At 43.8% G+C, this 115,933-nt stretch overlaps 2 protein-coding genes and 1 long non-coding RNA gene across 3 annotated transcripts in view; 2 read left to right on the top strand and 1 right to left on the bottom strand.

The window, feature by feature from the left end:
• Nucleotides 1–7,111, top strand: part of LOC143927662 (peroxisomal acyl-coenzyme A oxidase 2-like) — a 59,084-nt gene extending 51,973 nt beyond the window's left edge. The window contains exons 14-15 of the mRNA XM_077451884.1: nucleotides 1,949–2,081; nucleotides 6,800–7,111. Of these exons, the coding sequence (XP_077308010.1) occupies nucleotides 1,949–2,081; nucleotides 6,800–6,862 (196 nt within the window). The 3' untranslated portion in view covers nucleotides 6,863–7,111. The remainder of the gene's footprint in view (nucleotides 1–1,948; nucleotides 2,082–6,799) is intronic.
• Nucleotides 7,112–38,886: 31,775 nt separating this feature from the next.
• On the top strand, nucleotides 38,887–109,773 carry LOC143927660 (peroxisomal acyl-coenzyme A oxidase 2-like). Its single transcript, XM_077451883.1, has 14 exons — nucleotides 38,887–39,079; nucleotides 46,403–46,565; nucleotides 67,889–68,040; nucleotides 76,942–77,049; nucleotides 77,738–77,857; nucleotides 85,894–86,009; nucleotides 87,985–88,154; nucleotides 92,878–93,040; nucleotides 94,967–95,157; nucleotides 98,873–99,034; nucleotides 102,202–102,307; nucleotides 103,406–103,623; nucleotides 104,701–104,833; nucleotides 109,495–109,773. The coding sequence occupies exons 1-14, from the start codon at nucleotides 38,935–38,937 to the stop codon at nucleotides 109,555–109,557; spliced, it is 2,010 nt and encodes a 669-aa protein (XP_077308009.1). The 5' UTR covers nucleotides 38,887–38,934; the 3' UTR covers nucleotides 109,558–109,773.
• LOC143927661 (uncharacterized) lies at nucleotides 94,329–110,374 on the bottom strand. The gene is made up of 2 exons (XR_013262293.1): nucleotides 110,192–110,374; nucleotides 94,329–94,551 (listed from the first exon to the last, which is right to left on the bottom strand). It is a non-coding gene; the product is annotated as an uncharacterized LOC143927661 (long non-coding RNA).
• Nucleotides 110,375–115,933: the final 5,559 nt, after the last annotated feature.

Below are 115,933 nucleotides of genomic sequence, written 5' to 3'. Positions count from 1 at the left end.
TTCCATTAGAGGGTTGTTGTCTTGGGAGGGGTTGTCCAAGGCGAATTGTGTTCGAAAGGCGTGGTGGATTTGTAGGTACCTTTTAATAAACAAAAAAAATAAAAAATTTGGTTTGGTAGCATAAATTTGGTCTGTCAAAAGCCTTTAATTCCCCATTGTGTGTAAAAAGATAGAATATTCCCCTGGAGCTCCAGAGTTTTTGGGGTCTGGGAATCAAGTGAAATTCCGGGAGGGCTGTATGATGCCACAGGGGAGTGTAGTCATGGGTTTGTGGTAACTTGAGCTTGTGCGATACGATATCCCATACCCGCCTGTCTTGGTAAAGCAAGGATTTGCGATCACCCGTCCTCTCTGCACCCCTTATTCCTCCTGTTATTGCAACCAAGGGGTCTAAGGTCGAATGTGACAATTTGGGCATAGGAGGATGAGGAACCTGTCTCTGTCAATATTGTCAAAGTGAAAAAGTTTGAGTAGCTAATTAGAACGTGCTGAAGTCCGGTAGGGCAGTAGGGGTTTTTAGATTGTTCCAGGGGAATTTGGGTCCAGGGGAATTTGGTTAAGTATTGCTTCCATTGATTTGAAATGCTTAAAGAGGAAGTAAACCCTGATGAGTTTACTTCCTCTTTCATTCCCTGCAAAGGCAAAGCATAATGGACTACTATGCATCGCATAGTAGCCCATTATGTGTCACTTACCTGACACAGGAGCCAGCGAAGTCACCGCTGTCCCCTGTAGTCCGGCGCATCCATGTTGTCGGTGGGGTCTCGCAGCTCCGCCGCTGTCATTCGGCGAAGCCGCAATGACGTCACTCCCGCGCATGTGCACGGGAGCTGACACGCGTGGCAGCTCCGTTCTTGGAAATGCCACGCTCAGTGCGCCTGCGTGCAGCTGTCTACGGCGCATGCGCCGTAGACAGCAGTGCCTGTCTTCGGGCAAATATCTCCTAAACGGTATAGGTTTAGGAGATATTTCTTGGACCTACAGGTAAGCCTTAATCTAGGCTTACCTGTAGGTCAAAGTGTGTTGTAAGGGTTTACAACCACTTTAAGCACCAAGTACACTGGTGAGTAAGTAATGCTGTTTTTACATGGCTGTAGTAATATTACCCAGTGTGTTATTAAACACATGGATAACTGTCACCTTCTCTCGTTTGTAGACTTTTGACGAGGACTGGATCCTTTCAATGTAGGAGGATGGTGTAATGGTTTAGAACAGCTAGTAACTATACAATACTTGTGCAATGGTTGCCATGAGGGCATGACTGACCAAAGACTAGGAAATCCTGGTATGGGAGATTAAGTTAGAGAACAGAAAATTTAAACTACAGTGGAACCTTGGATTACGAGCATAATCCGTTCCAGGAAAATGCTTGTAATCCAAAGCATTTGAAAATCAAAGTGAGTTTCCCCATAGAAGTCAATGAAAACTAAGAAAATTGGTTCCGTATTGACTTTTATTGCATGCAATACCGCATGTGGCCAGAGGTTGGGGGCGCCAGAGAGCCTTGGAAATACTTGGGGACAGCTCAGCTGAACTCGGAAACACTCAGGAACGGAATATTTCCAAGTACTTCCGAGTATTTAAAAACGGCTCCGAACCGTTCCGAGTGTCACCGGCGCCCACCCCCGCCCCACCTCTGGCCAAATGCAGTACTGCACACCAAATTAGCTTAAATTCTGCTAGTTTTACAAGACAACACTCACAAACTGAGTCAGGATTAAAAAAAAAAAAGTTGCTAGTCTTTCAAAACGTTTGCTAACCGCGTTACTCTTTAACCAAGGTTCTACTGTATACCCGTCTACTATGGAGGAAACTGTGGTTGTGGCTTACACCAGTATTAACATCTGTTTACAAGGCCATAGTGTTGTCAGTAGCTCTTGTTGACAGACTGCCCCTTCCCATTATGTACAGTAGTATGATTTTTACAATGGTGGGGTTTGTTTTCCAGGAAAGATGCTGTTTTGTTGGTTGACGCTTTCGACTTCACAGATCAACAGCTAATATCTGCTCTTGGGACCTATGATGGGAATGTGTATCACAATCTGCTGGACTGGGCTCAGAGAAATCCTGACAACAAAAAGGTAGGTATAAAGGAGGTCAGTAGTAAATGTGTCAGTTAAGTGGAAAAAGAAATCTGAAAAGTAAAAACCCATTCCGCAGCAGACCCTAAAAAAATAAAAAATAAATAAATAAAAGCTGTGGCTGCAATACTCACCTCCAGTGCTTTAGAATCACAGCTATGCAATCTAATGCTGGTCCTAGATTGCAGTTTCATTGTTCACAGCAATCTCTCTGAACTACCCAACCCCTCCCTCTTTATGGTAATGGAAAGAGGTTAAGTGTTCTGTAGTCCTGTCCTAGGGTAAAATTGCTACACCTGTAATGTAATGAATGTTGCCATTTTAGGCTGAGCCATGCTCTTGCTTAGCTGCACTAGATTACCAAAAGTATTGGGACGCCTGGTTTACACGCAAATTAACTTTGATGGCATCCCAGTCTTAGTCCATAGGGTTCAATATTGAGTTGGCCCACCCTTTGCAGCTACAAAAACTTCAACTCTTTTGGGAAGGCTGTCCACAAGGTTTAGGAGTGTCTATGGGAATGTTTGACCATTCTTCCAGAAGCGGATTTGTGAGGTCAGCAACTGATGTGACAAAAAGAAGGCATGGCTCGCAGTCCCTTCTCCAATTCATCCCAAAGGTGTTCTATAGGGTTGAGGTCAGAACTCTGTGCAGGTCAGTCAAGTTCCTCCACCTCAAACTCACTCATCCATGTCTTTTATGGACCTTGCTTTATACACTGGTGCTCAGTCATGTTGAAACTGTTGCCACAAAGTTGGGAGCATGAAATTGTCCAAAATGTCTTGGTATGCTGAAGAGTTTCCTTCACTGGAACTAAGGGACCAAGCCCAACCCCTGAAAAACAACCCCACACCATAATCCCCCCTCCACCAAATGATTTGGACCAGTGAACAAAGCAAGGTTCATAAAGACATGGGTAAGCAAGTTTGGGGTGGTGGAACTTGACTAGTCTGCACAGAGTCCTGACTTCAGCCTGATAGAACACCTTTGGGATGAATTAGAGCGGAGACTGTGAGCCAGGCCTTCTTGTCCATTATCAGTGCCTGACCTCACAAATGTGCTTCTGGAAGAATGGTCAAACATTCTCATAGACGCACTCCTAAACCTTGTGGACAACCTTCCCAGAAGAGATGAAGCTGTTATAGCTGAAAAGGGTGGGCCAACTCAATATTGAACCCTACGGACTAAACCCCCGTACACATGGTCGGACATTCTGACCACAAAATCCGACTGATTTTGTCCAAAACTGGTGTTGCATACACACGGTCGGACAAAGTTGTCGGAAAATCTGATTGTTCGGAATGTGATGACGTTCGTTCGTTATGATGGGACTACGTTGAGGCTACTAGCCAATAGCTTTGGTCTCGTAATTTGACCTGAGCATGCGTGGCACTTTGTCCAATTGGAATTCCCTACGATTTTTTTGTTGGGAAAATTTGAGATCCTGCTTTAAAAAATTTTCCGTTGTAATCTCCGACAGAAAAAGTCCAATAGAGCCCACACACGATCGGATTTTCCGACAATATAATCCAATCGGACCTTTTCCATCTGAATTTCCGACCAGGTGTACGGGACTGGAATGCCATTAAAGTTCAAGTGGGTGTAAAGGCAGGCATCCCAATACTTTTAGTAATATAGTGTATGTCATTGCAGAAGTAGGGTGTAAGGCTGGGACTTACCTGATGGTCAGTTACACCTGAATAGCACTGGATTTAATTGCAATAAAGGAAACTGTATTTGACCACTAAAGGCTTGTCTACACATATATATATTTGCATCAGAACTACTTTTCTGCACAAAATGAGTGTCTAATGAAACATGCAAAAGTAGTGAAGATCCGCATCTCGAATGCAAGCTAAATTCACCCAGAAGCGTGATACACAAGCTATAAAATTGGCAACTTAAAGTGCTCACCTTTACAGGAAAAATGAAAAGGTGAACCAATACCGTACACTGTCCCATCTGTACTTACCTCTGAGGATGCTGAGCTGTCGGTGTCCAAGCAGCCAGTCCGGGGATTTGAAATCAAGGCTCTTCTCTGTGCAGTGCTTAAATCCCCAGACCAGCTGTGTGGGCACTGACAGCTCCGCATCCCCAAGGTAAATACATTGCGGGGGGGTAAGGTGCTGTCAATCAAATCCAATGAGTCATGTCTATGGACGCAAATGCTGGACTCTGGAGCGTGCCCGCAAGGTAACCCCCCGGGCAGGGCTGGACTGGGACAGAAATTTGGCCCTGGACTTCATCCAGACAGGCCCACTTACATTTTGAGTGTCCCATCAGCACTCCTTTACATCAGAGTGTCCCATCACCAGCCCCCTTACAACAGAGTATCCCATTATTAGCCCCTTACATCAGAGTGTCCCATTATTAGCCCCTTACATCAGAGTGTCCCATCACCAGCCCCCTTACATCAGAGTGTCCCATTATTAGCCCCTTACATCAGAGTGTCCCATTATTAGCCCCTTACATTAGAGTGTCCCATCACCAGCCCCCTTACAACAGAGTATCCCATTATTAGCCCCTTACATCAGAGTGTCCCATTATTAGCCCCTTACATCAGAGTGTCCCATCACCAGCCCCCTTACATCAGAGTGTCCCATTATTAGCCCCTTACATCAGAGTGTCCCATTATTAGCCCCTTACATTAGAGTGTCCCATCACCAGCCCCCTTACAACAGAGTGTCCCATCACCAGCCCCCTTACAACAGAGTGTCCCATCACCAGCCCCCTTACAACAGAGTGTCCCATCACCAGCCCCCTTACAACAGAGTGTCCCATCACCAGCCCCCTTACAACAGAGTGTCCCATCACCAGCCCCCTTACAACAGAGTGTCCCATCACCAGCCCCCTTACATTAGAGTGTCCCATCACCAGCCCCCTTACATTAGAGTGTCCCATCACCAGCCCCCTTACAACAGAGTGTCCCATCACCAGCCCCCTTACAACAGAGTGTCCCATCACCAGCCCCCTTACAACAGAGTGTCCCATCACCAGCCCCCTTACAACAGAGTGTCCCATCACCAGCCCCCTTACAACAGAGTGTCCCATCACCAGCCCCCTTACAACAGAGTGTCCCATCACCAGCCCCCTTACAACAGAGTGTCCCATCAGCAGCCCCCTTACAACAGAGTGTCCCATCAGCAGCCCCCTTACATCAGAGTAGCCCACTGAGCCATCAGCCCACCGGGAAACTCCCGGTAGTCACCAATGGCCAGTATATGCCTGCCCCCGGGAGAGCTCTTCTCCAAGGGGGTTATCTGATGTGGGGAGGAGCTGCAAGAGCCGCCGAGGGACCCCAAAAGAGGACGATCTGGGCCACTCCATGCAAAATGAGCTGCACAGTGGAGGTAGGTATGATATGTTTTGTAAGACTTTTTTTTTTTTTTATAAAAATCACTTTGATGTTCTCAGGCTAAATTGTAAGCATGATGGGGCAACTACCACTATGATTTATAGATGGATCTGAGGTGCATAATTACACTCACCGGCCACTTTATTAGGTACACCTGTTCAATTGCTTGGTAACACAAATTGCTAATCAGCCAATCACATGGCAGCAACTCAATGCATTTAGGCATCTAGACGTGGTGAAATTGACTTGCCCAAGTTCAAACTGAGCAACAGAATGGGGAAGAAAGGGGACTTATCTTAAGAGAAAACATCCAGTGAGCGGCAGTTGTGTGGCGGAAAATGCCTTGTTGATGTCAGAGGAGAATGGACAGACTGGTTTAAGATAATAGATATACAACACAAATAACCTCTAGTTAGAACCAAGGTATGAATAATACCATTTCTGAACGTACAACATATCAAACCTTGAAGCAGATGGGCTACAGAAGCAGAAGACCACACTGAGTGCCACTCCTGTCAGCTAAGAACAGGAAACTGAGGCTACAATTCACACAGGTTCATCAAAATTGGACAATAGAAGATTGGAAAAACATTGCCTGGTCTGACGAGTCTCTATCTCAGCTGTTCAGATGGTGGGGGTCAGAATTTAGCGTAAACAACAAGAAAGCATGGATCCATCTTGCCTTGTATCAACGGATCAGGCTGGTGGTGTAATGGTATGAGGGATATTTTCTTGGCACACTTTGGGCCCCTCAGTACCAATTGGGCATTGTTTAAAGGCCACGGCCTCATCCCATCTCAGCCAAGCCAATTTACCTGCACTAACAACTAAACTATGTACACCTAGCACACTAGCTAGAGAGTGGTACACTAATAAAGTGGCCGGTAAGTGTATTTCCTATGATACCTGGCACCATCTAGTGGCCATAATCTGGTATTTTCTCTATTCATTTCCCTTTTATTCATAAAAAACTAAAACATTTAATTGGCAGATAATACAGCCTGAGAAGATTCAATGTTGCCCTGTTTGCACAGAATGAATTTACTTGTAGTTTTTTAATGGAGAAACAACTATGATTTTTTTTTTAAATGTACCCCTATGTAATGTGGGGTCTACCTAAACAATCCAATCAATTTTGTATTCATTTCGCAGGCTCTTGTACTGCATTCTTTGTTGGTAGATTTTAAAGTGGTCATACAACCAGACTATAAAGTCTGCATAAGTTAGATGCATCAATATGTACAGACCTCTATTGGTCACGTAGCCATGAATGTCCGCTACAATGTTTTTTAAGTTTAACCAAAAATACGTTTTTCTTATAAACATATATACTTTTTCATTTTCACTGCTTGATTTTTCACAGGTGAGCCCAGTGTTTGAGAAATACCTGAAGCCATATTTACAAAGCAACCAATCCAAATTATGAACACCGACTTCTGGAGGACCCTGATCCAAAGACCCGGCATCCACCTAGCATACCGTGCCTTATTTTACATACTGATTGGTCAGTCCCTGGAAACCACAAGTGCCTGAAAGTAAACCTAAAGAAATAGCTGAAGAAAAAAAATCTAATGTTAATGTATGTGCAGTACCTGCCATGACTTGGTTGGGGCTTGATAAATGAAATTTTGAATTAAAAAAAAATAAAGATAATTTTCTATTTTGCTACAATAAAGCCATTTGTTTTTTCATTTTGGATAGAGTAGGGAAACGTTAACTCCAATTCTTTTTCTGTTTATATCCAGTTAGGAGGATCTGCCTTCACTTCCTGTCCCGCTAACGCTACAAAAAGTAAAATATCTCTGCAAAGTGATGGGTGTTCTTTTCTTAACCTCCTGCTGGTTGCTCACACTAAATATATTGCGGGGGGGGCGTCAGGTGAAGGCTCAGCTTGCTTCTGGGATTGTGGTATGCATGCACGCACCACCCTGCTGATCTGTGCTGTGATTGGAAATCGCACAAGTTTTGGCAGCAGATTTCAGCCAATGACTTTGGTGGAAACCTGCTGACCAGCTGTGTCCAATCAGAGTTCTGTGTTTTTTTTCAAACGCGGAGAAATCTGTGTACAGTAAATGGCAATCTGGCTGTTTCTTTTCCCTAAAAAGCAGGGAGAAAAAAAAAAGATCATAAGTAAAGGCCTAACACATTACACATGTTAAGCATGCCAGTAACCCCTTGATTGCCCCTAGATTGTAACCCCTTCCCAGCCAGTGTCTTTAGTACATTGTCTGTGTACAGAATAATCACTGTATTAGTGTCACTAGTGACATCCCATGTCAGTTAGATGCCCTCCCAGCCAGCGTCTGTTATAGCCTGCCACCCTATCTGGCAAATTGCAGAATAGAAGCACAGTGCTGAATAGCAAAAAATGCCCTGGTCATGAAGGGGGTAAAACCTAGACATGTGCAATTCATTTAGTTCCAAATTCGGTTAACTAATTTTGACAAATTCGTTAATTCCGAATCTTCATAATTTCCGAAAATCGGAATTTCGGAAATTCAAATATTCTAAATTTTCATAAAATTAAAAAATTCCAAAATTTGAAAATCTAAGAATAATGCCGCGTACACACGGTCGGATTTTCCGACGAGAAATCTTGGCCGTGAGCTTGTCGGAAAGTACAACAAAATTTGCTTCCGCCAACAAACGTTTGCTAGCAGGTTTTCAAATTGTCAGCCAACAAAACGTTTTTGTTGGAAAGTCTGATCGCGTGTACACAAGTCCAGCGCACAAAAGTTCATGCATGCTCAGAATCAAGCAGAAGGAGCCGCACTGACCATGTGTATGCAAGACAAGTTTGAGCCAACAACCTTCAAACAAAAATCCACACTAAGTCCACAAACGTTACTACTGTTACTCTGTCAGATGTTTGTTAGGGGTAGGGAAAGGGGGTGCATCAACGGCAGCTGTTCCTCCGCCGTGTACAACGGGAGGGGTTGCCGGCCAGCAATTGGTGGCAGTGGACCCGCCAGTTCGGGGTCAGAGGCACAGCTGTGGGATTTGGACATGGGCACACACAGCATGGCCGCGGTGGATGACGGTGGGTTGACTCTGGCTTGGGTGCAGTGGTGCCTTCCAGGCCATCAGGTGCAGTTTCCGGCACCAAGAAGGCAGGTGAAAAAGGGGGGACTCCGGAGGCTACTAGTAGGACGGATGTGGTAAGGATTGGGAACATGGCAAAATGTGAGGTGTATGTGTGCTTTGAGGGTCTGCTGGGAGCACATTTGAAGCAGGAGGTCCGAGATAAAATTTGCAAGGGTAAGTATGTGGAGATATTCTCATTATTGCCCTTGGAAAAATTTAATTTGGATAGAGTCAAACTTGACAACTCCAAGAAAGAGGATGAGGAGAAGAGGAGGTACAGGTTGATCCCGCGTTTGTTCGTTAACTGGCGTTCGCCATTGTGGCAAGTGTCATTGGTGAGAAGAACCCTGAACATTGTTCGGCGTTGTTCCGTTATATGGATCCCATTGGGGAGGCGCGCAGGGTGTATGGGGGTTCTGCTTGGCTGAGATATGATGAACAGTTTAGACAGCACAGGGCGGTCTGTCCGTCTCTTTGATGGGATCATAAAGACATTGGCCTGTGGATGCGGCTTATGTCGTCGGCGAGGGCCCCAACTCAGTTTCTTCGGGGGGGGGGGGGGGGGGGCGGGGGTACACCTTCTTCAGGACTGCTGGCCGGAAAAAAAATGGGGGGGTGTGTTGGCAGTACAACAAATGCTCCAGTAAGTTCGGGGGGGGCTTGCCGATTTAAGCACGAGTGTTCAGGGTGTGGGGGAGCCCATACATTGTCACGTTGCTTCAAGAGAGGGAAGTGTACCAGCGAGCCTGTTCACAAAGGGGATGACTCCGGTCAGGGGGGAAAGGATGCAGCTTTTCTCAAGTAGGTACCCGGATAGAGAAGCGGCTATGTTACATAGTTACATAGTAGGTGAGGTTGAAAAAAGACACAAGTCCATCAAGTCCAACCTATGTGTGTGATTTTATGTCAGTATTATATTGTATATCCCTAATATGTTGCGGTCGTTCAGGTGCTTATCTAATAGTTTCTTGAAACTATAAATGCCCCCCCCGCTGAGACCACTGCCTGTGGAAGGGAATTTGCACATCCTTGCCGCTCTTACAGTAAAGAACCCTCTACGTAGTTTAAGGTTAAACCTCTTTTCTTCTAATTTTAATGAGTGACCACGAGTCTTGTTAAACTACCTTTTGTGAAAAAGTTTTATCCCTATTGTGGTGTCACCAGTACGGTATTTGTATATTGAAATCATATCCCGTCTCAAGCGTCTCTTCTCCAGAGAGAATAAGTTCAGTACTTGCAACCTTTCCTCATAACTTATATCCTCCAGACCCTTTATTAGCTTTGTTGCCGTTCTTTGTACTCGCTCCATTTCCAGTACATCCTTCCTGAGGACTGGTGCCCAGAACTGAACAGCATACTCCAGGTGCGGCCGGACCAGAGTCTTGTAGAGCGGGAGAATTATTGTTTTATCTCTGGAGTTGATCCTCTTTTTAATGCATGCCAATATTCTGTTTGCTTTGTTAGCAGCAGGAGCCAAGGAGGAATCTTCAGCCATTACATACACAGCGTCTTATGGCCTACTACCTAGCCATTACTTGAGGTGAGAGGCTGGGGGAAATAAAGGGCACACTCCGGAGCACATTGGAAAACTATCAGTGGACTGACACTGTTTGAAGTGGATTGCATGTACTTTGCTGCACGAGCAATTGAAATTTGAATGGAAGATTATTCATTATTGTTGAGACTGTATTGAGAAGTTTACTTTGATCACCTTAATATATTATCAGGAGTTCATCATATCACATGATTTACCATCAGTGGATTATTCACTAGCAAGGATGCACTTTTAAAAAGACTTGCACTTTAATGCTGTTTTTGCACACGACTGATTTTTTTATTTTATGTTTTTTGCACTTGTATTTGTAGATATTTATTTATTTTAGCTCAGTATTGCACATTTTTGCTTGCTAGATTTGCACAATTTTTGATTGATTGTACTATTTACAAATATCTATTTATTAGATAGGAAGGTAGCACCACATATTATTTATTATATATGTCCTTATACTGTGCAGAGATCACACTTTTATGTTGGCAGCTTCCTGTTAAATTGTTCTTCATAGTGACATTTTGTGGGTAAGAATTTTTAGGTTGTACGCATTAGTACCTTTTATTATTTAGTCCACTATATACGTCATGTGCCGAACCCGAGCGTCTGGTAGACAACATACTGTTCAGTGCTTCAGGTCTTTGTTACAGATTGGCCTCTCTGTCCTTCTAAGCCCTTGTACACACGGTCGGAGAATCCGTCGGAATGTGTCCTATCGGACTGTGTCGTCGGATAATCCGACTGTGTGTGGTATGCATCGGACTGATTCTGTCCGAATCTCCGTCCGACCCAATTTTCCAACATGTTGGAAATATTTCCCGACCAACTGGGCCGATCGGACATACTGCGATCATGTGTAGAGAATTTTGATCGAACCAAGTGCCACGCATGCTCAGATCAAATTCCTACATCAAAGCTATTGGCTACTAGCGTGTAGAGTGTAGTCCCATCGTAATGAAATTACGTCATCACGTTCTGAAAGATCGGATTTTTCGACAACTTTGTCCGACCGTGTGTATGCAACAGTTTCGGACAAGATCCGACAGACAAAATCTGACGGATTTGGTTGTCGAAATCTCCGACCGTGTGTACAGGGGCTAAGAGACTGCTTGCCTCAGGTTTTCGGGACGGTTTTAAGATCCCGTGTTCGTTAGCGGTGGTTCCACCGGTTGATAGGCCTTTGAAATTGGCTTTGCAACATCAAAGGGTGGTTTGGGAAAAATTGGCAAAAGAAGTGGTGCTAGGTTGCCTGGGGGGCATTCACAGTTAAATCTTTGCCGGACCTGGTGGTGTCTCCATTGGGGGTAGTGCCTAAGAAGGAACCGAACAAGTTCTGCCTCATTCACCACTTATCTTTCCCAAAGGGGGGTTCTGTCACCGATTTCATTGACCCTGACGCATGCACTTCATTTGATGCAGCTGTCAGGTGGGTTAGGCGCTATGGACAAGGGGTGCTTATGCCAAAATCGGACATAGAATCTGCGTTCACTTGTTTCCAGTTCATCTGGAGAGCTTTCGGCTGCTGGGATGCTGCTGGCAGGAGCAGTTTTATGTGGACCGGTGCTTGCTACATTTCCTGCACCATGTTTGAGGCATTCAGTTCTTGTGGGTGATTAGGGACATGTCAGGCCTTGATTTAGTCATAGGTTACTTGGATGACTTTCCCTGCATAGGGCCCCCTTCCTCCGGTGTGTGCGATTCTACGCTCTACGTTGCAGCACATGGCCGGAAGTTTCACAGTGCCGTTGGCGGCCGAAAAAACAGAAGTAAAAACAAAGGGGTAGGATGCGCTATGGAGTTTGTTATACAGAGAGTATATATGATGTGATGTGGGTAAGAGCAGCCTCTATTTTGTTTCCATCCAGATGGATGGAACAGTGAGATGGGTAAGAAAAAGAAAATAGATATGGCGCTATACCTTATTAAACTCACTAAATATGGATATCGTAAAAATGTACAAGTTTTCCAGCTTGCTGGCTAATAATTTTAAAATCCCGAATAGAACTGGATGAACTAAGTAATAGAATCAATAAATAATAAAGTGCTAAGAATCCATCAATAATAAATAGTGAATATAAAGTGAATATAAATTTTCCAGCGTGCTGGTTAATTGACAATAAATTAAATAAATTAGATAGCTGAAATAGATGAATAAAAATTAGTACTATGTTGCTAAAATACCATGAATCAATCAATATTCAATAGTGAAATGCAAAAAATACAAAAAATACTCAAAGTGCCTGTGACTATGATTATGACGCAACCAGGTAACTTGGTTTACAAAATCAAGAAAATGGTCGTAAAGGGGAACGACAAAACAAATTATTCAAAATTATACAGGTGTGAATACGAGTGGAATAGTGAGTGTAACAAATATATATAACACACTGTGTCAAATCTCAAAACATGCCAAGATTTGCAAAATAAAATAAAAGTAGAAAAAATAAATAAAGATTAAAGATTAAATCCAGAAAGTGAAAAAGTCTCGCGGTGACTAATCAGATGTGAAAATCCAATTGAATAAGGGTTAAAAAATCAAAAATTAAAAATTAAACATTACAAATGAAATGAAAGTTTGATGGTGAAAAAGGTCTTCTGTGTATAGGAGAAGAGTGGAGGGAGTGACTTCGCTATCCGTTCGAAGTGAACGTTTATGAATTTTGCTCTCGCCAGATATATAACCCCGTCCGGGGTGGATCAGCCTCCACAGTATAAGCCACTGTGTCGCTTCTTGGGCTGTCTCTGCTGTGATGCTGGGGAGATCCCTCGTTCCTCCGTGGGGATGTTGTACCTCGTTTCACATGTGATAGAAAAGAGGACTATCCATGGTGTAGTATGTTTGAAACTCAATTTATTTGAAACAACCTTAAAAGTACTCACATTTAGTACGATAAAACACGTGTTGTATTGCTACAAAAGCGTTCGGAACATCCGCTCGGCTAACACGCCGTTTGTACTGGAGGTGTACCAGATACGTACACCTCCAGTACAAACGGCGTGTTAGCCGAGCGGATGTTCCGAACGCTTTTGTAGCAATACAACACGTGTTTTATCGTACTAAATGTGAGTACTTTTAAGGTTGTTTCAAATAAATTGAGTTTCAAACATACTACACCATGGATAGTCCTCTTTTCTATCACATATGAAACGAGGTACAACATCCCCACGGAGGAACGAGGGATCTCCCCAGCATCACAGCAGAGACAGCCCAAGAAGCGACACAGTGGCTTATACTGTGGAGGCTGATCCACCCCGGACGGGGTTATATATCTGGTGAGAGCAAAATTCATAAACGTTCACTTCGAACGGATAGCGAAGTCACTCCCTCCACTCTTCTCCTATACACAGAAGACCTTTTTCACCATCAAACTTTCATTTCATTTGTAATGTTTAATTTTTAATTTTTGATTTTTTAACCCTTATTCAATTGGATTTTCACATCTGATTAGTCACCGCAAGACTTTTTCACTTTCTGGATTTAATCTTTAATCTTTATTTATTTTTTCTACTTTTATTTTATTTTGCAAATCTTGGCATGTTTTGAGATTTGACACAGTGTGTTATATATATTTGTTACACTCACTATTCCACTCGTATTCACACCTGTATAATTTTGAATAATTTGTTTTGTCGTTCCCCTTTACGACCATTTTCTTGATTTTGTAAACCAAGTTACCTGGTTGCGTCATAATCATAGTCACAGGCACTTTGAGTATTTTTTGTATTTTTTACATTTCACTATTGAATATTGATTGATTCATGGTATTTTAGCAACATAGTACTAATTTTTATTCATCTATTTCAGCTATCTAATTTATTTAATTTATTGTCAATTTATTAACCAGCACGCTGGAAAATTTATATTCACTTTAGATTCACTATTTATTATTGATTGATTCTTAGCACTTTATTATTTATTGATTCTATTACTTAGTTCATCCAGTTCTATTCGGGATTTTAAAATTATTAGCCAGCAAGCTGGAAAACTTGTACATTTTTACGATATCCATATTTAGTGAGTTTAATAAGGTATAGCGCCATATCTATTTTCTTTTTCTTACCCGAAAAAACAGAAGGCCCGACGACAGAGGCATTGCGATTGATTCAGTGGCAATGGAGTGTCACCTGCCAAGGGATAATTTGGAGGCCTTACAGAAAGAAATTCAGGGGATCCAGGGACTGCGCAAGGTACAGTTGAGGACTTTGAAGTCATTGCTGGGTAAGTTCAATTTCACCTGCAGGATCATTCTAATGGGTAGGGTTTTTTGCCGACGGCTGTCGGCTGCTACATCGAGGGTTCAGGCCCTAACCCATTTTATTCGGCTTACCAAGGAACACTGGGAGGATTTGAAGTTCTGGTGTGAGTTTTTGGCCTCATACAATGGCAGATTACATAGTTACATAGTTAGTAAGGTTGAATAAAGACACCAGTCATCCAGTTCAACCTGAGTAAGTGTCTACAATTGTCTCTATCCCTGTACATTGCACACTCACATCAGTCCCTACCCTCAAGGAGCCCACAATCCAAGGTCCCCATTCATATACTAGGACCAATTGGAATGGTTGGTTTTGGTGCAGGAGGCTGGGGTCGGCACAGATGGGAGGCAAGGGTGTTGGTTTTGTACTTTGTTTCCAGGAACATGGAAAGCGGGGGGTCAGTGCCTGCCATTGAGCGTAAGCTGGCAGGTTTGTCATTGTTCTTTAAACTACTGGGGGGGGAGGATTGGACTAAAGATTTCTGGGTTAAATAAGCAATAAAAGGTTACCGTAAAGTTCACAGGAAAAAAGATGCACAGCCTGTCACTTTTTATAATCTGATGTGTTGTCGTCCATCTGTAAGACATTGGGGTTGGTGTTTACCTCATGTTACGAGGGTTCACTCTTTACAGTGACTTTTTCTTTGGTGTTTTATGGGGCATTTCGCATTGGGGAATTGGTGAGCCCATCGCTGTGTTTGGCGAGTGGGCTTTTGGAACAGGATGTGAGGGTGGAGGACGACAGGGTGTTTGCGGCTGGGCAAGTCCAAAACTGTCCAGAGGGGTAGAGGGGTGGATTTGGGGTCCGAACGGTCAGGGAGCTGATCTCGGCCGTCAAGTCAGATTTTGTAAAACTTTGCACGGCTTTTCCTAACACTTTGCTGCTGTGGTCCAATGTTGTGTGGACGACGTGGCGCAGGGCAAGGTCCGTGGTGAGAATTAACAAGGTCCACATACATGTTAACAAGGTGGTGGGGAGGTTTGTGGCTCAGAATGGGGGCATGATAATCAGGCACATAGAATTGGAAATAAATGTGGGCCTGTATTTGGGGAGTGATGGAGTATACCTCTCGGCAGTGGGGATTGATCTCTGGGCACTGGGGCTGCAAGAGGGGATCCGGCGGGCCCTGCCGGTGTGGAGGGGCCCTTAAGGGTAAGGTGTTTATCCTTGTGGGCTGTGGTGGTGTTTTGTTGATCTTTGACGGTGGCAGTTAACATATGTGATGGAAAGGGGTGGGGGGCTCATCGGCAGTATGTGCCTCTCCGGTGTATTCCAACAGGAAGGTTGATGGAATACTGTAATGGTTGCACTGCAGGAAGGGGGTTGACTCCGAGCTGTTATACGGCTGGAGGCCTATCATGTTGGAAAAAGGTCCCGCAGTGTATTGGTGGTATATGTGTTGGAGTTCGGGGGTGCCGTCAAAGACCAACAGACTGGTGTTAAATAAGTTGTTTATGGATAATTTTGTTTTATTTTGATATTGGAGTTATTTATTTAGATTGGGTTAATAAAAAAAAAGGCTGTTATGGCCATTTAAACACTTTAATTAAGGTGTGGTCTCATCATTTGAGGTGGGTAAAATGGGGTGTTGGATTACAAGGGGTATAGCAGTAAGAGGTAGGTTGGGTACCTCTGCACTGCACTACACTGGTCAAGGCATCTCAGCCAAATGTGTGTCCTATGTTGCTCGTGCAGCATTATAACCAGAGCCAGATTCATAGGATGAGATGCAAAGACTTCCAACTAATGACAAACAAAAGTGGATCAGAGCTGCTGATGAAGAGATGACATTATTTTAGTGAACGGACGACACTTTCAGAGCTACTTCATGGTAAGTGTGCAATCAGCTGCAAATGGGTTTTAATGGCAAAATGCAGCCCTTAAAGGCAAGGTCTGCAGGTACAAACCACGATTAGTGGCAAAAGGGTATTTGGTGTGTATTACAATGCTACTTTTGCTCCAGTTGCAAAACAAAGTACTTTTATTAACACTGTTAACAGTGGCCGTTTCTCTGAAAAAAAAAATGGTTGTGAAGCACTATGATATATAGCAGCTTTCCTAATGTTGACATTGAAGAGGAAATATATATGACACAGCCAGAAGGATTTTTAAGAAAATGGAGAAGAGCAAGTTGCATGAATCTCTTTACGGACTTAAAGTAGTTGTAAAATCAGAAGGTTTTTTTTTTATCTATAGTTATCCATCTATGTTTGACCTCCAGGGTTAAGGACAGCTGGCATCCTTCTGTGTAGAGTGGGTTACAAGGTATTGTGGGTGTAATGCAAAGTAGACTGATGGGCGCAGACACTTCTTGAATGCAAAGAGATTTATTGTCTCTTGAACAGAACTGTGGGAAAGAGGGTTGGGGCCAGGACACCCTTAAGTAGATGCAATGTTAATTTGCAGACTTCGATAGGTAGACAGCCAGACACCACATCTGCATGAGTAGGAATGCTGTCTCCTATCGCAACAGTTTCTAACAAAGGTTGCAATGAACTCTTTTACTTCTTCTACAATCTCCTATGATAGAACTTCACTTCCACTGAGCTCTCAGTCTTTCACTCGACTTACTGATCCACTGCCACTTGATCCCCTGAGCTCTTCCAATTTAGCACTCAGTATCTTCCTCAAGCGTCACCTCTGCTTCACTGCTGGGTCCCTGGCTTGGCACTCACAGATATTCCTCAAGCTTCACCCTTGCTGTTCCTGACTTGGTACTCCACAAGCGTGACATCTGCTGTCCCGATGGGTGCCTGACTTGGCACTTGCTGAAGTTTTCCCACTCCTTCACCATCCCCAGCTGCTCTGGTACTGACCATAGCTTACTCACAATGGTCTCTGGTGGAGAGGTGGATGGTTCCTTAGTGGCGACAGCTTCCCCTCTACCTCCGAGCACAACCGATTCCACGGCCGACGGAACCGTGACTTTTGGTTGGACTGAAAGCCTCAGTCCCAACCCTACGCTGCTCTCTTGCTTCTGAATAGGCCTTCAGACAGCCTAGCAGCCAGATGTCCCCAAGATAGGCCTTAGGTTTCTGGCCTAGCAGCCGGGGGCATTACAACACATGTCCACCCAGACAGCTGTCCAGGTGACACAAAATCCCAATCACCTGACTCCACCCAATTAAATAGGCTCTCCCAGCAGGCCAAGGGACCAAAGAAAATCCCTGCCCATTGGCTGAGACACCCCATTCATTCCTAATCTGTCCTTGCAATACCCTTGTCTTATCTAATGCCGCCAGATACCCAGCCATCTAGTGACAGAACAGACAAGTGCAGCAATTCCAGAATTAGGGTGAATTCAATTGACCTATCAATTGGCCAAAGCAACTATCACTTGGAAGATAAATTTAGTAACCACCCTGCTTAAACATCAGTGTGCTACATCGATAAAAAGTCTTCTGTGTGCAGCAGCCCCGCCCCCTCCCCCCGCTTCCCTAATACTTACCTGAGATCCCTCTAGCCCAAGCGATGTTGTAGAAATGTTTTGGCCATCCTGGACTCCCCTCCTCATTGGCTGAGACAGCAGTGTAGCACCATTGGCTCCCACTGCTGTCAAAGTCAGTCAGCCAATGAGAATAGAAAGGGGGCGTGGCCAATGCGCGCAGCTCCAGGTCTGAATGGACACAGGGAGCTGTGACTTGGCTCAGTGCCTCTATAGCAAGCTGCTTGCTGTGGGGCCACCCAACTGGAAGGAGGGTCCAGGAGCACAGAAGAGGGACACAAGAAGTGGAGGATCAGGGCTGCTCTGTGCAAATCCACTGCAACAGAGCAGGCATAACATATTTGTTATTTTTAATATTTTTAAAAACAAAAGCATTAGTATCACTTTAAGCAATCAGCTCGAGCTTCCTCACAGATGAACAAAGATTTTAATACTTTTATGCCCTTTTGACTGGGAGAAGAGAAGAATGCAGATAAACAAGTAAAGTCTATGTAGGAGGATTTCTTTCATCTCTTTGTATCACCTAAGGCTGTTCACTTCGGGGTATATGAGAGGGTTTACAATTACTTTAGCCACTTCAGCCCCGGAAGGATTTACCCACTTCCTGACCAGACCATTTTTTGCAATACGGCACTGCATCGCTTTAACTGATAATTGTGCAGTCATGCAATGCTGTACCTAAATAAAATTTATGCACTTTTTTCCCCACAGAGTTTTCTTTTGATGGTATTTGATCACCTCTGCAGTTTTATTTTTTGCGCTATAAACAAAAAATTGTGACGATTAAAAACTTTTTTTGTCACTTTCCGCTATAATACAGGCTATATTGAGGAGGAGGAGGGAGGAAGGAGGAGGGAGGAGAGAGGAGGAGGAGGAGTTAAGACGGCTCTCATTCACTTACATTGATTTTTAAATGTTGTCCGACCTGAGGCGACTAGGGGCGACCTGAAGTCGTATCTGAGTTGCCCCTGTGTGAACGGACCCTAAATCTGTTTGTCCTGCGAGTACCCTGAGTGTATACCCCACTTTTTTTAATGAAATGCCCATCAAATGCAGCCCACCAGCGCCCAAATACAGCCACACCAATCAAATTCAGCCTCACCAGCGACCATCAATGCAGCCTACCAGTACCCATCAATGCAGTCTCACCAGCGCCCATAAATTAACGTTTGCTTGCTTCCATTCATTCGGGAGTCGGGACACAGACACAGTCCTCCCCTGCCACTGTGCCTCTGACACTATGTGTGAATGGAGCAGCGTCTGCCCGCTGATGCTGAGACTTAGTTGCTTGCTTCAGAGAGAAGAGAGTAGGAACACCAGTGGAAGGGCGCCCTAGGCAGCTGCCTAGTTTGCCTAGTGGTAGCACCGGCCCTGCCACCACTGGACCCCTGCAACATCCATCCATTCATCCATGGCTTGGCTACTATCTATGTGGTGTCCACACTTGAGGACTGAAGAGACACAGCAGTTACCAGACAAGAATGGCAGTGGTGAGATTTTATAGAATCATAGATGTTCACAATCTCTGGCTATCTACTGTATCATGTCTGCATATTCTAACCACCTCCTATATCCTGTCCACCTCCTCTAACCAGCTCCTGTATCCTGTCTGCAGCCTCTAACCACCTCCTGTATCCTGTCCGCAGCCTCTAACCACCGCCTGTATCTTGTCCGCAGCCGCTAACCACCTCCTATATTTTGTCCGCAGCCTCTAACCACCTCCTATATCCTGTCTGCAGCCTCTAACCACCTCCTGTATCCTGTCCGCAGACTCTAACCACCTCCTGTATCATGTCCGCAATCTCTGACCATCTCGTCTTGTCTTGTATCATGTCTGCGGTCTCTCAGGGGAAGCCTGGCGAAGAGTCAAGAGTGAGAGCGCCGGCAGGATGGGGATCACGGGAGGAGTCAGACAGGTGTAAACTGTGGAAAGGTGACTATAGGGTAAAACCAGGGCCACCAACCTGGAGCTCGGAGAGGACCATCTGACTGAGCCCTGAGAGGAGGTCAGTGACAGTGCCGCCAGGCCAGTCTAAAAGGGGGGGTTACTGATGTAAGGCGGGTGAATACATTAATGTAAGGGGGCACTGATGTAAAGGTTCCCCCTTATATCAGTAACCCCCCCCCCTTACCTTAGTGTACTCAATCTGCGCAAGGTTATTTCTGGTCACCAGAATCTGCAGGATTCCGCCTTACAGCACAAGTGGAAATCTGTGAACCCTGATGTAAAGGGGATCTCTGATGTAAAGGGCATTGTTACAGACAATGACGTAAGTGGGGACTCTAATGTAAAGGAAAACACAGTGGACTCTCATATAAGGTGCTCTCTGGTCACCAAAGCCCCCCTTTACATCAGAGTTAGGGAACTTAGATCATAATCTGCAGCATTCCCCTTTAATTCAGAGTTCCCTTGCACTGTAAGGGGGAATCCTGCAGACTCTGGTGTATGGGGGAAATCTATGCTAGCTGGGATATATTAACCTGACCTTCATGTAAATGGAAAAATATAGTTTGGGGTTGGCAAGACACAATCCTGACATGGAGAGGATTGCTTTTTTTTTCTCAACAAAAATGAAGTTACTTATTAATGATTCAATGTGCTTTGATTTTGTTTTTTAGGGTTTCTAATATATCTGTCTCCGATATGCAAAGCCGCCAAGGACTGGCTGTAAGAGGGTGTGCTACAATGGGCCCAGTTGAGCATGTTTTGATTGTTGTTGGCACAGTCAGTGTTTTTATAAGCATCAGGCATTGTACATATTGTGCCCAGCCTCATTGTACATACAGTGAGGGAAAAAGTATTTGAACCCCTGCTAATTTTGTACATTTGCCCACTGACAAAAAAGGATCAGCCTATAATTTTATTGGTAGGTTTATTTTACCAGTGAGAGACATAACAATATCTCCAGAAAAATGCATTTCAAAAAAGTTATAAATTGAGTTGCATTTTAATGAGTAAAATAAGTATTTGATCCCCTACCAATCAGCAAGATTTCTGGCTCCCAGGTGTCTTCTATACAGGTAAGGAGTTGAGATTAGGAGCACTCTCTTAAAGGAAGTGCTCCTAATCTCAGCTTGTTATAAAAGACATCTGTCCACAGAAGCAATCAGATTCCAAAAATGCACAGCTCAAAAATGAAAATGACACTCTTCATTTGTTTCCAGATTCTCTCCGGAGGTACAATGTTGCAGGTGCTCATTTGTTGATATCTCTGAGTATCTCCGAGAGAAGGGGTATTTTTACGGCATGCCGTACCCCAGTAACCTGCGAGTTGTGCACCAAGGCTCTGCAAATTTTTCACTACGCCATCAGATGATGCGGACTGGCTGGATCCCATAGGGTGATTGTCCTGCATGCAAGTATGATAGTTCACGTGTACTGTATTATTTATCCTTTGGTATGCATAATTTCAGGAGCCTGTTGCCCCCCTCTGTGCCTAAGTGACTTTGATGTTGGTGACTAGGGATGAGCTTCGTGTTCGAGTCGAACATACGTTCGACTCGAACATCGGCTGTTCGCCCGTTCGAATTCCGAACGTTATGGGCCGTTGGCGCCAAATTCGTGTGGCGCTCACGGCCCACAATGCACTGCGTCATCGCAGTGCATTGCTGGCTCATGATTGGCCAAGCATGCCCTGTGACCCCGCACAGCGCCAGCAGCGAGGAGAGCCATGTTTGGCCACAGGCAGGATGCCTGTGGCCAATCATAGCTCAGGCTGTATAGTACACGCCCCACACTATATAAGGCCGCCAGCGCGGCGGCCTTGTGTAGTGTGTTGGCGTCTGAAGCAGTTAGTGGGTGTTCTGTGTACCTTCAACACAGTATACACCGATCATTATCGGCCGATTTTCGATCTTGCTCTTCTGTAGTGGTTGTTGTCTGTGTGCTCTGACCGCAGTATACACCGCTATATTCACCTCACCTATATAGCTAGTGATCTATCTTTTATAATAGAGCTTGCAGTCAGTAGTGTTAGGAGCTTGTGCATGCTGTCTGCATGCTCTGTACCCTGTACACACCGCTATATCCACCTACATAGCTCTTCTCTATTTGAGCCCACTTGCCATTTGCAGGAGTTATTGAAAGTTGTGTGTGCCTCCAGCACAGCACAGTATACATCTGTATATACCCCTTTATCTCTGGTGTTCTATAAAAAAAAGGCATCTGCAGGAGTTAGTGGGTGTTTTGTGCCTCCAGCACAATATACACCTGTATCTACCCTTTATTGCTGTTCTCTAATAGAGCCATCTGCAGGGCTTAGTGGGTGTTGTGTGACTCCATTACAGTATACCCCTTTATCTCTGGTGTTCTATAATAAAGGCATCTGTGTTGTGTGCCTCCAGCACAATATACACTACCCAACTGCTGTTTTACCCAACTCCCTTCAGGCCATTACCATGTCTGGAAGGCCAGCAAGGAGAGGCAGACAGGCGCGAGCCGATAAAAGAGGGCAAGCAGGCTCTGTGTCTAGAGACGACAGTGCTGGTCGTGGACGCGGTGCATTGTCATCAGCACGTGGCCATGGGACACGCTTGTCCTTCTTTTCGGCAGCTGGACATGTTGAACCGCAACATGCCAATGACTTGGTAGAGTAGATGACCAAGCCCTCTTCATCCTCCTCATCCTCTCTCACCCAGTCTCAGGGTACTAGTAAAGCAGCTGCCAACGCATCGTCTTCCCTCGTCTCAATGTCATCATCAGTGACTCCTTCCCTAGACCCACCATGTCCCCCTGAGGAGTCTCCTGAACTCTTTGAGCACAGTGTTGGGTACATGCTCCAGGAGGATGCCCAGTGTTTTGTAGCCTCTGATGATGACACTCAGCTAGAGGAAGGCAGTAGCGTGAATGCAGAGAGAGGGGATGCTCAAGAAGGACAGCAATCTGGCAGTCATGTTCCACAAGCTGCAGCATATTGACCCAACTGACCCATGTGCCCTGTGTAGCTCACGTCCTTAACCTGGTGGTGCAGCGGTTCTTGGGCAGGTACCCCGGCTTACAGGATGTCCTGAAGCAGGCCAGGAAAGTCTGTGTGCATTTCCGCCGATCGTTTAATGCCTGTGCTCGGCTGGCTGAGCTCCAAAAGGAGTTGAACCTGCCCAAGAACCGCCTTATATGTGACATGCCCACCAGGTGGAACTGAACGTTGGCCATGCTGCAGCAGCTGCACATGCAGCAGAGGGCCATCAATGAGTACCTGTGCGACTACGGCACCAGGACAGGGTCAGGGGAGCTCGGTTTTTTCTCACCACGCCAGTGGGGCATGATCAGGGATGCATGCACTGTCCTGTCACCGTTTGAGGAGGCCACAAGGATGGTGAGCAGTGACAGTGCATGCATCAGTGACACTGTACCTCTTGTCCACCTCTTGGAGCATACACTGCATGGAATAATGGACAAGGCACTTGAGGCAGAACAGAGGCAGGAAGAGGAGGACTTCCTTGCCTCTCAAGGCCCCCTTTATCCAGACAGTGTTCCTGCTGTGCCACCCATCATACAGGAAGAGGATGAGGAGGAGGAAGAGGAGGAGGAGGATGATTGTGTCAGCATGGAGGTGGAGGCTGGCACTCAGCATCAGCAGCAGCAGTCTTGTAGGGATGATTTACAGTCCCAAGAAACACGTGGACTTGTACGTGGCTGGGAGGAGGTAGCTGCGGATCATGTTGCCCTTAGTGACTCAGAGGACTCCGGACCGAATGCTAACCTACGCTGCATGGCCTCCCTGATCCTGCAAAGCCTGCGGAAGGATCCTCGTATTCTTCGGATCAAGGAGCGGGACCATTACTGGCTGGCCAGTCTCCTTGATCCATGGTACAAGGGTAAGGTTGCCAACCTTATCTTGCCATCGCAGAGGGAGCAGAGGATGAGACATCTCCGGGAGGCCTTGCAGAAAGGTCTGTGCAACGCGTTCCCAGAGACTGGGAGGTTACAAACTCCTGGTCCTGGACAACGTGTTGCTGAGGCATCGGTCAGAAGGAGCGGTGGAGAAGGTGGCCGTCTGACTGATGCTTTCAGACAATTTTTTAGTCCGCAGCCCCAAGGTATGATCGGTTCCAGCAACCGTCGCCAGCGTCTGATTTACATGGTGCAGGAATACTTAGGGGCAAGGTCAGACTTGGACACCTTTCCCACCGAAAATCCTCTGGCTTACTGGGTCTTGAGGATGGATCACTGGCCAGAGCTTGCAATTGAGCTACTGGCCTGTCCTGCATCCAGTGTTCTTTCGGAACGCACCTTCAGTGCTGCTGGTGGCTTTGTTACCGATCACAGGGTGCGCCTGTCCACCGAATCAGTTGATCGACTGACCTTTTATCAAGATGAATCAGTCTTGGATCACCCACATCTACCAAGCACCTGAAGCTGATGTAACCGAATAATTTTTTTATGAAATATCACATCCCTTCAAGACTGCCTATGCTGATGCTGAGTGACTGTCCTGTTAAGTTGATTGTCTATCCTCTTCCTCCTCCGCTGATATGTTGGAAGAACATTTCTGGCTCTGGGTGATGCCATCAGCCCAATTTTTCTGCCCCTGTTTAACAGGGGCGTTTAATTACAATTTTTGATGCAATGCTTTGCAGCAGGGCTAATTCCTGCAATAAAACAAGAGTATATGGGAGAGGTTGCAGTGTCGTGGCACCAGCACCAGTGCCTAAGGCCCAATTTTTCTGCCCCTGTTTAACAGGGACATGTAATTACAATTCTTGATATATTATTTCACAGGAGGGCCCGTTCCTGTGCCCACCCAGAGTAACTGTGAGGACTTATAGTGTTGTGGCACCAGCACCACAACCACCAAAGGTCAATTTTTCTACCACTGTTCAACAATGGCATGTAATTACAATTCTTGATATAATCGTTCACAGCAGGGCGCTCCAGTGCCCACCAAGAGTCACTTTGAGGGCTTACAATGTTGTGGCAAAACCAACACCTTGTTCCGCCATTTCTGCAGAGCATATAGGGCAGGCCCCTACTTTCAAACATCCAACTTACAAACATCTCCTACTTGCAAACGGAAGGAGACAACAGCAAGTGAGATGAAAAAAGATGAACGACAAAACAAATTATACAGGGGTGATAACCCTTCCCTATGTTTTCCAAAAAGCTTAAAAATAGTTTTTTGACTGGAGCTACACTTTAAAAATGTACCAGTTGAAAATTACAAACAGATTCAAATTAACACAACAAACCTACACAGTCCCTGTCTTGTTTGCACCGCCTGTATACTGCTGTTCTGAGTATATAGGGCCTGGGGGCCACACGCATTTCCTTTTTTTAATATGGGTACGGGGTTCCCCTTAACCACTTGCCGACCGCCGCACGCCGATGTACGTCGGCAGAATGGCACGGGCAGGCATAAGGGCTTACATGTACGTCCCTTGCCTCCCGCGGGTCGGGGGCCCGATCGGGCCCCCGCCCGGTGCCTGCGGCGGTCGGTATTCGTTCGGGAGCGATCCCGGACGAGGGGACGGCCATTCATTCATGGCCACCCCCTCGCGATCGCTCCCGGCGAATGAAAATGTCCGGTGACATCACTTCCTCTCCTGTAATGTAAACACAGGAGAGGAAGTGATGTATTCTCTCCTCCGTGTCGGTAGTTTTCGTTCCGGCACCGAGGAGAGAGCATCGGTGAGTTGCACAAGCACTACACTACACAGTAGAACATGCCAGGCACACTCACACCCCCCCTTTACCCCCCGATCACCCCCCAATTACCCCTGCCCCCCCAGTCACAGTGACACCAATTGCTTTTTTTTTTTTTTTTTTTGCATTGGTGTCATTTGTGACTGTAATAACTGTTAGGGCAGTTAGGGTTAGCCCCCTTTAGTTCTAATGTGCCCCCCTAACCCCCCCAATAAAGGTTTAACCCCGTGATCACCCCCCGTCGCCAGTGTCACTAAGGCAGGGTTCACATTGCAGCGGTTTATGAGAACGAATGTGATTCGCACCGCACTGCAGTGCAAATCACATCCGATCTCTGTGCGATTCGAGTTCAGCCATTCGCCGCACCCGCCACACCCGCCGCACCCGCCGCAAATTCGCACGGGACCCTTTTTTTGGCCCGCAGCAGAATCGGATCGCATGGGTGTTCACACCATGCGATCCGAGTTTGCAGATCGCACTGCGATATGCGAACTGATCTGGGGGTGTCAGTAACATTTCACTGACACTCCCAGCAGTTCGCATAGGGCAGTGTGAACTGCCGCCGGGAGGCATGCGATGCGGGAACCCGCCGCGGATTCGTGGCGTTTCCGCATCGCTCCAGTGTGAACCCAGCCTAATAAGCGATCATTTTTCTGATCGCCGTATTAGTGTTACAGGTGACGCTAGTTAGGCAGGTAGGTATTTAGGTTCGCCGCAGCTTTTTATAGCGCCAGGGACCCCCATATACTACCGCATAAAGCCCCCTGATTGCCCCCTAGTTAACCCTTTCACCAGTGATCACCATATAACTGTTACAGGTGACGCTGGTTGGTTAGTTATTTTTTTATAGTTTCAGGGCACCCGCCATTTATTACCTAATAAAGGTTTAACCCCCTGATCACCCGGCGGGTGTCATTTGTGACTGTAATAACTGTTAGGGCAGTTAGGGTTAGCCCCCTTTAGTTCTAAGGTACCCCCCTAACCCCCCCAATAAAGGTTTAACCCCGTGATCACCCCCCGTCGCCAGTGTCACTAAGGCTGGGTTCACATTGCAGCGGTTTATGAGAACGGATGTGATTCGCACCGCACTGCAGTGCAAATCACATCCGATCTCTGTGCGATTCGAGTTCAGCCATACAGATAGTATGGCTGAATTCGTGTCGCACCCGCCGCACCCGCCGCAAACTCGCACGGGACCCTTTTTTTGGTCCGCAGCAGAATCGGATCGCATGGGTGTTCACACCATGCGATCCGAGTTTGCAGATCGCACTGCGATATGCAAACTGATCTGGGGGTGTCATTAACATTTCACTGACACTCCCAGCAGTTCGCATAGGGCAGTGTGAACTGCCGCCGGGAGGCATGCGATGCGGGAACCCGCCGCGGATTCGTGGCGTTCCCGCATCGCTCCAGTGTGAACCCAGCCTAATAAGCGATCGTTTTTCTGATCGCTGTATTAGTGTCACAGGTGACGCTAGTTAGGCAGGTAGGTATTTAGGTTCGCCGCAGCTTTTTATAGCGCCAGGGACCCCCATATACTACCGCATAAAGCCCCCTGATTGCCCCCTAGTTAACCCTTTCACCAGTGATCACCATATAACTGTTACAGGTGACGCTGATTGGTTAGTTATTTTTTTTATAGTTTCAGGGCACCCGCCATTTATTACCTAGTCTCACTAGTGTACCCCTAAATTTAGGGGTGTCTACTTTCCAAAATGGGGTCATTTGGGGGGGGTTTGTGCCATCTTGGCATTTTATGGCCTTCAAAACTGTAACGCCCTTAGAAAGCCTGAAGGCGGTGCTTGGTTTTCGGGGCCCCGTACGCGGCTAGGCTCCCAAAAAGTCCCACATATGTGGTATCCCCGTACTCAGGAGAAGCAGCAGAATTTATTTTGGGGTGTCATTTCACATATGCCCATGGCATGCGTGAGCAATATATCATTTAGTGACAACTTTGTGAAAAAAAAAAAAAAAAAGTTTGTAATTTTCCCGCAACTTGTGGCAAAATATAAAATATTCCATGGACTCAACATGCCTCTCAGCAAATAGCTTGGGGTGTCTACTTTCTAAAATGGGGTCATTTGTGGGGGTTTTGTGCCATCTTGGCATTTTATGGCCTTCAAAACTGTAATAGGTAGTGAGGAGTGAAGTCAAATATTTACTCCCTTAGAAAACCTGAAGGCGGTTCTTGGCTTTCGGGGCCCTGTACGCGGCTAGGCTCCCAAAAAGTCCCACATATGTGGTATCCCCGTACTCAGGAGAAGCAGCAGAATTTATTTTGGGGTGTCATTTTACATATGCCCATAGCATGTGTGAGCAATATATCATTTAGTGACAACTTTGTGAAAAAAAAATAAAAAAAAATTAAAGTTTGTAATTTTCCCGCAAGTTGTGGCAAAATATAAAATATTCCATGGACTCAAAATGCCTCTCAGCAAATAGCTTGGGGTGTCTACTTTCTAAAATGGGGTCATTTGTGGGGGTTTTGTGCCATCTTGGCATTTTATGGCCTTCAAAACTGTAATAGGTAGTGAGGCGTGAAATCAAAAATTTACGCCCTTAGAAAGCCTGAAGGCGGTGCTTGGTTTTCGGGGCCCCGTACGCGGCTAGGCTCCCAAAAAGTCCCACATATGTGGTATCCCCATACTCAGGAGAAGCAGCAGAATTTATTTTGGGGTGTCATTTCACATATGCCCATAGCATGTGTGAGCAATATATCATTTAGTGACAACTTTGTGTAAAAAAAAAAAAAAAAAAATTTTTTTTGTCATTATTCAATCGCTTGAGGCAAAAAAATAAAATATTCAATGGGCTCAACATGCCACTTATCAATTTCCTCAGGGTGTCTACTTTCCAAAATGGGGTCATTTGGGGGGGTTTTGTACTGCCCTGCCATTTTAGCACCTCAAGAAATGAGATAGGCAGTCGTAAACTAAAAGCTGCGTAAATTCCAGAAAACGTACCTTAGTTTGTAGATGTGACAACTTTTGCGCAAACCAATAAATATACAATTATTGACTTTTTTTTTACCAAAGACATGTGGCTGAATACATTTTGGCCTAAATGTATGAATAAAATTGAGTTTATTGGATTTTTCTAATAACAAAAAGTAGAAAATATCATTTTTTTTCAAAATTTGCGGTCTTTTTACGTTTATATCGCAAAAAATAAAAATCGCAGAGGCAATCAAATACCATCAAAAGAAAGCTCTATTTGTGGGAAGAAAAGGACGCAAATTTTGTTTGGGTACAACATTGTATGACCGCGCAATTACCAGTTAAAGCAGCGCAGCGCCAAATTCTAAAAAGACCTCTGGTCATTTACCAGCAAAATGGTCCGGTCTGAAGGTGGTTAATATGCGTACAAGACCCAAAGGGGCTGGTAATAGGCAGGGAGGGCTACCCATGTCATTTTTCTCAATGATTTTCAACCATATTGCAGGAACCAGATATAACATTAAAACCGCAAGCAGTTTTAAATGGTGTTATTTCTGTTTAATGTCATTTTGTGCAGGGACTGTTCTAAACACGGGAAACACGTGGCACTTCACAGGCATACTACAGACACCCCCCAGGCACCATATTTAAAGGAATATTTCACTTTTTTTTTTTTCACTTTAATCGTCATTAAAATCAGTGCTCCCGCCAAAACGGCCATTTTTAAAAACATTTTAGGCATTGACCCATGTCCCCTGGGGCAGGAGCCAAGTCCCCAAACCCTTTTTAGGACAGTATCTTGCATATTAGCCGTTAAAATTAGCACTTTTAATTTCGAACGTTCAAGTCCCATAGACTTCAATGGGGTTCTAAAGTTCGTACGAATTTGGGATCCGTTCGAAAGTTCTGGTGCGACCCGAACCGGGGGGTGTTCGGCTCATCCCTATTGGTGACCATAATGCTCCTATACCCTTTGGGACTTGGACAGTATCCAGTACAAGCACAAGTTTGGGAGCTGGAGGGCACTGTGTCCGTTGCAACCCCCTCTTTTTCTCTCCCCCCCCCCCCCCCAGTTGGGGCCCATTTTTGTAGCCCTTAACCTGTTCTTTGGTATTTTTTTTTTGGGTCCCCTGGCTTTGTTCATTGTTTAAGCTGAGGGGACAGGGACTTATGTTTTTTGGATTTAGACTGTTCTTTTGTTATATTTTTCTACCTTTTTTTTTTCCTTCTATGCACTACAACAGTCTGCATGGAGAAGGCTGTGCACTTTTTTCTAGCCTCTCCACCTTTCTTCTTGTAACTTTTATTATGAAAAAAAAAAAAAAAAGGAAAGCCGGTGTTGAATACCTCACCATTTTTCTAGATAAATATATTTCTAAAGGTGCTATTGATGTGAAATTTGCACGAACATGAAGGTATTGAACATGCTAAATTAAATGTATTTAATACTTAAGTATGTAGCGGCCATAGCCCTCAGTGGGGCGACCTTGACTTTTGGGCTACCTCCGCTTGGCTTGTTCTTCCAGGTCTAGGGGTTCCCAGGGTTAGTACCCAACGACTTTGGACACTGACACCATAAAAGTCCTTTAGAAAGGTTTTTATTTGCAGGGGTAACATCGAACAAACACAGTCTCGTATGGAAACAGAGGACAAGGGTGAAAAAACTCAGGCACCTTGAACTGCTAATCACTAGAAAGTCTCTAATGCAACCCAGAGAGTAGCCACTCGCAGCTGGGCGCTTCAAATCTGAACAAATCTCTAGCCAGAGATTATGGCAGTCAGCACCTTAATTCGGAACTTGCAAAGTCTCTGACCTTGAATAAATTTGCAACCGAAAATGAACAGGAACCTTTCCTCAGTACCTGGAACGTTCTCTTCCTCCTTGGCAGTACTGGCAAAGCGTGGATTCGTTAGTGCCCTTGACAACCCAGCAAACAGGCACTTCTTGGGATGCCAGCTTGTTGGCCCTCCTCCGAAGAGTCCTCCCCCGGTCACTTACACGAACTGCGGTGCCCCTCCAAGTTGAGAGCACACCTGGACACCTTGAATCCTCCCTCAGTTACTGCGCCTTGGACCAGCCAGTTCCGAGACTCTGGAACAGATGGATCCTTAACCCAGACCATGCGGGTCTAATGGGGCTAGTCAAACTGACCATGTTGAGGAGCAGCACACGCTCCTGGAACCCCTCACGGGGCTACCCCGGTCCAGATTCAGGAACAGGCAGCTCTGGCCTAACGAACCCTGAACACGTGACTTCAGCCTCTTAAGTACCCTTCCCCAGACTCCTCAGCGGGGCCAGACGCACCCACTGATTGGATCCGGGGAACGCTGATACTCAAAGTGTCCAACCAGGCCTGCTTCTGGTCCTGTCATGTGCATCTAGCTGTACACATGACCAAGCAGAACCCTAACACAGCCCAGCCAAACTGATGCCAAAATTAAACCTACACAATCAACCCTCAGAACCCCTTTACTGTTCTGAGGAAAAACATAGTGGACACCTTCTCAAAAGTGTCCCCGCAACAAGTACAAAATCCTTTCGTTGGTAATGACCCCCCTAATTTCTCCTGTATGGAGAAACTAGTTGCATGCATTGCTCAGGTGTGATTTTGGTCTATTTTTCCATACAAACCATCTTCAAATCTTGAAGGTTCCATGGGCCTCTTCTATGAACTCTGATCTTAGTTCTTTTTATAGATTTTCTATTGGATTCAAGTCTGGTGATTGACTTGGTCATTCTAGCAGCTTTATTTTCTTTGAAATCAATTGAGTTTCCTTGGCTTTGTGTTTGGGATCATTGTCTTGCTGAAATGTCCACCCTTGTTTCATTTTCATCATTAGGGATGGGCCGAACACCCCCGGTTCAGTTTGTACCAGAACATGCGAACAGGAAAAAAATTTGTGCAAACCCTATTAAAGTTGATGGGACATGAACATGAAAAAAAAATCAAAGTGTTCATGTTAAAGGCTTATATGCAAGTTATTGCCATAAAAATTGTTTGGGGACCGGGTACTGCCCCAGGGGACATGCATCAATGCAAAAGTTTTTAAAAAGGCAGTTTTTTCAAGAACAGTGATTTTAATAATGCTTAACCACATCAGCCCCGGACCATTTTGCTGGTCAAAGACCAGACCACTTTTTGCGATTCGGCACTGCGTCGCTTTAACTGAAAAATGCAACGTGGCTCCCAAACAAAATTGATGTCCTTTTTTCCTTTCAAATAGAGCTTTCTTTTGGTAGTATTTGATCACCCCTGTGGTTTTTATTTTTTGCGCTTTAAACAAAAATAGAGCGACAATTTTGAAAAAAAAACATTATTTTTTACTTTTTGTTATAATAAATATCCCCCAAAAACATATAAAAAAAATTTTCGCTCAGTTTAGGCCGATACGTATTCTTCTACATATTTTTGGTAAAAAAAAAAAAAAATCGCAATAAGCAATTGATTGGTTTGCGCTTATAGCGTTTACAAAATAGGGGATAGTTTTATGTCATTTTTATTAATATTTTTTTTTTTACTAGTAATGGCGGTGATCAGCTTTTTTTTTTTTATTGTGACTGCGACATTATGGCGGACACATCGGACATTTTTGACAGATTTTTGGGACCATTGTCATTTATACAGCAATCACTGCTATATAAATGCAGGGATTCCTGTGTAAATGACATTGGCAGTGAAGGGGTTAACCAGTGGGTGGGTTAAGTGTTCCTAGGGGTGTGTTACTAACTGTTGGGGGCTGGGCTTTAATTTAGTGAACACTGATCTCTGCACCAATCACATGGAGCAGAGATCAGCTTCACTAGTTGCTAGGCAGAATGGGGAGATGCTGTTTACAACGGCATTTCCTCATTCAGCCTCCCCGTGAGACGATTGCGGGTATCGAGTCCGCAGGACCAGAGGCCGGACTCACGGGGGTCCCGGCGGCGCGCTCGCGATGGCAGGGCGGCAAATCTAAAGGGACGTACAGGTACGCCCATTTGCCTGCCCGTGCCATTCTGCCGACGTACATCGGCGTGCGCTGGTCGGGAACCGCTTAAAGTGAAACAATAAAAATTAAAGGAAATATTCCTTTATCGTGCCTGGGGGGTCCCCTTGGGCTGCCTTTAAAGTGGCGCATCTGTGTGATGTTTTACAGTGCCACAGCAAAATGACATTTCTAAAGGGAAAAAAGGTAATTTAACCACATAAAGACCGCCGCATGGCAATGTACATCGGCACAATGGCACCGACAGGCACAAGCACGTACATGTACGTGCTTGCCTTCCAGCAGGTGGGGGGTCCAACCCGCTGGCTGCGGCCATCCGTTTCGCTTCAGGAGTGATCTGGGATGAGGGGACGGCCGTTGGTTTCTGGCCATCTCCTCTCGATCGCTCCTGGCGAATGAGAAGCTTCCCCCTCCTGTGTAGTGTAAACGCAAGCAGGGAGGAAGTGATGTCATTCTCCTCGGGCGGTCTTTTTGACCGGACTGCGAGAAGAACACATAGTAAGTGCACTAAACACTACACTGACATGTAGGTACACAAATCACCCCCCGATCACCCCCCCCAATCGCCCCCCTGTCCCCCCCTCCCAGTCACAGTGTCACTGATTGCAGTGATCATTTATTTACTGATCACTGCATTTAGTTTCAGTTGTGACAGTAAAAACTGTCAGGGCAGTTAGTGTTAGGTCCAGGGTAGCCCCCTACCCCCCAATAAAGGTTTAACCCTCTGATTGCCCCTAGAGTTAACCCTTTCACCCCCTTTTGCCAGTGTCACTAAGCAAATGTTTTTCTGATCACTGCATTAGTTTCACTGGTGCCGCTAGGTAGCTAGTTATTTTTTTTTAGGTTCACCGCCAGGTTTTTATAGCGCTAGGTACCCCCATATACTACCCAATAAAGGTTTTAACCCCCTGATTGCCCCTAGTTAACCCTTTCACCCCCTTTTGCCAGTGTCACTAAGCAATCGTTTTTCTGATCGCTGCATTAGTGTCACTGGTGCCGCTAGGTAGCTAGTTATTTTTTTATGTTCACCGCCAGGTTTTTATAGCGTTAGGTACCCCCATATACTACTTAATAAAGATTTTAACCCCCTGATTGCCCTAGAGTTAACCCTTTCACCAGCGATCACCGTATAAGTGCCACTGTTTAGCCAGTTAGTTATTTAGGTTCCCCCGTCAGGTTTTTATATAGCGTCGGGGACCCCCATATACTACCCAATAAAGATTTTAACCCCCTGATTGCCCCTAGTTAACCCTTTCACCAGTGATCACCGTATAAGTGTTACGGGTGACTCTGGTTAATTAGTTTGCTTTTTATAGCATCAGGGCACCCACCATTTATTACCCAATAAAGGTTTAACCCCCTGATCACCCGGCGGGTGATATCAATTAGGTTTTAGGGTCAGGGTCTGCGTCGTCCCCAGGCAGCGCTAGGTTAGTGCCAGTACCGATAACACCCACGCGCAAAGCTTACACCTCCGTAGAGGTATAGTATCTGAACAGATCAATATCTGATCAGATCTATACTAGCGTCCCCAGCAGTTTAGGGTTCCAAAAAACACATTGTTAGCGGGATCAGCCCAGATACCTGCTAGCACCTGCGTTTTGCCCCTCCGCCCAGCCCACCCAAGTGCAGTATCGATCGATCACTGTCGCTTACAAAACACTAAACACATAACTGTAGCGTTCGCAGAGTCAGGCCTGATACCTGCGATCGCTAACAGTTTTTTTGGTAGCGTTTTATATTTAAATCCTGAAGGCGGTGCTTGGTTTTCGGGGTCCCGTACGTGGCTAGGCTCCCAAAAAGTCCCCCACATGTGGTATCCCCGTACTCGGGAGAAGCAGCAACATTTATTTTGGGGTGTAATTTCACTTATGCCCATAGCATGTGTGAGCAATATAGCATTTAGTGACAACTTTGTGCAAAAAAAAATAATTTTATATTCCTGCAACTTGTGGCAAAATATAAAATATTTCATGGACTCAACATGCCTCTCAGTAAATAGCTTGGGGTGTCTACTTTCCAGAATGGGGTTATTTGGGGGGGGTTTTGTGCTATTTTGGCATTTTATGGCCTTTGAAACTGTGATAGGTAGTGAGGAGTGAAATCAAAAATTTGCACCCTTAGAAATCCTGAAGGCATTGATTGGTTTTCGGGGTCTCGTACCCTGTGTCCCCCAAACCACCAATTTTACCGTGACAGCATCTCCTACTGTCACTATATATGTGTGTGTGTGTGTAAGTATGTGTGTGTGTGTGTGTGTGTGTGTATATATATATATATATATATATATATATATATATATATATATATATATATAAAATAATGTATATGTGTGGATATATATAAATATACTGTATAAATAATGTGTGTGTGTGTATATGTTAATATATATTAAATAGGGCTGTTACTGATTAAAATTTTCGTGTTCGATTAATCTAATTTTTTATCAATTAATCAACTAATTTAGATTAATTATAACGCACATACAGATCCAACTACTTTTAGCTGATCTCCTTGCATTGCAACTCTGCATTAGTCAGTGGTAAATGTGTTATACACTATATACAATCACCCAACACTAGTTAGTTTCCACAATCCATGACTTAACTTCATAGTTCACACAAATACATTTTAAATTCAAACTGTAGCACTGATGTAAGTAATTTTTTTTTTTTTATTAAACTTTAAGAAAAACTTAGAAAATTAGTTTAACTTTAATTATAAAACGTATCTAGTATATTGACTGTCAGTCACTTTATAGTAGGCAAGTAGGCATCACTTTAGCCAGTCACGCAGACATACCAGAGTGTTTAAATTTTGTTTTTGTTTTTTTACAACAATGTTAAGGACGAAGGTTATCAAATTTGCCTACACTTCGCTCACTAAATGATCCCAGTTAACCACATCCATATTTACTATCACTGTCCAGGCTGTCCGGTGACGTCACGGACATCGTCATCACCTGACTCCTCCCACCTTCCCTTCGTTAGCAGACGGGGGCACCTGGGGACGGGGGGAGGAGTCCGGTGACATCAATGTCAGTGACGTTACCGGATCTCTGACAGAACTCCCTGAAGACGCGGAAGGCGGCGGAGAGGTGACCACCGATAAATTTTTTTTACGATTAATCGAGGAATTAATCTTTAATTTTCCCAGCCCCAATATTAAACTGCCTGCACACCACTAACTAACCGTTCTCTCAACCTCCACATTATTATAACACTATATATGGCCGCCGTGGAGCATGGACTTAGCCCCCTGAGCCCTGGTTGGCCCAGGGCATCCTACCGCAAACGCCCCATAATGTTTGCTATTTGGCAAACGGGCAAACACCCGTAGTTTGAGTCAAATTTACGTTCAATTCAAACATCGGCCATCCCTATTCATCATCCTGGTAAGCAGCACATTTTTATCATATGGGGAAGTGGATGTGGATCGATAGTTGGAAGATACAATGAATGTACAATATACTGGAAATTTGGTGCAGACAACTGTGCAAAGCAGTGCCAAAGTCAGTGGGATGGCAGGACTACTAACCCCTCTGTACAGGTGGTCTGCACAAAATGGGGTATTCGCAAGTCTGTAAAAAGAAATAAATGACGTAAAGTATGTTTTCTTTTTGTTCCTTTCTTACTAAATTACACATCTACAGTGGTGTGAAAAAGTGTTTGCCCCCTTCCTCATTTCCTGTTCCTTTGCATGTTTGTCACACTTAAGTGTTTCGGAACATCAAACCAATTTAAACAATAGTCAAGGACAACACAAGTAAACACAAAATGCAATTTGTAAATGAAGGTGTTTATTATTAAAGGTGAAAAAAAATCCAAACCATCATGGCCCTGTGTGAAAAAGTGATTGCCCCCTAAACCTAATAACTGGTTGGGCCACCCTTAGCAGCAACAACTGCAACCAAGCGTTTGCGATAACGTGCAATGAGGCTTTTACAGCGTCCTGGAGGAATTTTGGCCCACTCATCTTTGCAGAATTGTCCTAATTCAGTTACATTAGAGGGTTTTCGAGCATGAACGGCCTTTTTAAGGTCATACCACAACATCTCAATAGGATTCAGGTCAGGACTTTGGCTAGGCCACTCCAAAGTCTTCATTTTGTTTTTCTTCAGCCATTCGGTGGTGGACTTGCTGGTGTGTTTAGGATCATTGTCCTGCTGCAGAACCCAAGTTCGTTTCAGCTTGAGTACACGAACAGATGGTCGGACATTCTCCTTCAGGATCTCTTGGTAGACAGCAGAATTCATAGTTCCTTTTATCACGGCAAGTCTTCCAGGTCCTGAAGCAGCAAAACAGCCCCAGACCATCACACTACCACCACCATATTTTACTGTTGGTATAATGTTCTTTTTATGAAATGCAGTGTTCCTTCTACGCCAGATATACTTGGACACACACCTTCCAAAGAGTTCCACTTTTGTCTCATCGGTCCACAGAATGTTGTCCCAAAAGTCTTGGGGATCATCAAGATGTGTTGTGGAGAAATTGAGACGAGCTTTGATGTTCTTTTTGCTCAGCAGTGGTTTGCTCCTTGGAACTCTGCCATGCAGGCCATTTTTGCCCAGTCTTTTCCTGATGGTGGAGGCATGAACGCTGACCTTAACTGAGGCAAGTGAGGCCTGCAGTTCCTTGGACGTTGTTGTGGGGTCTTTTGTGACCTCTTGGATGAGTCGTCGCTGCGCTCTTGGGGTAATTTTGGGCGGCCGGCCACTCCTGGGAAGGTTCACCACTGTTCCATGTCTTCACCATTTGTGGATAATGGCTCTCACTGTGGTTCTCTGGATTCCCAAAGCTTTGGAAATGGCTTTATAACCCTTTCCAGACTGATAGATCTCAATTACTTTCTTTCTCAATTGTTCCTGAATTTCTTTGGGTCTCGGCATGATGTGTAGCTTTTAAGGATCTTCTGGTGGACCTTACTGTGTCAAGCAGCTCCTATTTAAGTGATGCCTTGATTGTGAACAGGTGTGGCAATAATCAGGCCTGGGTGTGGCTAGAGAAATTGAACTCAGGTGTGGACAACCACAGTTATAGTATGTTTTAACAAGGGGGGCAATCACTTTTTCACACAGAGCCATGATGGTTTGGATTTTTTTTCACCTTTAATAATAAACACCTTCATTTACAAATTGAATTTTGTGTTTACTTGTGTTGTCCTTGACTATTGTTTAAATTGGTTTGATGTTCCGAAACACTTAAGTGTGACAAACATGCAAAGGAACAGGAAATGAGGAAGGGGGCAAACACTTTTTCACACCACTGTACATGGAGCATTGCAGCTTGCAAGTCCTAGGCAGGCACACTTATATCAAAACAATCAATCGATGCAGTTCAAATGATCATGAACCGAACCATGAACATGCTTTGATTTTGTTATCCGATCGAGGGATTCAATCAAAACTCTCAAATCAGCAAACAAACAAAAAAAAATAGACATAACTTCCCTTCCCATCGATCTATATTGGCTTTAGATCAGATTCAATCAAACTGAGTCGGTCAGCCAGGGCAGGAAGTAAGGATGAGCTCAGGCATGGTCCACATGCAGAGCCCGCCAGGAAGTCAGCGCTGCGCTAATCACAGGCATTGAGACATTGCCCGGATGCGCGGTTGCAGAGATCGGGCAATGTCTCACTGCCTGTGTTTAGCGCAGTGCTGCGCTGACTTCCTGGCGGGCTCTCCATTTGCACCATGCGAACATGCCTGAGCTCATCCCTAGCAGGAAGTTATTCTAATGCCGCGTACACACGACCAGACTTTTCAACATCAAAAGTCCGACGGAACAATTCCTGCAGACTATTTGATCGTGTGTGGGCTGCAGCGGACTTTTGATTTGCAAAAGTCTGACAGACTTTAGAAATGGAACATGTTTCAAATTTTTTCGACAGAACTCCGCCAGACCCAGTTCCTACTGAGAAATCCGCTCGTGTGTGTGCTAGTCCGATGGACAAAAAACGACGCGAGGGTAGCTATTGGCTACTGGCTATGAACTTCCTTATTCTAGTCCAGTCGTACGTCATCACGTTCTAATCCGTCGGACTTTGGTGTGATTGTGTGTGGCCAAGTCCGTTCATTCGGAAAGTCCGCCAGAACTCTGTCGAAAGTCTGTCAGACCTAAGTCCGGTCGTGTGTACGCGGCATAAGTGTTGCTTCGATTGGCAGTACTGAGATGCTTTTGTTTTTTCCATTCAACCCCGTTCACATTGACTGTGGCTTTGAAAATTGTGTGACTTCATCTGAAATTGGACCATTTCAAAGCCACATCTCGGTGTGACTTCGGGTGCGACTTTGAAGACAAATCGCAAAGACAAAAAGTAGTGCATGTACTACTTTGTCAAATCAACGCAAAGTCAATGTTTCACCGACTTGAACAATGCGGTTCTCAGCAATACGATGTGACTTGTCAAAAAGCATGAAGGGGTAAGAGAGATCTTTTCCTCCCAGCTTCTTACGCAATACACAAACTTGTCTGAAGGGAGTTGACAGTAATTGGTCCAACCTCCAGGCAGACATAGGGTGAATCCAGTGCACCCAGACACATGTGTATCATTCTTGCAGGCTGCACACACAGGAGCGAAGTCTGATTGGTGACAATGGCCTGGTGGGAAGTCAGCGCTGCTGGGAAAGATGTCAATCCTGACCTGGCCAGTGAGAGGTTGTCCCCCTCCTTTAAGGTGGAGACCCTCACTAACCTCCTGGATGGAGGGGCAGAGGAAACCCAATGCAGGAGATCAGTGGGTAAGTGGTGACATATGCTGGGTCTGTGCATGGGGATTATTTTAGCAGGATGCAGTATATTTCCAGCTTGGAGGAACTCCATACACTAGCATGTGACATGCTGGTACTTGTAGTTAATTTACAGCTGCCTGCCTTAGGTAACTGCAAATATGCTTCACTGTGTATTGTGCTGTGTGGTGCATGAAGCGTGAAAGGATTGCACATGTCAAAATAACTCGGATTTTTCAAATGTGTATAGAGTTTACATCAGTGGCATATTTACTTGCAGATAAATGACTTTGCTTATTTTGCAAGGTGGGACCGCAGGCAACCAGCTAAATACATATATGGGAGCGACGACGACGATCCATTGCATGTGATCCTAACAACAAGCATAGCAAGGTCCTGCATTATCTGAGACCTCTGTGTAGACCACGCTGCAATAAAGGAATACAGCCTGGTCTATGATCTGACCCACCCTGTGATTGGACAATGAAAAAGGTGCAAGTAGCTCTGTATTGGCATGTGTTTGTGCAGCCTATTGCATTAGGGTGTACACCGCTATATATTCTTCTAAATGTAAACATTCTTAGCCCTTGTACACACGGTCGGAGATTCCGACAACCAAATCCGTCTGATTTTGTCAGACGGATTTTGTCCGAAACTGTTGCATACACACGGTCGGACAAAGTTGTCGGAAAATCCGACGTGATGACGTTATTTCGTTACGATGGGACTACGTTCAGGCTAGTAGACAATAGCTTTGGTGTAGGAATTTGATCTGAGCATGCGTGGCACTTTGTCCGATCGGAATTCTCTACACATGATCGGAGTATGTCCGATAGGAGTATATTGTCGGAAAATTTTACCAACAAGTTGTAAAACTTGGTCCGTCGGATACTCCGACGGAAACAGTCCAATGTAGACCACACACAGTCGGAATATCCGACAAAACGTTCTGATCGGACACATTCCGTCGGAGTCTCCGACCGTGTGTACAAGGGCTAAAAGCGTGAGTTCCACCGTTTTTTTTTTTTTTTTTTTTTAAAGTCAGCAGCTACAAATACTGCAGCTGCTGACTTTTAAAATATTAACACTTACCCATCCAGCACACCCGCGATGTTAGCACCCAAAGCCGATCTGACGCTCGGCTCTCGGGTGCTGCCGCCACCATCTTGGGTATAGGAATCAGGAAGTAAAGCTTTGCGGCTAGGGTTGCCACCTGTCCAGGATTCACCTGGACAGTTCGGTTTGGAATCATGTGTTCAGGTTTCAGACTGCCTGAGACCCCGGACACATTATTTAGACTGGGCTATGGCTTCCCAGCAGGGTTGCTGCATCCAGTTGTCTTAACTGAGAGTGTCAGGGTTCTCAGGTCACCCCTTACATCAGAGTTCCCCTTTACACCAGAGGTCACAGTGTTTCCCCTTACATCATAGTTCTCTGTGTTACCCCTTAAATCATGGCTCCCAGAGCATCCCTTACTCCCCAGAGTTCTCCCTTACATCAGAGTCTGCAGAGTCCCCCTTATAGTGAGTTCAGATGTAAAAGGGGGCCCTTGTTGTTAACTTCATATGATTAGAAATGTTATTTAATAGCAAAATATATGTATAAAAACAAATTGCTGTGCGCCGCTAAAGTGTTCAGGTTTGACTTGAAGAAAAGGTGGCAACCCTACTTGCGGCTTCACTTCCCGGTTTCATACTGCACATGCGGGAGTCGTGCTGCGCAATAAGGACGGTCCCTGCTGTCTCTGGGATCCGTGTGTTTCCTAGCAGACAGCAGGGGCCCCACAGGAAGTAGTGTAAATACCCGCAGATTCTGTGGATATCTATTCCCGGAAGTGGGTGCAGATTCCTGTATTATACAGGTATCTGTACCCCCCTCCCCCCTGAAAGGTGCCAATTGTGGCACCGGAAGGGGGGAGGGTTTCCGATGAGCGGAAGTTCCACTTTAGGGTGGAACTCCACTTTTAAGATGTATTAAAACATAATAAAAAAATATAGAAATTGTCTTAATGGAAAAAAACACTTATTGCACATGTGCAATTGGCATTGTCTTTTGCTGCGCTCCCTTCCTCCTTTCCCAAGGGAATGCTGAACACTGCAGAACCTAGTGCCACTTTGTTGATTAATGATAATTTTTCTTTTGTGAAACCCAAATTGCAGATTATTATTCACAATTTATATAGCGCCAACAGTTTACGCAGCGCTTTACAATGTATAAGGGGGGATAACACAATTATAATTATAGTATGAATTTATTCACTTAAAGTATAACTAAGGGCAAAACGTTTTTTTGAGTTTTGGATTGGCGAAGGATTAGAACCCCTGTCATTTTTCATTACTTTCTGTGCACCTGTTAAGAAGATTCACCCTATTTGACCTGTTTACCCTTATACGATACCATATCATTATCATAACGTGTCTATGCAAGTCGCAATGTAACTTGCAAAAAAGTAGTGCAAGAACCGCTTTCAAAATCATGCGACTCCGATAGAGTTGTACTGGTTTGACAACTTCCAGTCACCCTGGTGTGCTTGGGGGGTCTTACACTCAGTCCTGGTGACAAAGGACATTAGAACAAGGGTTTGAATCTCCCCATACAGGACAGACACTTAACCCTGGCCGGCTGTATCCAAAATTAAAAAGTTTTGGCTTTAGAGATCTCTATTAGCACAGGTCTTAAATTAGCCAATGAGCAAGTTAATTCAGTAACCCATAGCAACAGAATCAATATTTAATAGTAGCTCACCTTGGTTGTATGGATTTCTTCCCACATATAAGGGTATAAGTACAGGATTGCCGAGGGCACCAACATCCTATTAATGTGATCAAAAATGGGAGACAAATGGGAAACAAAATGGACTTTTAGGCTGCGTTCACACCCAATGCGAATAGGATGAGGGTTTTCCTGCATCCAATTCTCGTAGCAGGAGATTGTAACTGGCTCTCTATGGAGCCGGTTCACACATTTCCAGAGTGATTCCGGGGCAAATTGCACAGGAGCCCTGTGCATCTTTTGGTCCATTTTCAGGTTCGCATTCATACCAAAATTTGGGCTGAAATCGGACCTGAAACGGTGAATGTTCTGCTGTGAGCCTCTGTGAACTCCAGTGTGCCTTAAGGTGCCAACACAGCAATTCTAAAAAAAACTATACATTTTTATTGTTACAGCATGCATAAAATCACAAGGTTAAAGGGGCTGTCTGGGGGTGTGTGTGTGTTGTTTATTATTAAAAAAAAAAAAAAAAACATGTCATACTTACTTCCACTGTGCAGTTAGTTCGTGGCCCCGATCCTCCTGTTCTGGGGTCCCTCAGCAGCTGTCTCGGCTCCTCCCCACAATACCCATCTTCTCTCTGGGAAGCTCTATGCCGAGGGGGTTAGCTTGCGGGCGTGCTCCCTGTCATACACGCTGCGTCCATACACCCAGCATGTACGACTCGGTCCCGCCCCCCGGCGGGCTGCGTCATTGGATGTGATGACAGCATTGCGAGCCAATGGCTGCGCTGCTATCAATCTCTCCTATGTATCAATCAACAGCCAGACTCTGTGGAGAAGAGGACGCCGGGGGACGCGTACAGCAGGTGAACTGGCTCAGGTAAGTAAATGAGGGGGGGGGGGCCCGTAATTGCTAGGTTTTTTTCACCTTAATGCATAGGATGCATTAAGGTGAAAAAACACGAACCGTTACAACCCCTTTAAAAGCATAACACATACAATGTATACACCTAGAACCTCCTGTAATGTCTCCCATAGAGTAGAGGACGCCAGCCCGTATCAAATTACACTATAGTCAATTCCCAAAACATAATGATGCTGTAACAATTGTAACACTTAAATGTATATACATTTTATTTATTTATTTATTTATTTAATTTTACAATTGTTGTGCCAATACAATTCACCCCCCCCCCCTTTTTTTTTTCTTCCCCCACAGTCCAGATTCGGATTTGAATGCAAGAGTCTTGTAGTATTAAAGCAGAGGTTTCAAACTAATTTCATTTTGGAACCCATCAACAGTATAGTTGCCCGTTGTCTAGATATAAAGAGCCATCCACCCTCCCTTACATCACTGCTGCTGCCGGGAAAATGCTGGGGGTGGAGTTGGGAAGCAAAACATGCAGGGTCTGGAGGAGGACCAGAAGATGGCTAGAGTCAGTTGCCAGAGTCTTCTAAATGCTGGGATAAGAGGCAGAGATGAGGTGGTGCTAAGCCTGCACAGAGGTGCAGGATCTGTAAGAGGAGTACTGTCCTCCTCTGTGCCAACTGCTGACTATGGGAGGGGCCAGAGATGAGTCTCTCTGTTGGCCACATGGAGAAAGAAATGCAGGATCAGGCAGAGGAGTTCTGTCCTCTTTGCTGCTGAGACGAGGTGGAGACAGGGGGGTGTTGCATCTACAGGAGAGGTGCAAGGGCCACATGAAGTGGCTTGGTGAGCCGGATTCAGCCAGCAGACCTTGTGTTTGCCACACATGTATTAAAGGATCATTACCTAGAAGAATTAGTAGAAAATGATGGTTCAACTCTGCAAGTTTGAAAATAACTGGTGACTAATGCTAACACTTGGTGGTTGTAAGATTCTCCTTTTTACGATAACGATATTTCAATAATTCATATTGATGAGGAAAGTTCCAAGAAAGTCGGTTCTGTTCTCGTATAAAAACTCAAATTGATTTAATAATAAAAATAGCAAAATATTACAATAACAATATCAAAGGATAGAATGACATTAATAATGTATAATATTCTTAAGAAGTTTGAATCAGATGTATGTCTGTGTGTAGATGTGTCCTCGTACTGTGTGTGTGTCTGCCGGTGTGAGGGTCTGCCAGAACTCTGTCACTAGCTTTTTACTCCTAAATTCAGCCCCCACCTTCTCCTAAAAAGGCTGACTTGTCTTGAAAGCTTCTAATTGACTTGTCCTTCAGAAAATCGCGGGCTTTTCTGAAACATAACTTTCTTCTCACAAGGGTGGGGGTTATTCGTTCACTAAACTTTGACATTCCTGAAGTGTGGGCCAAGAGGAGAGCTATATGTAAAACCAATGCAATATACGTTTACTTTAACTTCTAAATCTAATACTACATATATCATTGTGTATATATTGTATTAATTTAAAACACAATGTTCTTATTAATATCCTAATCAAGAAATATTGTAATATAAAGAAATGTATGATCTTAAGTAATGTAAAACCTTCCTTCTCATCTGTGATGGGGGGAGGTGAGAGCTCAACTCACTCTTAACCACTTCAATACAGGGCATTTTCACCCCCTTCCTGCCCAAGCCAATTTTCAGTTTTCATCGCTGTCGCACTTTGAATGACAATTGTGCAGTCATACGACACTGTATCCAAATAAATTTATTTTGGTGGTATTTAATTTGCCTCTGCATTTTTAATTTTTTGCGCTATAAACAAAAGAAGAGCGATACGTTTTTGAAAAAAAACATAAGTTTTTACTTTTTGCTATAATATATCACAAATTTAAGGCCGATATGTATTCTTCTACATATTTTTGGTAAAAAAATCGCAATAAGCATATATTTATTGGTTTGCGCAAATGTTATAGCGTCCACTAAATAGGGGATAGTTTTATGGCATTTTTATTTATTTTATTTATTTATTTTATCGTGACTGCGATATTGCGGCGGACACTTTTGACACCATTTTGGGACCATTGGCATTCATACAGCGATCCATGCTATAAAAATGCATTGATTACTGTATAAATGTCACCTGGCAAACACTAGGGGGTGATCAAATGGTTAACTGTGTGTCCTAGGGAGTGATCCTAACTGGAGGAGACCGATCAGTGTTCCTCTGTACTAGGATCACATGATCAGTCTCCTCTCCTCTGACAGGACGTGGATCTGTGTGTTTACACACGCACAGATGCACGGTCCTGCTCGATTAATGGACAATCGCGGGTGCACGGCTGGCATCGAGGCCGCCAGGCAAGCTCATTGGGTCCCGAGTCACGCGTGCCCCCCCCAGACTGCCGAGAAGCCCAGGACATCATATGACGACCGCCCAGGATGGGAGATCCCATCTGCGGACGTCATATGACAATGGGCGGGTATTGAAGTGGTTAATTACTAACACGTTGACTCTACATAGAACTGCTTATGGAGTTTATAACGATGTATATTTTTCACAAATATAAAAGTCTTCTATAATTTCACTTTAGTGTGTGTGTGTGTGTATACACACACACACACACACTTCAATTATTATGCAAGATCTAATTAATTTGTTTGTTAATAATGAATATTCTAACAGTGGTTGAATTTGTTAACTAAATCTGTCCTTTAGCATGCATGTTTGATGTTGTGCTTTTAATATGGAATATCAAACCACCCAGGATAAATTTACAGGCTGCTTTTACCTACAACAAACATGGGCATCCATAGTCTTTGCTCAGGTTGGATGGCACAAGCTTGTGTCGCTTGCCCATGTGGTACTGTGAAAAATGGAAATAATTATTAAAACACCAGTATACACTCACAAATCTGGTCCTCAAACATGTATTTTCACAGCATTTATATATCTATTGAAGGAAAGGTACACTATACTATATACCCCTAGTGTCACTTATGTATGATTCAGCAGAACATATAAGTTAATAAAACACTATTTTTTAATCCAGTTTAAAACCATATATAAATCATCATAATAGACATTTAGATACGTCACAAAGATAAGCAATCTTGGTCCTTTCGAGGAGGTCTACGCGTTTCATGGATAAACTGCTTCTTCGGGACCTGCAAAGGTTTTGTATGTTCAGAGAGCTTGTTTGCAATCATGAAAATATATCTACTTAGAAAAAAAGATAGCTTTTTTTTCTTTTCTTCTTTTTTCTTTTCTCTGAACATATAAAACCTTTTGTGGGTCCTGAAGAACCGATATATCTGCGCGGACCTTATCGAAAGGACACAGATTGCTTGTCTTTGTTATATATCTAATGTCTATTATGATTTCTATGTGGTTTTTACGCTGTCCTTAATAAAATTTGAGTTTTAACTTATATGTTCTGTTGAATCATGCATAGGTGACACTAGGGGTATATTTAAAGTCCCAAAGCCCCCCTTACTTTTCCTTCACCATATATATCAGGATGATACCCTGAGTCACTCAATTAGTGTATGTTTAATCTATAATCCATGCTCCCTTTCCTGTTTAACAAAAATATTTATGAGGGAGAGAGAGGGTATATATGAATCATTTTCAGTATTCGTGGCCATTGTAAGGTAGGGATGTTCAATTGTAAGCTGGTGAGCATGGTTTGATGTATTAGTAAAGCTATGTAAAACCATATTTTATATTCTGTCTCTCCTCCAGTGGTTACCATTCAGAAGGACCCAGTGTTCAGCCTTAAGAACCTGTACTTTATGACCCAATCAGAGAGATATGAAGGAGCTGTCCGGAATATTTTCCATCTAAAGAAGAAGATGAAGGAGTTGGGATGGGAAGACAATGGACGAGAGAATGACTATGCACGCAGGTAATTTTAATAGCTGGTAATGAGTTTCTAAATAAACATGTTCCTTCATCGGCAAGCTTCCATAATATAAAGCAACCTTTCCCATGTTTTTCGACATGGAGGAACCCTTGAAATAACTTTCTGATCTCAGGGAATACCTGCTAAAAAGTACTATATCGAAATCTCATGATACATTAATGTGATGGTCAGTGGGAAGAATGCTCCTTACACTTGTGGTCATTGGGAAGAATGACCCCCTTTACAGATGGCTAAAAAGATCAATGTCAGTGGGAACTTGTCTCAGAGGCAGAAGATGCTCATTGCTCAATGAACCCCTAGCTTCCTCTGGAGGAACCCTGATTGAGAAACCTTGATATAGACCGTTTTCTGCACGTTTTTGTTATATGATGTACAAATCCCTCTATTCTTCACTTTATTTGGATAGAAATAAGAACATCTAAGGGCTAATGTTTTGGCTTGTCTAAACATCAGTTTGTGAAGCATTTTTGGCATATGTGGAATTTGCTCTACTGTGCCCTAAAGAATTATTCATACCATAGTTTGGAACACACAACCTAACTTGACAGCTCTCCGGGAGGGAGAGCAACTTAGAAGGGGTGATTTTCGCCCGCTATCCTCCTCTTGTGTGACCCCAGGGATGGAAAAGCAGGCATCTCATATTAACACTCCCCTAATAAAATACAAAAAAAAACAAAGCCGCAAGGAAAGATTTCTGGCTCCAGCGTGTGTGGAAGATGTGTGCCTGGCTGTGCAGGGTGGGGTGGGAGATGACCATATTCACCAGCGGCTCCTACAGGGAAGCGATATGCCTGCTTTTAAACTTGTACGCAACTTTATCCCTGACCTGTCTGGTGTGTTCCTTGGCCTTCATGATGCTGTTTGTTCACTAAGGTTCTCTAACAAACTTCCGAGGGCCTCACAGAACAGCTGTATTTATACTAAAGATTAAATTGCACACAGCTTGACTCTATTTACTAATTAGGTGACTTCTAAAGGCAATTTGTTCCACTATATTTTAGTTGTGGGTATCAGAGTAAAGGGGGGCTGAATACAAATACACACCACACTTTTCAGATATTTATTTGTAAAAAAAAAAAAAAGTTAAATCATTTTTTATGTGCCACTTTGTGCCGGTCCTATTACATAAAATCTTTTTGGTTGTAGCATTACAAAATGTGTAAAATGTCAAGGGTATGACGCATCAAAAAACACAAAAGAACTTGGCAGCTTTGCATCATCAGCTTGCAAGAAAAATGCACCAGAAATATGCAAAATCATTATGGTTTTTATTGACTCCTTAACAAACTCCTTAGGGCAATTAATTACTGTATTAGAACGTGAGAATTGTTCTTAATTCCTCCATAAAATACAATTCAGGTATAGGCGTTCACCCCACAGGTATTAGAAGAATCGTTTATCCGTTTATCCGTTTATAATGAGAATTTGCGGCTGATCAATGGAAAAGGCCACTGTGTTTTTAATATATTTCACTTTCATCCTGGGGCAGAAACAAACAGGATTTCACGTGGGTGGCAATGTGAGGGTAGAACAGCATTAAAAAAAGAAAAAAAATAATTCACAGGCTCTTTCATTGGCTTCAGTCTACTTTTAGAGGACACTAATCTAGAAGTCAGAACTGTACAGAAGAATGAAAAAGATTTTGGTTATAGCTGTGGGCAATAAAAAAGCCAATTTCTTCCTTCAAACAATAAGAAGGCCTAGTATGGAGTGATAGTGGGTCAGTCACATAAATGTGGTGTTCCTTGGCTGCGTTTCGCTTCAACAAATTTGTGGCCATTGGCCCAAGACATATATATTGTAAATAAGGAATGACACTTGTTCCTTACCCATCATTTGCCAAGTTGGTACACTTTTACTTTTGATACAGTTCTCCTTCCAGGTGTTGCCTTCAACCCCAACATGGAAGTCCTCTATCATGTGTGTATATCTGTATACAGTGCCTTGAAAAGTATTCATACCCCTTGAAATTTTCCACATTTTTGTCATGCTACAACCAAAAATGGATTTTATGTGATAGACCAGCACAAAGAGGCACATCATTTTATATGTGGAAGGAAAATTATTTTTTCAAATATATATGGGAAAAGTGTGGCGTATCCACCCCTGAGTCAATACTTTGTAGAACCACCTTTCTCTGAAATTACAGCTGCAAGTCTTTTTGGGGATGTCTCTAACAGATTTGCACATCTAGAGTGACATTTTTGCCCATTCTTCTTTGCAAAAAAAAAAAAGCTCAAGCTGTCTGATTGGATGGAGAGTGTCTGTGAACAGCAATTTTCAAGTCTTGCTACAGATTCTCAATTTTAATTTGGGTCTAGACTTTGACTGGGCCCTTCTAACACATGAATATGCTTAGGTTTAAACCATTCCATTGTAGCTCTGGCTGTATGTTTAGGGTCGTTGTCCTGCTGGAAGGTGAAGCTCTGCCCCAGTCTCATTTCTTTAGCAGACTCTAACAGGTTTTCTTCTAAGATTGCTCTGTATTTGGCTCCATCCATCTTTCCATCAACTCTGACCAGCTTCCATGTCCCTGCTAAAGAAAAGCATCCCCACATCACGATGCTGTCTCCACCATCATGTTTCATGGTGGGGATGGTGTGTTCAGAATGATGTGCAGTTTTCCGCCGCACATAGTGTTTTGCTTTTAGACAAAAAAGTTACATTTTGGTCTCATCTGACCAGAGCACCTTCTTCCACATGTTTGCTGTGTCCCTCACATGGCTTCTCAAAAACTGTAAATTTGACTTCTCATGACTTTCTTTCAACAATGGCTTTCTTCCTGCCACTCTTCCATAAAGGCCAAATTTTGTGGAGTGCACGACTAATAGATGTCCTGTGGACAAATTCTCCCACCTGAGCTGTGAATCTCATCAGCACCTCCAGAGTTAACAAACCTCTGAGGGCTTCACAGAACAGCTGTTTTATCCTGAAGTTAAATTACACACAGGTAGACTCTATTTACTAATTAGGTGACTTCTGAAAGCAATTGGTTCCACTAGATTTTGGTTGGGGGTATCAAAGTAAAAGGGGCTGAATACAAATGCACGCCACACTTTTCACATATTTATTTGTAAATGTTGAAAACCATTTATCATTTTCCTTCCACTTCACAATTATGTGCCACTTTGTGTTGGTCTATTACATAAAATCCCAATTAAATACAGTTTATATTTTTTGTTGTAACATGACAAAATGTGGAAAATTTCAAGGGTATGACACATCAAAAACACAAAAGCACTTGGCAAAGACTTCATATCAGCTTTGCATCATCAGCTTGCAAGAAAAATGCACCATATTTCTGCTTTTGAAGGTGCAATCAATTTAATTCCAATTATTTTCCATATGTCCTTCCCTAGGAGGAGAATTCTGAGGGGATGATTTACTAAAGGCAAATAGTCTGTTCACGGTTCCAAGTTGCACTTTGCAGGAAAATTTTGCCCCAGAGCTTAGTGAATATGGTGGTGACGTTTTTCACTTTGCAAAGAATACCCAAACACATACAAGGAAAAAAAAAATAAGAAAAAAAAATACAACTTTTGCTTGTAAATGATTGGATGATGGCAAGCAGCAGAGCTTTACCTTATTCACTGAGCTCCAGGGTAAAATGTCTTGCAAAGTGAACAACCTATTGTTTTTTTTAGTAAATAATGCACTAAGACTGAAAGAAGCATAATGCCAGTGCGCATGTGCTTCCATCCCAAATCATTATGTTTTTATTGACTCCTTAACAAAGAACTCCTTAGGGCAATTAATTACTGTATTAGAATGTGAGAATTATTCTTAATTCCTCCATAAAATACAATTCAGGCATAGGCGTTCACCCCACAGGTATTAGAAGAATCATTTATCCGTTTATAATGAGAATCTGCGGCTGATCAATGGAAAGGGCCACTGTGTTTTTAATATATTACATTTTTAATCCTGGGGCAGAAACAGGATTTCACGTGGATGGCAAATGTGAGGGTAGAACAGCATTAAAAAAAAAAAAAAAATCACAGGCTCTTTCATTGGCTTCAGTCTACTTTTAAGAGGACGCTAATCTAGAAGACAGAACTGTACAGAAGAATTAAAACTATTTTGGTTATAGCTGTGGGCAAAAAAAAGCTAATTTCTTCCTTCAAACATTAAGGCCTAGAACGGAGTCTGTGATATTTAGGTCAGTCTCACATAAATGTGGTGTTCCATGGCTGCGTCTCTCATCAACACATATTTGGCCATTGGCCCAAGTAGGGTTGCCACTTCAACCCTTTAAACCTGAATACATATTAATTACACAGGTTCTGTGGCTGATTAGGTGGTAATTAAACTCGGTGCCTTACCTGCATTTAATTAGCCTCATAACATGTGTAATTCAAAGGTCTTCAGGTTGGGATGAGGTGGCAACTCTAGGCCCAATACATGCATATTGTAAATAAGGAACAAGTGTCTTTCCTTATCTTTATACTTATTTCAGGTCAGTGACACAAATTATAGAAGCCAAAGCATCAGTATGATGGCCTGGCAACCAACTTTTTTTCAGAAGGAATGGTCTGCATTAGCCTTCAAGATTATCTCATGACAGAATTTTTTTAATATCAAGTTTCCTTACCCTTTTTCCACACCTCCCTTAGCAAATGTAGCCCACTCCACCCTCAAATCTCTATATTTATCATGTTTTCTCTCCCCGCATTATCGATTGTTTTATACTGCCTCAGCCACTGACAAACAGAGGTGTTTTATGTGTGTGCTGGAGTTTGCAGAACCTACAGATCGGTATCAATATAAGAAACTATTGTCTCCTACTATGCACCTAATAGATTCCAGCATAGGTTGTGTTTTTCTTTTTTCTCCTCTGTAAAGTGGTCTCCCAGCATCAGAAGGGCTTACTCTTTTTCATGGGCGACTCCAACATTGCCCTCAACTTTGGTCTTGGACAGACAATATGCTCAAGGGGCTACTCCCTCTCATGACCCTGCGCATGAGGCCCAAATGTGTACAGTTTTACAATCCTTAGGCTTGATGGATGTCTGGAGGGAGCTAAACAATACAGATTGACTTTATCTATTACTTTATGCCACACAATAGCTTTTGTAAGATTGACCATGGTTTTTATGCAGGTTCATCGCCTAACATTAGTCTGTAAGATCTCTCTCCCCTTGCCATGGTCTGATCATCTTTTTGTTTTTTATTTATTTATTTATTTTGCATCTCCATTTTTGGGCCTCTCTAAACACTCCTCCTTTCACTGGCAGATAAACAAATCCCTCTTGACTATCCGGGCCACCTGTCAGTACATCCAGTCTTCAATACAAACATACTTCGTCAACACCGTTGGCTCAGTTTTGACTGTGTCCTTATGGGAGGCCCATGAGGCTACAATTCGTGTCCACATCATTCAGCTTGCTTGAACGGGATAGGAAATGTTGTATCCCTAAACTACATTCCCTCTTGACGGTTGCGGATGCACTTTGGAAGGCAGGCCCTATTATGGTGCATAGGTGGGCTTGTGATACCTTGGCGACAGTTGGATCTCCTTTGCACCTCCCAAACAGAAAAGGCTTTGCGGTGGACCAAGCACAAATATTCTACCTGTGCAGATAAGAAACTAAACTCTGTGGGCAAACCGTACTGGACTGTTTGGCTTTGGACGCAGACAGGACGGGTCTCGCCTCTAACAATTTACAGATCTTGTCCAGCTTTTCCTCAGTTGCTTTCCTCACTCTACACCAAACCGGGCCCATTTACCCTACTCCAAACTGAACAGTTCTTTCGTGAACTGAACCTTCCTACGCTTCCAGATGGGGCTCATGATGAATGAAAATATCCTGAAGTCCTCCAGGCAATTAAATCTCTGAAGCTTTCTAAAGCTCTGAGCTTGACTTGTTCATCGGTTTATACTACAAGGCGTATTCTGTAGACATGTGCAATTTGTTTCGTTCTGAATTTGTTTTTTAAGATTTGTAAATTCATAAATCTGAAATAACGTATAACTTCACTATTACTAGCTATTAAATTATAGGTATTGGAATTTCCTTTCAAATTTGGCTGTTAGTGAACGTAACTAATACAAATTTTTCCAGTGTTGTGAATTATCTGAAATAATGAATGCCATATCTAAACGAATGGAACGTAATTAATTAATAATAAATAACAATAACTTTATATTGTTTTGATGCAGCATTCGTTATTTCGGATAATTCATAACGTCTGATAAATTTGTATTAGTTACGGTCACTAACAGCCAAATTTGAAAGGAAATGCCAATACCTGTTATTTATAGTTGGTTATATTTTTAGATTTTCGGGTTTTCGAGTTTCTGAATTTTCAAATAGCGATCACAACGAATGACCCAAAAAATGAAACGAAAACAAACAACATTTTTTGGCAGTAATTAGCACCCCCACCACAGCCAATTACTTTAATGGCTTAAAACGCAGATCGATGCCCTTTCTAGATGCGCTTCGAGCCCATATATCGAGGATGCTAGTGAACCTCGGGCCTTCCGCACAGTATAACTTTTTGAGCCATGATCTAAAGATCCTGGGGAAGACCTGGGCTAATAATCATCCTAGAATCTCTAGGGCCACCCTTTTTATACATCGACTACAAAGAGGAATGGGGGTTCCCCATGTCTCCAAATATTTGGCTGCCCAGATCTCTCAACTGACCCTGCTTAATGCCTCATCCAATGTTTCCTTATGGATGTTTTTGGAGCTCCCTAATTACGCCCCTCTTTCTGTACAGGCCCTTTTATGACTTCCACAGAAGCTACTTCCTGCTGCCTTTAAGCCCATTAATGCAACATAACTTGTAACTATGGGATTCGGTGAGATACTCAAGCTCCCTCATGTCTCCCTTTCTATCCTTGCTACCTATTACCAACATCCCCTTGTTTCCCCTTGGTGGACTTCCTGTGGCCTTACTCATGTGCAAAATTTTGTGACTGCTCGGTCCCCACAGACATGGAGTCTCATAACGCTCCCCAGTCTGTGTGGTGTTTTGTTTTTTCACTTCCTTCAGCTTCAACACTGAAATGCATCTCTCCGGCGTAACTCTTCCTATCCGTTCCAGAAAATAGTTTTTGAGCATATCTGTCAGCACTCCCCGGGTTTCCCGGGGCTCAATTCCACTCTCTACATGTCCTTGAATGGCGGATTATCACGCACTTCATTTTCTTATGTGGTTCAGTGGGAACAAGAATTTGGGTACTGAGATCGAACTGGCGGATTGGAACAAGACCTGGTCTTCAGTTGTTAAATTTTCATTTAATACTGCCACCTTAGAGGCGGCAGATAAAGTGGTATTGGGTCTCAGCCCTTATCACCCATGCTAACCTACCCTCTAGTGATCACTGTTTTTGGGTGTGCGGCCATCAGGGGGCATGTTTTGCATACCTGGTGGGCCTGCCCTCGACTGGTGGGCTTTTGGTCCCGAGTGTTTGGTCTGCTGTAGTAGCTGTTCCACCTAAATCCCCGAAAGGAGGCTAAATTTGCTTTGCTGCCTTGCCCCATACCAGGCTTATTTGCACGTGAACAAAAACTGGCATTTTATTTTTTCATAGCAGCCAAAAGGACAATTGCTCAGGCCTAGAAGAAACCTACAGTCCCCTTCCAGGGAGTGAGAGACTGTTTGACTGCCATGATGCTTAATGAACAAATGTCTAGTATTCTTAAACCGGACTTCCACCCAAAAGTGGAACTTCTGCTTATCTGATTCCTCCCACCCAACCGCCTTCAGTGCCACCTTTTGCCATCTTTCAGGGGGAGCAGTACCTGTTTTTTACAGGTACCCTGTCCCCACCTCTGGGAGACCGAGCCAGGGTGAATTACATCAGCAGCTCGGTCCCCCTTCTGCTGTTCAGTGAGTGAGCGCAGTGCATGCAAGGTAGGGATCCAGCCATGAAGCCTGAAAGGATACACTGCCAAGCTACCTTACTGCAATGGCAGCGGCACCACCCGACCAGCCGATGGAAACATCAGCTGCGGTGCCGACATTGCTGGACTCCAGGACAGGTAAGTGTCCTAATGCTAATAGCAGGGCCGGTGCTACCACTAGGCGAAGTAGGTAGCCGCCTAGGGCATGGCTTCTGTCCTGGTGAAGCTTGGCTCTCCTCTCCTGATTGCTCACCCCCCATTCAGTGGGAGGTGAGCTGCCATCAACCCACCCCCCATGTGTCCCTCTGAGCGCCCCGCTGTCACATCTCCTCGCTGTCACATCTCCTCACACAGGAATATCTCACAGCGCCGCTCTGGGACTTTACTCCAGCCTATCCCTCTGGTGCGGTCTGAGTGCAGCGGAGGGGTGGGGCTCGGTGGAGATGGGAGCATGGGTAAGGTGCAGCGTCTGCTGACCTCTCGGCCAGCGGGGACACATCATGGAGTGGCTGGATGGCATGGCGCTGGTCCGACGGGGACACATCATGGAGCGGCTGGATGGTATGGAGCTTGCCCAGCGGGGACACCATGGAATGGCTGGATAGCATGGCAGTGGCCTGGCCCCAGCGGGGACACCATGGAGAGCTTGTGCTGAGGTGAGCCCTGATGTGATGGTCAACGAAGCCATGAAGTGTAGAGGTAAGGAGGATGGATCCTCCTCGATTTGCATCGAGTTGTATGTGGAAGGTGAGTAGTGCAGGAAGTAGGAGTCAGGTGGGTCAGTGCATGTCAGGTAGGTCAGTAGGTCACGTGTTGCAAGGGCAGGGCAAAGGGGTGGAGTTAGGGGCAGAGCCAGTGGGTGGTTTTGCCTAGGGTGTAAAAGTTTCTTGCACCAGCCCTGGTTAAGTCAGCAGCTACAGTATGTGTAGCGGCTGACTTTTTAATTTTAAAAGGGGTGGGCGGAACTCTGCTTTAAAGACTTGCATGCTAAGCTCTTAAAAATGTAGGGACAATGGTTAATGTGAGCCTTCCCTGATCTCCCCCTGGCAAGCGTGGGTCAACTTTAACAGGTGTCTCAGGTGATCCCGGGTCCCTGTTGTCCCTTTCTCCCCTTCCCTTCACGCTTGTCTTACTTTCCTGTCTTTTACTCTTTGTTTCCACTCCTTTTTGATGTGTTTGTTGGCCCTCTTTAGTTGTCCATTGGTGTCCAGGACTACCCATGGGTGGGTCTTTGACACATGTCCTGGCTACTTTGGCAAAATGTGTGGGTTTCCCCAACATACATACAATGGATATAAAAAAAGTCTACACACCCCTGTTAAAATGTTAGGTTTCTGTAATGAGAAAAAGATACATTGTTTCAGATATTTTTCCACCTTTTTAATGTGACCTGTAAACTGTACAACTCAGCTGAACAACAAACTGAAATCTTTTAGGGGAGGGAAGTAACAATAAAATAAATGTGGTTGCATAATTGTGCACACCCTCTTTTTATAGGATGTAGCTGTGTTCAGAATTAAGCACTCGCATTCAAACTCATGTTAAATTGAAGTCAGTACACACCTGCCATCATCTTTTAAAGTGCCTCTGATTAACCCCTAACAAAATTCAGCTGTTTTAGTAGGTTTTTCCTGACATTTTCTTAGTCGCATCCTACAGCAAAAGCCATGATCCGCAGAGAGATTCCAATGCATCAGAGGGATTTTTTGTTTGTTAAAAGGTATCAGTCAGGAGAAGGATACAAACGAATTTCCAAGGCATTAGATATACCATTGAACACAGTGAAGACGTCATCATCAAGTGGAACAAATATGGCACAACAGTGACATTACCAGGAATTGGAGGTCACTCCAAAAATGATGAAAAGACAAGAAGAAAACTGGTCAGGGGGGCTGCCAAGCGGCATACAGCAACACTGAAGGAGCGGCGGGTATATCTGGCAACTACTGGCTGTGTGGTACATGTGACAACATTCTCCCATATTCATAGCTCCCAACTGTCCCTGATTTGGAGCAATGTCCCTCTGTCCCTCTTTCCTCCTCATTTGTCCCTCATTTTGGTCTGATCCATATAGTTGTGTATGTAGCGCTGGCTCCTGACGAGCAAGCGCTATTGTTTTTAAAAAGTTAAGTTGCCTGAAGCCACAGTTGGGTTTCTGGACTATTATTCTAAATTTCTGGTTTCAGTACCAGTCCAGCTGGGTTGCACTATGTTCTCCTTGACCGCAGGTGTCACTGTCACTGCCGGCAAAAGTAGAAACAGTCTAGCTGGGTGCATTGAATGCCATTTATCTCTCGGAACCAGCCCAGTGGGAGTGTTTTCCTGCTGTGCATTTTGGGGGGTGGTATTTAAGGTACTGATGCCACATTGGCGAGGATTATTAGTGGTATTTAAGGTACTGATGCCACATTGGCGAGGATTATTATTCTTCTGTCTGTTTGGTTCTGGTGGTCCTCCTGACCCAGCCCCATGGCCCTCGTGGCCTGGGGTGCGGAACTATGCATCCTGAGTCTCGGGGCCGGCTAGCCCAAAGGCGACTGCAGGGACAGGCCCGAGCGAATTTCGGGGCCTACTGATCCAGGGATGGTCCGGGTTCCGTCGCATCTGAAGGGAAAGGACCAGCAACTGAAGAACCCCAGTTTCTCTGAAGGAGCCTGGAGGCTTAGTTGAAGGACGCAGTCTGGATCAACACTCGTATGGTATTGTCGGCTGAGAGAAACAGTTACTGTATGTCAGTTGTTTAAATGTATCCACATCCCTCAGTAACGCTCAAGTGTATCTCACAAGTCTGTGGCAGAGACTTTGTTGAGCACCCCATCGGCTGCTAGGCCTAGTGAGAGAGGTCTATCTGGGGGTTGTTAAATCCAGTTGTGAAACAGTTTTTATTCTCTGGATTTTCTCTCAAGACTTCCATTTTGCAATCTAAGTGCCTAAACTCACTCCTAACCCTCTACCCTCTATTGAGAGACTTTGTTTTATTCTAAATAAATAACCCAAAAGAGGATTCGGTGTCAGTTTCAACATTCTTTGGGCCATCTACCACGGGAACCCCAAGACGGAGAAGCGATCAGTTGAGGTAACGGTAAGCCCCAATAAAACCAGCAGCTCCTTCGGGGGTCAGTGCTACATATATAAAATATTTTATCTTTCAAAAAGTTTTTCCCAGAACTAAACCTTTCATTCTAATTTAGAAATTGCTCTCTGCAAAAAACAAAAAAAAAATTACTGCCAAATGCAATTCCAGTTCATTCTCCCTGACAGCACACACACCTGAGACTTTTCGATTAGGATAGAATTGGCACATTTCAAACCTGTTGTTCTACACCGCCTTTATGTTTCCTTCCCTCTTCTATAAAAAGACCATTAGTTTGGTGCTCTCATGGAGAACTCTGCAAAAAAAATTATAAATTGCTGCATTTGTCAATTTTAAAAGCTAATATAAAGGAATAGTATTCTATAGGGTGATCCGAAGAGGGCTGTATTCTATATGGCGATCTGAAAGCGGTTTGGTACCTAAAAATGAAACTTCATATTATTAAAATCACCAGATCGAATACTTACCTAAATGAACCCTGAAAAAAAAAAATATTCTTTACTTACCTTTTATTTCAGATGTTTCTGCTGACTTCCGGGTTCTCCTCCCGTGTGAGTAGGCGTGGTTATCGTCCTCGCAATGGTCCCTGGGAAATTTCTAAGCTATTTCCCAAGAATCCATGGGGGGACAATGAAATTGCGAAATCTCGTGAGATTTTGTTAGGACGCCGGTCACGTGACGAGGACGTGTCCGAATTTGCCATTTTTAAAGTGGGCAGGCAGCTGTATCTGCCATTACCACTGCTATCACTGAGCATGCGCGAGATGGAGCGGAGCATGCTGGGAGCCGAGCGTCATCGATATACAGGAAGTAAATGCCTGTGGGCTTCAGATGCCCACACTTAAAATGGAAAACGCCAGAGCACTTTTTTAAAAGTCATCCCGAGGAAAAGAATCGTCGCGCCGGGGGTCAAAAAAACGCCGGACGTGGATGCTAAGCGAAGGTAGCAGTCGCCCACCTGTGACACAGGTAAGCAAAAAAAAAAAAAAGAGCGGAATCCCGCTTGAAGAGGGCTGTGCACAGGAGATGCCCTCCTAATCTGACGGAGGAGAGTGGGCAAATATTGCCAAGTTAAGATGCGGCAACAAAGTATTAGTTTAAGGGTGTGCACACTTATGCATGTGTGTATGTGTAAAAAAATATATACCATATATATTATATTAAATGTGTGTGTGTATATATGTTTTTGTTTTTTCATTCCTCCACCTAAAAGATTTCAGTTTATTGTTCATCTGAGTTGTACAGTTTATAAGTCACATTCAGCTCAGGTTCACACTGCTGCATGATTGAAATCGTGAGTTCAGCTGAACTCGCACAATTTCATTCCTGCATGTCAGTTCTGGCGATTCTAGAGACATCTGTGCGGTTTCCTGCACATGTGTCTATTAAAATCGCCAAAAGTAGTACAGAATCTACTTTTTGGAATTGGTGCGGCGCCGCAAAGTCGGCGTCGCACCAATATGGGCGGTTCCATTGTGGGCAATAGCCGCTGACTTTGCATTCGATTTGGCATGACAAATTGCATCAATGTAAACCAGGATTAGAGGTAGAGTTCTGAAATAATGTATCTATATATAATAATATAATATAAAAGTTTATGTATCACAGTAACCTGACATTTTAACAGGGGTGTGTAGACTTTTTATATCCACTGGTAATGTGATTATTTGAGAAAGAGAGGCCCTCCCTCATTCGTTTAAACTGTGAGGTGTAAATTTGTTTTCATTTTATCAGTCATAGCCCATGTGTGGGTGGACTGGGTGCTGCGCTTTTCTTTTCTTTTTCTTTTTTTTTCCTGTACATTTTTTGATATACTTGCAAAAAAGATTATTGAACCAGAAAAAAAAAATTACATACACCTGTCAAATCGCAAACAAGCTATGGTACCAAAAATTCTTCATGGGCAACTAGGCAATCCTTTAAAAGCCTTTGCAGATTATTTAGCGTCAACGATGAATTATGGCTGTAGTATTGCTCGCACTCTGACACCTAACATGTGTGGCACAATTGATATTTACAAATATGTACTTGCCCTATGCTGGGAATTTTTTATATGGGTGTCAGGGCCTGGATCTCAACCAGGACCTCTGGTCTGTCTGGCATTAACTCTTCTTGCTGACCCACCTGAGATGCTGGACAGCTTGTTGTCTGACCCCTTAAACAATCTTGCCTTGTCCCTTGTTTCTTGTGAATCTTGAACTCTTTGATCCGCCAATGAACTTCCTATTTAAGCCATGCCTTTACAATTTGTTTGCCATATTTTTGTGCTCCCTATAGCCAATATCTTGCTCCTTTGGGTACCTGCAGCTGTCCTTATGTTCACTACCATACATTACCTACCTTTTTGGCTTGTTCCTTAACCACTTTCAGACCGGACCATTTTGCTGGTAAATGACCAGAGGTCTTTTTACACTTTGGCACTGCGCTGCTTTAACTGGTAATTGCGCGGTCATGCAATGTTGTACCCAAACAAAATTTGCGTCCTTTTCTTCCCACAAATAGAGCTTTCTTTTGATGGTATTTGATTGCCTCTGCGATTTTTATTTTTTGCGATATAAACGTAAAAAGACCGCAAATTTTGAAAAAAAATGATATTTTCTACTTTTTGTTATTAGAAAAATCCAATAAACTCAATTTTAGTCATACATTTAGGACAAAATGTATTCAGCCACATGTCTTTGGTAAAAAAAAAGTCAATAATTGTATATTTATTGGTTTGCGCAAAAGTTGTCACATCTACAAACTAAGGTACGTTTTCTGGAATTTACGCAGCTTTTAGTTTACGACTGCCTATCTCATTTCTTGAGGTGCTAAAATGACAGGGCAGTACAAAACCCCCCCAAATGACCCCATTTTGGAAAGTAGACCCCCTAAGGAAATTGATAAGAGGCATGTTGAGCCCATTGAATATTTTATTTTTTTGCCTCAAGCGATTGAATAATGACAAAAAAAAAATTTTTTTTTTTTTTTTACACAAAGTTGTCACTAAATGATATATTGCTCACACATGCTATGGGCGTATGTGAAATGACACCCCAAAATAAATTCTGCTGCTTCTCCTGAGTACGGGGATACCACATATGTGGGACTTTTTGGGAGCCTAGCCGCGTACAGGGCCCCGAAAACCAAGCACCGCCTTCAGGCTTTCTAAGGGCGTCAATTTTTGATTTCACGCCTCACTACCTATTACAGTTTTGAAGGCCATAAAATGCCAAGATGGCACAAAACCCCCACAAATGACCCCATTTTAGAAAGTAGACACCCCAAGCTATTTGCTGAGAGGCATGTTGAGTCCATGGAATATTTTATATTTTGCCACAAGTTGCGGGAAAATTACAAACTTTTTTTTTTTTTTTTTTTTTTTCACAAAGTTGTCACTAAATGATATATTGCTCATGCATGCCATGGGCATATGTGAAATGACACCCCAAAATAAATTCTGCTGCTTCTCCTGAGTACGGGGATACCACATATGTGGGACTTTTTGGGAGCCTAGCCGCGTACGGGGCCCCGAAAACCAAGCACCGCCTTCAGGCTTTCTAAGGGCGTAATTTTTTGAGTTCACTTCTCACTACCTATTACAGTTTTGAAGGCCATAAAATGCCAAGATGGCACAAAACCCCCACAAATGACCCCATTTTAGAAAGTAGACACCCCAAGCTATTTGCTGAGAGGCATGTTGAGTCCATGGAATATTTTATATTTTGCCACAAGTTGCGGGAAAATTACAAACTTTTTTTTTTTTTCACAAAGTTGTCACTAAATGATATATTGCTCACGCATGCCATGGGCATATGTGAAATGACACCCCAAAATAAATTCTGCTGCTTCTCCTGAGTACGGGGATACCACATATGTGGGACTTTTTGGGAGCCTAGCCGCGTACGGGGCCCCAAAAACCAAGCACCGCCTTCAGGCTTTCTAAGGGCGTTACAGTTTTGAAGGCCATAAAATGCCAAGATGGCACAAACCCCCCCCCCCCAAATGACCCCATTTTAGAAAGTAGACACCCCTAAATTTAGGGGTACACTAGTGAGACTAGGTAATAAATGGCGGGTGCCCTGAAACTATAAAAAAATAACTAACCAACCAGCGTCACCTGTAACAGTTATATGGTGATCACTGGTGAAAGGGTTAACTAGGGGGCAATCAGGGGGCTTTATGCGGTAGTATATGGGGGTCCCTGGCGCTATAAAAAGCTGCGGCGAACCTAAATACCTACCTGCCTAACTAGCGTCACCTGTGACACTAATACAGCGATCAGAAAAACGATCGCTTATTAGGCTGGGTTCACACTGGAGCGATGCGGGAACGCCACGAATGCGCGGCGGGTTCCCGCATCGCATGCCTCCCGGCGGCAGTTCACACTGCCCTATGCGAACTGCTGGGAGTGTCAGTGAAATGTTAATGACACCCCCAGATCAGTTCGCATATCGCAGTGCGATCTGCAAACTTGGATCGCATGGTGTGAACACCCATGCGATCCGATTCTGCTGCGGACCAAAAAAAGGGTCCCGTGCGAGTTTGCGGCGGGTGCGACACGAATTCAGCCATACTATCTGTATAGCTGAACTCGAATCGCACAGAGATCGGATGTGATTTGCACTGCAGTGCGGTGCGAATCACATCCGTTCTCATAAACCGCTGCAATGTGAACCCAGCCTTAGTGACACTGGCGACGGGGGGTGATCACGGGGTTAAACCTTTATTGGGGGGGTTAGGGGGGTACCTTAGAACTAAAGGGGGCTAACCCTAACTGCCCTAACAGTTATTAGTCACAAATGACACCTGCCGGGTGATCAGGGGGTTAAACCTTTATTAGGTAATAAATGGCGGGTGCCCTGAAACTATAAAAAAATAACTAACCAACCAGCGTCACCTGTAACAGTTATATGGTGATCACTGGTGAAAGGGTTAACTAGGGGGCAATCAGGGGGCTTTATGCGGTAGTATATGGGGGTCCCTAGCGCTATAAAAAGCTGCGGCGAACCTAAATACCTACCTGCCTAACTAGCGTCACCTGTGACACTAATACGGCGATCAGAAAAATGATCGCTTATTAGGCTGGGTTCACACTGGAGCGATGCGGAAACGCCGCGAATCCGCGGCGGGTTCCCGCATCGCATGCCTCCCGGCGGCAGTTCACACTGCCCTATGCGAACTGCTGGGAGTGTCAGTGAAATGTTACTGACACCCCCAGATCAGTTCGCATATCGCAGTGCGATCTGCAAACTCGGATCGCATGGTGTGAACACCCATGCGATCCGATTCTGCTGCGGGCCAAAAAAAGGGTCCCGTGCGAATTTGCGGCGGGTGCGGCGGGTGTGGCGGGTGCGGCGGGTGCGGCGAATGGCTGAACTCGAATCGCACAGAGATCGGATGTGATTTGCACTGCAGTGCGGTGCGAATCACATTCGTTCTCATAAACCGCTGCAATGTGAACCCAGCCTTAGTGACACTGGCGACGGGGGGTGATCACGGGGTTAAACCTTTATTGGGGGGGTTAGGGGGGTACATTAGAACTAAAGGGGGCTAACCCTAACTGCCCTAACAGTTATTACAGTCACAAATGACACCAATGCAAAAAAAAAAAAAAAAAAAAAAAAAATGACATTGGTGTCACTGTGACTGGGGGGCAGGGGTAATTGGGGGGGTGATCGGGGGGTAAAGGGGGGGTGTGAGTGTGCCTGGCATGTTCTACTGTGTGTGGGATGTGTTGGTGCAACTCACTGATCCGCTCTCCTCCGTGTCGGAACGAAAAATACCGACACGGAGGAGAGAATACATCACTTCCTCTCCTGTGTTTACATTACAGGAGAGGAAGTGATGTCACCGGGGATTTCCATTCGTCGGGAGCGATCGCGAGGGGGTGGCCATGAATGAATGGCCGTCCCCTCGTCCGGGATCGCTCCCGAACGAAAACCGACCGCCGCAGGCACCGGGCGGGGGCCCGATCGGGCCCCCGACCCGCGGGAGGCAAAGGACGTACATATATGTGCTTATGCCTGCCCGTGCCATTCTGATGACGTACATCGGCGTGAGGCGGTCGGCAAGTGGTTAACTACGCTTCTGCTTGATCCCAACCTGCAACCACTTGTTACCAACCTTTGGCTTGTCAATGTTTACAGACTATGCTTCTGTTTGATCCATACTGTTGTGCTTTTTAAGGACAGTTTTCCCGCACAGTATTAAGTAATTTTTAACGAGGATATTTTTAAGATACAAAATCTATATGAAACAATATATGTGTATGAAACATATTCACGGAGACATGTGATCATACAAAATAGTAACGTTTATTGGTTGACAAAGAAAAACAATTATTTACATCAAATTAAAATACCGATTGCGTCACATGAACATCTTGAAAATTAATGGAAACACCCGCAAAATGGGCGTAGTACCTTGGACGTAATACCACCATGATGACTTCTCGGTAGAATCAATAACCTTGTGAGAATTGACAATTAAACAGAATGTCTGTCTGTATTTCACACGTCCAACCGTTACTATACTGCAAGTAAGTACCGTATATACTCGAGTATAAGCCGAGATTTTCAGCCTCTTTTTTGAGGCTGAAAGTGCCCCCCTCGGCTTATACTCGAGTCATCGCTGTCTGCCCGCTCGATCAGCGTGTCGAGCAGACAGACAGCGGCCATTCTATGATTCAAAAGCCGCGCCTCCGGCTCCGCCTTCGCCTGTGATAGGCGGAACACTGAATTTCCCAGCAGCCTGTGTTCCGCCTATCACGGGCATCGTCTCATCCTCGTACTACGGACGAGGATGATACGACGTCCGTGATAGGCGGAACACAGGCTGCTGGGAAATTCAGTGTTCCGCCTATCACAGGCGAAGGAGGAGGCGCGGCTTTTGAATTTTACAATGGCCGCCGACGAAGAGGGCACGGGACGGAGGCAAGGCAAGGCACGGCACGGGACGGGACGGGACGGGACGAAGGCAAGGCACGACACGGGACGGAGGCTCGGGACAAAGGCTCGGGACACAGGTAGGCTGGACACACTCCATTCCCATAGCTAGTTGCTCATTTAAAAGTTTTTTTTTTCCAGCCAAGTGTTGATGCTTTGTAAGTGCTTTATTTGTGCTTGTACACACCTTTTGTTAAAACTCTTATGTCTTCACTTAGAGTAACCTCAAGATTTTCTTCCAGCTGCTTTTCTGATTGCTATTTGTTCTCATCAAAGGTTCTCTGAGTCCTCTGCAGAAGTTGCTTTTAATCACTGGAACATTGTGCAGTCACAGGTCATCTCACTGTAGAAAATACACCCTTGTACTTTTATTTGCGAAGATTTAGTGGGAAGGTCTGAGCCTCATATCTTTATATGAAACATCATAACTATGTCAGAAAACACATTTTATTGTCTTTAATTTACAGAAGACTTGAATAAGAATGCCACAGGCAACAACTGAATGATGAAACCTTCTAGGAAATAAAAATAAATAATACTCTGAGGGTGAAATTATATATACTGAGCCCAGCCCTGACAATACACACACACACACACACACACACACACACACACACACACACACGGATGGAGACACACACACACGGATGGATGGATGGATGGAGACACACACACACAGGGATGGATGGATACACACACACACAGGGATGGATGGATGGATGGAGACACACACACACAGGGATGGATGGATGGATGGATGGAGACACACACACACAGGGATGGATGGATGGATGGATGGAGACACACACACACAGGGATGGATGGATGGATGGACACACACACACACAGGGATGGATGGACGGACACACAGGGATGGACGGACACACAGGGATGGACGGACACACAGGGATGGACGGACACACACACAGGGATGGACAGGCATGTCTCACCCTCGGCTTATACACGAGTCAATAAGTTTGCCAGTTTTTTGGGGGGTAAATTGGGGGCCTCGGCTTATATTCGGGTCGGCCTATACTCGAGTATATACGGTAAGTGGTTAAGAATGGGGAAATTAGACATTTGTTTTGTCAATAAAAGTGGCACCTATGCAAAAAGAAAAATATGAAAACTTGAATCTTTAGAGAAAAATCTAAAAGGCGGTTATTGATTCGGGAGAACGATTATCAATAGTAGAATATTCAATACATCAATATTTGAGAGAACATACATGATAAAATCAACATGACATAATTACCCATTCCAAGATGGCTACTGTTCCTAATGGCTGGTTACCAGAGTTAAGATGGCTTCCGTAGCTTTCAAAAATGGATACTCTTAAAGAGGATTTACTTCTTCCAACCTCCGAGTTCCAAGGATCAGGGTTCAGGAATCTTCATGAATGTCAAAATATGTATTCATGCATAGTGCACGAGTGTCAGTCTGTCTGGAAGTATGTCTTTCTCCCAGTGTACCCCTCAGGGTGGGTCCCTGAGCATCTCTCCTTTTATGGAATCTTTCTTGCTTCTAAATACCCTCTCAGACAATAAGATCATAAAACTTATAATATGCTCAGCCCAAAAGGTATGGATTTTGATTCACCTACATCACATAAAATGTTTCTATAAATGTATATCTATTAAATCTGGTCTATCTAGGAAGGACACAGGTTATATATATCAATCAATATCACACCAAATGATTATCAATATGGATAATTCTGATATATCCAATGAGAATGTGTTAATCTAAACTTAATTTAAATTCTTATATGGTTATAATTATGATTACCGTATTTGCCGGCGTATAAGACGACCCCCTATTTTTCAAGTGAAAACATAGGTTTTGGGCAATACTCGCGGTATAAGATTACCCCCCTTCTGAGACAACACCATTTTAAAAAACATTAGAACGATTAAAAAATACAAAGCAAGAATGCCAACTACTCATACGCGATGCTGTGTTATGTCATAAAGTAAATCAAACAATAATAACACAAACAGAGATCTATTGAATGCCACAACTCTGGAAAGTAGAATTTTTCACTAACCAAACCTATACCACTTTTGGGTTACATTCTATGGGAATTGTCCACCAAAATGCATTTAATAACCCCCCTGTCATATGTCCCAGATTTACCTGTCCCTCTTGGGTGCCTGGGACTTGAAAGGCAAACAGCAGGATGTATAGTAGTAGGAGATCAGTGAATGGATTTACCCAGGGAAGTATGGTGAGCGGTGTATTATTTTAATGAATACAACGCCTGCTTGGATTGGCAGAGGCTGTAGCATCACCAGCCCTTGCCTCTCTCTCTCTCTCTCTCTCTCAAAGCCAATCCGAGCAGGCTACTCTATGTAGCCTGCTTGGATTGGCAGAGGTTGTTACTCCAATCCAAGCAGGCTCTGTATTCAATAATAGAATACATTGCTCACCGGGATTGGCTCAATGGCGTATACTGTTTGTAGTTAAAACCACATACAGTATTAGCAGACATTTGGGGGCTGACATCCATCGGGCAGCATTGTATACCTGTATACCCGGCGTATAAGACGACTCCCGATTTTTGGGCATTTTTTTTAAGTGTAAAAGGTAGTCTTATACGCCAGCAAATACAGTACGCTTTTCATAATACTAATTCCTTTTGTTTTTTAAAAACACTTATACTTATAAAATCACACTTTCATATATATTTCTTTATAACAAAGTTCTTCTATCATTAGATACTAAAATGTATAATTATCTTTTGTGACCTAAATATCATAGATAATCTAAAATGATTTATCAAAGATATGGATGACTCTGGTATACCTTCCTTGATTCTTATAACATCCATTGCAACATTGTAACATAACATATTATATGTCCATATCATATATAGATACATGTATTTGTCATTTCACTTTGGGTTCTATGACTGTTGTCATTCTATCGTATAATTAACTGGAGTCTCCTCCAAATTCAACATTGTGGTTTGACTAGGAAAGCAATATCATCCTCTGATACAATAGGACATATTTACCCAAATTCTCCTTGAATTAAAGGTTTTGTAGCTTTTATTTACCCCCCACAGATAGGTACCCATCTTCTTTGTTTTGTGAAATGGGACTTATTGTTCCCGCAAGTCTGTTTCAACATGAGTTCTTGTTTCTTGCATCCCAGCTTTTCAATGGGCTGTATAAATTAGTCACCTAATTCTGATGAGAGGGGAAGTGTTCTTTTGGGAGCAAAATGCATTATTTCTTCATAAATTCACAGCAATATCTGCTACTGGACCACATCTTGCATATCTCCAGGTGAGGTGACCCTAAGGACAACCTGGTATTAGCACGCAGCAAAATCTATCTCCTCCCGATGATTAGTACTTGGACCCCATGCCAAGAACTTGGAAATTTGCCAAGAACTTGGCTACTCACACTGATTTTCTTCTTCCAGGGCACTCAGCGAAGAGTTTTCTCTTAAAACCCATGGTGTCTTTACAAAATCTCTCACTGCACTGGGCACAGATGAGCAAATCGCCAAGTGGTTGCCACTTGCCAACAACTATCAAATCTTGGGAACTTACGCTCAGACTGAGCTGGGACATGGTATGTTACTACATATTAATTACTTGTGTAATGTTTTATCCTAATAATTCTGTATTTGTCTCAGTGGAAAAATATCTAGAACTTCTTCTTTTTTTTTTTTTTCTTATCACCATTGGCAAGATCTAAACCTAACCATACAGAGAGCCAAGGCCGCCATCGGGGGGGGGATTTGGGGGCAGCTGCAGCCGATACAACTGTAATGGGCCTGAGGGACTGAGGGACCAGAAAAAGGCAGTACGGGTGAAGGGGAGCCGTGTTTTGCACAATAGAAATGATCTCGCAGCTTCTGCTGCTTTGTGTCATTGAGCTCAGACATCAATCTCTTTACTGTCACCTCTGGCTACTGTATGCACCCCTTGCGTGAGCGGCCTGTACTGTGCTCCTCTGTGTCAGCAATATGTCGGCTTTGTGAAAATGAGCTGGGACTAGGTAGGAAGATTTCCTTTACAAGTAGGGGCTGTTTGTATACAGGGGAAGGGCCAGAGGCTTGTGTGTTTTACTGATTTGTGTATGTTTGCGGCTAACATATATATCTATGTGTGAGGGGGAGGCTGGCATATATACAGGTGTGGGGCTGATAATAAATATATAATATAATGTGTGGGGGGGATATATGTATGTATGTGTGTGTGTATGTGTGTGTGTGGGGGGGGGGGGGGTTGTGTGCATACAGGTGGGATGACCCGTGGGCAAGCCCTGGGGAATGTTGGTGGTCTGGCTCAGGGGGGCCCAGGCCTAAAGCTGTGTAAGGGGCCCAGAAAATTGTGATGGCTGCCCTGCAGAGAGCTGATGGTCTGTTTGTAAAGAAATGATTCGATGGACGGCTAATGCCCCTCCTCCACTCAACATGTACATCTGTTGTGCAGTATATACACTATATTACCAAAAGTATTGGGACACACTTCTGGAAGAATGGTCAAACATTCCCATAGACACACTCCTAAACCTTGTGGACAGCCTTCCCAGAAGAGTTGAAGCTGTTATAGCTGCAAAGAGAGGGCCCCTTTCCACACGGGCGGAATCTGATTTGCTCAGCAGGGCATTTGTCCACCGATTCCCTACTGAGTTGAGCAGACGATTTAGCGCTAAAAATAGCACCTGAAAAATGCCTCATCTGCAGTCCCAGTGTGAAAGCCCGAGTGCTTTCACTGGGGCGCTGCTCTGGCAGGACGTTAAAAAAAGGCCCTGCAAGCAGCATCTTTGGGGCGGTGGAAGAGCGGTGCATACACTACTCCACCGCTCCTGCAAATTGAAATGAATGGGCACTGCTGCCGAGAAAGGGGTTAAAAGTGCCGCTAAAACTAACACTGCTTTACCGTTAATGTGGCTGCAATGTGAAAGGGCTCTAACCCCCAGATTCATTAGCAAAGCAATGGTCATCTTGTAGGTGTTTGGGGTCGTTATCATGTAGGAATACTGCCCTGCGGCCCAGTCTCTGAAGAGAGGGGATCATGCTCTGCTTCAGTATGTCACAGTACATGTTGGCATTCACAGGGCCATCTTTAACCACTTGCCGCCCGCCCTATAACAAAAGCACGGCGGCATAGTGGTTTCAAAATCCTGACCGGATGTCATATGACGTAATCATGATTTTGAGCCTCTGCGCGCCCCCGGGGGCGCGCAGCGCGGCGATCATTGTTGCGGAGTGTCAGTCTGACACCCCGCAACTATGATCTTGGTAAAGAGTCTCCGACGGAGACTCTTTACCACGTGATCAGCCGTGTCCAATCACGGCTGATCACAGTGTAAATAGGAAGAGCCAGTGATCGGCTTTTCCTCACTCGCGCCTGTCAGACGCGAGTAGAGGAGAGCCGATTGGCTGCTCCTCTGACAGGGGGGGTCTGTGCTGATTGATTATCAGTGCAGCCCCCCCCGAGGATGCCCACACTGGACCACCAGGGATGCCCAGCACAAGGTATGCCACCCTAGACCACCAGGGATGCCAATCAGTGCCCACAATGGATGCCAATCAGTGCCCACAATGGGCATCACTGATTGGCATGCATTATTGTTTGGCACTGATTGGCATCCATTAGTACAGTATAAAACAATATAATGCCGCCTATCAGTGCCCATCTGTGCCGCCTATCAGTGCCCATCTGTGCCGCCTATCAGTGCCCATCTGTGCCGCCTATCAGTGCCCATCTGTGCCGCCTATCCATGCCCATCTGTACCGCCAATCCATGCCCATCCGTACCACCTATCCATCCCAATCCATGCCAGCTATCAGTGCCAATTTGTGCTGCCTATCAGTGCCACCTATAAGTGCCACATATCAGTGTCCATCAATGCCATCTCATCGGTGCCGCCTTATCAGTGCCCACCAGTGTAGCCCCATCAGTGCCCATCAGTGAAGGAGAAAACTTATTTACAAAGTTTTGAAACTGAAAAAAAAAAACATATTTTTTTTTTCAAAATTTTCGGTATTTTTTTATTTGTTTAGCAAAAAATAAAAACTGTAGAGGTGATCAAATACCACCAAAAGAAAGCTCTATTTGTGGGAAAAAAAATTATAAAAATTTCATTTAGGTACAGTGTAGCATGACCGCGCAATTATCATTCAAAGTGCGACAGAGCTGAAAGCTGAAAATTGGTCTGGGCAGGAAGGTGTTTAAGTGCCCTCTATTGAAGTGGTTAATATTGATTGGTCGCTGGGCAAAAATTTTCTTGGGGTCCCCCAACCCATGCAGTTTTACTCTCCACCTGCTTTGAGGCATACAATAAATGGCAGCTAGATTCAAAATCCGTTTACTGAATCAGCTCAGGCAGCAATTGTGATTGGTTTCCAGAGGTTACAGTGTATCGTTACCACTCACCCATTAATAGACACAGAACTCCTAGGGATCCTAGGACTCCTGGGATCAGTGGCACTGCTGGGGGGGGGGGTGATCTATTACCAGCATGCCCCTTTATCTCGCCAGTGGGCAGCATTCCGTTTAGGTGATGGTGGATATGACCTCAGGGGTGCATGATATACATATGAATGCAGGCGCTATTTAGATATCAATTCTGGTATTTACATGTAAACACAGAGTCTGCAGGTGAGTCATCTGTACACAACAATAGGACAGAGCTGGGCAGCATGAGTAACAGAACTTCACACTAAGATATCGGGACACAACACTAGACTAAAACCTCAAGGAATGAGGGAATTTAACCTGGGATAGTTGGCAAGTATGGGGCAGCTGCTTTAGGCCCCACAATGACAGGGCCCAGGGCAGCTGCCCCTTTTGCTCTCCCTTAAAGACGGTCCTGGGCATTCATGGTTCCCTCAATGAACTGTAGCTCCCCAGTGCCGGCAGCACTCATGCAGCCCCAGACCATCACACTCCCACCACCATGCTTGACTGTAAGCAAGACACACTTTTCTTTGTACTCCTCACCTGGTTGCTGCCACACACGCTCGACACCATCGGAACCAAATACGTTTATCTTGGTCTCATCAGAACACAGGACATGGTTCCAGTAATTCATGTCCTTAGTCTGTCTTCAGAAAACTGTTTGCGGACTTTCTTGTGCATCATCTTTAGAAGAGGTTTCCTTCTGGAACGACAGCCATGCAGACCAATTTGATGCAGTGTGCGGCATATGGTCTGAGCACTGACAGGCTGACCCCCACCCCTTCAACTTCTGCAGCAATGCTGGCAGCACTCATACATCTATTTCCCAAAGACAACCTGTGGATATAACGCTCAGTACGTTCACTCAACTTCTTTGGTTGACCATGGAGAGGCCTGTTCTGAGTGGAACCTGTCCTGATAAACCACTGTATGGTCTTGGCCACTATGCTGCAGCTCAGTTTCAAGGTCTTGGCAATCTCTTTCTAGCTTACAACAATTCTTTTTTTCAGATCCTCAGGGTTCTTTGCCATGAGGTGCCAGGGTTGAACGTCCAGTGATCAGTATGAGAGAGTGAGAGTGATAACACCAAATTTAACACACCTGCTCCCCATTCACACCTGAGACCTTGTAACTCTGACTAGTCACATGACACCGGGGAGGGAAAATGGCTAATTGGGCCCAATTTGGACATTTTTCACTTAGGGGTATACTCACTTTTGTTGCCAGAGGTTTAGACGTTAATGGCTGTGTGTTGAGTTGTTTTGAGGGGACAGCAAATGTACACTGTTATACAAGCTGTACACTCACTACTTTACATTTTAACAAAGTGTCATCTCTTTAGTGTTGTCACATGAAATTATATAATAAAATATTTAAAAAATGTGAGGGGTGTACTCACTTTTATGAGATACTGTAGTTACGTGTAACTATGTGTATACCATACCTGGCCGATGCGCCTGCAAACTGATGAAGTAAACTGTCAGAACTATTGAGGTTAAAAAGAATAAATTTATAAGGCCTATACATATTATTGTGTACAGGAACTCCCCAAGTTACGAACGGGCTAGGGACTGTAGGTTTGTTCTTATGTCGAATATGTTCTTAAAATGGAAGCGCATGCGCAGAAAGGCAGAGACGTGGTTTTCCGTTGTTCTGTTGAAAGTGCCCGCCATCAAAGTGGACACGCATGCGCAGAATGGCAGAAACATCACACCGCCTCTCATTCGTAAGTAGGAGTCGTTCGCAAGACGGATGTTCGTAACTCGGGACTGCCTGTATATGGTTTCATGGGCAGCTTGGAAGCCATGTTGTCTGTAGCGGCAACAACCTTTGCTGTGTGGCCTTGACTTGTTGGGCTTACCAGTTACCTTCTCCTGGCCTGCTCCTCCACGTCTAGGGGTTCCCAGGGTTGATACCCAACGACTCGTACACTGACACAGATGAGGTCCTTTCAAAAAGGTTTATTTTGCAGTAGAACTTTCACAAACACAGTCTCTTAGGGAACAGAGGGCGCGGGTGAAGAACTCAGGTACCTTGAACTGCAGGTTTAACAAAGTCTCTAAATCCACCCAGGGTAGCCACTCGCAGCTGGGTACTTCAAGGCTGAACAGATCTCTAGCCAGAGATCATGGCAGTCAGCTTATTGACTCAAACTTGACCAATTAACTGAGGGTGAACAGGAACCTTTTTCCACTGTACCTGGAACGTATCCCACTTCCTCAATGGTACTGGAAAAGTGTGGACTCGTCAACGTCCTTCTCAACTCAGTAACCAGGCACTTCTCAGGATGCCACTTGTCGGCCCTCCTCCGAAGAGTCCTCCCCCGGTCACTTTCACGAGCTGCGGTGTCCCTCCAAATCGAGAGCACACCCGGACACTTTGAATCCTCCCTCAGTTACAGCGCCTCGGACCAGACGGTTCTGAGACTCAGGAACAGATGGATCCCTACCCCAGACCAGACGGGTCTATCAGGGGCCACTGACAGGAACATGTTACGGGGTGTCGAACACTCCGTGACCGGGACCCCTTGCAGGGCTACCCCGGTCCTGGAACCAGAACAGACCACACGGGTCTCACGAACAACTCCAGAACCCCGAACACGTGACCCACACCTGTTTAAGTACCCCCTCCCAGACTCCTCAGTGGGCCCCGGCACTCCTGCTGATTGGCTCCGAGAGGGCTATACCCGAACATCCAACCAGACTTGGTTCTAACCTGTCATGTGCACCTCACCGTTCACATGACCAGGCAGAACTTCCAAACATAGCCTGGCCAGACTGGTGTTAAGGCCTACCTACACAATTAACCCTCAGAACCTTAGTGCCCTGAAGCAAAAACTAAATTTACAATGCGTGTGACATTTGATCCCAAATGTCATCCCTACATGTCTATCTGTTAGAAGGTGAATCCAAGTTCATTGCTTTTTGGACAGAGACTTTTACAGAAGATTTTAAGAGCCTCATCGCATATTCTCCCAGGTTGTAAATTGTGAGGGTCCTAGACAACAGAAACAAGATAAGAATTGGCAGTGGTACCAGAATGTGTATAATGAGATTGATAACTCGTGTCTCAACTAAGACCATGAACAGGTTTAAAAAAAAATCTCATTACTGGAAAAAGTACATTTTTGTAAATATCAATTGTGCCACACATGTGAGATGTCAGAGTGCAAGCAATACTTCTACAGCCATAATTCATTGTTGACTCTAAATAATCTGCAAAGGCTTTTAAAGCATTGCCTAGTTGCCTATGAAGAATTATTTTTTTGCGGGGGACGAGGTATTTGCATGCCATTGCTTCCACCACAATCAAAAACAATGATTCCCAATTCTAAGATAGTAAGTAATGTCCAGCAAATCATCCCTTTTTTATGTCGATTGGAAAAATGGCTCTAAAGTATTAGGCTGTACCTGTGCTGTACACCAGCGAATGCACAGTTGGCCCGAGGATTCAGAAACCCGAGGAGACCACTGATCTTTGTTGCAGTGACCATGACAGGTGAACTTAGACAGTCATGTGCAGAGATCTTCGCAGTTGGTAATTTTGAAATGCTGTTTTGTAAACTGATCTCTTAACCTTTTTTGATTTTCTGCCCTTTAGAAGGAGAAAAAAAAGAATTTGACAGCTGTTAAGGTTAACCCCTTCCCGACCAGCTTCCGCAGTTATACTGTGGCAAGTTGGCTCCCCTGCGCAAGCCGTCGTAGCTGTAAGCCAGCTCTTTAAGATGCTTAAGCAGGCACATTCGTGTCCCCGGAGCCGATGCGCGTGCCCGGTGGGTGCGACGACTGCCGGGCACCCACGATCGCTTGTGACAGAGTTCTCTCAGGGGAGAGGAGACAGATCGTGTGCTCCTACTTAGTAAGAATACCAATCGGTCTTCTCCCCTAGTCAGTCCCATACCCCCTACAGTTAGAAAACACCTAGGGAACACCTTCAACCCCTTGAACGCCCCCCTAGTTTTAACCCCTTTCCTGCCAATTACATTTATACAGCATTCAGTGGCTATTTTTATCTCTGATTGCTGTATAAATGTCACTGGTCCCAAAAGTGTCAAGTGTCTGATCTGTCCGCTGATCACTGCCATTACTAGTAAAAAAAAATAATAATAATAAAAATGGCATAAATCTATCCCCTATTTTGTAGACACTATAACTTTTTTACAAAATAGTGTGTGTGTGTGTGTGTGTGTGTGTGTGTGTGTGTGTGTGTGTGTTTGTGTTTTTTTTTTTTTTTTCAAAATTGTCACTCCTTTTTTTTATTTTTTATTTTTTTTTAGCGCAAAAAATAAAAACTGCAGAGGTGATCAAATACCACCAAAAGAAAGCTCTATTTGTGGAGAAAAAAAAGGACATACATTTTTTTGGGGTACAACGTCGCACAACTACACAATTGTCAGTCAAAGCAACGCAGTGCCGTATTGCTCAGGAAGGGGGCAAATCCTTCCGAGGCTGAAGTGGTTAATATACAGGACCCAACAGCAGTAGAGCTGCACGATTAATCATTAAAAGATTGCTATCTCGATTCCACCTCCCACACACACACACCTAAACCAGTATTTCTACGTTTCATGTAAAAATTAGGGTTGCACCAATACTCGTGAAAATGCTCCAATACCTGTACCGATACTTTCAGGCTTGGTTATTTCATGTGTCACACTCCCACACTGACAGCTGGAATGTAAAAGAAAAAAAAGCCGCAATCACCAGTTGTTAAGGAGCGGGACCGCCGCTTTCTTAACAACCGATAACTCATTCAGCTGTTAGGAGTTTCCCTACCGATAGCTGTCAAAAAAATACGATTAAAAGCAGCCAGCAATGTTTATCAACAACATTGCTCAGCCACTGAAAGACAGCTAAAAAAAAACATTGTATCTTTTTATCTGTCCTTCTGTTTATTCATTTACAGAACTTTGGTCTGCAAATGAAGTCAGTTCAAAGCAACCATGTCAAGTGAGAAAAAATAAAAATCTTGTGTGTGTTTTTTTTTAAATGGTTAACCCCTTATTAACCCCTTACGCTAGTCAGCCTTATTAACTCCCTATTCTCCATTTAATTATGTTTTCTACTGTGTTTTTTTTTATGTATTTACTTTTATTTTATTAACAATTAAAACTTTTTTGTTTTAGTTGATTATTTTTGCACATTTCACGTTGAAAAAAGCACAAAAAAAAACCCAACTTTAATTTGTAAAATCACTTTACAACGCTTTGTACCATTGCTGACAGCTGAAGTGTAAACCTAAAAGTTGTGGTTGGTATCAATGGGTACTTAAAAAAAACTAATATAACCTAAAGCGGAGTTCCACCCAAAAGTGGAATTTCTGCCTATCTGATTCCTCCACCCCCTCCAGTGCCACAGTTTTTGACAGGTACCCTTCGCCACTTCCGGGAGACTGCACCGCAGCTTCGTCCCTTGAAAGTTTGGCCATCCTCCTCCTCCTCTCGCTGCCAGTTAGAAACTACAGTGCACTGCACTTCATGCATGTGCAGTAGGGAATCGGCTGTGAAGCCAAAAGGCTTCATTGACGGTTTCCCTTACCAGGAATGGTGGTGGCAGCACCCGGGAGTCGATCCAAAGATCGGCTGGGATACCAACATCGTGGACTTCCTGAACAGGTAAGTGTCCATATATTAAAAGTCAGCAGCGACAGTATTTTTTTTTCCGGGCTGGAACACCTCTTTTAATGGTATATATATATATATATATATATATATATATATATATATATATATATATATAATTTTTTTTTTTTTTTTTCTTTATACATTACATTTTTCATTACATTTCTTTAAATTTGTTTTAAGCAAAGAGTATTCTGTCTTATTTTATTGCCATCTTTTTTGATAACCTAATACTCAGGGGTTGTAAATCTTTGAAATAAAGTTCTTCAGAATCGTGATTTTTACTCTAAGCAAACAAATCTTGATTCTCATTTTATCCAGAATTGTGCAGCTCTAAACAGCAGCTGCATTTTTAGTGGATAAGGTTAAGTGTTGTCAAGCGGGTGAGTGTTAAAAGCCAAAGATCCAAGTTCATTCACCTAGCTTGTTAATTTGTTTCAGGTACTCATCTTCGCGGTTTAGAAACAACTGCCACCTTTGATCCCACAACCCAGGAATTTATCATTGACACTCCAACCATTACCGCAACAAAATGGTGGCCAGGAGGCTGTAAGTATACGCTTTATACAATGTGACTTCTGAGAATGAAGGTTCTTGCAGAGCTACAAGATCCTGACTCAAATACGCATCTAAAGTACTCATGTTCACATTTGTGCACATTTAGGGTTCATTCACTTTGCCAGAAAAAAATTGCTGCATTTAGATGTGTACAGCAGATAGTTTTGTACATATCTAAATGCAGCACTATAGTAGTCAATGAGCTTGTTACACACAGCTGTGTTTACATACAAAAATATGTGCTGCATTTAGTCGCGCACAAAAAACGAAGGACACAGCTGCAGATTTTGCACATGCATAGATCTGCACTAGATGAATGTTTTATCCCAAATCTTTATTTTATGCACAAAATATGCATCTAAATGTAGCTAAACAGCGTTTTTCTGCCGGTGCAAATGAACCCTTACAGTTAATTAGTGTGCTTAGTGTCATAACTGATCATATGTGCAGCACCAAGGCAACCGCAGATCAAACCGAGGCTAAGATGGCAGCTTCCTTGGCTGTAAAGGCTAGGAGGAGGGTTTAGTTCAGCTTTAATAGCTCCTCAAAAGGAAAACTGAGATTATTTACTAATAATCAAAAGCTGGTGCATATATGTTCTCCTATGCAATGTTACATTATGTTTAAAGGAAATGAGTTACATTGTGTAATGTTTTATTATGTTCTACGACTTGCACAGTAGGAAAGACCAGCACTCACGCTCTTGTCCTGGCCCAATTACGTAGCAATGGAAAGAACTTTGGCATGCATCCTTTTATTGTTCCCATCCGGAGTCTGAAGGACCACTCTCCACTCCCAGGTAACAATTTGCATCTTCATATTCAAGGTCATATGGAGTCCATTTGGACAAAAAACACCATGGTGGCTGGACTACAACTATACTAGTGCTTTAAAAAAAACGACTGCACATTTAAAAAGCACAACGGTGTGATGTACATTGAGCTGTGCCGGTGTCCTATCATATACTGTCCCCCATCGGATAGTGTCCGCTGTATACTGCGCATGCGCAGTACACAGCGGACACAGATTCCGAAAACACCCGAGGATGAACGGTGCCTGCGCCGTGAGTCCAGGTTCTATCCCCACCATCCAAGTGGACATAGAGTTGGAATATAAAAGAGCCGAGCGAGGCCGAGCCCGAAGCGTGGCGAGCAAAGTAAACCCGCGAGGGGCCCTCTAATTTTCCCAACCTTATGTCCGCTTGGATGGTGGGGCTACCACCTCCACTCACGTTCATATTAGGAGATTTTCCGAAGTTTCCTCTGCTCCGTACTGCGCATGCTATATGATGGCAGGACACTATCTGCCAGAACACCGGCTTTAGGAGTCTGAAGTGGCAGAGTGAAATAAAACTGAATAGAGAGGGGCAAAAAAGTCTGAAGGACAGCCTGGTCATATGACTAGCCACCATAAACAAAGAAGACCCCATGCAGCAGCCACACCGTGGCCTGCATTTTATGAATGGGCTGTAAAATGTGGTGTGTGTATGTAACTTAGAGTATAACCGAGAGCAGATGGTGAATGGAGATATTTGCTCTCTAATATAAATTGGCCTCTATTTTTTATTTTTTTCCTTTTCATTTGCAATGTTGGCTTCATTTATAAACCTGTTTTAACGTGATTCTGTCACCAGTGATGCACACACCTGCAGCGGCTTTCATTTACTTCTCCACTGGCCATTCTAACCAAGCAAAGTTTTGACACTTGCTAATGAAGCAGGTTGCCTTCCTCCTCCCGTCTTGCACACAGTGAGGAACCCCATCGTAGTAATGGGCCAGTGGGGATGTATGGGGTAGCTGGAATGGACAGGCAAGCTCTTACACCCAGAAGTGTTGGAACTTTGCCTATGAACAATGGTTTGGAATTCAAGTGCATATAAAGCTACTGCAGACATGTGCCTGACCTTTATACACTGCTCAAAAAATATGAAAGGAACTCGGGCTGGCTTCACACCTATGTGAATTGGATGCAGCTTACACTGCATCCAATTCGCAGAACATTTTAAAATCCTATTACTTTCAATCAGTCTGGTTCACATATGTGCGTTGCATTCGCACTACACATTGCCCAAAAAACGTGTGCATTTTCTAGGCAGTGCGGTGCGAATTGCAGGCACATATTCTTCTATGGGAATGCATCTGATTCTCATTGATGCATTCCCATAGATGCATTCTGTTGTGAACAGGCATTTTCTCCCCCTCTCCCTGCTCAGCTGATCAGTGCTTCCTATCTGTTGTAGCTGCGGAACAGCTGCTTTTTCTCTTTGCATAGAGAATGGAGCTGGAATTCGCACCGGTCTGGTCTGAATCCAGCCTCAGAATATAGCATCAAGTCAATTAAACTACTGGGATGTTGATCTGCTCAGTTACATAGCAGAGGGGATTGTTAATTAGTTTCAGCTGCTTTGGTGTTCATGAAAATAACAGGCGCACTAGATGGGCAATAATGAGACGACCTCCAAAACCAGAATGGCTTTACAGGTGCAGGCCACTGACTTATTTTTCCTTACTTTTTTTTTACTGTTTTTCACTAGTTTTACTTTTGGCTAGGGTCAGTGTCACTACTGGTAGCATGAGGCTATACTTGGACCTTATATCGGTTGCACAAGCAGTCCAACTCCTCCAGGATGGCACATCAATACTTGCCATTGCCAGAAGGTTGACTGTGTCTCTTAGCACAGTCAAGAGCATGGAGGAGATTCCAGGAGATGGGCAGTTACACTAAGAGAGCTAGACAGGGCCGTAGGAAGGTCTTTAACTCATCAGCAGGACCTCCTTTGTGCAAGGAGGAACAGGATGAGCACTGCCAGAGCCCTACAAAATGACCTCCAGAAGGCCACTGGTGTGAATGTCTCTGAACAAGCAATCAGAAACAGACTTCATGAGGGTGGCCTGAGAGCTCGATGTCCTCTAGTGGGCCCTGTGCTCACTGCCCGGCACTTTTGTGCTTGATTGGCATTCACCATTGAACACCAGAATTGGCAAGTGTGTCACTGACGCCCTGTGCTTTTCACAGATGAGAGCAGGTTCACCCTGAGCACATGTGACAGACTTGAAAGGGTTTGGAGAACATGCTGCCTGTAACATCATTCAGCATGGCCAGTTTGGTGATGGATCAGTGATGGTCTGGGAGGCATATCCATGGAGGGACGCGCAAACCTCTACAGGCTAGACAATGGCACCCTGACTGCCATTCGGTATCGGGATGAAATCTTTGAACCCATTGTCAGACCCCATGCTGGTGCAGTGGGTCCTGGGTTCCTACTGGTGCACAACAATGCCCGGCCTCGTGTGGTGAGAGTATGCAGCCAATTCCTGGAGGATGAAGGAATTGATGCCATTGAATGCCCCCACACTCACCTGACCTAAATCTCAGCCCTTGTACACATGGTCGGAGATTCCGACGGAATGTGTCCGATCGGACCGTTTTGTCAGATATTCCGACTGTGTGTGGTCTCCATCGGACTGTTTCCGTCGGAGTAATCAGACGGACCAAGTTTTCCAACTTGTTGGTAAAATTTTCAGACAAAATGCTCTGATCGGACATACTTCGATCATGTGTAGAGAATTCCGATCGGACAAAGTGCCACGCATGCTCAGATCAAATTCCTACATCAAAGCTATTGGCTACTAGCCTGAACGTAGTCCCCTCGTAACGAAATAACGTCATCACGTTTTGAACGATCGGATTTTCCGACAACTTTGTCTAACCGTGTGTATGCAACAGTTTCGGACAAAATCTGGTTGTTGGTTGTCGGAATGTCCGACCGTGTGTACAAGGGCTAATAGAAAACCTCTAGGTCCATTCAACACTGCCAGGTTGCACCTCAGTCTGTTCAGGAGCTCATTGATGCCCTGGTCCAGATCTGGGAGGAAATTCCCCAGGACACCATCCTTCATCTCATTAGGAGCATGCCCTGACTTTGCCAGGCATGCATACAAGCACGTGGGGGCCATACAAACTACTGAGTACTGTTTGGAGTTACTGCAATTAAATTTTATCTAAATGGACTGCCTGCTGCATAATTTTTTCATTTTAATTTTCGAGGTGTCCTTGAATTCAGCCCTCTCTAGGTTGATAATTTTCATTTCCATGAAATGATGTGGCATCCTTTCATTCCTAACACATAACCCAGTCCATATCAGTATAGATATCCAGCATGATATATTTCCCCATTGAGATCTGTTGTGTTTTCAAAGTGTTACTTTCATTTTTTTTGAGCAGTGTATAGTAGCTTTATTTTTATTCCATTTTTCTCCAGAAAAAAACAGCATACTCCCCTTCATTACTCCAGTGCATCCCAGATTAAACCACAACAGTTTTTCTTTAGCCTGGGTTCACACTATTGCAATGCGGGAATCAGCGCCGGTTTCCGCATCGCATCTCCCGCACAGCCGCATTACACTACCCTCTGCAAACCGCTGCGGGTGTCAGTACAATGCAGTGCGAACTGTGAATTTGGACAGAAATCGTATTCCAGTGCAGGGAAAAAAGGTATCGAGACCTTTTTTGTACGAATCCAATGGGAGTTCAGCCATACAACTGTATGACTGAATTTGCATTGCCCAGATATCGCATGTGATCTGCACAGCAATTTGGTGCGAATCACATGCAATATCTGTGTTTGCAATAGTGTGAACCCAGGCTTAAACACATTTTATACACAAGGTTTGGGGTGAGCATCAGTACTCAGTTATTTTTTAAGCACTGCCTTTATACACTTCTTTTAATCACATAGACACCTGCAGGACTTTCAGGGCTTGAAATGAGAAATAAGTTCACTTTGCATGGGAATTTTCCATTTCCTTAATGAATGAGGTGAAGCTCTGCTGAATCCCATCACCCATTCATGCGCAAACAAAATACTTTCTTTTCCTTTCCTTTTTTTTTTCTCCTCTTCTAAATGTATCCACAGCACGTCACTTTTTCCACATTTTCTTATGTTACAGCCTTGTTCCAAAATGGATTTATTTCATTATTTTCCTCAAAATTCTACAAACAAGACCCCATAATGTGAAAGTAGTTTGTTTGAAATCTTTGCAAATTTATTAAAACTAAAAAATGAAAAAAAAAAAAAATCACATGTATACATACATGTCTCACTGATCGGCTCCCGTTACCACACACCGCCTGCCAGCTAGTCCTCCTTAGGCAGCCACTTCGCCTTCCCAATCGGCTTCCACCACCTTGTGGCAATTGTCACTCACTCCTTTCTGGCACACTGTGTGGTTGAGCCTATCCTGGTCTAGGCTTCCATCTAGCTCAGCAAGGACACTGGCGCCCCTCCATGCTCTCATAGCCGGCTATTTGGATAATGTTAACCCCTTAGTGCCCATAGGATCCAATGTGGTATTGTTGTTTTTTTATTACTTTTTTTTTTATATAATACATGTTCATTGACAATCCATAATAAAGCATAATTTTTATTGCAAGTCTATTGAGCGCTGACCCTTCTATTTGTTTCTTTTTTTTTTTGGCAACATGTTCCTCATGTGTTTGGTCAGCTGCAGCCATGCTTTACTGTAGGGATGGTATTGGCCAGGTGATGAGTGGTGCCTTGTTTCCTCCAGACATGATGCTTGCCATTCAAGCAAAATCTTTGTTTCATCAGACCAGAGAATTTAGTTTTTTCATGGTCTGAGAGTCCTTCAGGTGCCTATTGGCAAACTCCAGGTAGGCTGCAATTTGCCTTTTACTGAGGAGTGGCCTCCGTCCTGCTTCTCTACCATACAGGCCTGATTGGTGGAGTGCTGCAGAGATGGTTGTTCTTCTGGAAGGTTCTCCTCTCTTAACAGAGAAACCCTGGAGCTCTGACAGAGTGACCATCAGGTGCTTTGTCACCTCCCTGACTAAGGCCTTTCTCCCCCGATCATTCAGTTTTGCATGGCAGCGCACTCTAGGAAAAGTCCTGGTGGTTCCAAACTTCTTCCATTTACGGATGATGGAGGCCACTGAGCTCATTGGGACTTTCAATGCAGCAATGTTTCTGTACCCTTCCCCAGATCTGTGCCTCCATACAATCCTGCCTCAGAGATCTACAGACAATTCCTTGGACTTCATGGCTTGCTTTGTGCTCTGACATTCAGACCCCTTTCACACTGGACTCATTTTTTAGGCGCTTTAGCTCAAAAAATAGCGCCTGTAAAGCACCTGAAAAAAGCCTCAGCTGCAATCCCAGTGTGAAAGCCTGAGTGTTTTCACACTGGGGCACTGCACTGGCAGGGCATTTAAAAAATAAAAAATAAAAAGCCCTGCTTAGCAGCTCCTTTGCAGCGCTGTAGGAGCCCCTAAAGTGCCCCTGCCCATTGAAATCAATGGGTAGTGCTGCCAAACTGCCAGCAAAGCGGCGCTTTACGGGCAATTTTTAACCCTTTTTCGACTGCTAGCGGGCAAAAAGTGTTACAAAAACGACGGTAAAGCACTGCTAAAAATATTGTCGCTTTACCGCCGTTGCTGGCAGTATGAAAGTACCCTCACTATTAACTGTGGGACCTTTATATAGACAGGTGTGTGCCTTTTCCACATGTCCAATCAACTGAATTTACCACAGTGTATACTTTTTAGCAAAATAATGAATTGAATACATTTTGGAATAGGTATGTAACATATTAAAATGTGGAAAAAGTGAGGTGCTGTAAATACTTTCTGGATGCACTGTATATCAGCCCGCAGTCTACATGGGGGTTATTTTACTAAAACTGGAGAGTGCAAATTTGGTCCAGCTCTGCACAGAAACCAATCAGCCTCCAGGTTTTGTTGCCAAAGCTTAAAGTGGATGTAAACCCGATTCATTAAATTTTTGAGCTGGGCACATATATCTGCAGTGTTTTCTTATTTCTTGAAACATATCAAAACTAGATTACCGGGTAGCTTAGATCCTTATCAGTTTGCGTATAGGGCAAATAGAAGCACAAAAGATGCGATGGCTTTAGCGCTGCATGGAGCAATTCGTCATCTGGAGCATTTGGGAAACTACATAAGGATTTTGTTTATAGATTACAGCTCTGCCTTTTAATACCATCTTTCCAGATTGGTTGGTTGAAAAAAAAGCAAAAATTGGATCTGCTGTTTTTGGATTTTGTGGTCTATCGCTCACAGGTGGTTAAATTGGATAACTACTGAAGCACCGCAGGGTTGTGTGTTTTTAAGTCCCTTTCTCTATGCAGTGTACACATATGACTGTACCCCCTATTATGAGACCAATAGTATAGTTACGTTTGCAGATGACCCTTCCATAATCGGTTGTATCAATGGAGATGAGGAGCGATATAGAGAGTTTGATAGGCTAGTGAAATGGTTTACAGCAAATAACCTGATCCTAAACACAGGGAAAACTAAGGAACTGACTGCAGATTTCAGAAGAAACAGGCCTGAACCAGCACCGCTTTTTATTAAGAGCGTGTGCGTGAAGCGGGTCTCTACCATTTTTTTTACATTTTTGGGAACATGTGTTCCTGAAAACTTATCATGGACAATCAACCTCAAAGCCATTATTAAGAAATTGCAACAACGATTTATATTTTTTGCGACTCCTTAGGGAGAATGGCTTGGGAAGGAAGGTACTAGAGACCTTCTATCGTTCTGCCATTAACGTATTGTATTCTAGCTTGATATCCTAGTTGTATGCAGGCAGATAAAAATGCTCTAAAGAGTGGTTCGAACAGCGTAGAAAATTGTAGGGTGTGAACTTGTTTCTCTGGAAGAAATATGAGAGTTGTTGCCTTTTTGTAGAGCAGGAAAAAAGAGATCAGACTCATCCTGGTTGTCATTTCTTTGAATTATTGCCATCTGGGAGACGTTTTAGGGTGATTAAAACAAGGACAAATAGATTAAAAGAGCTTTTTTTCCCAGGGCTATTAAAGGTATCAATGTAGGAATGAAATGAAAGAGGTCACGTTTAGTCTTATTTTATTGTCTTGCCTAGTTTTCAATATGGGGGACACTTTTTGTATAATTAAATCCTGTGTGGTAAACACATGGTTGATAATTGATGTATGAATAATGCGTGGAGTAGAAATGTCATTTTCATTGTGAATTTGTTTTCTACAATGACAATAAATCTTATCTCATATCTTTCAGACCCCTTTCACACCGAGCCGCCCCGGGCGTCAGCGGTAAAGAGCTGCTATCGGCCAAAAAGGGGTTAAATCCGCCCGCAAAATGCCACCAGTATCACAACGCTGCTCCGTTGATTTCAGTGCGGAGCAGTGGTGGAGGAGCGGTGAACTCAAGGAAGCTGCTGGCGGGACTTTTTTTGATGCTCTGCCAGCGCACCGCTCCCGTGTGAAAGCCCTAGGATTTTCACACTGGAGTGAATGGAGCTGCTTTTTTCTGGCGCTATGCAGGCGCTATTTTTAGTGCTGTAGTGCCTGAAAAACGCCCGCAGTGTTAAAGGGGTCTAATTCCCATGGCTTTCTCCTGCTCCATTCTTCTGTTATCAGCATGATAATGTCTGACAAGTTCTCTGACACAGGAGATAAAACCAGGCTGAATTTTGTGTCGGAAGACAGCAGATATACAAGTAAAGCTTATATAGGGGAATTTGTTTCATCTCTGTATCATCTGAGGCTGTTCACCTCACTGGGTATATGTGAGGGTTTACATCCATTTTAATTGAACAAGCTGAAGTTAGAAGCTGGCTATCATGCACAGCTGCTCCAGGTTCAGGTTTAGTTACTGTTCCCCCAATTGTCTGTTTCTAGTGTGGATTTAAATCAGGTGCCTTTTGAACACCACAGATAATCCTTATTTCAACCACTTTGAGCAATAAGGTTCTCTCTATGTATGAAAAAATATATGTATTCCAAATATTCAGCCATTGCCCCTTCCTTTCAGGAATAACCGTTGGTGACATTGGGCCCAAGATGGGCCTTCAACAGGTTGACAATGGATTCCTCATGATGAGAAACATTCGTATTCCAAAAGAAAACATGCTAAGCAGATTCTCTGAGGTACTGAAAGTTTTTATTCCATTTAAATGGTTACACTGTAGGGCCAATTGTTTAGTTGTCTGACCATCACACCTAAATAATTCTGCATATGTCTGACAAACCTCCAAATTGAGTTCAGGTGTTTCCAGTAAAGGGCATTGTTGATGCTATAGCATGCATAGACCTCTTGAATTATTGTTCACATTCCAGCCTTTGAACAGTTTGGGATGTCTCTTTTTCTACCCATTATGTTTGTGCCCCAGTGTACAAAGCCAAGCCCAAAAAAGACATGGTTTGGTGTGGTGGAAATTGAGCAGCCTGCACAGAGCTTTCACCCTAACAATCCTTTCACATGGGCTGTCCGATCAGGTCCACCTGTCAGTTTCTCAGGCGGACCTGATTGGACCCTCCAGTCTCCTCTATGGAGCAGCACATGTCAGTGGACACGTGTCCATTGCCATCCGATCCTATCTGCAAAAACCAGACAGGCGGTAGTCCTATTTTCCATCTGTCTTGCGGATCGGGTGGAAACGGACAGGCGTTTCCCCGTAGAGCGGGACTGTGTCCATGTCCACTCTGCACAGAACCTGTCACCCGCCTGGTAAGTGGGGATCAGCGGAGCGATCCCCAGCTGAGCAAGCGGAATACGATACACAGAGGCACCCGTGTGAAAGGGGTCTATCTCTATTCAACACTTAGGGAAGAATTGGAATGCTAGTTGTGCGGTCTTCTCATCCAACCTGACCTCACAAAAATCTTTTGAAAGATTGTGCGCAAACCCATTCTTAATTTTGGGAAAAGCCTTCCCAGAGAGTGCGATCAGCCAACAAAAACCTCCTCCTCGTGCCCAAAGCCCGGTATAAATCCAAGGGTGATCAGAGATTCGCTGTCCAAGGGCCTCGGCTATGGAATGCTCTACCAATCAACATCCGCCAGGAAGAAAATCACCTGGCTTTTAGGAAAAAACTCAAGACCTTCCTCTTTTAGCAAATGATCAAAGCTCGCCACAGCGCCTAGAGGCGATTCAGTTCGCATTGTGCGCTATACAAGTATTTCATTCATTCATTCAGAGAGTGAAGGGTACTGTTATAGCCTTGCACCTTATAAACAATGCCTACAGATAGGAATGCTCATATAGGTCATATAGGTTTGCTGATCATTTTTTCAGAAAATGATGGTAACACTGGGGGAGATTTTCTACAACTGAAACACACAGAATCTGTGCATAGTAGAGCTGAACAATTAATCATTAAAAAAAATCATGATCTCGATTCAACCCCCCTCATGATCTCAATGCAGAATTCCCTGATCCATTCATGTATTAAGTGTAGAGAGCTCTCTGCTTACTCAGCTGTCAAAAGAAAAACAGGCAGCCAAGTTTGTTGCACTGGTAGATAACTATAAACATTGTAACTTTTCATTCTTAGATCAAAGGGATGAACTTTGGTGTGCAAATGAGGGAAGTTTAACCGCTTAAAGACTAAACCTTTTTCTGACACTTGTTTCTTACAAAGTTAAAATCAGTATTTGTTTGCTTGAAAATTACTTGGGATGCACATTTAGCATCCTTTTAAAAAAAGATATACGTTTTGGCATCTCATATGTTCAAAGCTAACTAGGCACTACTGGCCCCGTTCTTTATGTTGAGATGCAAATGGCAGCAAAGACACAGCAGGAAGAAGCAGCACAAGGAGCCAATCAGGTGTGCTACAGTCCAAAGAACATGTTGATAAGCTTGTCAGTCTGCTGCTTCTTTCATTGCTTAGTCACAGTGTGGGGGTGGGAGACCCGAAAGTGAAAAAGCAGTAGAGAAAGACCAGGTCCATCCCCTGTTAGACAGGGTTGTGCTGCTTAAATCTCAGGACTAAATAAATACAAATCTTCTGGCAGGTAAAATTGCTGCCATGTTTTTCATCATTGTACTAGACTGTTTACCTGAAGTTAAGGTAAATAAAATAAATACTGATAGACCATACTGTTTGAATCCCTCTGACAGATTCTGCCCGATGGCTCCTATGTGAAATATGGGTCAGACAAGTTAAATTATTTCGCCATGATTGAGTTACGGGTTTCAATCGGTGGTTACGCTGTGGATTCCCTGAAGAAAGCATGCACTATCTCGGTGAGGTACTCCGCAGTCAGACGTCAATCAGAGTTGAAACCTGGGTATGTACATTACCATGCTGCTTACAGGGAATATTATGAACTAATAACTTACCGAACCAATTCTGGCATTTCTCTTCTACATGTAAAAATGTACATATATTCTAAAAAAATAAATATATATATATTATATATATATATATATATATATATATATATATATATATAGTCGGAGCCCTCCGCTCTAAGAGATATGAAAGAACACATAAACATGTCACAAGACTAACAACATAAAACAGACCTGAAGTGTGCCCTGGTCTGCTGTAAGGTAAGCCCTGGTGAACTGGGTGGTGAGCCCTGGTCTGCTGGGCGATATGTCAAGAGAAGGCCGCATACCTTAAGAAAGTAAATGGATGTTTCTGTAGAGAAGCGTGTTTTAAGAGAAGTACTCAGAAAAGGGAAATGGGTGGGTGGGTACCGCGCACTGGAACCGACACAGACCGTTGTGGGTGGTCTGGTTAAATACCCTCCGGGCTCCTCCCATAATTACAGGCCACCATACTGGCCTTCTTATTTATGGTCGGAGTCCTCCGCTCTAAGAGATATGAAAGAACACATAAACATGTCACAAGACTAACAACATAAAACAGACCTGAAGTGTGCCCTGACCTGCTGTAAGGTAAGCCCTGGTGAACTAGGTGGTGAGCCCTGGTCTGCTGGGCGATATGCCAAGAGAAGGGTGCAAAAGACTTGGTTAGGGAGGTAATTATTAATTTATGTACAATAAGACACAACGGGGCAAGGTTGCTGAAGGCTCGTGACATCTCCACTTGTGGATTGGAGATGTATCGAGCGAAGCAGGTATATTTCCACCTGCCCACCTTTTTGATCACGTGGTCTGGGACCCCGTTTCATGAGGCTGCTGAGGCTGCTCCAATGCTAAAGTTTGTCCAGGAAAACGGCCGGGGTCAAGGCCTAAGTAGCTCAAAAGGATTCTGACATGACAAATGAACTGGTTGCTGCTTAGGAGGCTAATCAGGAACGGTAGTAATGGGCTGTCCTGCGAGGGATCGGACGGATGAGCTAATAACTGATCTAGAATAGACGCAGGGCACCAGGCGTTGCGAGTTCGGAAAGTTTGATATCAACCCCGGACCGGACTGTTGTGTTTTGGACACCCTGAGGTGCAAGATGAAGTAAGTCTGATGGCGCGTGAGGTGGCGACACATCACAGCTTACAACTGGGACAGTGACTGAGTTCACTGGGGCGTAAGAAGCCGTAGAAAGCAAGGTAGATGGCTGCCAGGCTGAAATTAACCGAAAGGGGAGTGTAACAGAATGAAAGACATGTCTTGGAATATGGCGCTGGTGACAGGTAGCCGTTTACTACTGATTTGGGGTTGTGCCTGTGAACACCATGCAGGATGGTCTTGACCGTATGGGTGGCAAACAAGATGGTTTGTTAGGATCTCATAAGGGGATGAAATACTTGATGTCAGCTAAGTGGAGTCTAATGGTATTGTGTGACAATGCCAACTGTGTGTGGCGGCATGACATGAAGGCCAGGATGTGATCGAGATCTCCTGATATTGCACTGGGGTTTGAGGCTAGTAACCTGTCATAGACCTCCCAGGCTGTACGGTAGGCCGTCAGGGTGTTGTGAGATAATGATAGGTTAATAAGGTAGGTAGCTTTGTGAAGGTGTTGTTTGAATCCGAGGTTGGCTACGACCAATGTGAGATAAGAGACATGGTCGGGTCGGTTCCAGGTCCTGCAAAAGAACGACGCAACGTTAATACTGGCGGTGCATCGGCCAGAGTATTGCACTGCCTGGAATGTAGCCACGGAGGACATTAGATTGGTGCTGTGGGGATAGTTGCACCAGTCTGCGCCGGTAGGCCATGATGGCCAGCGACTTGGGCCTACTTTATTTGTAATATTGTCTGTGGCTTGGTTGTCATTGTTTGTCCTGCCCAGTTGCTGCACCAGACTTGAGCTGCTGTGACAATGGGGTAGAGCTCAAACAAAGAGGAAGACTAACTGAACCCAGGAATCAAGAGGATTTTGGACGGCCATGGCTCTGTAAACCAAAGATGGCCAAAAATTGAGGCAAGGACCTGTGAAGGCTGTGGTGTCCATGACTACCTAAAGTGAAAAAGGGAGATGCTAACGGAAAGAACATTGGCATGCCATTCTAGTACGTGGGAAATTCGTCTCACATGGGCAGATCCGTTGATGCTGGCACATCTACTTTAAGGGTTTAGACAGGGTCTTGTACCTGGGAGAGGAACACTAAGAGGCGGGAGATAACGGATCACCCCGAGTCTGGCTGCTGCCTTAGCTGAGAATGAGCGGTGACAGTCCTAGAATGAGCACCCTGCGTACTTGTGACCTAGATCCACTGCTGCATGCCGATACGGGTCCAATTCTTCCTACACAAACTCTGTGACAGTGAGCTTGCGATTAAGACAAGGGTCTCTGGCCTTCAGGAGGACGGAGACGTCTCCCCACGAATATGGCCTGCTCTCAGGCAAGTTGTGTACTGCTATGAGGAGGGATGCTAAGTTAACGTCATTGTCGTCCAAGATGTCTATCTTGATGCCCTGCTGGGACAAGGTGTGCAGGGAAGACAGTGATGCAGATGTTGGGCGTACCTGTAAGTGAAGGTGCGAGAATGATGGTGGTGACTGGAGCTGGTAGGGGCATGGCTGGGCGTACCTCCAGGGCTCTCACTCTGCTTGGACTTCGGTGACTGCTGTTGACAGTGTAGTCACCTAGGAGTGCAGCTGGGTAGACGCCAAGAAGATAGAAGTTGTGCCTGGTAGGGCTGCCACTGGCGGTGGAAACAGTAGCCTAAAAGCTCAGTTTCCTAGCTGCAGTTCTGCTATGAGCTTGGTTTTTTTATTTACTTTATTTATTTATTTATTTATTTATTTATTTATATATATATTCTATAAAATTTGTATTTATTTATTTTTAATGGTCCAAGCTCTTGTGAGACTGTAAGCCACTGCTTGTTGAGCCCGCAAAGGGTGACGGCATGACTGAGGTGAAGTCCTCGCTGTCTGCCTGCGACATGGCGTCAGCTAAAAGCAAAGGGGGGTGCATATATTTGAGGTAAATTGCGAAGGTAGGAGGGGATAGATGCGTTTGGGTAGATAAGATGAAAGGCAGAAGGAAAACAAGAAGAACAGGACAAGGAGAGACAGCCATAGTGACAGTTGGTTTGCGCTCGAGCGCTGTTGAGTGTGACTTTAGAAAACTCAAAAGAATGCGTGACAACCGAGGTGAGCCAGGAGGTGACTGGCTAGGTAACTGATAGCTCGGGTGTCCGTCTGTGCTCGGCACAGACTAATTTACCAAAGCACCCCAGGGCAGACTGGGGCAGGTAGCTGAAGTCTGGTATACTAATAGGAATGTTGCGATCTGTAGTTTTATTGACGTGTGTTCGGTCTACTAACGCTTGCACTGCCAGCAAGTATGGAGATTAGCCGACCTTGTCTGCGTATTGAAGGCTTGTGCTTTGAAAACCAGAGTGAAGTGCACAGAAGTATGTGACAGTTGCTAACGCCTCAGGAGCAGGTCAAATTCTGTATGTGAAGTAAAAATATGTAGTGGAAGAGTGTTTAAGAGAATGGAGGAATCCCATTGAACTACACACCTGACTCTATGCCCTAGTTGTGAAGGCGACTGGTTGGGGGCGAGAACTGAGTTGACAGGGAGCCTGTAGTAAGGTGACATGAGAATTTAGTTTTGACAAGGGGGATTGCAAAGAGCTGTTTGGGGCAAAGCTGGCCCCCTGGTGAAGATGCAAGCCCTCAACAATGTGTTTTTTTTGTTTGTTTTTTTGGGAGATACTGTCCAAACCTGGTGTAGGGTGGACTAACTGGCCTAAAAAAGGGGAAAGAGACAGAGAAAATGATGAGCAGCCGTGTTGCTACTGGAGACGATGAGTGGCAGTTTAAGCCACTTGCTGAAATGCTTGCAGCGATTGCAAGGAAGCGGCCTTATTTGAATTATAAATTGAATAATAAGTGTGTAGGAATGAGGTGAGCAGCTGTGTTGCTACTGGAGATGAGTGGCCGTATTGAGCCATTGCAGAGATGCTTGCAGCGATTGCAAGGAAGCATCTTTATTTGAATTATAAATTGAATTATAAGTGTGTAGGAATGACGTGAGCAGCCGTATTGCTACTGGAGTCGATTGGCAGTTTTGAACCAAATGCAGAAAGACTTGCAGCGACTGCAAGAGCGCAGCCTTGATGAAAGGCGAAAGAAAAGGTAATCCTTCGGCTAATCAGCTGCTAGGATGGCTTTTACAAAAAAGATTCCACTTCAACCAACCAAGGACATCCTACGGTCGGGAAGAGGTTTAAAGAGAAATCCCAATAAGCAATATGTGTTGCCACAAAGCCTAACCAAATAATGCAACACATTTTAAGAGCTAACCAGCATTAATCCTACTCTGTGGACTACAGGGAAGCCCCAACTTTGTTATGGAGCTGTTCTGCATTCCTAACACATTTCCTATTCTTGAGTGGCAATTCTGCCCCAAGGATGGGGTTGTATTTTACTGGTTAAACAACCTGGTGACGAGGGAAGCTGTGGGGGCTTGCTCTATTTTCAATTGTGTGTATTCACTAACTGGGGGGGGGGGGGGGGGGGGGGCGGGTCATGTGCCAACCTAATAAGCTCTTCAAAGTAGAAGGAAATACAGCAAATAATTCAGTTGCCATGTTTCTGGTTTAGTGTTTCAAAATTTTTAACCAACTTTTTTTTTTTTATAGTGCCCAAGAAGCTAAAATCCTTGATTACCAAACCCAGCAACAAAAGCTGTTGCCTCTCCTGGCAACCTGTTATTCCATTCATTTTATGGTCATACAGACGACTGCATTTTACAATGAGGCCTTCAAAGAGATTAGGATGGGGAATTTTAACTCTCTAGCAGAGGTAAGTATATAGTTCCATTCTTAAACATTGCCGTTCACATGGCAGTCAGACACAGATTATGTACAGAGATCACAAAGCTGCTCCCAAATGTGCCTATCCACTAATGCGCCAAGGTGTAGTTTTAGGATGTTGTATATGAACAGTACAGTATATAAGTGTATTTCGGAATAAACATTCTCTGATAACTGCAAAAATGTATAATTGATGGAAACTTTAAAGTGGCGCTCCCGTCTTCTTCAGAAAACAATTAAATTCAGCAGCTACAAATACTGTAGCTGCTGACTTATAATATTCGGACACTTACCTATCCACTAATCCAGCGGTGTCTTCACCTGAGCCGAGTTGCTGCCGCCACAGCTGGTTCCCTACTTTGCGAATGCATGCCCTGCATTGTGAATGGCCCAGTGGCAGAGGAATGAGGGGGGCTGAACTGCCGGCTGACATTGCCGTGGCGAAGTCAGACAAAAAAAAAATGTGAGTGGGTCCCTGGTTTTGACAGGTACTCGCTCCCACTTCTGGCTAACTTCACTGCGGGGAACTCAGCCGTAAGTTCGACTCCCCCACCCCCAAACCTGAAAGGTGCCAAATGTGGCAGTGGAGGGGGGTAGGAGGTAAACAAGCGATGCTTCCCCTTTTGGGTGGAGCTCCGCATTAATGTACTTTTGCAACGACTACAGTATGTTATTGACCCAATTAACTGAATTGTTCTTTCATAGATCTCTAGAGCAGTGTTACTCAACTCCAGTCCTCAAGTCGCACCAACAGGTCATGTTTCCAGAATTTCCCTCAGATGAAACGGAAGTGATAATTACTAAGGAAGTGAAATTGATCAAGTCACCTGTGCAAAATAATGGAAGACCTGAAAACATGTCCTGTTGGGGCGCCTTGAGGACTGGAGTTGAGAAACACTGCTCTAGAGCATATAAAAATGTAGTTTTATTAGTAACATTAATATTTTATAATTTTTTGTCAATTTATATTGATCTAAAAAGATAGAAAGTAATATAATAATTTTGGTTATATTTATAATATACATACATACATACATAATATTCTGTGTTATATTTCCTATTTCCGTCATTAATGCATATAATACATAGTAAAACAATGTACTTGACTGACTGGCATCCATATCCATTGCAAATATCAAACCATAGTAAACAAGGGGTACCACATCCATATATTGTATATGACAAAAAATGAGGAAAGAAAGAGGGGCTGGAGGGTAACCAACCCCCGGGACTTTTAAACGGTACCCAAATAGGATTAGTCAAAAATAATACCCACATAAATAAGACACTCTTTTTATTAGATATTCAGTATGAATTAAAAATAAATTCCATGAATAAATATACATTCTTCAAGACAATAAGTTCATGAAATGTATACAAGAATGGTACAGATCATAACACCGCAAAATGTTACCAATCCCACACATATACTAATGCTGTGATTTTCAACATGTTTCGCTCTCTTGAGCTTCTTCAGGATAATGCAGCAGATATTAAAAACTAAGAAGAATAGAAAAAACATAGAATTAGAAATGTATCTAATTAAAACAAACATATATAAATAGATACATAGGGGTATTATACATTTCAGGAATTTTGACTAATCCTATTTGGGTACCGTTTAAAAGTCCCAGGGGTTGGTTACCCTCCAGTCCCTCTCTCCCTCTTTCTTTCCTCATTTTTTGTCATTGCAAATATACGTTTAATTATATACAGTATATTCTATCACTTGTCTTCTGGGTAAACCATAAAACTTTTTTAATTTACCATGCTGTATTAGAACTTCTTATTATACATTAGAATTATAAACTGCTTTTGGATAGGGGAGGGATGGAAGGCCTAAAGTGAGCTTTATTTTATGTTCTTCTTACAATGCACATGATAAATAAACCATCTCGGGTTCTTTTTATTCCAGCTCCACGCTATCGCTTCAGGCTTTAAAGGTTTTGCTACAGAGATTTGCTCCAATGGTGTGGAGGTGTGCCGCAAAGCCTGCGGGGGTCACGGTTACTCTCTCTTCAGCGGGATACCAACACTTTACACCTGGATTGTTGCTTCGTGTACTTATGAAGGTGAAACCACCATCCTACACCTACAAGCTGCAAGGTAATTCTATTTTCTCCTGAAATTGAAAACAAATGCTGAATTGCAGATTTAGAATATGTTTTTTTTTTAAAGAGATCTTAAAGCTGAATGGCAGTAGAATAATAATAATAAAAAACTAATTCCAGTGAATGCAAGTCTACAGTGGGTATAGAAAAGAATCAACCCCTTTAAAATAATCACATTTTGTTGCTTTGCAGCCTGAAATGAAAGCGGACACCATTTTTGTTTTATCCAGCTTTATTTACTAATGCAATTTATTACATCCAAATGAAACATTTAACATGTGAGGAAACAAAAAACAGAATCACTAAGTTGGAAAAGATCAAACCCTCCATACCCCACCCCCATGTCAGTATTTTGTGGAACCAAGTTTTGTTTTAATTACAGCCTTTAATCTGTTGGAAAAGGCTTCTACTAACTTCGCACTTCTAGACTTTGCAATATTTGCCCATTCTTCTTTGCAGAATTGCTCAAGTTCAGTTAAATTTGATGGTGACCATTTGTGGACTGCAGTCTTCAAGTCATTCCACTGATTTTCAATGAGGTTTAAAGTGGTTGTAAACCCTTACAAACCACTTTGACCTACAGGTAAGCCTAGATTAAGGCTTACCTGTAGGTCCAAGAAATATCTCCTAAACCTACACGGTTTAGGAGATATTTGCCCGAAGACAGGCACCGCTGTCTACGGCGCATGCGCCGTAGACAGCGGCACGCAGGCGCACTGAGCGCGGCATCGTCAATGACGAAGATGCCGCACGTGTCGGCTCCCGTGCGCATGCGCGGGAGTGACGTCATCGTGGCTTCGCCGAATGACAGTGGCAGAGCTGCGAGACCCCACCAAGAAGATGGATGCGCCGGACTACAGGGGACAGCTGTGACTTCGCTGGCTCCTGTGTCAGGTAAGTGACACATAATGGGCTACTATGCGATGCATAGTAGTCCATTATGCTTTGCCTTTGCAGGGAATGAAAGAGGAAGTAAACCCATTAGGGTTTACTTCCTCTTTAAGTCTGGACTCTGACTAGGCCATGCAAGGACGTTCACCTTTTTCTCCTTCAACCACTGTGTGGTCATTTTTGCCATGTTGAAAGGTAAACCTTCTTCCCATAGTCAACTTTCTGGCAGAGGGCAGCAGATTTTTCTCAAGAATTTGATCGTATTTTGCCCCATCCATTTTCCTTCTATCCTGACAAGTGCTCCAGTTCCTGCTGCAGAGAAATCCCCCATAACAGGATATTACCACCTCCAATGCTTTACTGTAGGAATGGTGTTATTTGGATGGATTTCCACCAGACATATCGTTTGGTGTTGAGGCCAAATAATTCATATTTAGCCTCATCTGACCATAACCCCTTTTTCCACGTGGCCACAGAATCTTCAAGGTGCGTTTTTAGGTGGTCAAATGAGACTGAAATTTAATTATTTGGCCTCAACACCAAATCATATGTCTGGTGGAAATCCAATACAGCTCACCATCCAAATAACACCATTCCTACAGTAAAGCATGGAGGTGGTAATATCCTGTTATGGGGGTGTTTCTCTGCAGCAGGGACTGGAGCACTTGTCAGGATAGAAGAAACATATATGGGGAAAAATGCTATCAGATTCTTGAGGAAAATATGCCAGAAGGCTTCCAATGGGACATGACACTGACCAAAAATCACACAGCAAAAATGACCACACTGTGGTTGAAGGGGGAAAAAGGTGAATGTCCTTGCATGGTCTAGTCAGAGCCCAGACTTCAACCCCATTGAAAATCTGTGGAATGATTTAAAGACTGCAGTCCACAAACGGTCACCATGAAATTTAACTGAACTTGAGCAGTTCTGCAAAGTCTAAGAACCCTTTCACACTGGGTCATTTTGCAGGCGCTACAGCGCTAAAAATAGCACCTGCAAACCGACCTGAAACAGCCGTCTCTCCAATGTGAAAGCCCAGAGAGCTGTCACACTGGAGTGGTGTACTAGTAGGACTTTTAAAAAAAAGTCCTGCTAGCAACATCTTTGGAGCGGTGTATACACCGCTTCTGCCCATTGAAATCAATGGGGCAGTGCGACTATACCGCCGGTAAAGCACCTCTGCAGAGGCACTTTGCGGTGGTTTTTAACCCTTTCTCAGCCACTAGCAGGGGGTAAAAACACCCCACTAGCTTCCGAATAGTGCCGCAAATCCGACAGTAAAGCACCGCTAAAAATACAGCCGACACGCCTCCCGCCCCAGTGTGAAAGGGGCCTTAAAGTTCAAAGTTGGTAGAGACATATCCCAACAGACTAAAGGCTGTAATTAAAGAAAAATGTGGTCCAACAAAATACTGACTTAAGGGGTGATCCTTTTTTCCAACTCTGTGATTTATTCTTGATTTTTAATTTTTTGGGGGGGGTTCTGACATGTTGCTATTGCATCTTTTTACTTGGATTGCACTAGTAAATACAGCTGGATAAAACAAAAACTGTCTGTCTTCAATTCAGGCTGTAAAGCAACAAAATGTGATTGTTTTAAAGGGGGTGATTATTATCTATACCCACTGTATATTTAAAATATCATTACATTTCATTTATTTTATAGTAAAAATACCCGATTTTGACTTCATAAATTATTCTGTGTAGCTGCACACAGACAGGGGACTCAGAACCTAGAATCAGTCGGGTGTCCTGCGTTCACATGTGCTGATTAGGAACATGCTGACAAGAGAGAGCAGAAAGATGCCCTCTTCAGTCTGTTGCTACTCATTTCCTGTCCAGTCACAGGCTGAGGTCAGGTGGGTAGGCTAGTTGTATTGCATATCTGTGGCATAGAAAATGCAGCTGCAGTCATGACTCTGGTAATTTTTTCTTTTCTTTTTTTTTTTTGTCCTTTTTCCTTTTTTTCATTTTCTAAATTAAAATGTTTACATCATTTTGAGATGTGGCTTGGTAGTTAACTGTGTATGTAGTTTTTTTTCCTGGAGTTTAGCTTTAAGAGTTTTTATATACTGCCATAAATATTTAATTGCCTTTTTCCCCTCCTGCAATGCTCAACCAATTCAGGCTACAAATGGCATAGTTATCTACAATAGTATTAGGTAGTCAGCTGTGTTTATGGCAAAATTGCCACATTGCCTTTAGCCCAGATCAAATTAGTTCTAAAGGCCCGTACACACGGTCGGACTTTTTGACAACAAACATGCAAATTAGCTGTTTTGGAGCAACATCCGACTGTGTGTACGCTCCATCGGACAAACTTTTTCTGTTTTCATCGGACTTTTGTTGGCTCTGCGAACGGACAAACTTTTTGACAACAGAAGTCCGATGGAGCAAAGTCCTACCGTGTGTATGCAAAAGCATCGGACTTTTGTACAAGGTACAAACACGCATGCTCAGAACCATTGCAAACGATCAGACTACAATACAGAAGTTGACCAAAGGTGGCGCTGGAGTCATTGAACGTCCTCTTTTGAAGCGGCGTCAGTACGTTGTGACGTCACCACGTTCGTGTTTGTTGTCAAAAAGTCCGACCGTGTGTATGCAATACAAACTTGTGGACAACACACTTTGTACAAAAGTCCACGGAAAAGTTTGTACAAGTCCGACCGTGTGTATGGGGCTTTAGAATCTCTGAAAATTTCAGTTTTAATCAAAAAAGGTTTCTATAGTCTGTTTTTTATTTATTTATTTTTCTTACCAGCTTGTTGTTTTACTGCTCATTCAACTGCTATTTTTGTTTTGTACTTGTTTAGGTTTTTGATTAAGTGTTTTGGTGCTGCCCAATCAGGAAAGCCATTACCACGCACTACGTCTTATCTGTCTACCCCGCTCTCCAGTGGATGCCAAGCAAACACACACTTGGACTTCCTGAATCCGGATGTGTATTTAAAGGCCTATGAAAGCAGGGCCTACAGGTCAGTAAATGGGCTGAGCTATAATCTACTTTAATTCTGCATAAAAAGTTGCTAGGCACTGTAATAAAGTTCATCTAGAGCAAAAAACAAAAGTAAAAAAAATATATATGAGACTGTTCCAGATTTGTTGGTTCAGGGTGGGATTCCCCTGAGCTGTATGTCCACATCCTCCTACTGTATAAACCTATCTCGAAGACATGAACCATTACTAGAGTGTTCGCCAAAGTTTGCACTATTTCTGGGGTATCCCAAGGCTTAACCTATACTCTATCCAGGTTCTTCAAGCAATAAATCCTAAAATTACACTTTCTGTCTGGTTATTGTGTGAAGAGACTGAGGACCTACTGTGTGCCTGGCTGCCGTGCACCTAATAAGGAGTAGAACCTGAGACAAACAGCGGCACCAGTTTGGGGTCTGCACTACATCAAGGGACCAGCCCACAAAAAGACATATTGTAGTTCTAGGTGAGGACAGGTGAGCCCCTGATTTACTCTATATCCTAGATATTCCAACAATTCAATCCTTCCTGCTATATTTCCTGACTCTGTCCCTGCCCATCTGGGAATTTAAGGAGTCCACCTTTTGCATATTTACACCTATTACCCTCTAAATAAAAATTCTCTATCGGTTTTTGGTGGATGGATGCTTTAATGTCAACTTTGTAATCTATAATGCAGCTACACTTGGCAAGTTCCTCTTCAATGTCTTTTGCATAGCGCTACTGTTGACCTCATGGTTTTATGTAACTTGGAGGACTAGAGCCCCCCCCCCCCCCAGAAAACAATAGCTCAGCAGGGAGATCACTGTAGAATTAGGCAGCTATGCAAATGGCTCCCCCTAGGCAATAATTCAGAGGATCAACTAGTGAGTAGCGCAGCAATGCTCAGAAAAAGAAGGTGGTGAAAGTTCTTTAACCTCCGGATATCGTCAACTAGCCTGATGGTTAAACTACAGTATATGGTTGTAATTTGTAATTCACAGAGACAAAGGGAAAGAAATTACTGTAGAACAAAAATAATTGCTTAACTGATGAAATATCACCGCGTGTAGATTCCTCTTTACATGTGAGTGCAATACAGTACTGACCTTACATCTCAGGGGCGAAAACAAGGCCCCAAAGTCCAGCTGTGTGATGCCTGTGAAGAAGTAGGTTCACCTCTGTGGAACTACAAGTCTCACCAGCAGGCTGTAGAAAGAACTCACTCAGCAATACTGTAATCTCTACTGAAATGGGCAGGTGCCCTCTCATCACAATCGGCCCCAATGACGGTGAAGCTCCATGCGGAATCCCCTCCTGGTGTCTCCCCTCCTGGCATTATCTGTCCTGTAATTCAGGGCTGATCAAGTTAAGAGTAACTTCCTTCTCCAAACTATATCTTCCACAACAGAGTCCAGCTGATGCTAGGGGGAGTCAAACCCATTTGTAAACAACAAACTGTTTAACTATAATGTCTATAGTAGCCAACTCTTGGCTACATAGGATTTAGACACACAACAACGGGTGCCTCTGTCACTCTGACTGCCAATGGGCTTTTTTTTTCTAGCCTGCCTAGTTTAGCACCAGCCTAATAACCCTGCCCCCTATTGTGATCTGTGACCTTTACAATCCTGCATGGGCACAGGATTTTCTCCACCGGTGCTAAAGAGGTTGCATGTTTTTACCCTATAGAATTACCGCAACCTCAGCAGGCTTTTCTTTGTCATCCTATTGTTTTTGAAGTGATCACTAAATTTGAGCAACTTGCCACACTATAAGGGCTCTCCTGTTTATTTATTTTTATTTTCTGGTGGGTACCCCAAGTTGCCCCATGGATCTTATTCCAGCCTCTTAGGGCCAAACCCCTTGGAATTCCATGGACCACCACATCCAAAATCCCTCATGGTTTTTATGTTTTGACTTTTAAAGTACTCTTATTTTTTTTTTCATTACTACAGTGCTGCATAGCATTGCTGTAAAACGATTGAAAATCTGTATACAGCAGTTGACCTGCCTTGCTGTTGAAGCCGATGGAACAAAATCTATTGGGCTGGATGCCAATGCGTTTAAAAATCCTCAAATGTTGGGTTTCCAATGTAACCTTGTAGACAGGTGGTAGAGCAGGTCCCCTTTAAGGTGCCACCTCCCACTGGGAGAAGGCTGGGAGTCTAGGCATGGTCAGGGAGGGAGGAGGGTCAGATTGGGAGAGGGCAGGGTGCCCTTGGGTTTTAAACCTAGCCCCAAGAGAGAAGAGGACTTTGATGCTGGTTCACCCCTCTGTCCCTCCCATCCTAGCCAAGGAAGAACATTAGGCCTTCAGGCTATCTGCAGTGACACAAGCAGCCACCGGCAAGGCCTGGGACCAAGAGCCCATTCATTATTGGAACTGTGTTGATCTACTGAAACAATGTATCGATTGAGGCTTTCAGTAAAGAATATTAACCATATCCAGTAAAGAATATTAACCGCATCCAGACTTGTGGTACCTTTTTATTCAGTAAGAATGCTGCTCTGAAGAGATTGAGTTCTACTGGTGTCCCCTGGCTGTCGGGCCTGTAGAAGGTGCCCAGTGTCTGGAACCCTGGGAGTGAAGGGGATGAAGCATAGTCAGGAGGGTGTACTGGGGATCGGTCTCAGCCTGCCACTGACGCATCAGGGAGCGTTGTCAGGGAAAGTTCTGTATTGCCCATAAGGTCAGTGTTGCGTTGAGAGTCGGCTTGGCTACTCACTTGGGTCATGTGTGAGGTAGCCCATCACCCATCAACTTGCTATATAATCGAACTTATCATTTTAATATAATATTCTCTGGAGAGGCAATGAATTCTGGGACCAAAAAATAAAAATATCTCCAGCCAAAATGAGTGATGGAGGCAGGTTCATTGTACAATTAGACTTGCCATTGTTTAAAGACACTTCTGTGCATTGATCTCCTCCATTCCGTCTGTTAGACATTTAGTGCTGTATTAAACTGTAATGAATGTTGTACCACAAAAATTTAGGTAAATCAAACTGTAAAATGCATAGGTAGTTTTTAGTTAATTTCAAAGTGAATTGTCCTGAAACCTGATTGGTTGCAATGTGTTTGCACATCACTGTTGCTGTTTGCGCTGGCAGTTTGGATGAGCATGCCAGTCTATAGTAATAATTTATTCTATAATAATGTGTGTGTGATGTTATTTTATATTTTCAGGCTTATCGCAGCTGCAGCAGGCAAACTGCACTGTTTAGTACAGTCTGGAACTGAGCAATATGTGGCATGGAACAGCATATCCGTAGAGCTTGTGAAGGCTTCAATAGTTAGTATCTACTATCTTTAGCTTATCCATCTAATTTCAGAGGTCAACACACAATAGGCTCAATTTACAAAACTAACACTCCAGGATATATATATCCACTGTGACATAGTTAGTTCAAAGTGGCAGATGCACTGTGAGACATGTTAGAGCGAGTACAAAAAATACCAACATTCTGCCTGTTTGGCTGCCTTCTGTCGGAAAACCAGCATCCGGCTGCCTCCCATTCAGCCAATGGCTAAGAGCACTGATCGGAGTGTTCTGGCCAGGGGCGGAACACGACTGCTGAGGTGCAATGAGCCCAGGAACCATAAATCGTAAAATCTGTATAACCACCTTTTAACCCTTGCCCCTTCATCCCAATGAATAACACACATACAACTGTTAAGTTGGAAAGGGCAAGGCCACAGCTTTATTTAAATCCAACACATAACATCTGAATACTTCAAACAGTGCCTCTCACAGTTATACTGTGAGCACATAATTCCAAAGGAGGGGAAGGAGATAAGAAGGGGCCTGTCCTTACCATAAGTGCTGGACAGGCCGTCTGCTTCCCTTTCACGTCAAGAGCATATGCCCATAACAGCCATTTTATGCTGGCAAGGTCAAGAAACCGCAGCAAGCTGTGACATACCAATGAAAATAGGGTGGGAGGGTGGGAAGCTCTTCCACACCACGCTTCCAGAAAGATCCGGACTTCTTGGGGGCAATACTTTTGTCGAGCTCAGGCCCAGCCCAGTCCTCTTCCCAACCAATCTTAGTGACCCCTTGGTCACTTTACCTGCCCTGGTCATGCCCCCATCATTCAGGGCTCTCTTTCCCTAAAAGGGGTCAATAGGCCTTCAACAGCTCAGTGGGGGAGATCGCTGGACTAACCTTGCATGGTTAGTACAGCGGCTCAGACCAGAGATGTCAGGCCTTTTTATTTTTTGTGTGCAACCCCCGGTGTACCTGGCTTTAGGTTAAATAAAGTAAATCAAGCTGAAGTGCTCATTATTGGTTTATGTTAACTGCTAACATTAATGATTAAAATTCACAGTAAAAATTCTACAAGATCTTGGTGTGTGTTTGATTTGTAATACATGGCATACTGTCTTTCAGGCCCACATACACTACTTAATTGTGAAGACTTTTGCCTCTGCTGTGAGCTCCCTGTCCACTCAACCTGAAATTAAAACTGTTCTCCAACGCCTCTGTGACCTGTATGCTTTGCATGGAATATTCACAAGTGCCGGTGACTTTCTGCAACATGACTACTTGTCAGGGAAACAGCTGGACCTGGCCACTGCAGCCTACCTTGGCCTCCTAGCAGACCTCCGGTGAGTAAAAAGTAAAGATCTTACCAGCTGCTGATTGTAATCCAAAGTAACTTTACTAATTACCTATTTATAGTGGAGAGCCTATTCTACCGCTATCTGCTATACACTGCAGTGATGCTCTGTAATGCGGACTGCAATTTACAAGCTAGCAAAAGTGAGCTTTTTCAATAAAAGGGCTGATTACAGATATTCTTTCATCAGTGACAGTGGGTGAGTGTGGTAATGCATGCCAGGACAGTACAGGAGTGTGCTTTGAGGAATTAGCAAAGAGTACGTTGGTGCACAGTTTTGCAGACTTCCTGTGGATATGTTGAAAGTGCAGCCATCACTTCAGAAACTTTTTCCTGCACAAGTGTTGACTGAAATCTTGTAGCTCTCGGCCTCTATAGGGTAGCCGAATGTCACAAGACCTGCTGTGTACTCACCAATATCACAGGAGGTGGGAGGGAGGATGGAGCTAGCTGTCTTTCTCACTTCCTGAGTTTCTCTTTTTACAATATTTCTAGGATTCATAAACTTCAGGCCTACTTTAACACAGAGGGTTGCTTGTTTGACACAGGTGCCTTTCAGAGAAGCCTTTGCATTTTCTAAATGAATGCAACGCATTCTCTGATTGGATGAGGTGGCGATCATGGCAATGCTACTCCATCTCTCCACCCCATTCAATCAGAATGCTTTTTATTCAAGGAGAACGCAAAGCACTTTCTGGCACCAATGCCAAGTGGGCACTGGCTGGCACTGGACCCGAAAGCTAGTGAGGATCACTGTAGTAGCAGTGACTACTAGTGATTTCTATCTTTCTGGGTATCGTGGTACAAATACTGAACATTCTTATATTAGGGCACTTGTCCAGGAATATGGCAGCATCCTTAATTGGCTATCGGGTGCTAGTGTCGCCATCTTGACTAACTGAAACCGGCAGTGAAGCCTTGTGACTTCACAGCTGGATACCTGCTGCGCTTTGGGAATGGGCTGGCTGAGGGGGAAGGACGGTGCAAGTGGTCAGTGTTGTTGACACTGCCCCTTCCCATTATGTACAGTAGTGTGATTTTTACAATGGTGGGGTTTGTTTTGCAGGAAAGATGCAGTTTTGTTGGTTGATGCTTTCGACTACACAGATCAACAGCTAATATCTGCTCTTGGGACCTATGATGGGAATGTGTATCAGAATCTGCTTGACTGGGCTCAGAGAAATCCTGACAACACAAAGGTAGGTATAAAGGAGGCCAGTAGTAAATACAATTTTATTTATTTTTTTTGCGGGGCTGCAACATTGCAGCAGACAAATTGGATACTAAGTGACTTTTTGGGGACCAGTGACACCAATACAGTGATCAGTGCTAAACAAAAAGGAATTGATCAGTGTATAAAGACACTAGCAAGGAAAGGGTTAACACTAGGGGCAATCAAATGGTTAAGTGTGTGCCTGAGAGGTACTTTCTAAAAGTGTGGGGGACTGTTACACTGGAGGAAAAAAGAAATCATGTTTCAGCTTAGCTGAAACACATCTGTCCTTTGCTCCCTGACAGATCAGCAGTTTGCCTTGTTTACATAGGCACACCTCTGAGCCGTCTCTCCACAGAACGATCGACGGGTCACGGAGGCTATCGCAGCCAACGGACCCGCTGATTGGCTCGCGCTGTGTGCAATCACTTTGGGAGCGGCACTCCGCATGCACAAAATGTACAGGTACTTGATTTTGCGCAGCCGATCCGCCCTGCCACAGTATATGTACGCAGGGCGGTCCTGAAGTGGTTTATTAATCTAGAAAACAATACTTTATTGAAAATATACAAATATCAAAAACTACAGTACAAAATGGCCAACACCTTCAAACACCAGCAATATAAAATTATTTAAAAAGAGTGGACAACGTTGTCACACACTCACAACAGAGACAGAGCCCCAAACACTCACATTCATGGCTACTGCAGATACTCCTCAGACACTTCCCTATATCAGGCTAAAGGACTAGGCAGGGGGTCTAGGGTCCCATACAATGACATGCCTAACATGAGGCTGTTGTGTAATGGGGACAGCCCTGACTCCACAGCCTGCCCTGGGATTTCCCTAATGTCCTTGGAAGTAGACCTGATAATCTTTTAGGAATATTGTTGGGATAGGGCAACACACTTGGCAAATGGCCTATCTTCAGGCTGTGTAATTTAAAGAGAGTGTTAGACATGTGCAATTCATTTAGTTCTGAATTTGTTTAACAAATCTTGTTAATTTCTGAATTTTTCAATTTCCGAATTTCCAAATTTTCAAATATTCAGAATTTCCAAATTTTCAAAAATTCAGAATTTCCAAATTTTCAAAAATTCTGAATTTCCAAATTTTCAAAAATTCTGAATTTCCAAATTTTCAAAAATTTGAATTTCGGAAATTTGAAAATCTGAACATTCAAAAGAATGAAAATCTGAATATTCGAAAACCTGAAAATCTGAAATAACTAATAATAAATATTAAATTATAGGTATTGAAATTTCCTTGCTAGTTTGGCTGTTAGTGAACGTATTTGAACGAATTATCTGAAATAACGAATGCCGTATCTAAACGAATAGAACATAATGATCTAATAATAATAAATAACAAAACCTTTTTTATTATTAATTTGTTCCATTCCATTTGTTTTAGATGCAGCATTCGTTATTTCGGATAATTCGTAACTTCAGATAAATCTGTATTCATTACTTTCACAAACAGCCAAATTTAAAAAGGAGTTCCAATACCTATAATTTAATAGTTGGTTATTTACTTCGAATTTTACTGATTTTCTTTCTTTTTTTTTTCGGAAATTTGAAAATCCAAATTTTCTGATTTCCGAAAAAAGCGAAAAAACAAATGAAACTAAAACAAAGACATTTTTTGTCAGTGCACATCTAGAGAGCGTTTAGCACGGGAAGCCGGATATGGTGGAATTGTGCACACACATACACAAAATTAGTCTCATAACTAGGAATGGGTCGAACACCCCCAACCCCCCCCCCCCCCGTTCGGTTCGCATCAGAACATGAGAACAGGCAAAACATTTGTTCGAACACCGTTTAAGTCTATGGGACACGAACATGAAAGATCAAAAGTGCTAATTTTAAAGGCTTATATGCATGGTATTGTCATAAAATGTGTTTGGGGACCTGGGTCCTGCCCCAGGGGACATGTATCAATGCAAAAAAAAGTTTTAAAAAACATCAGTTTTTTTCGGTAGCAATAATGCTTAAAGTGAAACAAAAGTGTAATACTCCTTTAAATTTCGTACCTGGGGGGCCTCTATATAGTATGCCTGTAAAGGGGCGCATGTTTCCCGTGTTTAGAACAGTCTGACAGCAAAATGACATATCTAAAGGAAAAAAAATCATTTAAAACTACTCACAGCTGTAATGAATTGTTGGTCCAACAAAACACATAAAAGTTCATTGATAAAAACACCATGGAATTTCCCCACAGGTTAACCAAAATAAAAAAAATAAAAACAACGCGTGGGGGTCCCTCCAAATTCCATACCAGGCCCTTCAGGTCTGGTAAGGCTATTAAGGGGGCAGGGTCACCGGGGGGTGGTTCAGGAGAGGGGGGGGCGCTCTCTCTCCCCCCCCCTCTTTTCCTGCGGCTGCCAGGTTGCGTGCTCGGATAAGGGTCTGGTATGGATTTTTGGTGGGACCCCACACCATTTTTAATTTTTTTTGCTGTGGGGTTCCCCTTAAAAATCCATACCAGACCCTGTGGGCAAATCCAATGCTGTTTTTATGCTGTTATGAACTTTTATGTGTATTGCCGGACTGACAATTCATTATAGCCGCAAGGTAGTTTTTAAATGACTTTTTTTCCTTTTAGAAATGTTATTTTGCTGTTAAACACAGGAAACATGCGCCCCTTTACAGGCATACTATAGACACCCCCCAGGTATGAAATTTAAAGGAATATTACACCTTTATTGTTTCACTTTAAGGATTATTAAAATCACTGTGTTGATACATGTCCCCTGGGGCAGGACCCAGGTCTCCAAACACTTTTTATGACAATAACTTGCATATTAACCTTTAAAATTAGCACTTTTGATTTCTCCCATAGATTTTAAAGGGTGTTCCATGGCTTTTGAATTTGCCGCGAACACTGCAAATTGTTCACTATTCGGCGAACGGGCAAACAGCCAATGTTCGAGTCGAACTCAAGATCGACTCGAACATAAAGCCCATCCCTACTCAAAACATCCTTAGATTGAGAGCATAGATTATTCTGGCAATGGATACAAGTATGAAAATAGTACGTCAGTCCACAGCCAGTCAATATAACATTACTAATGAAGTAGTTCCTCTAATAGCTCCAAGCATATGAGTATGCTATGTGATACATGTGAAAAAATAATAAAAATTCTCCAGTTTAGCAACGACCGACTAGTAACAAGGGTACAGCTCCAGACCGCCTTCTCAATTCTGGCTTAACCTGCCACTTTGTCATGAACACAGCAGCCACTTGCACCAAAGTTCACATTATGGTAACATGAGTTTGCATCAAGCTTAGACTCAAAATGTATAGACAACATGGATTGCTTTTTTGCGAGGGATTACCTGAAGAAGCTAGGCTACCCAGAGGCTCTCACCACTCCACAGCATTTGCACATTTTATCTGTCTATTACTCCATTCACATGCTGATATGGTGTGAATTCAATAAGCCTTGATGGCTGTGGCATAAGAAGGAGAGTTCCAGTCTGGCTGCTAACTGCATGGTTCACGCCGTGCAGTGTGTATGCTCTCCTGCTAGCCTCAGCGTGTGGCCTGATGGGTCTGCAGGGACAGCAGATCAAACATCGCCTGTCTGATGGAATGGCACAGGGCTCTGCTGCACTGCCTACGTCAACGCGTTTCGCATACACCCACATATGCTTCATCAGGATTGAGAAGTCTGGAGCTGTACCCATGTTACTAGTCAGTAATTGCTAAACTAAGTCCAGAAATATGAAATCCCCGCTCTTTTCTGATCTGTAAAATTATTTTACATTCCTGGACCAGCTGTGTGGGCACTGACTGCTCCGTATCCCTGAGGTAAGTACACTGTGCGGGGGGGGGGGGGGGGTGTAAAAGGGTGTGTGGTGGTCACCTTTTCATTTTTTTTTCTGCAAGTGAACTATATGAGCTTTAAACAGTCTGAGTGTACAATCTCTCCAATGTAAATTTACATAAATGTGCCAAATCTTTTCAATTTGTATCAAGCCAGATGGGACCCTTTAATTACATATTGATAGATCCAAAGGGGATTGTACAGTGTATAGTCATCATTCGATTAACCAAAGACCAAGTATGAGTGCCTAAATAAACGAAACAAAACAGGCAGTGTTTTAGGCCTGTTTCAGAGGGGCTTCTGCTTATAAGAGCAGTGTGAACAGGAAGATTTCTGAAGGTGGAGGAGCGCAAGATCTCTAACATCCACCAGCTCCGTGATGTCATCATGGAGGAGTGGAAGAGGACTCCAGTGGCAACCTGTGAAGCTCTGGTGAACTCCATGCCCAAGAGGGTTAAGGCAGTGTTGGAAAATAATGGTGGCCACACAAAATATTGACACTTTGGGCCCAATTTGGACATTTTCACTTAGGGCTGTACTCACTTGTGTTGCCAGCGGTTTAGACATTAATGGCTGTGTGTGTTATTTTGAGGGGACAGAAAATGTACCCTGTTATACAAGCTGTACACTCACTACTTTACATTGTAGCAAAGTGTAATTTCTTCAGTGTTGTCACATGAAAAGATAGAATACATTTTTTACAAAAATGTGAGGGGTGTACTTACTTTTGTGAGATACTGTATGCAAAAAGTGCCAGAACATGCCTGCTCTTCATGTGGTTCAAATTTTTAATTTCACTGCTTGATTTTTCACAGGTGAGCCCAGTGTTTGAGAAATACCTGAAGCCATATTTACAAAGCAACCAATCCAAATTATGAACACTGACTTCTAGAGGACCCTGATCCAAAGACCCGGCATCCACCTAGTATACCGTGCCTTATTTTACATACTGATTGATCAGTCCCTGGAAACCACAAGTGCCTGAAAGTAAACCTAAAGAAATAGCTGAGAAAAAAAAATCGAATGTTCATGTATGTGCAGTGTGGGTTGTGAAATGATAGGGGGCGCTAAAATAAAAAAATAATAACAATAAAGTGCTCTAGTGCTTAATACCGCAGGTATCTTACTATTCAGTACATACTGCAATATACATTAAACACATGAGATTAATTAACTCAAAAAAAGTAAACATATATAAAATGTAAACAAATTGTCCATATGTATAGAAAATAGTGAAAATGAATTAGGAATAAATCCTGTGTCCCGTCACAGCTTCGGAGGAATGGACAAACACAGCACCCAGTGAACTATAGTAAGTAGCCTACTCACCAACTCACCTAGACCCCGTTATTTAAAAAGTAAGGTCAGGTGAAGCTTTAGCAGGAACTGCCAACCTTGATGGAGAAACTCTGCTTGGGTGTACCAGTGATACTCCTTCAATCCACGGACCATGGCATAATAACGTTTTATTTAAAATAACATAAAAACAAAAACAGCCAGATGGCCTCTTACTTTAAAAGTGCCATAACCTCAGCACTAGGGGGAACAAACGTATCAGACCAGGTGAGTTGGAAACTAGCTGTGCCGCTTCCGCTGCTTGAATTGGCGTGCGTTCCACCCCCTGGATCTCGGGAACCATGCGTTCAGACCAAAACAATGTCCGGTACCTGCCATGACTTGGTAAGGGCTTGATAAGTTTTTCTGAAATAAAGATAATTTTCTATTTTGTTACAATAAATCCATTTGTTTTTCATTTTGAATAGAGTCGGGAAAGGTAAGAAACTTTTTTTTTATTTTTTTCTGTCTTGTATCCAGTTAGGGGGATCTTCACTTCCTGTCCCCCTAATGCAGGGGTGTCCAAACATTTTCAAAGAGGGCCAGATTTGATCAAGTGAACGTGCGTGAAGGCTGACCATATTGCCTGACATTCTTTGAAGCATTAAAATTCGGTCTTTGACCCCTTCCACACTGGGGCACTTTGCAGGCGCTACAGCGCTAAAAATAGCGCCTGCAAAGCGCCCTGAAAGAGTCGCTCCTGTGTCTCCAATGTGAAAGCCCCGAGGGCTTTCACACTAGAGTGGTGCGCTTGCAGGATGCTAAAAAAAAGTCCTGCTAGCAGCATCTTTGTAGCGGTAAAGGACCAGTGTATATACCGCTCCTGCCCATTGAAATCAATGGGAAGTGCAGCTATACCATAGTTTTAACAAGTTCTCGGCTGCTAGCAGGGGGTAAAAGCGCCACTAAAAAATATCGGCACTTTACCACCAAAGCACCCACGCCCCAGTGTGAAAGGGGCCGAAGTGTGTTCGTCCGAGTACTAATACACTGCCCAACAAGAATTCTCTTGCCTTTGTGGCTTTGTGTGAGTAAAGAGATGAGCTTGGGCGTATTATTTGGATATACCGTATTTATTGGCGTATAACACGCAACTTCAGTTTAAGAGCAAAGTTTCAGGAAAACATACAATTTTAAATAAAGAACTGTGACGCAAAATAAGGGTCAGTGCCCACCTGAAGACCCACCATTGCCATGAATGTATCCTCACCATTGCTAGGAATGCATCACCGTTGCCAGGAATTCAGGAATTGCACTCACCATTGCCAGGAATATAGCACCATTGTCAGGAATGCACTCACGAGTGCCAAAGATTACCTACAGGATACTCTCCTGTTTACACGGTGGCCTTTTTAATAGAAAATATATACAGAAGCAAGAATGGAAATTGCTTGTGTTATGTCTGTAACCCGCCCATCAACATTGAGCTACCCACCCTTATCAGCTCTGCCCATCATTGTAAAACTGCGCTCTGGCCATCATGCGGCCTCTTCTGTATGCATTTGCCCCTACACTCACCCCTTGGCACAATCTAGTATTAATTGCGCAGGCGCTGTGTACAGCTCATGAACAGCTGTTCATGTTCGGAGACTTTCAGCGTCTCCTTTGTCCTCTGTACTGCACAAACGCTGCGCCTGCGCAGTACAGGTTGGACACTATCCAACGGGGGACCTTTCTCGTCAGAACACCAGCACCGGGAGATTTTGGGGGGGGGGGGCGGGGCACAACGATATATATGTCCAAATAACCAGACGGGTCATTCAAAACCGGAATGCGGGCCGCAATTGGCCTGTGGGCCAGATTTTGGACATGCCTGCCCTAATGCAACAGAAAGTTAAATATCTCTGCAATTCCCTTTTTTAACCTCCTGCTGGTTGCTCACACTAAATATACTGCGAGGGGGGTGGCAGTTGCAGGCTCAGCTTGCTTCCTGGTTTGGGATGAGCATGTGCGCACCCCCCTTCTGATCCATACTGTGATTGGACACAGCACAAGTTTGGCAGCAGATTTCAGCCAATGATTTTTGCTGAAAAATATTTCCCGGCTGTGTCCAATCACACAGTTCTGTGTTTAGAAACACTGAGAAATCCGTGTGCAGGGAGAACAAACAGCCAGATTCTAAGTAAAAGCAGCACGCATTACACTTAAGCACACAGGTATCCCCTTGATTGCCCCTAGATGTTAACCCCTTCCCAGCCAGTGTCATTGGTACAGTGTTGGTGTACAGTATTATCACTCGTCACTGTATTAGTATCCCTAGTGACTGTCAGTGTTTGTTACTGTCAGATTGCCCGCCCCCCTATCACGGTTCCACTATAAGTTGCTAATTACAATATAGCGCCTATAGCTTCATAAAGTCCAAAATAGTAGTACAGTGCTGAATCACAAAAAATGCCCTGATCATGAAGGAGGTAAAACTTCCCATTCTTAGTATTCTTGTGAAAAAAAAAAATCACATTCTTAAAGGACGGACCCTTTTTTTTCATAATGTTTTAAAGGGAAAATTGGAGCTCGCTCACACCTATATATTGTGGTAAAGTGTGTAGTAAAATGTGCATTATTTTGTGCGTTGTGGCAAAATGTTTGGTGCATTGGGGTGCCATTAGTTTTAAATGGCACCACAACACACCTTAAACACCCCAATGCACATGGGTTGCAGCACACACATTGTGGTGGGGTCCATTTAAAAAAATAATAATTAAAAATAAATAAAAAATGCGCCTTGGCTCAAGTCCAACTCTTCACCCCATCCCTTCCCCTCCTATGTTCCCTATATTCTTTTCATTATTATACAAATGTCTGATTTTTACAGTTGGTGCCCTCACAATATCTTCCCAACAGCACTTTTAATGACATTTGGTCTACTTCACATGTAATGTACTGTGCAACCATAAGTTCGTTGCAGTGCCATTTATTTTTAAGTAGCCCCTGAAATTAAAAATGAACATAGCATATCCTTCTACAGTGTGTGTGCTTTCCTCAACCCAAAGCACTGTCCATTCTTTCATTCCTCTATCTGTACGAGTCCTTTCTGTCTATGGCGATACCAGACAATCTGGGGAGACGGCCCACCCCCCCCCCCCCCCACTTCAAGGCACAGCAGTTGATTGACAGCCTCATCCACATGTTTCTCTGAGACTGTGTAGAGAGGGGGGCGTCCTTTCCCTCCACTCAGGTCTCAGATTACACTCAGCTCCCTGCTCTATGTTGCGCAATAAGTGACATCAAATCTCCGCCCCTTGCCTATAGAAGCTCACAAATGCTGGGAAAATTCTGTACTTTGAGGGGCTGTAAATAAACAGGGACAACTTATGTAGGAGTATTTGTTTCTGCTTCGTATTTAATCTGAGGCCAGTTACTTTGCTGGGTATATCAGAGTTTACAACCATTTTAAATGACCGCCCAATGCACTAAAGCAACGCACCTGTGTTGCGACCTCCTGAAAAAAAAAAGGGACATTTGAGGTGTGTTTAAATATGTGGTCCTTAAAGAGTAACTGCACTTTTGTTAAAAAATAAATAAATCTCCCCTCTGGGTGATCTATGTACATTGCCTCATCAGTACCACGTCATCCGTACCCATCAGCGAAGCAGAACAATTACCTGTTTGCAAAATTTTATAGTAAGATATGAAAAACGTTTTTGGTTTCTTTTCTACATTTTTCGGTCTTTTTTTTTTGTTTAGCAAAAATAAAAACCCAGGGGTGATTAAATACCACGAAAGGAAAAACTTTGTGTGAAAAAAATTATAAAAAATGCATACGGGTACAGTGTTGCATGACCAGGCAACTGTCATTCAAATTGGCACTGAAAATTGGCCTGGGCAGGAAGGGGGTATACGTGCCCAGTAAGCAAGTGGTCATCAAAACTTTGTTGCAGTTTCCTACCTTTTGTTTGAAGGAATAGCTTTTTGTCTGTGTGCATATGCAAAGTGAACCACTATAGGAGTGATTTTATAATTCTTAATCATCTGCTGCACCTGCGGGGCTTTTAATGAGGAAAATTGCAGGGTCTGTATCCCTTTTTAGATGTGATTTCCCTTTTAGGAGTATCTCACCAAAAATGCAATTTTTGTTGCAGGGGATGTTCAAAATAGAATTTGTATCTTAGGGCAGATTTCTGGGAAAATAAGTAAGCCAATCACACAAGCAGGAAATAACCTATCTGGGGGGGTATTCTGTACACCATCTGTGTACAGAAGTCCTCCAGGTGACCATATTGCATTTCACAGAAAATGACAGCACTGCAGATTGAAAAGGAAAGGTCATTTTTAATAACATTCAATTACAATATAACTTTTGTCACAATTGTATATGCTATATTGGGGTCCCCCCCCCACAAAAGTGAAGTTACCCTTTAATAGATATTTGCATACCTAGAAAATTTTGTTTAATTTCGGATGCGTTCATTAGGTTGATAATTTTTATTTGTTTTCATTGTGGAGGTCCTGTTCGTTTTTAGGCTTCTTTTCATATATTTTTTTTTTATACGGGTGGATTTGAAAAGTTTTCCAACCCAACTGGTATAACTTCTGATGGATCCAAATTCATTGAGAATAGCTGTGGTTGTTAAGGATGCGGCGGGCACCTGCTCCTTAACAGCCATGACTCGGCAGGGATTTCCTGCTGACAGCAGAATGTAAACAAAACAAGTGCAACTTTTTTTTTTTTTTAAGCGAGGGGGTTCCCTCCAATCAATACCAGGCCCTTCGTGTCTGGTATGAATTTTGAGGGGAACCCCACACCAAAATATAAAATGGCATGGGGTCCCCCCAAAATCCATAGGTCTGGTATGGATTTTAAGGAGAACCCCACACACAAAAAAAAAGGCGTGTGCCCCCCAAAATCCATAAAACACCCATATGGAGAGGAGCTCACCCCCCTCCCACCCCACCCTGCCAAAGCACCTTGACCCCATGTTGATGAGGACAAGGGCCTCTTCCCCACAACCCAGGCCCAGTGGCTGTGGGAGTGCAGAGGGGTGACTTATCGGACCAAGGCCCCCCCCCCCCATGAATGAGTACAAACACAGTTTGTCCAAAAAATGTAGCCCTGAAGAAGATCTAACATCAATCATGATAAACGCCGACATGACTGGGGAGCACCCCCATGTTGACTTGTCATCTGGCGAGTGATGGGACATGGGATAGTCATGTTTGGCGGGCAAAATGCTTTTTTTTTTTTTTTTTGTCTTGTGGGTTGATGTTCATTGTAAATGATGTTGGATCTACGTCAGGGGACATTTCTCTGGGTTTTGAAATTCTCATATTCGGGATCTGGAGTCCAAAGAATTCAAAGAGTCTTGGGTGGCCTTTAACCCAGTGTCCAGGTCAGGGATCCTCAAACTACGGCCCTCCAGCTGTTGTGAAACTACACATCCCATGAGGCATTGTAAAACTCTGACATTCACAGACATGACTAGGCATGATGGGAATTGTAGTTCCTGAACAACTGGAGGGCCGTAGTTTGAAGACCCAGTGTCCAGGTCTTGGCAGAGACCAGCAGGGTGTGTGTGCAGATGTCCACAGCCCTTCTAATCAAAAAGAGACAGGTGTGCTCTACCCAGGAGAGCGTACTCCATGCTGGAGTCGGGAGGTTCTGTTTCTAGAGGACTGAAAGGAATTGAGTCAAGACGGCTGAGCGAGTCCAGAGAACTTGGAGGTCTGAGGAGAACTGAGAGTGAGACTAGGGAGTGAGCCCATGCAGCAGGGAACTGGAACTAAAGAAAGCTGGCAAAGGCTGGGGTATGTGAGCACAGGTATGCTGTTAGTCAGCCTGCAGGACCAAGCCATAAGGCCTGAGCAACAGTGCTGCAAAGAGAAGGAGCCAGGAGGCTTGGTATTATTTTAAACTTTTTCTTGTTTCTGATTGGAATGCTCTATTAAGCTGAAACCCCTGCTTGAGAAATCCTGATGTAAGGA

The sequence above is a fragment of the Lithobates pipiens genome, unplaced genomic scaffold, assembly GCF_037356315.1.
Source record: "Lithobates pipiens isolate NorthernLeopardFrog02 unplaced genomic scaffold, aLitPip1_a1.2 Scaffold_23, whole genome shotgun sequence".
Lineage (NCBI taxonomy): Eukaryota > Metazoa > Chordata > Amphibia > Anura > Ranidae > Lithobates > Lithobates pipiens.
Note: the sequence above shows the minus strand (reverse complement) of the source record. Positions and strands in the feature narration are given on the sequence as shown.

Coding starts and splice junctions, on each gene's coding strand:
- LOC143927660 (XM_077451883.1), top strand. CDS start 38,935: ATGGCCTGGTGGGAAGTCAGCGCTGCTGGGAAAGATGTCAATCCTGAC. Junction 77,050..77,737: donor AAAATGGTGGCCAGGAGGCT/GTAAGTATACGC, acceptor CGACTTGCACAG/TAGGAAAGACCAGCACTCAC. Junction 104,834..109,494: donor GAAATCCTGACAACACAAAG/GTAGGTATAAAG, acceptor GATTTTTCACAG/GTGAGCCCAGTGTTTGAGAA.